At 41.4% G+C, this 135,947-nt stretch overlaps 2 protein-coding genes across 2 annotated transcripts in view; both read left to right on the top strand.

Annotated features, from left to right (window-relative positions):
* The first annotated feature begins 21,227 nt into the window (after positions 1-21,227).
* Positions 21,228-104,763, top strand: RASEF (RAS and EF-hand domain containing). Its single transcript, XM_032634686.1, has 17 exons — positions 21,228-21,805; positions 58,652-58,798; positions 62,320-62,410; positions 66,138-66,233; positions 69,893-69,970; positions 72,314-72,429; positions 74,491-74,559; positions 76,131-76,215; positions 77,122-77,210; positions 83,763-83,997; positions 84,308-84,445; positions 84,561-84,708; positions 86,029-86,110; positions 87,319-87,433; positions 89,152-89,271; positions 91,687-91,763; positions 99,362-104,763. The coding sequence occupies exons 1-17, from the start codon at positions 21,375-21,377 to the stop codon at positions 99,465-99,467; spliced, it is 2,223 nt and encodes a 740-aa protein (XP_032490577.1). The 5' UTR covers positions 21,228-21,374; the 3' UTR covers positions 99,468-104,763.
* A 29,703-nt stretch (positions 104,764-134,466) lies between these two features.
* The window catches only part of LOC116755026 (protein FAM205A-like), a 6,159-nt gene continuing 4,678 nt past the window's right edge, over positions 134,467-135,947 (top strand). Inside the window, 3 exon segments of the mRNA XM_032633891.1 lie at positions 134,467-134,610; positions 135,188-135,233; positions 135,781-135,841. Coding sequence (XP_032489782.1) covers positions 134,467-134,610; positions 135,188-135,233; positions 135,781-135,841 — 251 coding nt within the window.

The following is a 135,947-nucleotide window of genomic DNA, read 5'->3' as shown; positions in this document are numbered from 1 at the left end:
TGGATAAATATTCAGGAGTGAGATTGCTGGATCATATGGTAGTTCTATTTTTAATTTTTTGAGGAATCTCCATACTGTTTTCCATAGTTGCTGCACCAATTTACATTCCCACCAACAGTGCATGAGGGTTCCCTTCTCTCTACATTCTGACCAGTACTTGTTATTTGTTGTCTTTTGATTTAGCCATTCTGACAGATGTGAAGTGATATCTCTTTGTGGTTTTGATTTGCACTTCCCTGATGATTAATGGTACTGAGCATCTTTCATATGTCGGTTGGCCATCAGTATATCTTCTTTGGAAAAGTGTCTATTCAGATTCTGAAAAAGTTTGACATTTTCTTCACATGCAATTTCCTTAAAGTGTGGATCACCTGAGTGAAAAAATAACTTAGTATACCATGGTATCCTGGACAGGGTCTCTCCTATGATTTTTCCATCTTTTCATGTCCTGGAAAGTCAAAGACCCTTTATGATATTCCCTGAATGTGAAGCTTTGCGATAAGTTCTTAAGAGAGTCACCGTGGAAGAAGGGCATGTTTTCTTTGCTCCTGAGAATGTAGCCTTTGTGGTCTAGATGGAGTCAAGGTTTGAAAAATGGGCTTTTGTGCTCCCTTATATAGACAGTATAAGTATATATGTGCACTTAAATCAGACTATAATGGGTAAAGGGAATAAATATTACAGCTAATTATAATATATACATAGATGGATGGATGATGGAACATAGATACAGAAAATGTAATGACAGAGATGGAGATATAAGGATGGGTGAAGGCTATAGACAACTCGATTTTCCCTTCTTTGTGGGTGTGTACGTGCACATGTATATAAAGAAATAGGGCTTCCAAGATCCTGCTCTATTATAAATGATGAGAGGAAATAATTGGGTCTGTGTTCAATGCCTAGCACCATCCTAATTAAAATTTGGTGCTTATTAATGATTTTTTTATATAATGACGATATTAGGGAGATAAATAAAATCTTTCTGTTAATAGAGCACTATATAGTCATTAACTTGGTCAAAAATAAAAACTAAATGAGCAGTGGTTAAAATATGCAGAAAACTCATATAAAATCTTGGGGTTAACCACAGATTAGATTTGATTTTCCTACATTTATTAGGTTCCAGTTTGGTACATTTTGATTCTTTACAGCATATCAATTTCTTAGTGTTTCACAACTTGTTTCATTCTAATAATAAGTTAAAGCTCAACCTATGAGGCCTAAACTTTTCATTCATTTTAGAATCTTACAGCTAATTCCATTTTACATCATTAGTTTATCAAGGTCTCTCTTACTTGCAGATTTTATTAATAAAGAACCTGGGTGCTTGCATCAGATGACTAACTCTTACCAGTTTACTTCTCAACTGAAAATGCTTTGGAAAAGGTATGAGATTTGGAACCCTCACCTCCAGATTTGACTGTTACCTTCGCTTCGCACATAGGGACAGCCTCAACAAGACATTTACTTCCCATACCCACAATTTCCTTATTTGTAAAACGGGGATATTAACATCTATTTTGTAGGACTATGTCCTACAAAATAGATGTTAGACTAGCTCTATGTTTAGAGCTAACGCATATAAAATGCCTAGCTCAGAATCAGACACACCTTAGGCAGTCCTCAAATGAAAACTACTAATATGATGATGATTATAACACAGCTGGAAAAAAATGAACATTTTAATTTCTAACACTCTTGCTTCATTGCCCCATCTTCTCTGTGCAGAGAGACCTGTGCTTGAAAACAAATTCTATTTGCTTCCTCCTGTAGGTGAGGGATCAGATCGTCCATCTTATTGTCACAGTGTCCTAAACTGGACAGTCTGGTCCTCAGCTCCTGCTCTCAGGTAGCCGACCTGAGCTTGGTGGAAATCAGCACCCATCTACGAACCCTCAGGTACTTCCTCCTCTGTGGGATCCTAACCAGATCCCAGGAAAGTAGTTACATAGCTCTTTAGGCCTGTGGCTCTGGTCTTTTGACTTTTCTTTATTTAAACCACTGGAATAACCAATACACTCACGTCAATGGAGGAATGAATTAGAAGCCGGGATTCTGCCTGATATGTTTTTGTGTCTTTGGCAGAGCAGCCAGCATCATTTTGTGGGGTGACCAAACCCATCATCACTGTGACTGGAATAGAATCAAACAGAAAGGAATGGATGCATGATTTGGGGATGTGTGAGAATTTGTTTGACCAAAGATTTTTTGGAAGGACCAATTTAGGATACGATTTCAACAACAGAACTGTGACCATTCTGAATTCCTAACGGGACAAAATATCAATAAATAGTTCCACCACTTCTTTCTTTCACCATCAAAAATAAGCAAGAGCTGGGACAGTGTGAAGAGGTAAGGGAAGGCAGAGTGGTCTCAGAGGAAATGCACTCCATGACAGAAGCCCACTTGCCCACGAGCATTCACCAGAGAAAGACATAGCATGAAAGGTGGTGTTCTAATGGGTCTGAGCCACAGCACTAGTTGCTTAGTTAATTCCCACTTCATGATACTTTGCCCCAAAATTACAGAGCTCTTAATCCCAAATTACAGAGCTGCAAAGACAATGGGGAAAACTTTGTATCTTTATACAATCTAGTGTTATTAGCCTCTGTTTTATCGGCTGTTGCTGCATATGAAAACCATCCTGGAATTCAGTGGTGTGAAGTAACCATGTCATTAGACAGATTCTGTGGTTTGTGAATTTGGACAGTGCATAGGAGGGATAGCTTGTCTCTGTTCCTCCATGTCTGGGGCCTTAGCTGGGAAGACTCAAAGTCGGGGTCTAGAATCATCTGGAGGCTCCTTGACTCACATGTCTGGCATCTGGACAGGGGTGACTTGAACTCTGGACTCAGCTGATAGTATCAACTGAAGAACCTACACATGACCTTTCCTTATGGTTTGGGCTTCCTCACAACATGGAGGCCTCAGGATAGTAAAACTCCTTACGTGGCAGCTCAGGTCTCCAGCATGAGCGTCCCAGGAAACAAGAAGGAAACTGCATCATGCTGTATGAACTAGCTTCAGAATTCATGTAGTTTCATTTCCTCTCAACTGTATTGTTTGAAGTAGTAACAAGTGTGCCCAGTTTGACAGGGGAGGGCACATAGATCTCAACTCTCAATGGGAAGAATATCAAAATATTTTGTGACCATTAAAAAAAAAAAAGGTCACTGCCCATTCTATAGTTGAGGCATCTAAAAGTCAGAAGGTATCAATAACTTGCCATGTAAAGTCTAAACAGATTATAGACTTGGAATTTTTGAGCTGAAGAAAACCTTAAAGATCCCCTAATCCAAACACTTATTTAAATAATGAGGATGTTATCAAGAACCAGAGAGATGCTATGACTTTCCCAAGCTCACACAACTGTGTAATGGCAGGGCTGGGATTAGATCCCAGGTCATCTGACTAACAAGTGCTCTCCCCACCATGCAGAATGAGTATCAGCAACCAGGTGACACCCACTCCAAACAAGTCTCTTACTCATGGAAGAGAACTTTGGAAAAGCAAATGACACCAGCAGTAACATCAAAGACTGCAGAAAATAGTAACCGCCACCACTCCCGAAAACATGCGGGATAGAGTAACAGCTGGGAAATCCATCAATATCCCACCTCTTGAATAATATTGCCTTCTATTTGATTAGCAATATATCTCTTTCACAGAGACATGTGTTTAATCACAATAATAACTCTAAATGTTAAGCAGTTGTTCCCGTTTTTCTTTTCCCCCCCAAGGGAAACTGGGGATCAGAGGAATTCAGTAGCCTGTCCAAATCTGCCTAATTAGTAAATGGCGTGTAGGCCTCCCGATCAAGTCACCTGGCTGCACATCCTACGCTATTTTTTCCTAAATAGGAAAACTGTTTTAATATTTAATGTGCAACATACATAGTTAGGGGTATCCTGGTTCTATGAAAGTTTGTATTGTAAGAGGGAAGGGGGTGAATGTCATGGAATGCATCACAGAACAAGAACACAAAGCCAGCAGTTTTGACTGCAGCCCCTGAGCTCACCTAGTGAACTTTCCACTTCCCAAGCATGTCCTCTTTCCTTCAGAAGAAGGGAAAAGGAGTAACAGGCAAGCAGTGCTATTCCTGCTGCCAGCAGTGCACCCCGTGTTACAGGCTCCTACCCACGGCTCCCAGCCAAGCCAAGCAGAGGCTTTCAGAGATGGGTATTTGCTTCCTTCGAGAAGCAAGGCAGGTAAGGGGTGGTGCCTTCTGGAAATAAGACCGTAGAGGAGAAGACCCTGGAGGTGATGTTTGTCTCATAAGCTTGAAGGGTTGTTAACTGACTCCACAAGGTGATTTTAGAGATGGAAGGAAAAAGGGGATTAATAATATAAAATATAAATAATGGAAACAATAAAAAGTTAATAATATAGTTATTGCTATTATTATGTCTGTGTAGATGTTTATGTACAAGTTCTTCTCTATTCTGAAAGCTGAAGCTATTTTTGCTCTTGCAAAAATTTGGCAATGATTTCTCAAATAGTTTTTCGTTTAGAAAAGTCTTTATTCTATTTCTTGATTTTGATATTTAAAAATACTTAAACGAAAGCAGCAAAAACACTAGAACTTTATTTGAACTCTGATCATGGAAATCTCATTTATATTATCTTTAGCACCTTTTTTTTTAAAGATTTTTTGATGTGGACCATTTTTAAAGTCTCTATTGAACTTGTTACAATATTGCTTCTGTTTTATGTTTTGATTTTTTGGCCAAGAGGCATGTGGGATCTTAGCTCCCCACCCAGGTATCAAACCCGCACCCCTTGCATTGGAAGGCAAAGTCCTAACCACTGGACCGCCAAGGAAGTCCCTTCAACACCTTTTAAAAATAACTCTCATGATCAGAACATTCTGTGAAAATCTAGATAAGGCTAAACTTGTTTAAATGCTTAGAGCTCATGATACTTAACCAAGTAGATGTGGGGAGCACAGAAGACAGAGCCCTTTCTCTATTTAGGAAACTGAGACTTGGGGCAATGCACAATGTGATTTGAAGCATATATGTCTTCTTTATAGCAGCAAATTCCATTGAAATGGCCTCTCCTCTCAGCTAGTTAGTTAAATATGAAGCTAATGTTTCTCCACATAAAAGTGCACCAACTCTTGTCCTGCTAGCTAGGAGAAGGGTAACGGAGTGTGCCAATTTGTGAAAAGCCCCGACTAAATCCTTTTAAATTAAACTCTACAGGTATCTTGATGTGAGTGGATGCCAAAAGATAACTAAGGCAGGAATCCATGCATTGGCAAGCAGCTGCCACCAGCTCAAGTATCTGGACCTAAGCTCTACAGGGATACGCAAAAGAAGGTAGGAATTTTGCAGATTATCCTTTTTTATCCAGTTTAAGAACTTGAATCATGAGTTTATCCATTTCAGCTTATCATTTTAAGGGCACCTGTTAGTCTGTAATGTAGATTATGATATGATAGGCCAAAAGGAATCTCTGTAGATGCTAAATGAAAATATGAATGGAGATTTATCCAATCAACTGAGGGGAAAGTTGTTTGCCAAGAGGGATATACACCAATGATATATTGTATATAGTCTGATATGAACTACTACACAAACCTGGAATTATAATATGGTAATAATTATTTACTTTTCTAATTAATTGCTCATTTAAGCAATTCCTGCTTCATTTATAGGACATCTATTTTCTTCCTCTTTGGTCTGCCCCTTCGCTAAATTATACTGGGACCCTGGAGGCTTACACAGTCGCAAGAGGAGGGAGGGTCTATCCAGCTTCACCCAAGTGAGGAGACTAGAAACTCAAAACATATTCCAGATCATCTGCTTTTGTCCAAATCCCGTTTCGTCTGGCTTTGACAAATGTAAGAATCTTCTGATTGGTGGCCCCCTACTTCTACCTGAACCCTTCTATAAATTGTTCACTACACAGCAGCAAAAGTGATTTTTACAAAATATAAATAAGACTCCTTTGATGAGAAATAGTGCAGGGCTTCTCATTGTATTTAGTACAAAGAAAACAAATTAATTTCTTTCCCAGCTTTATATGACCCTATAAGATACATTTCTTTGAACTCACTTAATACCAATTTTCCCTTTTCCCTCTAGGCTCTCATTTAATGATGCTTCTTAAATTCCTAAAACAAGTTAAGCCCATTCATCGCCATAGGGTCTTTCCATGATCTAGTTCCACTGCCAGGAATTGGCTTTCTCAATCTTTGTATGGATGTCTTCTAAAGATTATTTAGCTTAAATGTCACCCGTTAGGTTTTTCTGACCCCAAAGTCTAAAGTCTAGCTGGGCAGCCCTCTCACTCTTGGAGTCTTTTCCTTTCTCAGGAACTTCGTGGGAGAGGAACAAATTTCCTTGATAGAACCCACCCACTTCTTGTCTCACCTCTTCTTCCTTCCCTTCAGCGATGAAGGAAAAAAGAAAAAAACATCAACTAGTGAAAAGTGCTATGCAGAAAATTAAAACAAGGAGAGTAGGCATAATCAAATAATCATAGGAGCAAACCCAAGGCAAAGTTAATGCAGGCATTTTTTTTTTCTTTAACTTACTACCTGGCACTGTGTCTAATATGCAGAAAGTGTTGGAATAAAATTTTTGAATGTAAAATATGAACATATGTTATTTCATTTGATAATCTCAGTATTCCCATCAAGAGGTAGTGTTTCACGGATAATACCACCACCCAGAGATAAAGCTAACATTTTGTTTCATGACACATATAAAAGTCTTATGGACAAATAAAAGTATGTCTGCGTAAAACTGTTCAATAGGGCTTCCCTGGTGGTGTAGTGGTTAAGAATCTGCCTGCCAGTGAAGGGGACGTGGGTTCGAGTCATTTCTCTATTGATGGACATTTTACCATCTCCTGGAGTTTCTAGCAATATACTCTTTTTGTTTTATTTCAAATCCTTCTCACCTCTAGAAAGCCAAGAAATGGTATACCTAGAACCACTGCTCCCTGACCTTATAAGTTAGGGTGTGAAGAGTCTGCTCAGGCTGCTATAACAAAATACCATAGACAATAAAATATATTTCTTGCAGTTTTAGAAGCTGGGAAGTTCACGATCAGGGTGTCGACATTGTTGTGTTCTGGTGAGAGCTCTCTTCCTGACTTGCAGATCGCAGCCTTTGTGCTGTAGTCTCAAAAGGGGCGTGGGGGGAGGAGGGGGGAGAGAGAGAGAGAGAGAGAGGACTCCAACGCTCTGGTGTCTCTTTTCATAGGGACACTAATCCTATCATGATGGCCTCACCTTCGTGACCTCACCTAATACTATTTACCACCCAGACACCCCATTTCCAAATACCATCTCATTGGGAGTTAGGGCTTCAATGTATGAATTTTGCGGGGACATAATTCAGTTCATAACAAAGTGACTTTTTGATTTTTGTCTTCAGTGTTCCTGCTACTCACCCCTGTAATCTGGCTTCTATTGCAATACCCACCCCTTGATAGTCAGATATGCCTACTTCTTTCTTATTGGGCTCCTGGCCCCAGGAAAATCAAGGGATGTAACAAAATACTTGCTTTAAGTGACTGATATTCTATCGCACTTACTCTCTATGGTTGCCAGCTTCCAAGACAGCCCCCCCAATAGTCCCCAGCACCTGTTATTCATACCCTGTGTAGTCCCTTCCAACAAAGTACTAGCCTTGCTCTGTGTGACCAGCAGAATACAGCAGAAGTGACAGTATCTCATATCTAGGATTAGATGACAAAAGATTGTTGGCTTCCATCTAGGGCAGCTCTTTCTCTGTCTTTCTATCTGTCTAATAATGTCTAGTAATGAAATAAGAAACATAGAGGAGATGTTGGTTTGGAATGTATGCAGGGCCACATGCACATTATTAATTACTGTTTGAAGTTTTGCAGCTTCTTTTTAATGATGCTTAAATGATTTTATCTCATGATAACTGAGATTTTATATCTGTAAATGATAATAGTTTAGAATAATTGAATATATAGACAATCAACTCCCTATGATTATAAGAAGTCAATGGACTCCCCAGCTTCTGGGTATTATTTCTATTACTATTTTTAGTTTGCAGTGAAGTGGGAGGGTATGGTGGTAGCTGTGGTTTACTGGAAGCAATTTACTTTCCTGGAAAGTTAAATGATGTTCTTGTACCTATTTGTTGTTATTGGTATATATCTTTTAAATATTTCATATAAAAGACTGCTTTGTTGTTAAGTCTTCTTTGTGGAATCACAAAGCTGAGTATTCTAGAATAGATGCAACAGTATAGTTCCTGTTATTTAATTTAATTGATATATTTTAAATATATAATAAATTCAAAATAATTATGATGAGCTATTTATAGTGAGGGATAGAAAACAATGTCCAAGACAAGTTCTTCCCTCAAGGTACTTATCATCTAATTTGAGAAAAAAAATGTCACACACACACATGGGGAAATCTAAATGGCATGCACATCCTTTGAAGAAAAAAGGGATTGCTGGAGCTTTAGGAGTGGGTTTAACCTCAGTCCTTGAAGGACTGGTAAGATTTAGGTAGGCAGAAAAAAGGAAAAGGGACTCCAGGTGAGAGCAAATTCTTCCACATTGTGAAATAATATATATCACACCTGCAAGGTGCCTAGGGCAGGTATTCCCACCTACTGAATAGGACATTTTAAACCAGAAAGCAACTTGAGAACTTACCAAGTTAGTTAATATAAGACAGGGATTGGAAAATTGTAGTCAGCTGCCTGTTGGTTTTTTTTAACATCTTTATTGGAGTATAATTGCTTTACAATGGTGTGTTTCTGCTGTATAACAAAGTGAATCAGCTATACATATACATATACCCCCATATCTCCTCCCTCTTGCATCTCCCTCCCACCCTCCCTATCCCACCCCTCTAGGTGGTCATGACCTACAAGCTAAAAATGGTTTTTACAACTTTAAATTGTTATAATTTAAATGGTTATATAAAAACCTCTATTATACCTTTGATTTTTCCTCTTAGCCTGTGATCAAATACAAACTAAATCCTGCAAAGCCTAAACTACTTACAATCTGGCCCTTTAAGAAAAAGTGTGTCAACCACTGATTTAGGATCTTCATTATCAAATGAAACATTTTTGGGTTATTATAATGAAATTAAGATACGGGATTATTACAATACACTTAAATATGGATCATCCTGTAAATATAGTTTTGTATCTGTCTCTTTTCCATCAAAACTTATACCATGTTCTTATTATTCATCATTTTTTCAAAAACATTATTTTGATGCTTGCTATTCCATTATAGAAATTTGAAATAATTTATTTAAATATTATTCTATTGTTAACATATAGAACATACAGATTGCTTCTAATTTCACTCATGAAAAATACAACAGTAAAAAAAATCCTTGCACATAAATATTAACATCTTTTAAATTTAATTTATATAAAGCCCTAGAAGCAGAATTACTAGTTCAAAAGTCACAAAATGAACCGTTTAAAGGATTTCAAATAAATATTGCTAAATTGCCCTCAGAAAGGCTGTATACTTTATTCTTCCAATAGTAATGTATGGAAGTGCCTATTTTGCCACACCTTTGGAAACTCCAGTGCTCTCCTAAATATTTAGCCAACATTATGTAGAGGGTGTCTTATTTTAATTTGTTTTCCTCGTGATTCTTGACATTAATTTTTTTCAGTATTCTTAATGGCATTTTGCATTTCTTGATTTATTTTTTATTTTGTGTGTGTGTATGTATGGATCTTTTGCCCCTTTTACTATTCAAGCGTACATCTTATTTCATAGATTTGTACATATTCTTTTTTTTTTTTTTTCCGGTACGCGGGCCTCTCACTGTTGTGGCCTCTCGCATTGCGGAGCACAGGCTCCAGACGCGCAGGCTCAGTGGCCATGGCTCACGGGCCCAGCCGCTCCACGGCATGTGGGATCTTCCCAAACCGGGGCACGAACCCGTGTCCCCTGCATCGGCAGTCGGACTCTCAACCACTGAGCCACCAGGGAAGCCCTAAAAGCTTTTAACTTTAATCAGGTCCCATTTGTTTATTTTTGTTTTTATTCTCATTACTCTAGGAGGGGGGTCAAAAAAGATCTTGCTGTGATTTATGTCAAAGAGTGTTTTTCCTCTAAGAGTTTTATAGTGTCTGGTGTTACATTTAGGTCTTTAATCCATTTTGAGTTTATTTTTGTGTATGTTGTTAGGGAGTGTTCTAATTTCATTCTTTTACATGTAGCTGTCCAGTTTTCCTAGCACCACTTATTGAATAGACTATCTTTTCTCCATTGTATGTTCTTGCCTCCTTTGTCATAGATTAGGTGGCCATAGGTGTGTGGGTTTATCTCTGGGCTTTCTATCCTGTTCCATTGATCTATATTTCTGTTTTTGTGCCAGTACCATACTATCTTGATTATTGTAGCTTTGTAGTATAGTCTGAAGTCAGGGAGCCTGGTTCTTCCAACTCCATTTTTCTTTCTCAAGATTGCTTTGGCTATTCGAGGTCTTTTGTGTTTCCATACAAATTGTAAAATCTTGTTCTAATTCTGTGAAGAATGCCATTTGGTAATTTGATAGGGATTGCTTTGAATCTGTAGATTGCTTTGGGTAGTAGAGTCATTTTCACAATATTGATTCTTCCAATCTAAGAACATTGTATATCTCTCTATCTGTTTATGTCATCTTTGATTTTTTTTCATCAGACCTGAGTACAGGTCTTTTGTCTCCTTAGGTAGGTTTATTCCTGAGTATTTTATTCTTTTTGTTGCGATGGTAAATGGGGTTGTTCCTTTAATTTCTCTTTCTGATCATTTGTTGTTAGTGTATAGGAATGCAAGAGATTTCTGTGCATTAATTTTGTGTCCTGCAACTTTACCAGATTCACTGATTAGCTCTAGTAGTTTTCTGGTGGCATCTTTAGGATTCTCTATGTATAGTATCATGACGTCTGCAAACACTGACAGTTTTACTTCTTCTTTTCCAATTTGTATTCCATTTATATATTTTTCTTCTCTGATTGCCATGGCTAAGACTTCTAAAACTATGTTGAATAATCGTGGCAAGAGTGGATATCTTTGTCTTGTTCCTGATCTTAGAGAAGTGCTTTCAGCTTTCACCACTGAGAATGATGTTTGCTGTGGATTTGTCATATATGGCCTTTATTATGTTGAGGTAGATTCCCTCTATGCCCATATTCTGGAGAGTTTTTATCATAAGTGGGTGTTGACTTTTGTCAAAAGTTTTTTCTGCATCTATTGAGTTGATCATACGGTTTTTATTCTTCAATTTGTTAATATTCTTTAATTTGTATCACGTTGATTGATCTGCATATATTGAAGAATCCTTGCATCCCTGGGATAAATGCCACTTGATCATGGTGTATGATCCTTCTAATGTGTTGTGGGATTCTGTTTGCTAGTATTTTGTTGAGGATTTTTGCATCTATGTTCATCAGTGATATTGGTCTGTAATTTTCTTTTTTGTAATACTTTTGTCTGGTTTTGGTATCAGCATGATAGTGGCCTCGTAAAACAAGTTTGGGAGTATTCCTCCCTCTGCAATTTTTTGGAAGAGTTTGAGAAGGATAAATGTTAGCTCTTCTCTAAATGTTTGATAGAATTTGCCTGTGAAGCCATCTGGTTCTGGACTTTTGTTTGTTGGAAAATTTATAATTACAATTTCAAATTCATTACTTGTGATTGGCCTCTTTATATTTTCTAATTCTTCCTGGGTCAGTCTTGGAAAGTTGTACCTTTCCAAGAATTTGTCCATCTCTTCCAGGTTGTCTATTTTATTGGCATATACTTGTTTGTAGTAGTCTTTTATGATCCTTTGTATTTCTGCGGTGTCAGCTGTAACTTCTCCTTTTTCATTTCTAATTTATTGATTTGAGTCCTCTCCCTTTTTTTCTTAATGAGTCTGGCTAAAGGTTATCAATTTTGTTTATCTTCTCAAAGAACCAACTTTTAGTTTTATTGATCTTTGCTATTGTTTTCTTCATTTATTTCTGCTCTGATCTTTATGATTTCTTTCCTTCTACTAACTTTGGGGGGGTTTTGTTGTTGTTCTTCTTCTTTCTCTAGCTGCTTTAGGTGTAAGGTTAGATTGTTTATTTGAGATTTTTCTTGTTTCTTGAGGTGCGATTGAATTGCTATAAACTTCCCTCTTAGAGCTGCTTTTGCTGTGTCCCATAGGTTTTGGGTTGTTGTGTTTTCATTGTCATTTGTTTCTATGTGTTTTTTTATTTCCTCTTTGATTTCTTCAGTGATCTCTTGGTTATTCAGCAATGCACTGTTTAGCCTCCATGTGTTTGTGTTTTTTACAGGTTTTTTTTCCCTGTAATTGATTTCTAATCTCATAGCTTTGTGTTGGAAAAGATGCTTGATATGACTTCAATTTTCCTAAATTTTCCAAGACTTGATTTATGACCCAAGATGTGACCTATCCTAGAGAATGTTCTGTGTGCACTTGAGAAGAAAGTGTATTCTGCCACTTTTGGGTGGAATGTCCTATAAATATCAATTAAATTTATCTGGTCTATTGTGTCATTTAAAGTTTGTGTTTCGTTATTTATTTTCTGTCTGGATGATCTGTCCACTGGTTTAAGTAGGGTGTTTTAGTCATATCACTCAATCTGAGATTTAGTTTTCTTGTCTCTAAAATTGGAAACCTACCTCATGAAGGATGTTTAAAGGATTAAATATGATTGCATGGTGGCAAAATAGGAAAAGGATCCTGGGAAGAGGGAACAGCATAGAGGAAGTATGGAGTCTTAACACGAGTGCTTAAAGTTTGGGAGACAGTATAGCTGGAGGCAGGGCACATGTGCAGCAGGTATGGGGATAGAAATGGGCTCCTATGGAGACACTTAAAAGGGAGGCCTAATCTCTTTTTGGAAGGTCAAGGAAATGATATCTGAGCTGAGGTCTAAAGCAGAGGGGGAGGATATCTGGTGAATATGGTAGACTGAGCTGAAGTGACAAAGATCCCATCCCACTTCAAATATACAGTGATGTAGAAAAAAAATACATCAAGAAGGGTGTGATATGAAGCCAAACTCAAAGCAAGGAAGCTATGGTAGATTAAAGATGGTGACAAATTCTTTACTACTACCCATCTTGTTGAGAGGTGATGACTATTTACTCTCCCCTTGGGCTGGGTTGCCTTGTTGACTAGCTTGACCAGTAGAAGGTGGCTGAACTAAATCTGGGACTTCTGAGACTAGGTTGTAAGAAGTCTTGTAGCTTTGGCCCAAGACTCTTTGAAGACTCGTTCTTGGAGTCCTGAGGCACCATGTAAGAAGCCCAACTATCTTGAGGGAGAGACCATGTGAAGAAGCCCTGAGACTACACGGAAAGTGACAGTTGGATTAAAATTTGAAAATTCAGGGCTTCCCTGGTGGCGCAGTGGTTGAGAGTCCGCCTGACGATGCAGGGGACACGAGTTCGTGCCCCGGTCCGGGAAGATCCCACATGCCGCAGAGCGGCTGGGCCCGTGAGCCATGGCCGCTGAGCCTGCGCGTCCGGAGCCTGTGCTCCGCAACGGGAGAGGCCACAACAGTGAGAGGCCCGCGTACCGCAAAAAAAAAAAAAAAAAAAAAAAAAAAAAAAAAAAAAAATTTGAAAATTCATCAATGTAATTTACCACATTAACAGAATAAGGGAGGGGGAAAAAGCCATGATCATCTAAATAAATGCTGGAAGCATCTAACAAAATGCAAAATCCACCCATGATAAATATTCTCAGCAATGTAGGAATAGAAGAGAACTTCCTAAACCAAATAAAAGGCTTCTACAAAAAAAACCTATAGTTAGCATCACAATTAATAGTAAAAGACTGAATGATTTCCCTCTGTGATTAGGAACAAAGCAGGCAATCTGTTCTTATCACTGCAATTCTATATTGTACTAGAAATCCAAACCAGTGTAATAAAGCAAGAAAAAGAAATAAAAGACACACAGATTAGAGATGAAGAAGTAAAACTATCCTTTTTTCCCCACAGACGACATGACTGTGTATGAGAAAATCCTAAGAATTACACCAAACAGTCACTAGACCTAACAAGTGAGTTTAGCAAGATCTCAGGATATAAGTTCATCATAATACCAAAACCAATTGAATTTTTATATGTTGGCAACAAATAAACAAGAGATATATCATGTACACTGATAGGTAGACTTAATATTAAGATAACAATTCTGCCAAAATTGATCTATAAAATTCAACACAATCATAGTGCCAGGATATACTTTTGTATAAATTGAAAAATTGATCCTAAAATTTATACGGAAATACCTAGGACCAGGAATATCCAATACAATTTTGAAAAAGAGTAACAAAGTTGGAGTATAACAAAGTTATACTAAAGTACTTGATTTTGAGACTTATTAAAGCAATGTAATCAAGACCATATGGTGTTGGTAAAAAGACAGATATACAAATCAACAGGACAGAATAGAGAGTCCAGAAATAGACCCACACATATATGGTCATTTGATTTCTGATAAAGGCCATTCAATGGGAGAGGACAGTTTTTTTTTTAAGTAGTGCTAGAAGAACTGGCTATCCATATAGAACAAAATAAACTTCAACTTTTAACTCACCCAATACACAAAATTCACTCAAAATGGATTATAGATGCAACAGTAAATGATAAATCTATATTTCTAAAACACATAAAGAATATCTTTGCAACTCTGGGTAGATGAAGAATTTTTAGGTGCTCACAAAAGTATAAACCATAAAATAAAACACTGATAAGCTGGATTTCATCAAAACTAAAACCATCTGCTCTTCAAAAGACACCATTAAGAAATTGAAGAGGCAAAGGAGAGAATGGGAGAAAAATTTCAAAGTACATATACATGACAGAGGACTTGTTTGCAGAATAGATGAAGAATGCTTACAACTTAATTAGATGGCAACCCAATAAATAATGGGCACATGACTTGAATAGAGATTTCCTCAAAGAAGATACAAGAATGGCTGATAAGCATATGAAAAGTTGTACAACATCGTCAGTCATCAGAGAAATGCAAATTAAAACCACATGAGTACATATCCATTAGGATTGCTAAAATTAAAAAGACTGATACTACCAAGGGTTGGCAAGAATATGGAGCAACTAAGTAACTAGAACTCTCTTACATTGCTGATAGGAATGTAAAACCAATCAATCACCTTGAAAAGCACTTAGTTGCTTGTAGAGCTAAACATATACCTACCATGTGATCCAACCATCTCACTACTAGGAATTTACCCAAGAGAAATGGACACGTGTTCCTTCACACAGACTTGTACAAGAATAGTTATAGCAGCGTTATTCACAATAGCCAAAGTCTGGACATACCCCAAAAGCCAATCAACAAAGTGATGGATAAACACACTGTGGTATATGTATATATAATGTACTCCTATTCATTACTAGAAAGGAATGAATTACTGAGATATACAACAATATAAATTAATCTAAAAATTATTATGCTGAGCAAAAGAAGCCATGCATGTTAGAGTACATGCTGTATGATTCTATTTACATGAAACTCTAGAGAAGACACAATTAATCACAGTAAATCTAACCCCTCAGGTCCTAGCTATAGGGCCCTCTCACAATATGGCAGCTACTACTTCTTCAAGACCAGCAGGAGAATTGTCACTCCAGGCTGCTCAGAGTCTTACATAACATAATGTAATCACAGGAATGATTCTCCCATCCAATTCATAAGGCTTGGTCACTTTGAAAAGGCGGGGATTATTCAGAGCACGTACACCAAGAAGTGGGAATATGGGGGCTACTGAAGAATTCTGCTTGCCACAGTTGGCCTTGTTCTACTGTCCAAAAGTTGAGATGGATATATTTGCACTGGACTCAATTTCTCTCTCTCTATTTCCTGCATATATAATATGAAATGCAAACTTTTGTCTCAACTGAGAGGCGCAAGATGTATCAGATACATGGTTTACCAATGTGGGGAAATGACATATGAGCTTTGCTTGGTCATCACATAATGGGATCAGAAGTTTGAAATTCAACACTTCTCACTCAGTTCTAGTACTGGAGGCTGACTCTGTTCTGGTCTGTAAAATGGTGTTTGATACTGTTTGGAGCATTATAGAGATACTTAATTTTTTACAGTGAAAGATTTACCAAAGTCTGACTGCCAGCACATACATACATATAACAATGCTATGTATTGATTACAGAAACGATAGGCAATCAAAGAGTAAGTTCAACTGGGTCCATAATTCTTTATTTTCTAAAAAAAAAAAAAAATCTGATGTGAATATGATAAAATGTTCCTATTTGTACTTTCTGGGTTTGTGGGTGTTTTTCTTTTTCCGTATTTACATAAAGAGTAAGTAAATCACTATGATGTAAATTTGCTGACATATTCTTCTTTGTAAAATATTCAAAATTTTCCTATAACTTCCTTAGGAATAGTAAGCCTTGAGTAGATACTCATGAGAAAACTAAGACACAAGCTCTTGCAGGGCTGTGTTTGTTTGAGAGAGTTCCTGAACCTACTAATTGGTTCCTCAGTGGTATACCATTACTTGGATATCTAGTTCCATCTTAACAGGCTTATCAGATCTTTCTGGGTCTGAGTAACTTCAGTGTTAAGTAAGGCTCTGAGGAAGGCTCTTGTACCTGTAGGGACTCCTATAGGGTAGATTACAATAGGCTTCTGTTAAAAGCCTCTTCCATTTACTGGGTGAAGAAGAGGTTAAGGGGTGGTGCTCATTCCCAGCTATAGAAAGTTGGATCAATTTATGATGTAGTCGCAAAGGATAATTTCTCATGACTCATCATCCTAGTCATTGTCTATCACAAGATTTCCCAAAGTATGTTCTCAAGAGCACAAACTCTGTGGAAAGCCCACAGAAACTGAAACAAAAACAAAAAACCCAAAACTAAAAGCTTCCATGGTCAAATACATTTAGGAAATATTAGATTAAACAAGTATAAACAGCTTTCTTTATCTCATCCAAGAAAGGATACGGTAGGGTTCTTTTCCAAATGTATTTGTGTTTTAGAAATGTATTTGATCACAGTAGTATCTTTTCACTCTTTTGAGAAACATGCTCTAACAAGATTATCTCTGATTTTTAAAATCCTTGAGCAGCCACAAAGCAAGCTGATCTTTCTTAAAAGTCATGCTGATAACTACAAGCAAGCTCTCCTTACCTACCAATTCACTGGCTCTCAAAGGCTGCTCTGTTATCTCCAATTCCTCACTAGCTGTTTCTGGATGCTAAAACAGAAAAGAAATGCCTCCTATTTCTTTCTTCTCCTCTCTTTCCTCTTAATTCTTCAAAAAATTAGAGACAGATTATATAACCTTGGGCTTCCCCTGAGTATATTGCTGGAAATATTCAAAAGCACTCCTTAGTACCTTGTGAGGTACTTTAAACACTTAAAAATACAAAAGGCAACTCAATAGGACTCCTTTAGGAATCTTTTTATAAGCTCAAGATGTGAATGATTCCTCAATAGACAGACTAGAAAGTCCAGAAATAAGCTCCAATACATACAGGAATTTAGTATATGCTAAAGGTGGTATTTAAATCCATGGAGAAGAGATTCTTGAATAAATGGTGTTGAGACAACTCGGTAGAAAGCCAGAAAAAAATAAAGTTGAATCTACAACTCACACCAGACCCAAAATAAATTTCAGATGAATCAGAGTTTTAACATAAAAAATAAAACCGTGAAAAAGACTAAAAAAGAAAAGAAAAAAACATTCCTATGGCCTGAACTGACATAATACATGCTCAGCACTGTCCTTGTAAGTGACAGCCCACAATGAAATTGAAACTTTGATAGGAAAAGCAGGATCCAGCTCTTCACCTGAGGCTGGGAAATGGTTTGATTAGGCAGAAGAGAAAAAAACTAAAAGATGTTTGTCGTCATGACAATGAGAAGCTATTAAGTTAATCATGTAATCAAGTGTGGCATATCTGGGGGACAGTAGGAGCCCTGATGGATATTAAAGGGAGAGATGTTTGGATATATAAGATGGGACCAGACTGTAGAGGATTTTGGATACCCAGATGAAGAGTTTACCCTTGATTCTCTGGGGGTTGATGAGCTAGGGTGCAGGATTTCTCAATCTCAGGACTATTGACATTTTTGACCAGATAATTTTTTGTTATAGGTGGCTGGGCCTGTGCATCATAGGATGTTTAGTAGCATCCCTGGCACCTACCTATTAGATACTACTAGCATCTCCCCCTTTTCCAATTGTGACAACCAAAAGTGTCTCCAGATATTGCCAAATGTTTCCTGGGGAACAAAATTACCACTGATTCAGAATGACTGAGTTCCAGAATGACAGAATAATTGATGTTTAAGAAGGACTGTCCAGCTGTGGTTGTAGAATGAACAGGAAATCAAGGACAGGAGCCCAAGAGAATGTATTAGAGGTTAGGTATGGTATATTGTTATAGTAAGGGCCCCCGATAAAGTACATCTCCCTGTATCCATGACCTTGTATAATCCCCTCCCCCATTGACTTAGGGCTTGGCCATGTGACTTGCTTTGATCAATGGAATATCAACAAACATGACACAAGCTGAGGCTAGAAAAGCATTTGAGGACTGGGACTTACGCTCATGAGACACTGCCACCATATGACAAAGCCAGTGCTAGCCTCCTAAAGACATATCCAGCTACAAGCCAGCACCAAATTCAGACATGAGTTAGACACTTAAGACCATGCAGCCACAATAAAGCTATCATGACTACATGATCCTAGGCAGGCCAGCAGAAAAACCACCTACTGGGGCCCTGCCCAAGTTGATGGCAATGAAATGATGAACAAATAAAATGGTTGATGTTTTAAATCACTAGGTGTTTGTTGTGTTGTTATGTAGTGATAGATAACTGTTACAGTAGGTGTGGAGCAGATTCACGTCAGTGGAAATGAGATGTGTACACAGGACATTTGGAATAATCCATGTTTCTTGACGACTCTTCAGTGAAGGGGCTTACAGAAAGGACAAAGCAGGTGAAAGAATATAAGAATTTACAATTGAGTGCAAAGGTCAGAGTGAGTTAATGAAGGAAGTTGCATGAACAGTCTTCAAAAAAAGCATTTCTGGGCTTCCCTGGTAGCGCAGTGGTTGAGAGTCCGACTGCCAATGCAGGGGACACGGGTTCGTGCCCCGGTCCGGGAAGATCCCACATGCCGCGGAGCGGCTGGGCCCGTGAGCCATGGCCGCTGAGCCTGCGCGTCCGGAGCCTGTGCTCCGCAACGGGAGAGGCCACAACAGTGAGAGGCCCGCGTACCACAAAAACAAAAAAAAAAGCACTTCTGCCTAAGAAGTTAAAAATATTATTAACTCATCTATTTTGAAAGATACAGCTATTTATTAATTGCTAAAAGAACAATGATAATATTTCAGAGATTCAGTTTAATACGTAAATGTGTAAAGCTTTAAAGGCATTACCAAGCTAGCCATTTCATTTTTTTAATAAATTCATTTATTTTATTTATTTATTTTTGGCTGCATTGGGTCTTCGTTGCGGTGCGCAGGCTTCTCATTGTGGTGGCTTCTCTTGTAGCGAAGCACAGGCTCTACGCACGCGGGCTTCAGTAGCTGTGGCTCACGGGCTCTAGAGCGCAGGCTCAGTAGTTGTGGCCCACGGGCTTTGTTGCTCCGTGGCATGTGGGATCTTCCAGGACCAGGGCTTGAACCCGTGTCCCCAGCATTGGCAGGTGGATTCTTAACCACTCTGCCACCAGGTAAGCCCCATTTCTTCTTTATATGGAAAAAATCAACCTTTAGAAAAAACAGGAAAGCACATGAACTCAAAAATCGCTAACAATTTACATTGCACTGATAATAAAATTCATTTGTTATACTATTTGTATAGTACTGTATTCACTTAGCGATTAGATTGCTAAGTCCAGGGCTTCTAATGGAACGCCTCTCATAATTTACCAGTTAAATTTACAGATGGCAATTATCAGTGGTATTTACAGCTTGACAGATGCTGTGAGTTTTGACTTTATTTATTGTACTACACAAGAAGAAACAGTTCCTCAGATGTTTAGCACTTAGCTTTCTGTTTAAGGACACAAGCTTGAGGAACTGTGTCAGTCAAATCCTCTATTTTTATTATATCGAAAACAAAATAGTAAGCAATAAAGAGAATCCAGAATGAGAATAAGTGAAATACAGAGTCATAACTAAAAGAAATGGAAGTAAATAAAAGAAAATCTAAAAAGTGGTGGAAATTGACGTGAATAAAGTAAAAATAACCCAAAGGCACTTTCACAGGCTATGAGAATCACCAAAGGGAACATATACATAAATCATGACAGAGTGAGGGTCTCTTGGAAATAAGACAAGATTTTTTAAAAGGATAAAAATGGATGAATTTTAAAGATCTTATACCCATGAAGCAGCCAATATTAAAGAAACAATAGCATTGTTGAAATAAATGTTTAAGATCAAAGGGTAACACACATCTGCATAATTTCCATAAGATTGGTTGAAAGAAAAAAAAAAGCTACCTCAGGCCTTGTTTAAATATTGCTGCCTGCCAAGGATTTTGGTTATTAATTTTCTCTCAGGTTGAGGAGACAAGGACTGAGAAAAATTATTTGGATTTGAGCATCTGGAAGATCTATGTGATTCCTACTGTGCATTAACTAGTTGGACCTTAACGTTGGAGGGACATGCATTAAAGAAAGCCAGTAAAATCAGAGAATGGGGTCTTCTGGTAAACCTCATACTTCGGTTTGTAAGAAAACTTGTATACACGGAAGTTTACCAATTTTCCGGAATCAGAAAATAATAAAATACACATAACGTTAACCAATTTGGAATCCTACCCCTACCCTCCTTTCCCCTCTCTATCCAGTGAGTTAGCTTCTCATACCAGCTCTCGATTTACCCGAGCAAACACTGTTTATACCGAAGGCCCTGGCAACGCTTCTGCCTCACCCCCAGTTCCGGCCGGCCTCCCCAGCTCCAGGAGCCCCAAACACAAGTTCCAGAGGCCAGCACGGAAAGCACAGCCGGACTCTCGAAGGCGTGGGAACCGGAGCGGGGCGCTCCTCCTCCGAGGTTGGGCGGAGCCGGGCCTCGCTGGGCAAGTGCGTGAGGCCGCGCCGGGCGCTCAGTCGCGGCGGGCGCTGCTGCGCGGTGCGCGGGGCCAGGGGCGCGCTCGCACCGCTCTGGGGCTGAGCCCGGCCAGGGTCCGCGCGCGGAGCCACGTCGGAGCGCGCCGTCCCGACCCACCCAGGCGCTTTGCCCCGCCCCGACGTTCCCGCCAGTGGCCTAACCTGCTTGACTCGCCGAACTAGCCGCAGCTCCCGGCGGCAGCAGGTGGCCTCGGACTCGCCGCCGTCACCGCTGCCCGAGCGGGCCGCGCGGCCCGGAGCCCTCTCGGTCGCCCCCGACAGGCGGGATGGAGCCGGACGGGGACCTGGAGGAGCTGGCCCGGCTGCGCTCCGTCTTCGCCGCCTGCGACGCGAACCGCTCGGGGCGCCTGGAGCGCGAGGAGTTCAGCGCGCTGTGCGCGGAGCTGCGCGTGCGGCCGGTCGACGCCGAGGCCGTGTTCCAGCGGCTTGACGCCGACCGCGACGGCGCCATCACCTTCCAGGAGTTCGCGCGCGGCTTCCGCGGGGCCCACCGCGGGAGACGGCGCTGGGGCCGGGGGCCGCGGGAGCCCGCGTTCACTGCGGCCCTGGTGGGGTCCGACCCCGGGGACAGCCAGGAGGACGAGGGCGACGAGGACGCGGCGGCGGCACTGGCCGCCCACTGGGACTCGGCGAGCCCGGGCCAGGCTTGGCAGGACTTCCAGGCGCGACTCGGAGACGAGGTCAAGTTCATCCCCAGGTGCGTGTGTGGTTTGCAGAGCGGAAGGTGGTGGTGGCGTTTCTGTCCTCCCTGGGACGCTGCCATCTTTCCCTCTTACACTCGGAGTGTGCAGACCCAGTGGACCCTTTCTCTCTCTCTCTCTCTCTCTCTCTCTCTCTCTCCCTCCTCTGTCTCTCTCTGTCTCTCCCTCTCTCTCTCTCTGTCTCTCCCTGTCTCTCTGTCTCTCCCTGTCTCTCTGTCTCTCTGTCTCTGTCTCTCTCTCTCTCTCTATCGCTTTCCTCCTTTCACCGACGCACTTTTAACTCTTCCAAGATGGGATCCCCTAGAGTTAAGGAAAAGGAACGCGTTCCGAGTCACAGTTCGGGGAGAAAGTTTCACTTGCTCATTTCTCAGTTTCACAAGCCAGAGCGAAATCCACAGCGTCCGGAGATTCTTCCGGGACGCTGGTTTAGGAGCGCTCCCCGTACCTCAGAGACTTGATTACATCACCTCCTACTCCTGGCCTCCAGGCTGCACCCGGAGCAGCAGCGCTCGGTGACCCGGTCTGCTAGCCAATTTGCCATTCTCTATGGTGGTTTTTGTGTTTGTTGTTTTCCTGCTACTACGTAGAAAACAAGACATTGTTGCGCATTTATATTGCTGCAGGTTCAGGGCATGGTGGGAAAGATATTCAGGTTTTATTGAGATTAATTTGCATGTGTCTCTGCCTAGAGTCATGGTATGTCTCGAGCTATTTTCACTTCTTCCTCAGGCACTACAAACATCTTAATACTATAAAATGTTTTTCTGCTCTCTGGATTTTCATTGAAATTTTCTGCATCTCTGGTTGTCATTATTAGGAAGATCTGAACATTTTGCTTGGCAGTTCACATATCTGAGACATAAGACTTAGAAAAGGAAATAGCCCTGGAAGGCAGCAGTGGCCTGGCTCACCCATTCACTGCTTAGACCTGCAGGGCTGGGAGTCCTCACTTCCTCCTCCGCCTAGCTTCTCCCTCCTGTTTGGAAAGTTCAGGAATACTGGGCATGGAAGGTTACTCACTGCAGTATAAGAGAGATTGTGTAGAGAAAGTGGGCTTGATACCCATCTTTTCTGTTATTTACAAATGAGTGAAAATGCAGTGTCTCCACCAGGGAAGTGGAAAAATTTTAACTTTGCTATAAACCATATACTTTGAATCATCTTTCATCTGTAACTTGGTTTGGGTCCAGCTAGTTTAAAAAGGTAACAATATTAAGAATAAGAAAAGGTAAGACCACACCGTATTTTATACACACACACACACACACACACACTGAACTACTTTTCAGAGTTGCCAAGTCTCAGCAGCCAATATTTGACACTTAACCTTTAAATGATGAAAATGACCTTCCTAGGATCAGCATGCAACCAGGTCTTAATATTAGTGGTGACATTATTATGATCACGATGCCTTTCCGACTCTTGAGATGTTATTAAATATAATGGCACCAGCGTCACCTGGTAGACTTGTGTCCTAAGTCCCACCCCCGTCTTCTGCGAGATTAACAAGGACAATATTTGCCTTCCTGTATTCGTTCAAGTGGAAAAGGACTAAACTGAATTGCTTCACCTGATTGTTACTATGGCAGCCGTTAGCTGTTTGGGTAAATTGGGTTGCTTCTAGTCTACTTCCTCATACAGCTGTTCATCTTCCCTTCCTCCCATTCAAATGTGATAAAAATCTTTCGTTATTGACAATGTCATTGCCATTATTTCAGCCAAATTAATTCTGCAAACATTGTTGAGTGCCTGTTTTGTGCCACTGTCTTAGGTACTGTCCTAGGTACTTGGAGACAAAGAGAAGGAGGAGATGTGGTTCATGCCCTCAGGAAGTTCATAGTGTGGGTGAAATATTTCTCAAAAATTTCCTCAGAGAACATGTAAAGGCAGGAGGGTTATTTGTAGAGTTATCTGCATGTATTGTGGACATAACCCAGTAAACTGCCTGCAAGCAGGAACTTTCTTTGAATTCTTGAGTTTTTACCTAAAAAAAAAGAAGTCATGTTCACTTTATAATATACTGGGGCTTGGTTTAACGTAAAATATTATCTATTCTTCCAGGGGGAAAATTGTCTCTCTGGGAAGGTGTGCCATTTCATCTGGTGCCTTAGTTTCCCACCCTGGCACTCCATCTTCCCCCAGGTGGCACACTGTCCCACGCCTATCCTAGGGGGGTATTTGTGTACAGTTTAAGCAGAACAGATATCAGATATAGGAATGTTTGGTTCCTGCAAAGGCAAACCGTGGTAGTGATTTCCATTTCAAAGATCATTCAAGCTCTTAGATCAAAATATTAAACAAATTTGGGTTAAAGTCCTCAGTCATCGATAATTGTGATATTAGAGAGAAAATAATATTGTACTGCGAAAGAATAAAAATGGTCTCTGGGTGGTGTGTTAAATTCTCAAGTTGGTCTTCTCTTAGAAACTGAGGGACTCCTTTCCTTAAAGGTTGGGGAGGGGAGTGTCCCGCCATGTGACACTGTTAACCTGAGCTGGGCAGGTGTAAATGGTCCAGAGGGTCAGGATGGGCCATTACCACTAGTTCCAGTAAGCTGGAACTAGGTCAGCCAGCAGGTGAAACCAGAATGGCCAAGGCAATGTAGTTACTTAAGAGAATTCCGGAAGGAGGATTGTATCAGGCCAAGAAAAATCCATGAAGTGGGAAGAGAATGTCTGGGGAGAAACAGAGAGCAGAGTTGTAATTACCTAGTGAAGCCAGTTTCTGGTGTCAGGGGCATTATCTTGGTGAAAGGGAGGTTTGTATCCAGTAGGTACTCAATAAATGTACTCAATAAATATTTGCTGAATGTTCTTTGATTCCCTGCTTCATATACGGAGAATGCAGTTCGTTCATGCTGCATGCATTCTCTTCTTTTTGTTGGTTCCCTCCCTATATTTTCACATTCTGGTGAGAGCTGGTGTCTTCCGAGATTGGCAAGGAGAGAAGGATATAGGGTGTGTGTGTCTGTGTGTGTGTGTGCATTGAGCATTCGACTGAGGCGGGGTCATGACAGGAATTCACCTCTCTCCTCTAGTCAGAGCCGAAGCTTTTCAGAGTGTTCTCAATTCCATTTGTAGCGATTGAGTGTCATTTGTGGACTGATTCACTTTAACTTAGAACCCCACGTTCTCACAAACAGAAATGCGAGGGTCCAGCTGGCACCAGAACCACAATGGACTTGTGAATGGGCACCAGTTTTGCCACAATAGCCAGATTAGACCCAGGGTGGGTGGGTGCCTCTGGTGTAACAGGGGTTAGCGTGATTGGTGACGTGCCAGACAGGGCTGGGGTGGGCCTTGTTCAGGCACCAAAATCAGACCTGTGTGGTCAAGCTGTTTCACATGATTTGTGCCCTTTCTACACACACAACGCTGAAGAAGAGTCTTCTGTTGAATAACTTAGAAACAAGAAATTTAATTGAGAAGAACCAAAACTACCCACGTGTGAACTGTTATATGGATTGTCAAAAAGGTTTACTTCGGCACGTCCACATAACTATGAAGATGATGTCTAAAATGGAGAGGAAAAGCAACAGGTGACACCAATCCCACTTAACTAGGACGTTTTAAAAAACACGAAGCTACAAGGAGGCAGAGGCATAGTTTCACGGTCAGGGACTCCTTTACATTTCCCTTTCTTGGGGTCCACTTTAGGGCTTTTGCCTCTGATCGTTTTCTTTTGTAATAGTGCAGTTGCTTCAAAAGCCCGCTTCACCTTAATGATATGGTGCTCGGCAGGATGGGAAAGGGAGAGGAGAGATGGACGCAAAGGGAGAGGTAAACACAGAGAGGGCTGGAGACACAGGGTGAGAGGAGGCAGAAGACAAGCAGACAGAGAGACACTGATTGATTAGTGCCTCAGTTTCCCCTCTCTTCCCACTCAGTGAGGGTATGGCCCTGAGGCAGCTTGGGATGTGAGAGTTAAATCAGCTCTTCTCTGTTTGATCTCAGCTCTTGAGTATCTTCCACATGTGAGCATCTGGGTGCTTTGGGCTGTGTTTTTTTTTGCGGTACGCGGGCCTCTCACTGTTGTGGCCTCTCCCATTGCGGAGCACAGGCTCCGGACGCGCAGGCTCAGCGGCCATGGCTCACGGGCCTAGCCGCTCTGCAGCATGTAGGATCTTCCCGGACCGGGGCACGAACCCGTGTCCCCTCCATCGGCAGGCGGACTCTCAACCACTGCGCCACCAGGGAAACCCCTGGACTGTGTTTTTAATGTTTGAAGATAAGTATATTTTTTTCACCCATATTGCCAGTAATATCTGCTACTCATCCAAGGAGACAGAGATTGGTTCCAGCCTTGAGGCACCATAGTGGGTTGGACTTCAGTCCTGGAAGAGGTTCAAAGATGTTTTTGACTGTGTGTGATGCTTACCTTTGGCACTGGCTTTGAGGCCTATCAGTGTGCTAGCCACAAGCTTTCCAGAGATTTCCTGCCATTTCTGCATTCAGAACTGGGGATATATATATATATATATATATATATATATATATATGTATGTGTGTGTGTGTGTGTGTGTGTATATATATATATGTATATCTTTATATGTCTCTATCTCTATATATAGATTATATATATCTTTATTTTCTGTTTCTGGTCTGTTGCTTTTTGGTTTTCCTCTTCAGTATATCCTCTATCACAATTATGTGTCATTACGCTACTGCTGAGTGGGAGAAACCTGCCCATTTAAAGCACAGCTCTTCCTTGAACCATCCAAACCTTGCTCCTGGGCCTAGCAGGAGTCTCTGTATGGCTTATTTTTTATGAGCTCTGCTTGTTTGTGGTGGCCCCTTCTGGTTCTGATATTTGAATTTCATCTCGAGGTAGTAATTTCTTTTTGGCCTCCTGGCCCCAGAAAGGTATTCTGGGCTCCCATCCTTAGAGGACTGCCAGTTTTGGCCATACAGACAGTGGCCTGCTCTGACCCTCAGATCTCACTGATTGTTCAGAGCTCTGCTGGCAGGTTTTGGTGAGAGATTGTTTACTCAGCCCTTATGGTATGGGTAAAAAGAAAAAGGCTTAAGATGGGGTGTCATTGGAAGACTGCCTTCCAAGGACCACAGACTCTTCTCTAGCTTGTCTTTTAGCCTGAAGTTTTCATTTACTTCTCTCCGGAATCACTGTTCAAATACACTGTCACTTTGAGCTTGTAAAACCCGTTTCTTGATTTCTTCCCAGGTTACATGATTTTATTTCATTTGTAAAATGGAAGTAGCTGAATCGGGCTGATCTGCCTTGAATGGAGGCTTAGAGGCTGATGGCGGAGAAGAGAGCCTTTGATGATGGGGGAGGTTAGGATGCTGAGGTGATTCAAATGTCTGCTTTTTTCTCCTACTTTCTTGCTTCGTGTGTAGCTTGTGAAAGCTTAGTTGCACCTGACTGCAGTATATCGTTGGAGGGAAGAAATGGGAAGAGAGTATTTATCGTGGGTATTTGGGCTGCTCCTATCTGACTCTGTTAGTCTCATATCACGTTGTAAAATGGAAGGTAAACACTGTTTCCCAGAGGAAAGCTGTAATGATGGAATGACACGTATGATTTCTTTGATATTAATTCCTCAAAAAAACAGTTTCACTGCTTCAACTGGTAAATATTTGGGGTCTTTCAAATTATAATTGCCTTTGTCAGAGTAATTATAAAAAGAGAAAAGTGAATTTTAGCCCTTAAGGCCTTATCTATATGTCTTATAAAAACAAGACATATAGATGCAGTAGCTCAGACGTGTTTCTTTCATTCTTTCTCTAATTCCCTCGGTATTCATGTGCCTGCCAGTGTCCCAGGCACTAGAGAGACTCCTTCGTAGACCTGACCTTCAAGGAGCTCATTGTCTCACATTTTTAAATACCTAGGAGTTTCTGACATCTGAAGGACCTGAGATGCAGTATAATAAATGCAGAAAAAGACCTCAGGGCACATCTCCAGACTATGGACATCTCACGTCAAGTGTTTCTCAAATTGGGGGCCCTTTGGGTCTTTATGTGTATGCTTGGCAATCTTAGAAGACTAAACATTTATGTTTTCATTTTATGTTATCATTATATGATAATATAAAACAAATTAATGTGAGCACATTTGGCATCACCTGGATGACTCTTACATGACAGATTTGGCTACACTGTTTCAAAACCTGCCTCTGTGTTTAGGATTGTACGGCATCTGTTCCTTGTCATGCATGGGCTGATGAGGAAGGCACAACAGTGGACTTGGTGCAAGTGATGTGTCCACGTAAATTGAAAGTGACCAACAACACAGAGTGTTGGGTTGTCTGTGTCCTCAATGGAAAAGTGATCAGGGAGTGGGGTTTTGATCCTGTAAGTGTGGCTGGAAAGCGCAGCACACAAGCTGCCGGGACCATACTGACATTGGCTATGGGGGTGTAGTTTCAGTAGAAGTGCATCCCTTGTCAGTTTAAGTGAATGTTGCTAATTCTCGTTCCACTGATTTTGCAAATGCGTGTTGGTCACATAAATGTTTGGGAGCTGTAAGTATAAGGAGTTTATATCTGGTTTATGTTTGTTTATAGTTAAGTGACATAATATAAACAATATTTACATCAACCCTGGAATCCATAGGAGATATTTTCTTTAATAAGGTCTACATGTTTATCAAGTGTGAGAAATACTGTTCTAAAAGGACTTGAAATCCTCAAGAACTGTATAAGATTGAAAACATTAGTTTCTCTATTTCTCATTGCTTATCGATCTCATCTGTCATTTAAATCGAGGGCATAATATTGTGGAAGAAGTTCATCTTAAATTGTTCCCAGTCTTAAGGATCATTTTTGTTATTTGCCCACAGAGGAAACTCTTCTTGCCTTTTTCCTATGTCATTCATTCACTCCTTCATTTAAAAAACTTTTCTTTTAATCCATGTGTGCCTGGAACTGCACCAGGAATGGGGTGCTTTAAAATGATATCCAGTCAAAAATCAAAAGTTTCTTAGACAGTTTCTCTCTCTCCAAAGGTGATGGCACCAGTGAGTGTAATGAACGGGAAGAATCACAAGGTGGGTGGTCTGGGTCCAGCTCTCACTGGGGGTCAGAAATCAAGCAGACCAAATTGACAGATGAATGGATAAAGAAGATGTGGCACATATATACAATGGAATATTACTCAGCCATAAAAAGAAACGAAATTGAGTTATTTGTAGTGAGGTGGATGGACCTAGAGTCTATCATACAGAGTGAAGTAAATCAGAAAGAAAAACAAATACCGTATGCTAACACATATATATGGAATCTAAAAAAGAAAAAAATGGTTCTGATGAACCTAGGCGCAGGACAGGAATAAAGATGCAGACATAGGGAATGGACTTAAGGACATGGGGGTGGGAAGGGGAAGCTGGGACAAAGTGAGAGAGTGGCATTGACATGTATACACTACCAAATGTAAAACAGCTAGTAGGAAGCAGCCGCATAGCACAGGGAGATCAGCTTGGTGCTTTGTGACCACCTAGAGGGGTGGGATAGGGAGGGTGGGAGGGAGACACAAGAGGAAAGGGATATGGGGATATAAGTATACGTATAGCTGATTCACTTTGTTATACAGCAGAAACTAACACAACAATGTAAAGCAATTATACTCCAATAAAAATGTTAAAAAAAATAAGGCATTAATTTAAAAAAAAAAAAGAAAGAAAAATCAAGTGGACAAACGAAATTCAGGGAGTTTCTTCCCCTCTTCAGTAGAGCAGTTATCTCCATTTATCTTGTGTGGTGGTGTCACAGTTCCAGCAAGAGAGACTCTAGGCCCTGTCAAATTATCTCCACGTTCCCTCCTCTTACCACCCCATGGGCTGTGACTGATGTAACGGAGTGGGGCTCACAGGCTCTGAAGCCTCCGGGGCCAGGCAGGTAACATAGACCTGGTGGAGTGGAGTTGGGGCCCAGTAGCAGCCTCTGCTTCATATGCTGGGGGGACGGACGGTTGCTGCCATGCAGGACATCGGCCCAGTTTTGCCAGCGACGCCAACTTATAAAGGATGGTGAAAGATCCAGATTTTAAGTAGGAATCTCCAGTTTTGCATATTCCATGAAGGACAAAGCACAGAGGCGGGAAAGATACTTTTTCCAGTTTGCAACCCCTGTTTCCTAACCTGAGAATGTGCCCTAGTAAATTCAAGTGTCAGGCGTGATCTTGCTTTGAAGATTCGTGTTGATGTGAACATGTGGTTCCATGGTACCCTAACTTAGAATTTTAATCATGCTACTTCTTCCCCTTCCAAGTTTGTGGGATAGTATTTTGACCCAAAGATAGTCTGTCTGTACTCTCTTTTCTGCTCTTGGGTGTTCTTGTAGTTTCCTGAGTTACCTTGTTCAGGCTTAACAGATGTTGCTGTACAGTATTTTCTGCCTCCAGATTTGCTGCCCTGATGGTGTGTCCTTGGAGGAGGAGGGCTGAGCTCTGAAAGTATTGAGATGTCCAGAACACCTTTTACCCTGATGTCTTTCTTTCTCTTCATTTGAAGCTGAAAGTATTTGTCACTGTTTTAAGATATGTTAAAAAAAAAAAAAAAAAGGAATGAAATAAAAATAAGGGAATTTAGTGATGAGAGGTTGTATTTTCCGGTACCACAGTGGTATTTCCTTTCATTATTGGAATATTTTGTCCTTCAGTCAAAAAAAATTTATGGGGATGAAAAGATGCTCATCACTAATCATCAGAGAAATGCAGATCAAAACCATAATGGAATATTGCCTCCTACCTGTTAGGATGGCTGTTATCAAAAACACAGAAAGTAACAATTGCTAGTTAGAATGTGGAGAGATTGGGACCCTTGTACATTGTTGGTGGGAATGTAAATTGGTGCAGCCTATGGAAAACGGTATGGAGGCTCCTCAAAAAATTAAAAATAGAACTATCATAGATCCAGCAATCCCACTTCTGCATGTGTATCCAAAAAAATGAAATCAAGATCTAGAAGAGATATCTGCACTCCTGTGATCATTGCAGCACTAGTCACAATAGCCAAGAGGTGGAAACAGCTCAAGTGTCCATTGATAGAAGAATGAATAAAGAAAATGTGGTATATACATACAATGGAATATTACTGAACTATACAAAAAGAAGGAATTTCTGTAGTATGTGACAACACAGGTGGACCTGAGGACATTAGTCACAGAAGGACAAATAATGTATAATTCCACTTATATGAGGTATCTAAGGTAGTCAACTCTTAGAAAGTTGAATGGTGGTTGCCAGGGGCTCAGGGATTGGGAAATGAAGAGTTGCAGTTCAGTGGATTATAGAGCTTCAGTCGTTCAACATGAAAAAGCTCTAGAGATCTGCACAGTAAGGTGCATGTAGGCAACAATACCGTACACTTAAGAGTTTGTTAAGAACAGAGATTTCATGTTATATGCTTCTTAACCACAAGAAAAGCAAACATATGGAATACAAAATTTCTTTTTTACAGAGATGAGAAATTGGGATAGCTACAAAAGCTCTGTGTCTCATATCTTTTTGGATCAGTCCCAAATACAGGCTCCGTCAAGGTTTGCCCTTTAAATATACTCACATCTGTCATTTTCAGGTGACCAAGCAGAAACACTCGAAATAATGGCACATTCTGAGAGCTCCCTCCCACCACGCTCTCACTGAGGGCAACTGCTCTCTTCAATTTCAATTTTTGGGGGGCATTTTATGGGCATGTTCAGCCATGATACCCCCTCGCTATCATTACAATTATGGAGCATGCTCAAAGTGACCATTTTGTTATAATGGTATCTCTGACCTAGAGTGGTTTTCTTTTTAATGTCTGGATAGAAAACAAACAAGTGGGGCTTCCCTGGTGGCGCAGTGGTTGAGAGTCCGCCTGCCGATGCAGGGGACACGGGTTCGTGCCCCAGTCCGGGAAGATCCCACATGCCGCGGAGCAGCTAGGCCCATGAGCCATGGCCGCTGAGCCTGCACGTCCGAAGCCTGTGCTCCTCAACGGGAAAGGCCGCAACAGTGAGAGGCCTGCGTACCGCAAAAAAAAAAAAAAAAAGAAAGAAAAAAGTGCAGATGAATTATTCATTCTGAAATCTGGGTGCAGCAGTGGAAGTTTCAACTGCTGTGAGCCTCTTGTGGCTGCCTGCCAGAGGTGGAGAGGCGGTGGGAGGTTGAGGCAGCCGGCGCTGGCTTGTTGCCCATCTCCTTAGGCGTAGGGGTTGCACAGTGCATCCCCTGGCGTGACCCACTCACCCCGTAATTTTTGCTCCTGTAGAACAGTTACAGTCTGCTCTGGCTGAGGTGGACGAATTCCTGAGGAGTCAACCAACATTTGCTTAGAAAATCCATGTTTTAGGACGTTCCTATGTCATGTTTTCTGATGGACATGCCATAAACTAGTGTTTGTGTTTGTGATGCAAATATGTTTTCTTTTCCTCCTTGGGGATCTGTTGGCATAGCATGTACTTCAGTCTGGCAGAGATGGTTAGCCTGGGGGTGTCGGTGAATGAATTACAGTGCATGCATTTCTACTCTAACACAGCACATGTATTCCAGACAAACGTAATGTTCTGCAAACACACAAAGGACATATGGAAAAAAAAAGTAGGGATGGGGCTGATCTCTCCATATCTGTATAGCTTTGCAACCAGCATACTCAAAAAACCAGTAACAATCTGAATAAGATATTAGCGCAATAGAAGTCACATTAGATGCTTAATAGAAACATACGACAGTCCAGGGTACCAGTACAGAAAAACTGTAAATGTTTTAATGCAAGTATAGGATTTTGCACTTTGTTTTTTAAGGTGAAGGTAACTTGGTGGATGGAGGTACCTGGGTTGTGGCTGCTGGGTTACAGGAACAAGGACAGAATGCACAAAGACAACACATGTGTACCGTCTGTGCTGGGAGGAAGCCCCCAGGGAACGGGCATTGTGTCCAGACTGAGTTCACCTGCAGCCGGCTGCCTTCAGCTGTGGTAATGGGCTTGCACTTGGTGACTGTTACTTGGGCGCAGAGCATCGACATGCTGGGAAATGCAACTTCCACTTCTGCGTCATTCACCTGTTGACCTAAGGGATGAGCTAATTGATGCTATAGGAACATGCACTGTGTCCGAGCAGTCCTAGTGTTGAGTGAAAATGCATGGGAGGCTAAAGCAAGGCACAAAGCCAGAAATGAGGGTTAGATTGGTTCTGTGTGTACAGGTGTGGAGGTTTTATATTGGTCAAAAAGGGATAGTGCATTGCCTCTCTCCTAAAAGATGACAGTGAATAAGCTGTCTTCAGGCTAATAAATATCTGTCCACAAAAGTCCACAGATCTGTTGGATAGGCTGTTACAATCCTAATGAACCCTGGTGAGAATTATAATGTTATGTTGTAGGTGAGCGTTTGGGCCATTAAAAAGTGACCTATTCTGTTGAATAATATTTTAAATTAAAGTTCTTATTTAGCAACTGAATAAGAATTCAGTTCTTATTGAATTCAATTTATTCAACCAAGTAAGCTGAATAACCTTATTCATCTGTTTTAAGCAGTGCTAGCATATATTCATGGTGAAGCTGGTACATTTGTTTATGCGATTAACCCTAGGAAAAGTACAGTGATATAAGCCACTGAGTTAGTTAGAGAAATAGAGCCAATAAGATGTGAGCGTGTGTGTGTGTGTGTGTGTGTGTAGGTGAGGGGGCGTGGATTTATTTTAAGGAATAGGCTCACACGATTGTGGAGGCTGGCAAGTCTGTAATATGCAGGGTGGGCCAGCAGGCCGGAGACCCAGGGAAATGCTGATATAGCAGTTTGAGCCCCAAGGCTGTGGGCTGGTAGAATTCCCTCTTCCTTAGGGGGGCTCAGTCTTCATTTAAAGGTCTTCAACTCACTGGATGAGGCCTGCCCACGTTCTGGAGGGTAATCTGCTTTACTCAAAATCTAACTGATTGAAATGTTAATCTCATGTACAAAAGACCTTCACAGCAACGTCCAGACATGTATGACCAAATATTTGAGCACTGCAGCCTAGCCAAGCTGACACATGACATTAACCATCGCAGCTACTAAAAAAAGTTTTCCAGATACTCTGTTTTTGAGATTCCCTATGCTATGCGAATTGGTTCTGGTGAGATCAGAGAGCATTTTTTTATTGCTTCCAGCTTATAAAATATGCACCAGAAATTTTTCAAATATTTATTTGAATCTGCAAAAATCCCTATACATATATTATATTCCCCTTGTACCCCTTCCAAATGCCCAAACACTTCAGAACCACATATCAAATTTCAGGGGTGGTTTAACGTTATTAATATTTTTCTATCTGCCAAGAAGAGGCTTACCCTCCCTGTGTTCATGGCTCTGAGATGCCCCCTGGGAGAAGAGGGCTTCTTCACCCTGGTGTCTACCCCTCCATTCTCACCCTACACCCTCACTCATCCTCAAAATATCCATAACTCCACACTGAGCCCCTCACGGAAGAGACATCTCGGATTTAAGCCTCATCCATCCGGCAAGTCACGCCAGCACTTCACATTGCTGCACTTTCCCAGGCAGTCTAACTGCTTGCTTGTTCATCTCCTTTCTTCCTTTACCTCCTCTTCCTCTTTCCCTCCCTCCCTCCCTTCTGCAACTGCTGTGGGAAAAGCACTATGCTAAGAAGTCCAAAGGTGAAGTTTTAATGAGAAATTGTACAAAAATCCCCAGAGTAGGAACAGGTTCTTACTTTACTGTCCCCAGCTGCTAGTTTTTGTCCCTGAGTTGGTAGAGCTAACAGGGATGCAAATTGAGAGGCACAGGGAAGCCCAAAATGTTCCACCAGATACAGGTCCTAAAACTCAGCCATGAGGAAGCCGTGAGTTCCGTGCTCAGTTTCCCAGGACAGGCATTATTCAGCTCCCAGGAGCTGGTTTTAAATCACGTCTTTTCTCAGGCTCTGCAGCTCAGGGCCTCAGACCAGCAACACTGGCCGCACCTGGGAGCTCTTCCAGCAGCGCAGACTGTAGCCCCCACCACAGGCCTACTGAAGCATCTGCGTTTTAACAAGATCCCTGGGAGACTCGCGCATGTCTTCAACTCTGCTGAGGAAATGAGAATTGAGGGTGTGGAATGCAGCCACGTTGGGTTGGGAGCTGCTATTCAAAAGGTAGAAAAGCCCCAGGAAGAGAATGTGGAACTGAGGTAGAAAAGATAAACATCACGTGCTTCAAATTTTGCCTTGGGTTGCCTCTGAAATGAATTCCAAACTGTGAAGTGTTCGTGATTGAATTTCCCATGAAGATAAAACATATATACTTCCTCGAATATATCGTGTAATATTTTGTGAACGTGTTCCTCAGAGACAAATACACCTGCAGAAGAGTACAAGGAGCTTGGTATACGGCTTGCTGACTCCTCACAGATGGAACACTCTCATATTTGGCATCCAGATCTAGAAACAGCATGCACCTAGAAGCCCTGTGCTCCCTTCCCGTCACCGTAGCCCCTCCCTGACCCCCCGGCATGATTTCTTGGGTGTTTTCTTCCTTACTACATAGGTCTGGCTTCTTGCACTCACCATTATGCTTGTGAGCCTGTAGTTGTAGATCTGTCATTTTCTCTCTTCATTGTGTGAAGATACCGCAGTTTATCCATTTTACTTTTCACGGCCATTTGGGTCATTTCTGCTTTGTGGCTATTACATAGCGTGCCGCGATGGGCAGTCCATCTTTTGGCAAGCATATGGACTCACACAGTGCCTTGCTTTTAATAACTGTTTTCAAAATAACTTCAGCTTTCCTTGCTAACTCAGGGTCATCATTATGAAGCTGAGTTTCATCCCGGGCTGTGGTGTAGCGTGTCCCCAGGATTTGTGGGGATGGCAGTTCAGTTTGGCTTTTCGAGTTCCTGTGTGCATTTTCTCTTCTGGCTGTCAGGCTGCCAGGTGACGGTTTACTGTTGTCAGTTCTTCCTTCCTTCCTGGGTACCTTCGTTTACTGAAGACGCAGAAAGCAAACTGATCAGATGTATTAGAACTGTGTTCAGAACCCCTTTGAATGCATGTTACTCCTGTGCCAAGGAGGGGGCTCACAGGCCGCTGTTCGTTCTCTCCTGACTTTGTCTGCTTTTGTATTCTTCTCAGGGCCAGATGCCTGAGCTTCAAAGGGCTGGAGTGCTGCCGTCGTTTTGAACTTAATTTTTTTTTGGCAGTTTTATTCCTTTTCCATTTTTATTTATATTTTAACTCCTTGCCCCCTTTCGTCCATTTTGAAAGTTCCCCAAGGTAGACACTGTAGTTCTAATTGTCTTTGTAGAAAATTATCCCATGCAGAAGAGGTCCAAGAGGGAGGGGATATAGGTATACACATAGCTGATTCACGTCATTGTACAGCAGAAACTAACACAACATTGTAAAGCAATTATACTCCAAGAAAAAGAAAAAGTAAGCACAGAACGTGGATTTATATTATCATGAATACATGTGAGAAGTACGCACCTAGCCAAGAGTAGGCATGGTGTTATGCTGAGATGAATCCACAGGAGTCTGGCAAGTCTCGCACCTGGGTCTTGGGCCCCAGACCAATAGTTGCTTATTGAAATTATTTTTAATGCTCTTTTCTTTGAAAAGAAATGCTACAAAAACTGTACATGGAGGTAAACAGATACTGCTGCTTTGTGAGGTTCTCCTTGTCCACTCAGGCCGATTATTGTAATCACCTATTACAGCTCCTTCTTTAGTACCACTTATACAACAATCTGAATAAGATATTAACACAAAAAACATCACATTAGATGTTTAATAGAAACATACGACAGTCCAGGGTACCAGTACAGAAAAACTGTAAATGTTTTAATGCAAGTATAGGATTTAAAGCAACCATTCAGCTTTTATTTCCATTTTGTTTAGTAGGTTTTAGGCCAGTTGTACACTCCAGAAGGGATGTTATCCACACCAGGCGAGAGAGGGCAGCTCATACCCCAGGGAAGCAGAACTGGAAACAAGGGCAAAATAAAGGTTTCAGATGAAAAATGTAAACTGAAATAAATGTAAATGCACAGTTGACTGAAATTGCTTTTTCATTATCTGATGAACCAGTGAATTAAGATGATGACTCGAGAAAAGATCGGTTTCTCTTTTCTTGGCTCTCCAGAGGGGTTGAGGTCAGATTCCTTCAGGAGATAGCGTTTGCAAATCTGCAGGTTGGTTGCTCTTCCAGTGGACTGTGGCTCTGGGAGCACAGAAGTGGACTAGTTTTCAGGGCAGCTGATTCTGGTATAATGTGGAAAAGTCAGATTTTAATAGCTTTTTTTGGCTACCTTTTTTTTAAAATCACATTCCAGAAAATCACCCTTTGGTTCTTCAGAAAATCAAATGAAAAAGTAATTAAACTTCCCTGCAGATTGCTAGGGAAGCAATGAAGTGCAAAGTTGATGAGCAGTGGGGTGTATCTCAGGAAACTTCTGTCTTGTGGAAAATATACCCTAGGCATCGTTGAATGAGACCAAGAACCTCTCAAAGGGTTTTAACTGTTGAAATGTCAAAATTAAAGATGTCAACAACATTTTATTTTACAGGGGAAGTGTGTTCAAGAAAATTTGTAAGAAAATCTCCACAACTAATTTTGCGTTATTTTGATATTTTTTCGTCCATCTCTGCATAAACAGAGAGACTGGAAAACCATTATTGGTTTTTGATGGTTAGGTAGCAAGGTAGGTAGGTAAAAGTCAATGGTTAGGTAGCAAGGTAGGTAGGTAAAAGTCAATGATTCTTAAAAGTAGATTAAAATTTTTTCTGTGATATTTTTGTACTGTAACTAAACAAACACTACATGTATACAAATAGTTTTAAGATAGTTCAAAGATGTCATAGAAAAGAAATTCTCATTTAACTACATGATTATCAGGGCTAACTCTTTTTTTTTTTTTTTTTTTTTTTTTTTTTATTTTATTTTTTTTTTTTATTTTTTTATTTTTTTATTCTTTAAACATCTTTATTGGGGTATAATTGCTTTACAATGGTGTGTTAGTTTCTGCTTTATAACAAAGTGAATCAGCTATACATATACATATGTTCCCATATGTCTTCCCTCTTGCGTCTCCCTCCCTCCCACTCTCCCCATCCCACCCTTCCAGGCTGTCACAAAGCACCGAGCTAATATCCCTGTGCCTTGCGGCTGCTTCCCCCCAGCTATCTACCTTACTACGTTTGTTAGTGTGTATATGTCCATGACTCTCTCTCGCCCTATCAAAACTCACCCCTCCCCCTCCCCATACCCTCAAGTCCGTTCTCCAGGAGGTCTGCGTCTTTATTCCTATCTTACCCCTAGGTTCTTCATGACATTTTTTTCCCTTAAATTCCATATATATGTGTTAGCATACGGTATTTGTCTTTTTCTTTCTGACTTACTTCACTCTGTATGACAGACTCTAGGTCTATCCATCTCATTACAAATAGCTCAATTTCATTTCTTTTTAAGGCTGAGTAATATTCCATTGTGTATATGTGCCACATCTTCTTTATCCATTCATCCGATGATGGGCGCTTAGGTTGTTTCCATGTCCTGGCTATTGTAAATAGAGCTGCAATGAACATTTTGGTACATGACTCTTTTTGAATTTTGGTTTTCTCAGGGTATATGCCAAGTAGTGGGATTGCTGGGTCATATGGTAATTCTATCTGTAGTTTTTTAAGGAACCTCCATACTGTTCTCCACAGTGGCTGAACCAATTCACATTCCCACCAGCAGTGCAAGAGTGTCCCCTTTTCTCCACACCCTCTCCAGCATTTATTGTTTCTAGATTTTTTGATGATGGCCATTCTGACTGGTGTGAGATGATATCTCATTGTAGTTTTGATTTGCATTTCTCTAATGATTAATGATGTTGAGCATTCTTTCATGTGTTTGTTGGCATTCTGTATATCTTCTTTGGAGAAATGTCTATTTAGGTCTTCTGCCCATTTTTGGATGGGGTTGTTTGTTTTTTTGTTATTGAGCTGCATGAGCTGCTTGTAAATTTTGGAGATTAATCCTTTGTCAGTTGCTTCATTTGCAAATGTTTTCTCCCATTCTGAGGGTTGTCTTTTGGTCTTGGTTATGGTTTCCTTTGCTGTGCAAAAGCTTTGAAGTTTCATTAGGTCCCATTTGTTTATTTTTGTTTTTATTTCCATTACTCTAGGAGGTGGGTCAGAAAGGATCTTGCTGTGATTTATGTCATAGAGTGTTCTTCCTATGTTTTCTTCTAAGAGTTTGATAGTTTCTGGCCTTACATTTAGGTCTTTAATCCATTTTGAGCTTATTTTTGTGTATGGTGTTAGGGAGTGATCTAATCTCATACTTTTACATGTACCTGTCCAGTTTTCCCAGCACCATTTATTGAAGAGGCTGTCCTTTCTCCACTGTACATTCCTGCCTCCTTTATCAAAGATAAGGTGTCCATATGTGCGTGGGTTTATCTCTGGGCTTTCTATCCTGTACCACTGATCTATCTTTCTGTTTTTGTGCCAGTACCATACTGTCTTGATGACTGTTGCTTTGTAATATAGTCTGAAGTCAGGGAGCCTTATTCCTCCAGCTCCTTTTTTCGTTCTCAAGATTGCTTTGGCTATTCGGGGTCTTTTGTGTTTCCATACAAATTGCGAAATTTTTTGTTCTAGTTCTGTGAAAAATGCCAGTGGTAGTTTGATAGGGATTGCATTGAATCTGTAGATTGCTTTGGGTAGTAGAGTCATTTTCACAATGTTGATTCTTCCCATCCAAGAACATGGTATATCTCTCCATCTATTTGTATCATCTTTAATTTCTTTCATCAGTGTCTTATAATTTTCTGCATACAGGTCTTTCGTATCCTTAGGTAGGTTTATTCCTAGATATTTTATTCTTTTTGTTGCAATGGTAAATGGGAGTGTTTTCTTGATTTCACTTTCAGATTTTTCATCATTAGTATATAGGAATGCCAGAGATTTCTGTGCATTAATTTTGTATCCTGCTACTTTACCAAATTCATTGATTAGCTCTAGTAGTTTTCTGGTAGCATCTTTAGGATTCTCTATGTATAGTATCATGTCATCTGCAAACAGTGACAGCTTTACTTCTTCTTTTCCGATTTGTATTCCTTTTATTTCCTTTTCTTCTCTGATTGCTGTGGCTAAAACTTCCAAAACTATGTTGAATAAGAGTGGTGAGAGTGGGCAACCTTGTCTTGTTCCTGATTTTAGTGGAAATGCTTTCAGTTTTTCACCATTGAGGATGATGTTTGCTGTGGGCTTGTCATATATGGCTTTTATTATGTTTAGGAAAGTTCCCTCTATGCCTACTTTCTGGAGGGTTTTTATCATAAATGGGTGTTGAATTTTGTCGAAAGCTTTCTCTGCATCTATTGAGATGATCATATGGTTTTTCTCCTTCAATTTGTTAATATGGTTTATCACATTGATAGATTTGCGTATATTGAAGAATCCTTGCATTCCTGGAATAAACCCCACTTGATCATGGTGTATGATCCTTTTAATGTGCTGTTGGATTCTGTTTGCTAGTATTTTGTTGAGGATTTTTGCATCTATGTTCATCAGTGATATTGGCCTGTAGTTTTCTTTCTTTGTGACATCCTTGTCTGGTTTTGGTATCAAGGTGATGGTGGCTTCGTAGAAGGAATTTGGGAGTGTTCCTCCCTCTGCTATATTTTGGAAGAGTTTGAGAAGGATAGGTGTTAGCTCTTCTCTAAACGTTTGATAGAATTCACCTGTGAAGCCATCTGGTCCTGGGCTTTTGTGTGTTGGAAGGTTTTTAATCACAGTTTCAATTTCAGTGCTTGTGATTGGTCTGTTCATATTTTCTATTTCTTCCTGATTCAGTCTTGGCAGGTTGTGCATTTCTAAGAATTTGTCCATTTCTTCCAGATTGTCCATTTTATTGGCATAGAGTTGCTTGTAGTAATCTCTCATGATTTTTTTTATTTCTGCAGTGTCAGTTGTTACTTCTCCTTTTTCATTTCTAATTCTATTGATATGAGTCTTCTCCCTTTTTTTCTTGATGAGTCTGGCTAGTGGTTTATCTATTTTGTTTATCTTCTCAAAGAACCAGCTTTTAGTTTTATTGATCTTTGCTATTGTTTCCTTCATTTCTTTTTCATTTATTTCTGATCTGATTTTTATGATTTCTTTCCTTCTGCTAGCTTTGGGGTTTTTTTGTTCTTCTTTCTCTAATTGCTTGAGGTGCAAGGTTAGGTTGTTTATTCGAGATGTTTCCTGCTTCTTAAGGTGGGCTTGTATTGCTATAAACTTCCCCCTTAGAACTGCTTTTGCTGCATCCCATAGGTTTTGGGTCGTTGTGTCTCCATTGTCATTTGTTTCTAGGTATTTTTTTATTTCCTCTTTGATTTCTTCAGTGATCACTTCATTATTAAGTAGTGTATTGTTTAGCTTCCATGTGTTTGTATTTTTTAAAGATCTTTTCCTGTAATTGATATCTAGTCTCATGGCGTTGTGGTCGGAAAAGATACTTGATACAATTTCAGTTTTCTTAAATTTACCAAGGCTTGATTTGTGACCCAAGATATGATCTATCCTGGAGAATGTTCCATGAGCACTTGAGAAAAATGTGTATTCTGTTGTTTTTGGATGGAGTGTCCTATAAATATCAATTAAGTCCATCTTGTTTAATGTATCATTTAAAGCTTGTGTTTCCTTATTTATTTTCATTTTGGATGATCTGTCCATGGGTGAAAGTGGGGTGTTAAAGTCCCCTACTATGAATGTGTTACTGTCGATCTCCCCTTTTATGGTTGTTAGTATTTGCCTTATGTATTGAGGTGCTCCTATGTTGGGTGCATAAATATTTACAATTGTTATATCTTCTTCTTGGATCGATCCCTTGATCATTATGTAGTGTCCTTCTTTGTCCCTTTTAATAGTCCTTATTTTAAAGTCTATTTTGTCTGATATGAGAATTGCTACTCCAGCTTTCTTTTGGTTTCCATTTGCATGGAATATCTTTTTCCATCCCCTTACTTTCAGTCTGTATGTGTCTCTAGTTCTGAAGTGGGTCTCTTGTAGACAGCATATATAAGGGTCTTGTTTTTGTATCCATTCAGCCAATCTGTGTCTTTTGGTGGGAGCATTTAGTCCATTTACATTTAAGGTAATTATCGATATGTATGTTCCAATTTCCATTTTATATATTGTTTTGGGTTCGCTACAATAGGTCATTTCCTTCTCTTGTGTTTCGTGTCTAGAGAAGTTCCTTTAGCATTTGTTGTAAAGCTGGTTTGGTGGTGCTGAACTCTCTCAGCTTTTGCTTGTCTGTAAAGGTTTTAATTTCTCCATCAAATGTGAATGAGATCCTTGCTGGGTAGAGTAGTCTTGGTTGCAGGCTATTCTCCTTCAGCACTTTCAGTATGTCCTGCCACTCCCTTCTGGCTTGTAGAGTTTCTGCTGAGAGATCAGCTGTTAACCTTATGGGGATTCCCTTGTGTGTTATTTGTTGTTTTTCCCTTGCTGCTTTTAATATGCTTTCTTTGTATTTAATTTTTGACAGTTTGATTAATATGTGTCTTGGCGTGTTTCTCCTTGTATTTATCCTGTATGGGACCCTCTGTGCTTCCTGGACTTGATTAACTATTTCCTTTCCCATATTAGGGAAGTTTTCAACTATAATCTCTTCAAATATTTTCTCAGTCCCTTTCTTTCTTTCTTCTTCTTCTGGAACCCCTATAATTCGAATGTTGGTGCGTTTCATGTTGTCCCAGAGGTCTCTGAGACTGTCCTCAGTTCTTTTCATTCTTTTTTCTTTATTCTGCTCTGCAGTAGTTATTTCCACTACTTTATCTTCCAGGTCACTTATCCGTTCTTCTGCCTCAGTTATTCTGCTATTGATCCTATCTAGAGTGATTTTAATTTCATTTATTGCATTGTTCATCGTTGCTTGTTTCATCTTTAGTTCTTGTAGGTCCTTGTTAACTGTTTCTTGCATTTTGTCCATTCTACTTCCAAGATTTCGGATCATCCTTACTATCATTATTCTGAATTCTTTTTCAGGTAGATTGCCTATTTCCTCTTCATTTGTTAGGTCTGGTGGGTTTTTATCTTGCTCCTTCATCTGCTGTGTGTTTTTCTGTCTTCTCATTTTGCTTATCTTACTGTGTTTGGGGTCTCCTTTTTGCAGGCTGCAGGTTCGTAGTTCCCGTTGTTTTTGATGTCTGTCTCCAGTGGCTAAGGTTGTTTCAGTGGGTTGTGTAGGCTTCCTGGTGGAGGGGACTAGTGCCTGTGTTGTGCTGGATGAGGCTGGATCTTGTCTCTCTAGTGGGCAGGTTCACGTCTGGTGGTGTGTTTTGGGGTGTCTGTGGCCTTATTATGATTTTAGGCAGCCTCTCTGCTAATGGGTGGGGTTGTGTTCCTGTTTTGCTAGTTGTTTGGCATAGGTTGTCCAGCACTGTGGCTTGCTGGTCGTTGAGTGAAGCTGGGTGCTGGTGTTAAGATGGAGGTCTCTGGGATATTTCCACCGTTTAATATTATGTGGAGCTGGGAGGTCTCTTGTTGACCAGTGTCCTGAAGTTGGCTCTCCTACCTCAGAGGCAGAGCCCTGACTCCTGGCTGGAGCACCAAGAGCCTTTCATCCACACAGCTCAGAATAAAAGGGAGAAAAAGTAGGGAGAATTAGTAGAAGTATGAGTAAAGAAAGAAGGAAAGGAGGAAAGGAAGGAAGGAAGAAAGAAGCAAAGAAGGAAAGAAAGGAGGGAGGGAGGGAGGGAGGAAGGAAGGAAGGAGGGAAAGAAGGAAAAAAGACAGAAAGAAAGATGATACAGTAAAAATAAAATAAAGTATAATATAGTTATTGAATTAAAAAATATTTAGAAAAAAAAAAAAAAAAAAAAAAAGGGACGGATAGAACCTTAGGACAAATGTTGGAAGCAAAGCTATACAGAGAAAATCTTACACAGAAGCATACACATACACCTTCACAAAAAGAGGTAAAGGGGGAAAAATCATAAATCCTGCTCCCTGAGACTACCTCCTCAATTTGGGGTGATTCGTTGTCTAAAGGAGGGAAGGAAGGAAGGAAAGAAAGAAAGAACGAAGGTAAAGTATAATAAAGTTATTACAGTTAAACTTAATTATTAAGAAAAAGAATTTTTAAAAAAAAAGTCATGGACGGATAGAGCCCTAGGACAAATGGTGGAAGCAAGAGTATACAGACAGGATCTCACACAGAAGCATACACGTACACATTCACAAAAAGAGGAAAAGGGAAAAAAATCATAGATCTCGCTCCTAAATTCCACCTCTTCAATTTGGGATCATTCCTTGTCTATTCAGGTATTCCACAGATGCAGGGTATATCAAGTTGATTGTGGAGCTTTAATCCGCTGCTTCTGTGGCTGCTGGGAGGGATTTCCCTTTCTCTTCTTTGTTCTCACAGCTCACAGGAGCTCAGCTTTGGATTTGGCCCTGCCTCTGCGTGTAGGTCGCTGGAGGGCGTCTGTTTTTTCGCTCAGACAGGACGGGGTTAAAGGAGCCGCTGATTCGGGGCCTCCGGCTCACTCAGGCCGGGGGTTGGGGGATGGGGGTAGGAGGGGCACTACGTGCGGGGCAGGCCTGCGGCTGCAGAGGCAGCGTGACGTTGCGGCAGAGGCCGGCGTGATGTTGCACCAGCCTGAGACCCGCCGTGCGTACTCCCGGGGAAGTTGTCCCTGGATCCCGGGAACCTGGCAGTGGCGGGCTGCACAGGCTCCGCGGAAGAGGGGTGTGGAGAGTGACCTGTGCTCGCACACAGGCCCCTTGGTGGCGGCAGCAGCAGCCTTAGCGTCTCCCGCCCGTCTCTGGGGTCCGCGGTTTTAGCCGCGGCTCGCGCCTGTCTCTGGGGTTTGCGCTTTCAGCCGCGGCTCGCGCCCGTCTCGGGGGCTCGCGCCCTCAGCCGCGGCTCGCGCCCGTCTCTGGGGTTCGCGCTTTTAGCCGCGGCTCGCGCCCTTCTCTGGAGATCCTTTAAGCAGCGCTCTTAAACCCCTCTCCTCGCGCACCAGGAAACAAAGAGGGAAGAAAAAGTCTCTTGCCTCTTCGGCCGGTGCAGGCTTTTCCCCGAACTCCCTCCCGGCTAGTCGTGGTGCACTAACCCCTTCAGGCTATGTTCAAGCCGCCAACCCCAGTCCTCTCCCTGAGCTCCGTCCAAAACCAAAACCCGAGCCTCAGCTCGCAGCCCCGCCCGCCCCGGCGGGTGAGCAGACAAGCCACTCGGGCTGGTGAGTGCCGGTCGGCACCGATCGTCTGTGCAGGAATCTCCCCGCTTTGCCCTCCGCACCCGTCGCTGTGCACTACTCCGCGGTCCCGAAACTCCCCCCTCCGCCTCCCGCAGTCTCCGCCCGCGGAGGGGCTTCCTAGTGTGTGGAAACTTTTCCTCCTTCACAGCTCCCTCCCACTGGTGCAGGTGCCGTCCTTATTCTTTTGTCTCTGTTTTTTCTTTTGCCCTACCCAGTTACGTGGGGAGTTTCTTGCCTTTTGGGAGGTCTGAGGTCTTCTGCCAGCCTTCAGTAGGAGTTCTGTAGGAGTTGTTCCACGTGTGGATGTATTTCTGGTGTATCCGTGGGGAGGAAGGCGATCTCCGCGTCTTACTCTTCCGCCATCTTCAAGGTCCCCCCAGGGCTAACTCTTATAACCTTTCAGAAAGACTTTTAAGAAGGCCAGAGCAGGTTGTGTACAATCTCCAACAGATTTCCTTGCCAGTATCATGTATACTCAAGCATAAGGTCGAGATTTAACTGTTGAAGACAATGTGACTGTAGCTTATGTACCTAACAGTTATCCTTTCATGATATCAATAATAATTTAGAGTTAAGTGCCAGTCATTCAATAGTTAGTAGCAGTTATTCAATATATATTAAATACGAATTCAAGAAGTAAGTTTACTTAAAAAACTAAAAATAGAGCTACCATATGACCCAGCAATCCCACTACTGAGCATATACCCTGAGAAAACCATAATTCAAAAAGAGTCATGTACCACAATGTTCACTGCAGCACTGTTTACAATAGCCAGGACATGGAAGCAACCTAAATGTCCATCGACAGATGAATGGATAAAGAAGATGTGGCACATGTATACAGTGGAATATTACTCAGCCATAAAAAGAAACGAAATTGAATTAGTTGTAGTGAGGTGGATGGACCTAGAGTCTATCATACAGAGTGAAATAAGTCAGAAAGAGAAAAACAAATACCGTATGCTAACACATATATATGGAATCTAAAAAAAAAATGGTTCTGATGAACCTAGGGGCAGGACAGGAATAAAGACGCAGATGTAGAGAATGGACTTGAGGACATGGGTAGGGGGAAGGGTAAGCTGGGACGAAGTGAGAGAGTAGCATTGACATACATACACTACCAAATGTAAAATAGATAGCTAGTAGGAAGCAGCTGCATAGCACAGGGAGATCAGCTCGATGCTTTGTGACCACCTAGAGGGGTGGGAGGGAGACACAAAAGGGAGGAGATATGGGGATATATGTATACGTATAGCTGATTCAGTTTGTTATACAGCAGAAACTAACATAACATTGTAAAGCAATTAGACTCCAATAAAGAAGTTAAATTAAAAAAAAGTTTACTGCTGAGTGAACAGATAGAATTCACTTATATCCCAGAATATGCTCATTTTAGGAGAGAAAATGAGTTCTTTGCTGGTACTCATGTTTCTGTGGTATATAGTAAGAAGTCTGGGAGATTTTAGAAAGACAAGCAAATCCTCATCTTCTGTAGAAGCTTGTGATGGGTTATCTATATAATGCAATATTTTAATAAGTCCATGTTGATCTTCATAAAATCATGTGATTTAATTTGTTTTTAGAACTCACATATGTAATAATATCTATAAACTTAAACATTATTTTGTTTAAAATGCACCCTAATTTATTATTGAAATATATTTAGGATTCACCATATTGTTTTAGCCATTTAGCTTGGATGGAGTTCTGATTTCAGCATCCTCAACCCACAAACACACAAATCTGAAGTGGAAGAAAAGGAAGGGGTCTCTGTGTATCAGAAATATTAGTTAGAAATCCCCACAGGACATTTTCTCCAGTTGACGATTTTTGACTCTCTTCAGCTTTCTTAGTGTATGTTATATAGCAAATATTGGCTGCTTCCCTGTTGGAAACAGTGTGAAAGGAGAAAGGGGAAAATTAAATCAAGGCAAAAGGCAGCCAGCAGGTTGCAGAGGAGTGTATGCCCTTGCATGTAGATTTTAGATGCAACCCGGTGTGCTTCTAGAATCTCTCCTTTCTCACTGTGTTGTGAAGGGAATTGACCCTTTTCAGCTTGGCAGTCAGATATACCAGCTTGTCTCCTTCCTGACCCTGTACCCAGCAAGGCTCATCTGCTCCCTCCTCACCACTGTCTTCTTTACCCTCCGTGAGGCCGAGTCCTTAGCCTGCCTCAGATCCAGTACAAAGCTCCACCTTCTCCACTCTACCCTGCACTGTGTCCGCCTTCCCTAGGCTCTGGCCTCATTCATTCATAATGCAGGATCTGTTGCTGGTCAGATCTCTGGGTGCTGCAAGGGATGTGGAAACTGACAGGGTAACTGGGAAGATAAAACATCCACAAAAAACTCAGTACATAGAGCTTCAGATGAAATGTGGCATGGGAAGGATTTCTTGTGGTTGAATCATTCAGAGCAGGCTTCATGGAAGAGGCAACTTTTGAGAGAGCCTTGACTGATGTGCAGAGTTTGATTTCTAGATAGGAGTTACAGAAAGTTTTGGTTTTGATCAGAGAGTAAGATTAAAATATTCTTTGACTAGGGAGAAATAAAGCTGTTTCCCAACTCTTTTCAGTCTCGAAAATTGAAAAAAAAGTTAAGGAATGGTATAATTTGAAATCAACCAAGATAACGTATTTGTCTCCTTTTTTGAAAATTTATGTATTGTGTGTTGGGCACTGTGCAAAATATTTGAGAACAGTGAGCACCTAAGAGTGTTTAGAAGATCGGATGTTTGAAGGAAATGAGATAGGAAAGTAGAGTGGCTGTAAAATTGGTTCTCCAAACCAGAATTTTCCTATGAATAAAATGAGAACTAATATACTTTAAATTATCTAATATTATTGAAATATTATTTTGTCTGAAAAATTGTTTTTATTATATATGTGGTCCTATAAAACAGTTCTATATAAAATCTTTTTAATAAATAAAAAATAGTTATTTCTAAAATATATAAAAATTTTTAGGTATATTAGTGCAAAGAAAATCTTTTAATAAATATGTGAACATTTAAAAATTGCAAAGCAGAGTAGTTTTGGAAAATATTTAAGTATTTTAATCTGTTGCTTATTCATCTATCTCTGATACTTTTTTGAAGAATATATATTTTTTCCAATGTGGTCTTATTATGCTTTTTTCCTCCATACAATTGCTTGTAATCTTCTTTGGAGTTACATTTTATGATTATTAAATTTGAAATTGTTGACATCAGCAATTGACTTTTCTCTGTGGGTCATGTTTTTAATTAAGAAAATTATTCTGTGTACAAGGGCTGAAGAGCACTTCAAGAGCAAATTCTGTGATAAGCTTAGAGCAGACTCTACTAAACAGGATATTCTCAATTTTTTTTTTCGTACGGACATGTATGAATATCAACTTTTGTAAATAGTTCAGCCCTTGATTGTCACAAGTTCTGTTTTTGCCTCCCTTCAAAGTACTTTCTTTGACAAATACTTTGACAAGTTTCTTAGCTTTTATAAGACAAGACTTGTCAAATAAATTGTCTCCATTTATGACTCTTTTGAATGTTTTCCCATACTTAGATGCTTCAAAATTGTAGGCCTTTTCAACTTCGTTTTATTTTGGTACAGAATATAAATTTAAAAGATGTAGATGCTGATGCATCTTCAGGAGATTTGTGTCTTCTGGTTCATGTGGTTAATGATATCACTCTGATTCACTCTAGTGGAGGATAAATGCTGACAAACTTTTTCTTAATAAGCCTATTTTTAAAGAATGTTGTCAGGTTTACAGAAAAATTGTGAAGATGGTACAGAGAGTTCCTATATAACCTGCACCCACTTTCCCTCATTTATGACATTTTGCATTGGTGTAGTAATTTGTTAAAATTAATGAAATGATATTGATACATTATTAGTAATTAAATTCTATACTTTATTCAGATTTCCTCAGTTTTTCCCTAATACCCTTTTTTTGGTTCCATCATTCCACCAGGACACCACATTATACTTAGTTGTCATGCCTCCTGAGGCTCCTCTTGGCTGTGACAGTTAAATATTTCAAGCAAGTTACACGGTTATCACCATCATTCTTGAGGAAAGGAAATTTGGTACTGAACTTTTTATTAAGCATGCATCTTTGTTTGTCTTGTGGGGTCATTGCTGCTAAAAGGATTTACTGCAAAATGTAAAAGCATTACCATCCAGTAAAATAACTGGTTATACATTTAAACCACACTAAAAATGGTTAAATCACAGCAGCGAAAACATTCTAGTTACTTTCTGTTGCTCTGTGGCAGGACTCTCCAACTTGTGTTTTTGGTACCTATTTCCTGTACACTGTGCCTGTAATTTCCTAATTTCCCATTGATGTGGCCAAATGGCTGCCCGGCAGCACTGTGCATCTATCTGCAGGTAGTGGCACAACTGGCTGGTTTTCCAGGTGGCCCGCAGGTCAGACCCCTCCATCTTTCTCCATCACCATCGAGACCCGTAGGAGTTATCTGTCTCCAGCTTCTCTTGTCCAAGCTTAATTTGCTTTATCAGTGAGTATTCCTGTTTCCTGCTCCTGAAAAGAAAGTCTTAGTTACATTGTGTCTAGAGAGAGTCAGGAAAGGAGAGATGGGTTTATCACTGCTTGTCTTCTGATTTAGCAGCACATTAGTGAGAAGTCTTTTCACTGCACAAATGTATCACGCTACCAGGTGAACGCTGAAGGTAAAAAGCACACATCCACTAACTCACCCTGGCTTATTTTAATGCAGCTGTTAATAACTTTAATGCTTAAGAAAACCTTTAATGTATAGTTAGTACACAGTTTAATAACAGTTACTACCTGTTAATGCAACTTTTTGATTACAGAAAAGGGGAAATTCTGGATAAATGCTAAAGGACAGCAGGCTTAAATTGGAATTATTCCTGGCAAACCTGGGAAGGTGACAGATGTCGTCTAAAGGGAAAATTTAGCATAGAAACTGATATGGCACTCTTTATTTTCTCCCCAACCCCTATCTTTCCTGCCCAAATAAAACTTTTCAGTGAAAAATAACTATAATACACATAGTTGCACTAACATTACTAGATTAAATGCCTACATTTAACTTGACTCAAGGTAAATGGATAGAAATATTGGGAGAGTGAATGTGCATTATAGGGTAAGAAAGACACATATTCCCACATATACCTGCCCACTGTCTACAATATAAGCACATTGATAATGTGATGCCCATAAATGAAAAAATTTGATAGGGACCTAGGGACAGGGTGAGAGCAAAGGCCTGTGTTCCTGGGTGCAGAAGGGTTAGGTCTGCATTGCCCCAGCCCCATTCCTGTGCTCAGGGCCTTATGCTAATAGACTGTATAACAGGGATCAAAGTCAGGACCATTTGGCCCTCTGCCTGTTTGTGTAAATAGTTTTAGTGGAGCACAGCCAAGCTCATTTGTTGATTGTTGTCTATGGCTGCTTTCATGCTACCATGGCAGAGTTAAGTAGTTGCAACAGAGATGGTATTTTATATCTGGTGCTTTAAAGAAAAGGTTTACTGACCCCTGGACTATATAAGCTTTGCAGACTGACCTTGAGCATGACCCAACTCACACTTTTCAGTTTCCCCTGCCCTGGCCTCATAAGACAACATTTCAGTCCAAGGGGCTTCCACGCCACACGGCTTTCTTCCTTTCAGCCCTTTTCCAATACACAACATAGAAGCAGACAGGAGATAACCACCTACTTCTCTCTATCTCATTGGGGTAGAGGAGTCGAGAGGAAGCGTGACAATGGCTAATGTTTATCAATTACCTACAGCATTCCTTGCACTGTTGTCTGTGCTCCAGTTGGGTTAATCCTCACATTTCATGGTAGGTTCAAGTACTATACCCACTTTATAACTGAGGAAACTGGAGCTCAAGAGGTTAAGTGTTTCTCACAAGGCCCAGGATGTGCTGAGGAAGCATGTGAATTTAGCCAGGCCATTACACTTACCCCGTGCACTCCTCCTTCCTGGCTTCAGGAGCCCTCAGCTGTTTCGAGTGTGCCATCCTTAAACCTTCAGCACAGTACCTCTTGCTGGCTCTGCCTTCCTCCCTCCACTGGCAAACTCCCAGTAACTAAATTTCAGTGATTTTAAATAGGAAGCAATTTGCAATTTGAAATGTTTCTAGACTTTGCATACATCTAGTTAACATGCTCACCTTCCAGGAAGTTTCCATTTTAAAACCTTTTGGGAAATGTTTCCCAAATAAGTACTTAGGCAAGTAAAATATTTTCTCAGGGTGACGTGAATCCAGGAGGAATTTTACCCGCGGGAGATGTATTCGGGCTGGGGGTCCTGGAGTAGGCAGCAGTGGTTGGTTACCTGAACTAGATCATCCTCTGACTCCGCAGCAGCAAAACAGCTAAGAAAAGCCCAGGCCACTGGATTGGCTGTGTTTCCAGTCTGTGGGGTAGTGGGACCAGGTTGAATAAACCATTGTTTGTTTTTTCTAGAAGGGAGAGCCAGATCACCATTCTGTAACTGAGTTAATGAAGAGCAAAACCTGTTGTGAGAAACAGGCAGCCAGCGTGAGGCTGTTAGTGAGCAGAGGTACATCCTGTCTGGAAAGCAAGACTTGAACCTCCAAAAGAGAACTGATGCTGCCCTGTTCTAGCAGCACAGCTGGATTTTGGCTGTTGGAATTTATTTTCCAGTCAGTTGAGGTTTATTCTGAAAGTATGTGTACTATGTAATAAGAGTACATTTTGAAATCATTCATTTTCACTTAACTTGTAAGGGGGAAAGAGGCTAAGCCTTTCCCCCTCAACTGACTAAATGACAGTATGGTTTGTTCAGGGCAGCTAAAAAGATCAGTTGGTGTCACCTGAATAGGAATATACTCATTATCCTTATTCCCAAAGAGAAATAAACTATCAGATTTTAAAAAGACTTTATTTTTTTAGAGCAGTTTTAAGTTCACAGCAAAATTAAGAAGAAGGTACACAGATTTCCTATACACCCCCTGCTCCCACACATGCACGGCCTCCCCACTATCAACAACTCCCACCAGAGTGGTACATTTGTTCAAATTGATGAACCTACATTTTCACATCATTATCACCCCAATTCCTTACTTTACGTTAGGGTTCACTCTTGCTGTTGTATATTCTGTGGATTTGGACAAACGTACACTGATATGTAGCCATCATTATAGTATCATGCGAAGTATTTCACTGCCTTAAAAATCCTCTGTGCTCCGCCTATTCATCCCTCCCCTCCAACCACCGGCAACCAATGATATTTTTACTATCTCCAAGTGTTTCCTTTTCCAGAATGTCATGTAGTTGGAATCATAAAGTATGTACTCTTTTCAGATTGGCTTCTTTTTCTTAGTAATATGCATTTAAAGTTCCTCCATGCCTTTTCATGGCTTGATAGCGTATTTCTTTCTAGTGCTGAAAAATACTCCATTGTCTAGATGCTGAATAATATTCCATTGTCTGGATGTACCACAGTTTATTAAAATGCATTCACCTACTAAGGGACATCTTGGTCACTTCCAAGTTTTGGCAATTATGAATAAATCTGCTATAAACATCTGTGTGGACATAAGTTTTCATCTCCCTTGGGCAAATACCAAGGAACACAATTTCTGGATCATATGGTAAAAGAATGCTTAGTTTTATTAAAATTTGCCAAACTGTCTTCAAAGTGGCTGTACTATTTTGCATGCCCAGTAGCAATGAATGAGAGTTCCTGTTGCTCCACATCCTCAATAGCATTTAGTGTTGTCAATGATCTGGATTTTTGCCATTGTAATAGGCGTGTAGTGATAGTTTGTTGCTGTTTTAATTTGTATTTCCCTGATGACATATGATGTAGACTATATTTTTTCATTAATTTTTATTGGAGTATAGTTGCTTTTTTATTAACTTTTATAGAGTATCCTTTTTATGCTTACTTGCCATCTGTATATCTTCTTTGGTGAGGTGTCAGTTAAGGTCTTTGACCAATTTTGTAATCAGGTTGTTTTTCTTACTGTTAAGTTTTAAGAGTTCTTTTTATATTTTGGATAACAGTCCTTTATCAGATGTGTCTTTTGCAAATATTTTCTCCCAGTCTATGGCTTCTCCTCTCATTCTGTTGACATTGTCTTTTGCAGAGCAGTTTTTAATTTTAATGAAGACTAGGTTATCAATTATGTCTTTCATGGATCATGCCTTTGGTGTTGTATCTAATATGGCATCGCCCTATCTGAGGCCATCTAGGTTTTCTCCTAGGCTTATCTTCTAGGAGTATAATAACTTTGCATTTTACATCCATATCTGTGATCCACTTTGAGTTAGTTTTTATGAAGGGTGTAAGATCTGTGTCTAGGTTCATTATTTTGCCATGTGGATGTCCAGTTGTAGCAGCACCATTTGTTGAAAGACTGTCTTTGCTTCATTGTGTTGTCCTTGGTCCTTTGTCAATGACTATATTTATGTAGGTCTATTTCTGGGCTCTCTGTTTCATTGATCTGTCTATATGATAAGATTTTATAATTTTACACATTCTATAATAAAGGAAAGTAGAAGCTAGTGAAAACTCCTGAAGTCCCACATTTCTGGATTAAATTACAGTAGACTTAGATTTACCTTCCTATCTGCAAACCTGTTTCAAAATCCTTCGCTTAATTTCTGCTGCAGCCAAAACTTTGAGAAGTTGAGAATGGTTAAGATGTACACTTGATCATGTGGTCTCTTCCTTCAAACCTTCCAGCACCTTACCACTCTCTCAGAATAATTGCCCCTCTCCCATGTCTTTACCGTGCTTTCAGGCTCTGTGCAGTCATCTGGCTCTTGCTAACTTCTCCCCCAATCTGATGCTGCTGCTCCCTCCCCCACTCTAAGCTCCTCAGCCTCACCAGCTTCTTCCATTTACAGGAACTGCTGCTGGCCCCTCCCCTGCCCTCAAACCCCTCAACCTATGATTGGTTATTGGTTCCTGGAACAGGCCACCCCCACCCCACTTCTGCCTAGTTGGCATCTACTCATCTTTCAGGTCATCATACTGCAAGGCTTGGTCATGTTCACCTGCTCTATGCTGTCAGAGCATCTTGTACTTAATCTTCAAGGTGAGCCCAATGAGGGAAGGTACTCGGTATGTTTCTTAGCATTTTATTTCCAGGATCTAACATAGTGCCCTTTGGATTGCCTGGATATTTAATTTCCCATGCTCAGATGTTAGGGTCATAGTGTCAGTTTTCTTCCAGCCATCCCTAGTGTAGGATGATGTAGACATTGAATACTATTTGCTTTTGTCCACAGAGAGCCATTTAGGGTTTTAGATCTATGTAACTTACAGTTTGAAAAAATTGGTTAGCTCTCTATTTCAGTGCTTAAAGCAGCAAGACTTTGAATCTAAGGTCCAATTTTCCTACCAACCTTACTGGGTCACCGTGTTCTTTAGCCTGGAATGATGTTGTCTGCACTTGACTATTTCCCAGAGCTGTCCTGAGACCAGAGGTGTCCAGGCATTCTAAATACTGGCCTTACTACATTACAAATACATAACCATAGATAAATATGTGCTCTTCTAAGTAAAATGTAAATCCTGTGGAAGTGTGTGACATTTAACTTTTTTACCAATCTTAATTATACCTATTTTTTTCCTCCTAAATTCAGGTAATTTATCTCTCAGCTTCAGTGGGAATATTTGCAATTTACAATGCTTATTTCCCAGGGATCGTTAAAAATTTTTAAGTTGTGAATCTTTCATCAGCAGTTTGCCATTATCACTGTCTTTCAAACAAATCGTCTTGTAGTTTATTGAACAAAATGATGGAAAGGCTCAGATCTAAAACCAGTTGGTAATCCAGGGTGTGTCTTTCTCATTTCATTTGATCTCTTTCCTTAAGATATAAATTAGATTATTTTTAGTGTGAGTGGCTCTCTCCGAACAGAAGCAGAGACTGTTTTTCATCTTGGCTGACTAACGTGCATGACCTGACCCTTAATCTTTACCCAGTATTTGTCTGGTACACCTGTAAACAGGTTTGCATGGTATTCGTGAATCCAAGCATAGTTGTCTTATATGAGGCCCTGGACTTAAGTCTTGTCACTACTGGGCACCCTTTTCCGCACCCAGAGGCACCACCCTGGGTGAGGGTCAGGAGTAAACAGAGCTGTGTGTGCAGCATTGTGTGGTCTGCTTGTTTAACGTTTGACGTCAGGAGCAAGGACACTGGCAGAGACTGGTGACTCCCGTAATCTCGGGAGCAGAACAAAAAGACTGTCTTGGTACCAAGTAATGGCACCCAGTCTGTTGAGCTGAAGAATCCATAGGTGTTGAGCTGCCTGTACAGGGCACAGCATTTAAATCTTACATAGAGGGACCACGTATTATCTTGTTAAGGTAAGGTATTTTTTGTTTTTGTTTTGTTTTTTGCATCAGGTGTGAAAATCGCCATGTGCACTGCATGGCAGTCTCTAGGCATAATCCAGATGCTTCTCTAGTTTCACAGATAAGGACCGAATGAACCAAGCAGACAAAAGGAGGGGGAGAAGGGAGTGTGCCTCACTGTGTACCGTAGCGCTTTCCCCAAATAGCTTTAGGTAAATAAGAATTGATCAGATTATCTCATCTTAATCTTAGTTGTGCCTTCATTCGTTAAAGGAGTCCCTTTGTAATGTAGATGGTGCTTGTAGCAATAATACCTATCCTCTAAAATAATTTTCAAAAAATCTTGGTACATCAGTGTTTTTGAAATGGAGACATGCCCTTGGGACCCCTGAAAAGCAGATTAGCACTTACTTTTGGTATGAAGAGCTAGTTCCTCTGGAGCCAGATGGGCTGAATTGGAATCCTAGCTCTGGTACCAGAATGATACTTAGCTCTCTTGACCTCAGTTTCCTCTGTGGTAAATAGGATACTAGTGATAACTTCTTCATAAGGCTGTTGTCAGGATTAAGTGAATAGTACATTTAAAAGCTGAGATCACTGCTGGGACTGCCTATGTAAGGTGCTTAATAAATGTCCGCTTCACTATATGAATGCTTCAGAATAGGCTTTTATTCCCTTGAAAGAGAATGGATGGTGGCAGTAAAGACTCACCCTGGTCATAGAAGTTTTATTATTTATTTAATATGAATCTATCAAGGAAGGAGTTAAGAAAGTAATTTAATCTGGAAGGTGATGATTAAAAAAACGAGTTAGGAAAGTATGACGCCAACTTTTTAAGTGCAAGTTGAGTTTTACAAAGAACTTCCAAGCCTTAGGCTCTACAAAATACAAACATTTCTTTCTCTCATATCGGGAAGATTGATGTGGTCAGGCATCCTTCCCAAGCAGTTTCCCTCCGTGTGGTGATCCAAACATATTTCATCACATGGTTTCACCATATTGGAGTTTTTCACTTTGGCCATGAGGATGAGGAAATGAGGAGGGAGGCAGAGAAGGAGAGGGCAGGGGGGAGAGGGGAGAAACAGAGAGAGAGAGAAATAGATATGAGAGAGGGATAATGAGAATGCATAAGAGCTGAGGATCTTACAAAGGATTTTAGGGGCCAAACATGGAAGTGGCAAACACATCATTTCTGCTCCCATTCCATTGGCCACAACTAGTCACATGGCTCCAACCTGCCTGCCCAGGGTTCTGAGGAGTCAGTTCTCCCCTGTGTGCCCTATAAAAAGAAGCAGCATAGATGAGTATCCAGCTAGTCTCTGACACAGCAGTTAACCATGTAATTTATTTCCTGCTAGTGGCAGACATTTTCTATAATTAATCTGTTTGTACACTTCACTGTAAACTATTCCTGAAATTCTGTGTAATACCGGGACCAGCAAAGGACTCAAGAGAATTTACAATCGTTATGTTCTTATTTTAGAAATTTTCAGAAATTCAGGGAATTTTCGGAGACATCTACTTCTGAACATTTTATTGCTGTGCAGTTAGCCAAGAAACAAGGACTCTTGGTGACAGTATCTTAATGGCAATCCTTGACAGGCAGGTCCCTATTAACGAGAAAATTTGTATGCTTTGTAAACCGCTGATGGTCAGTAAAAGACAGAAGGCAAGGAAGTTAATGATCCTGTTGTACATTGAAATTACATGGGATAATGTAAGAGTAGAAATTTTTTTTTTTTTGCTGCTCCTTAATAAATATGGCTCACTACTGTAGCCAATATTTGTACTCAGCTCTGACAGGAAGGATGATGGCAACCTTCTGTGTCTTATATCACCAAATAAAGTGACTTATTCCTGCAGGTTTATTAATAATATTTCAGTTGAGCAGTTCTTTTCAATCATAATTGGCCTCTGCACACATCAAGCAGTTTATTTTTTATTTTTATTTATTTATTCTTTTGCGGTACGCGGGCCTCTCACCGTTGTGGCCTCTCCCGTTGCGGAGCACAGGCTCCGGACGCGCAGGCTCAGCGGCCATGGCTCACGGGCCCAGCCACTCTGCGGCATGTGGGATCTTCCCGGACCGGGGCACGAACCCGTGTCCCCTGCATCGGCAGGCGGACTCTCAACCACTGCGCCACCAGGGAAGCCCCGAGCAGTTCATTTCTAAGAGAAAAGCTGGGAGAGTTTATAGCCACGTGGACACACCTCAGGGCCATGCCTAAATAAGCTTTGGGTTAATATATACCTTACATTTTGAAGTGTTTCCTAGTTCTGTGTAATGATTTTGAATCCCATTTCTTCTGCCAAGGTTCAGATGTTTACCACCGCGATATAATGTAATGGTTGACCGTGTGGTCTGCAGTATCAGACTGAGTTTGAATCCCAATTCTGCCACTCAGTCACTATGTGACCTTGGAAATTTTCACTGTTTGCTATGGTTGCCTAGGTATTTCTGATAACAAATATCAGACTGGGTGGCTTAAACAACAGAGATTTATTTTCTCACAATTCTGGAGACTGGAAGTTTGAGATCAAGGTATTGGCAGGGTTGGAGGTGAGAGCCTCTCTTCCTGGCTTGTCAACGGTGATCTGACTGTGTCTTCACGTGGCCTTATCTCTGTATCACTCAGAACATCAGCTCCCAAACTTGAGTCAAGGACACCACTAGCCTCACTGACTCACTCCTTTATCCCCTAGCAGAAGAGCTGCCCAGTCTTACCAGGTTTTCTTTTGAAATGACTCTGAAATATTTGTCTTTTACAAATGTTAATAATAACAAGTATGAGGATTCTCACATATAAATATAATATATATGAAATTTTTAACTGACTATAAAACAATAGGTATATGTACTTTTATGATCATAAAGTCTGAAGTATGTCTTATAGGGATTGGTGGAACGTATTATTAAGTAATTAGTTTGCTACCTAACTTTTTTTCTGTAAATCTATTTAACTTTCTATGAAAGAAAAAATAACCAGCAGTGACAGAAAAATCCTTCCCTATCAATCCTTCCCTGTGCATGTCCACTGCCCTCACTGGCCTCCATCTTCTAATATTAAATCATCACACTGTACACCTTAAAAAATCACGCTGTACAACCTAAATATGTACAATATTTATTTGTCAGTCATATCTCAATAAAGCTGGGGAAAAAAGTGAATTTGCTTTTCCACTGTTAAAAATATAATAATAATATGAAGAATAGTGCAGTAGCATCTCTGACTGCTGTCTTCCCTCCGTTCTGGTCATTCTGTTGTTACATTTTTCTTCCTTGGTTCTTATGTGTCTCTTTCCTAAAAAATATTCTGAAATTTTGACTTTTTTTACTCGGTTTTATTTAATTTTTAATCTAATTCTTTTGGCAGAAAAGAGCAAGTTAGTACCTTGTATCAAAACATCAACCTCGTGGAGCCAAGACTGATTCAGCCATATGAACATGTTATAAAGAACTTCATCCGTGAGATCAAACTTCAAAGCACAGAAATGGAAAACCTGGCCGTTGCAGTGAAGAGGTATTGTAGTCTTTCCTGTCTACATGGCAGAAGGGGTCCTTTAACTGGCTTTCTGACCAAGTGGCACAAAGACGGAACTGCATTATCATATGGTATGGGGGGACGACCCGAACCTGGGGAATCTGGAGCTTTCTAAACTAAGCCAGCATGAGGGAAGCTGAGTCAGACAGTACTTTGTAGGGTCAGCCAGCAATCCATCAGCAGGTCCCCATGATCCTATCATATAAACCCTTCAAGGCCTGTGATGCCATATAGAACAGTTCAAAGAGATTCGTTATCTTATATCCAGCCACTTGAAACATACAGGATACTTTTCATCCAGAGGGGCAGGCAGACTCCATTTGAAGCCTGGCCTTGTCACTGACAGAAGAGTGACTTTGGGCGGGTTACTTAATCTTCCTGAGTCTCAGCTTCTGCATCTGCAAAACCAGGCTGTAAATATTCACATCCTCGGGGTGTGGAGACCTCATAGTGAGGCTTGGGTGAAGCACTTGGCACTGGGCCTACCACATGGTGGGTACTCAGCAGTGTTTCTTTCCTTGTCTCTAACCCTCTTCACCAGCTTGACCTGAAAGCCTAAAAACTGTTGAACCCTTATTCTCATACAGTTTATATAAGCCGCAGCTGGCTTACATAGGATATCTTATTGGTTTTAACAGCAACCCAGTGCCAAAAAAGAATTTATGTGTTGCAATCCAAACATCAGCCTCTTTGTTCCCTGGAAGACCACACTCCTTTGGCATATATTGGGAGAGAGGGCATGTTGTTTGTCACAATTCCCGGGTGTTCTGCCCCACAGATGCTTCTCACCTCCATGTGCTCTGCCGCCAGCAGCTCCCAGTGTGCTGCACACCGCACTGGTCTCTGCCCAGAACTTGTAAACGGCCCCTTTCATAGGATGCCCCCCATTTGCATGGGGGCAGGTGAAGGCTGTTCCTCTCTCTTTATTCTTTCCCTCCACCTGATGATAAAACTATCTAGCTGACCCTGTGAAGTAACTGAAATATAGAAGAGAAAATGTTTTAAAACACTGATGCTAAATAGGACTGTTTTTATAGTCCTAGAATCATACAAGAGTTGAACTATCCACAGGGATTTTTTTTTGCGGTACGCGGGCCTCTCACTGTTGTGGCCTCTCCCGTTGTGGAGCACAGGCTCCGTACGCGCAGGCTCAGCGGCCATGGCTCACGGGCCCAGCCGCTCCGCGGCATGTGGGATCTTCCCGGACCAGGGCACGAACCCGTGTCCCCTGCATTGGCAGGTGGACTCTCAACCACTGCGCCACCAGGGAAGTCCACACAGGGGGTTTTTAAGTGAACATTTTCAGTTCCTGACTCCAATCTTTTCCCGCAAGTTTGCCTGCTAGAGGCTTTCAGTGAGATCATAGGGCGGTCCTCAGATCATCAGTTTCTGTAGAGCATTCTGGGGTGTGGATCAGAGCCCCAGATTTGGCCTCCTTTGAGGGGTGACTAGCAGACACACATACTGAGTTTTTAAAGAGTCCAGTGAATATCTGTGAAAACACACTAACTCCCCTGTACACACACAGATGGATATACACAGACCCCCACAAAGATACATGGGACACACACACATTCATTCACACATAACCTCTAAGTATAGTCCTGTGTAAACCCATAAGGGAAAGAAGAATGGCATTCTCTTCCCTCTGCTCTCATTCCCAGCCGGGCCGCTCTCTGCTGTGCACGGAGTGCGTCACGTGATGTGGAGCTGATGGTGCTTCTCTCCTCCCAGCTTCTGTGCTCTGTGGGTGGGATCCGAAGTTGGGCTCTGTCCTAAGCCCAAGGCCTCCTAAAGGCCGCTCTCTGAGCTGGCAGAGACCTTGCCGAGGTGTTTAACTGACTACTGTAAATATTCCCTTACATCCTTAACTAAGGACCATGCGTCCCCACCTCTGTTTTTGGTTAGGGGAGGGCCTCAGTCTTTTCGCTCAGCACTTGCACCTGAAGAAGGGGTTCCCAGTGTCCTGGTAGGAGCCCTGGACTAAGGTTAAAGTGGACATTCCCAACATGGTAGATGCTTTACTGGGAATTGGGAATTGCTGGGGCAAACAGTGTGTCATTATAGACTACCCTGATTTACTCCCCCTCCCCCAAAAAATAAGAAAGAAAGAAAAAAGAGTTGTTCAGAAGTGAAAAAGGCAGAAGGAACACATTGGGGAGGTGTCCCAGATGCCCAGATGTTTGGGACTGGATGTCTAGAGGGAATGGCTGGAAAAAAATAGTCATAACAAAGGGAGAAATGGATGTGTGGCTTAGCTATTCCCAGTCCCAGAGTTGACCAAAAAACCCTGAAAGTTGCTGTGGAGATACATAATGCCTAGATTTCAAACATCAAGTGTTTGTAAACAAACCAGAACTAGCTGACTGTCCAAACTTGGTTAACATAACCTCGGGCAGGCTGTAAGGTGAAGAGGAAGTTAACAGGAGCAGAAAATAGTGATAAGTCACTCCGAATTTTACTTCCGGGTCTTCCCTCCACCCATCAATGCTTGTTTGGAAGCTCATGTAGAAATTAAATTAATGCATGAACAAATTGTGTTGGGAGGGAGTAAATAAGTTGAAAGCAGGTAGGATGGTATAGCAGAAGCTATCAGACTGGAAGACAGAGAGGCCTTCTACTGAGGTCCTGTTTCTACTTTTATTAACACCATGTCATTGGGCCAAGTACATTGACTCTAAATCTCATGGTGGCTGCTTTCAGGTCATTTCCAATCTAGTTGAGTAGGCAAGACATACACATGTGAAAATTTAGATAATTGGACACAGAGCTGAGAGAGAACAAAAAATAAATTTTTTAGGGCTTAATCTGAAGCTTCAATCATTGTAAAGTGACAGGTGTCTCCATACTAGACAACTGCTAAATAAAACTATCTGGGTATCTTCTCAACGAAATTTTCTCATTTCTAACTTTTTGGCAGATCAGTATTCTCTGCCTCCAGAGAAATATGATTTATTGATTGTATTAATACAAGAAACAGGAATTTTCTAAAGGGCAACTATATCTACATTCTAGAACTTTAGGGAACCAATCAGAAATAATTTTTGAGATCTCTTCTTTTTTTCCCTTCTAACTATAGCATTTAGCATTGTGTTTTTCATATGATAAAATTTCAAAATTTTATCTAACCATCTCTTTGCCTTGGAGTTCTTTTCTTGTCTGGGATTGTAGCTCAGTCATCGCAGCAAAAAAGGTTTTCAGAATTTATTGAGAGCCTCCCAGCAATTTGGTATCTTTATCTGTTCTTTGCTACAATCTAGTTTAATACCATTTAATCTATTCCATTTATTTAATATCTAGTTTCAATGTCCCTTTACACCCAACTGATCGAATTGCCAACATCATTTTATTATGTGGAAGGAACAGGGAATATTATTTTAAATGGTATGTTTCTCCTCATCTGTAAAATAGAGAGCTTGAAAAAGATGAGGTCAGAGTTTTCTCTTCATGTTACAAGGCCAAGAGTATAATGAAAAGGTGTGCATCCTCTTAAATTTCAGAGCCCAGGACAAGGCAGCCATGCAGTTGAGTGAATTGGAAGAGGAAATGGATCAGAGGATTCAGGCTGCAGAACACAAGACACGGAAAGACGTGAGTTTGTGGGATGGCCCCTTCATGCGACGAATCCTCAGAACACCTTTTATGGACAGGGCACCGGGCATCCTCTGGGTGCAGCAAGTCCAGACTGCCACAGGTGCTCTCAACAAGGGCATTGTTAGTGCTGGTGGTTTTATCAGGGCGGGGGTGGGGAGTAGAGTAAGGAGAGAGGGAGAGGGAGTGGGAGAGGGAGGGGGGGGGGAGAGGGAGAGGGAGGGGAGAGGGAGAGAGAGAGAGGGAGGGAGGGAGGGAGGGAGGGAGAGACAGAGAGACAGAGAGAGAGAGAGAGAGAGAGAGAGAGAGAGAGAGAGAAAGTAATCAAATAAAGTGGCTAATTTCAGATGGCAACAAGCACAGTAAAGAAATGGCATGTGTGATAGACAGGCTGCTTCGGGTTAGGAGGTCAGGGGCCTCTGTGAAGAGGGGACAGGAGAGCTGAGGCCTGAAGGAGAAGGCAGAGCCCGCCTTCATAAAGGATGGTGGCTCCACCCTTAATACCACTGTCTTGCTGCCCACGTCCACCGCTACTTTAAATCTAGATTACAATGAAGTTAAAATGCTCTCTCCTAATTTTGGTGTTGTTTTACAATGGGATATACTTTTACTCATCAATACAGGAACTCTCATAGTTGAAAGTTGGGTGCTACCTTCAGTGATTTCCATAGGAGAAATAATTATCTTTTTCCTTTATGAAATATATTTGGGTGATTGATGTTTACTGAAAACAGAAAATAGACATATTTCTTTGAGTAGCTAACTTCAGGTTGAACATTCCCTTTTTTTCTATTCATTTTCCCCATTAACTCTGAGAGGCAGAAAATTGAGTGAGAAGGGCCTGGGTATTGGCATCCAATAGACCTTAGTTTGCCTCCTGGCTCTGCCCCGTCTCCGTTAAGTGGCACTGGAAAAATAACATAACCCCTGAGCCTTTGTTGTTCCAACTTTAGATGGATAATGCCACCTACGTGCTTTAAGGAGGGTCTGTATGCGTGCCTAGCGCAGTGCCTGAGGTATGGTAGGGGCACCGTGGCCATTGCAGTTCTGCTCTTTTCCGGTGCTCTGCGTACCTTGTGTCCTTTCAGATTCTTCACCTTAAATTGCTTTACCACATGTATGCCTTTGGCTCTCTTGATTGTCTTATCTCTTAATAACACATTTAATAACTGTTTGGAAGTCATGTTCACAGAGTGAATAGCTCAGAGTCCATGGTCCAGCTTTATTACAATGATTATCCCATTCTTTTGTTAGCGCTTTACTTCTAGTCTAGAAACAGTAACATCCTATTTTTTTCTGCCTTTTTCCCTTTCCATCCATTTCATCTGTGCATTCATTCATTCATCACACACTTATCAAGCATATGCGTTATTCTGTCATCAAATCTCCGCCTCTTCCAGCTAAGCACTTCCCAGACTGGTTGTTGGTGATGGATACCTGACCATGGCCGTACCCCTTATCACTTCATGTTTTGTTAATTATACCATCTTCCTCATTTTCCTTGGCTCTGGTACAGGGGTGGTGAATACATGGCATCTTTCTCTGTTCCACAGCGATGGCGTAAGTGGCTGGTGAGTCACTGCACAGATGTGGTCTCTGAAATCTCAGCACACTGCTGCCAATGGAGCAGCTCTGGCCCTGGGATGACACCTATTTGCCAGTCTGCCCCAGTCTCCTAGTCTCTCTGGAATAACACATCCACGCTGACTGAAGGTTTTCCCTAACTCACCTCCACTAAGCGTGGCTTACCTTGGCTCCCCACACACAGTTCTTCACGCCGCAGCTCTGGCCTGGCTCATTGCTCTGCTTTCACTCCAGCTGGGTTTTTTTGCCTTGATAACTCCTCTCCACTTTCCTAAATTTTGCAAAGATCAGAGAAAGTCTCCCCTGCTCCCCAGTGCCCTCCCCTAGTCCTCTAGCCACGTTCTTCACCTCTTCCTGACCTTGACTCCTCTTGCGCATAGAGTGTTTATCCCATTGTTTCAGTTAGGGTTTTAAAAATATGTTGTAACAGCTTTATTGAGGTATAATGGGCATGCAATAAACTGTACCTACTCAAAGTGTAGACTATGATAAGATTGGATATGTGTATATACCGAGAAACCATCACCACAATCAAGATAAAGGTATGTTCACATACTGTTGGTTTCCACGCCCCTGTGTCATGCCATCCTTCTTTGCCCCTCCTTGTCAGGCAACCATTTTACGTCTTCTTTGGTGAAGCGTCTATTAAAATCTTTTGCTCACTTTTAAAACTAGGTTGTTTGTTTTCTTATTATTGAGTTTGGGGAGTCCTTTATATATTCTGATCTATAAATATTTCCTGACTTATCTTTTCATTCTCCTAACAGTGTCTTCTGAAGAGCAGAAATTTTTTATTTTTATGAAGTCCAATGCATCATAGATTTAAAGTAGTGGTGGACGTGGGCAGCATGGATATGTTTTTTCTTTCACAGATATGTTTTTGATATTTAAGAAATCTTCGCATAACCCAAGGTTGCAAAGATTTTCTCCTGTGTTTTTTCTATAAGTTTTATTGTTTTAGATTTCACATTTAGGATCTAGTTTGTAAGGTATGGATCAAAGTTCATATTTTTTGCATACGCATATCTAATTGTTCCAGCCCATTTGTTGAAAATACTATCTGTTCTCTGCTAATTGCCTTTGCACTTGGTCCAAAATCAGTTTTCTGTATTTGTGTTGGGTTTATATCTGGGCTCTCCATTCTGTTCTATTGATTGATTTGTCTATCTTTATGCTGGTATTACATTGTCTTGATGATTATTGCTTTATAATGTCTTGAATTAGTTCCATAATGAGTCTAGTATTAGTTCTTCAGCTTTGTCCTTTTTCAAAGTTGTATTGGCTATTTTAGGTCCTCAATTTCCTTGTCAGCTTGTCAATTTTGAAAAACAACAACAACAAAAACCCAAAACCTGTTGGGGGTTTGACTGGACTTCATTGCATCTATGGATCAACTGGGGGAGATTTGGCATCTTATTAATAATGAATAATCCACAAACCTGTTATATTCTCCATTTATTTAGGTCTTATTACACTCAACTCCACTGGTTATAAACTTAAAACTTTATTTGAATACAGAACATAGGATATTAAATTCCATAATGTGTTAAGAGAAAAAGGAAACTGAAAGATATTTGGGCTCAAGGGAGCTGCAGCCCCTGACCTCCTGGAGTGCCCTTTTACCATTTTCTGTACCAGGGGTGACACACATGAGAAGTACCAGCCTATGGGGCAGCACTTTGCATAGAAATTTGCAGGTGATATGGTTTGAATTTAGATAAGGTGTAAACTCTTGGAAAAACAGTAAACCCATCAGGCCTTCCTGAGTCCTGATGACATGATAGGATTCAGGCAAGCACTGGGGCCCTTGATTGTGCCATAGCTTTTAATTAAACACAGCAGTATTTAATTAGATAGTTAATTGATGTGCTGCAGCCCTCTATCACAGTTGAGTAGTGGTCTTAGAGGTGTCACCCCAGGTTACGTGTGTATGTAGGTTGTGGGATTCCGCAGTTCTTTCAGTCTTGTACGTTTCCATTCCAGAAGTGCTGGGCATCTAAAGTTTGGTTACTTCTGTTTTACCTTCTCACTGTCTCTGTGTAGGAGACTTGGGGTCAGCCTTAGTTTGACACAAAAGGTTTCTCACCTACAGGATTTTGAAGAACCTATTTAAATCAACAAAATCATTTTTTTTTTCTTTCAGGAAAAACGCAAAGCTGAAGAAGCCCTCAGTGACCTCAGGCGTCAGTATGAAACAGAAGTGGGAGATCTACAGGTGACAATAAAGAAACTCAAAAAGGTAGGTTTGTGGCAGCTGGACTTTGAGGGATACTTTCAGTATCTCAATGTGTCTACATTTTTAGCAACTAAAAACATGCAGAATCATATTGAAGCAGTGGATAGATCAGATTTCAGAATCAAATTGGACTCCTTGGCAAGAATTTTTTTTAAAGGCCTGTAATTTCTATTTCTAAGGGCAGCCTATCTTCTGCATAGATCTAATAAATATTTCTGGTCCCTTGAACAGTTGTCCATCAAACCTCAGTTTTCTTTCCTTGGTCTTTACCAAGTGCCCTCAAGTCCCACGTGTCCAGTGGACTGTCTGCTCACGACAGCCTGGACACTGTCTTTCCTGGTCATGTAGCCCTACACTCAGCTTACTGCAAGGTATATGTATTCAGTGAATATTTATTAAATGAAATGAATACTTCTCTTCTCTGTGGAAAGTTCCAGATCTAGAGGACCACTGATCAGCAGGAAGTGGGAGAGAACCTATTGACATGAAAGCAGAGGTGTGATTGGTTTTGGCCTGTGCTCTATTTGGTTTCTAATGATTAGGGTCCATTTCACTCAGTGGTATGCTGGTAGATGTTTAACAACAGGCTCTGGAGAGGGGAGGAAGGGAGGAGGCATTTGTAGCATTTGCCGATCTTCATGGTATAAATATTCCCACCATTACCGATTTCAAGCTACCAAGTTGACATCACTGAATGCAGAGTTTGGGAAGAAATGCTTAAGATAAATAGGCTCTTGCCTGCTGGTACACATTGGCTCCAGCATAATATTGGATTCACTTCCTGCATGTGGATGGTCTCCATAACTAATGGAAATTCCTTAGCTAAAATGAAAATGGTACTTAAAAAATAATCGTCCCCGAAAGTGGCCTTGTGAATAGAGGCACATCACTCTGCTTCTCTGGTTGTTCATATGATAACCTTTAATGCTCCTTCCAGTGTTTATACTGAACGAGGTTAAGTGACAATTAACTGCATTTGTGGGTTACTGCAATTTAAACCTCTGGAATTATTAAGAATTCTCCCCAGTATCCTTCTTGGAAAAGTATTATCAACGTCAACCTTATATCTGATTTCCAAAGGTCATTAGACCATAATATCCTTCTTGTATTACAGAAATTGAATGGACCAATCCTTTGCTTAATGCTAGAGTCACAGATTCTCCTAGTCACTGTCCTCAATTATTTCTGTGTCATCCAAATCTTTAAACTAAGAGAATGTTTGCAAGAGGAGACACAGAGTTGTTTTTTCATATAGCATATGATGAAGACCAAATAGGCCCTGAACAGTAAGAGTCAGGAGCGACGAGACCCAAGTCCTTATCAAGACTGTGCCAATTTCAGACTCCCCTGGTGGTGCAGTGGTTAAGAATCCGCCTGACAAGGCAGGGGACACGGGTTTGAGCCCTGGTCCAGGAAGATCCCACATGCCGCAGAGCTAATAACTAAACCCATGCGCCACAACTACTGAGCCTGCGCTCTAGAGCCAGCGAGCCACAACTACTGAGCCCGCGTGCCGCAACTACTGAAGCCCACGCACCTAGAGCCTGTGCTCCGCAACAAGAGAAGCCACCGCAATGAGAAGCCCACGCACCTCAACGAAGAGTAGCCCCCGCTCGCCGCAACTAGAGGGAAAGCCCATGCGTAGCGACAAAGACCCAACGCAGCCAAAAATTTAAAAAAAATTTTAATTTAAAAAAGACTGTGCCAATTTCTTCTGTAACACTCAGGACAATTGGCTTCATTGTTCTTTTTTTAAATAAATTTATTTAGTTAGTTATATATTCATTTATTTTTGGCTGCGTTGGGTCTTCATTGCTGCACGCGGGGGGCTTTCTCTAGTTGTGGCGAGCGGGGGCTCTTCATTGCGGTGCACAGGCTTCTCACTGCGGTGGCTTCTCTTGTTGCAGAACATGGGCTCTAGGTGCACAGGCTTCAGTAGTTGTGGCACACGGGCTCAGCAGTTGTGGCTCACGGACTTGGTTGCTCCGTGGCATGTGGGATCCTCCTGGAGCAGGGATCGAACTCGTATCCCCTGCCTTGGCAGGCAGACTCTTAACCACTGCACCACCAGGGAAGTCCGGCTTCATCATTCTGATCGTCAGCTTCTCGTCTGTAAGATGGGATTAATAATAAACTATCCTGTCTAACCACAGTGACTGACATTTTATTGACTTTGTAGCTTATTAAGCTCTTCCTCATAATTAAAAAAAATCAAATTCTTAAACTTTCTCTGAGGAAAGTGCAAACTTCGCACTTTTACAGACGAGAACACTGAGTTCCAGGTTAAATAACTTGCACAAAGTCACTCAGCTAATAAGCAATGGGTTGTCTTTCTGTCTTTACACAGTTGGTGCTTTCTCACTTACACCAGCCTTCCTGCCTGCCTGATAGGGTTGTTCTGCGAGAGAGTAAGAGATAATTTATGGGAGAACATGTTAAAAGCTGTAAAGGAATATACAGAAGTCTACAGATTTAGTATAATCGCCAGACGTTACCTTATGCCAGTGGTTCTGAGAAACTCATTTTTTTCCCCACAATTTTTTTTCTCTGAAATTGGCATGATCTTAAAATCAGTGGCTTTTTCGGCTTCAGCCACTTGAAAACCTTCCACTGATGCCATCTGGCAAGATGAAGAAAGTCTATCATCAAAGTACTTAGATTCTGATGAAATATCGCATTCATTTTGATCAATGCATGCATATTCTATTAATGGACACGCACAAATCCCCACATTTCCCAAGGGATGTAAGCTATGTGTAAGAAAGACATTTTTGTTGTCCATGTTAGGGATGCTTCTGAGCCAATTTAGTCTGGTAATATTCAGTAATCAACCAGGAAGTAAAGCTCATTTGTGTATTTATATAATTTTGTGTGTGTGTCTCTAACTTCATACCATACTTAAATTTTATTGACTTAAATCATTAAATAAGCATTTTTTGACATCACCATGAAGAAAACATAGTTGATTTTTGACACCAATTCTGCTCTTAAAAATCTTGGACTCTAGTAAGAGAGTTAAAACACTCATAAGTAATTATGATATAGAATAGCAAGTGTTAAATGCAGATAAAGTTTAAGAGAATATAAAGGTCCAGACTCATACGCAACATAACTGAAAAAGGGAGGACTGAGTTGTTTGATAGTTGAATGGTTTCCCCAAAACGGCTTTTCAATTGTTTCAAAGAAAAATATACACACTACTATATATAAAATAGATAACCAACACAGACCTACTGTATAGCACAGGAAACTATACTCAGTATCTTATAATAACCTATAATGGAAGAGAATGTAAAAAAAGAATATATATATATGTGTGTAATTGTACATAAGTACATATGTATAATATGTACTTTACACCTGAAACTAACACACTGTAAATCAACTATATTTCAATTAAAAAAAAAAGAAAAAAAATGTACCTTGGCAAAAAAAAGAAAATTCATGAAATAAGAAAACCCCTTTTTTAAATGTTTAAATTATTTAAAGCAAATTTTCAAATCCTTCTGGATTATATGTAGTTTAATGATTTATAAGGTCATATAATGTTGACAGTTGGAGACTTCTAGAATTCCCATATCTATATGCACATATATTCCTAAACTTAACCAAATCAATTCAAAGTGAGTTTGTAAACTCCCAACTTTTATTTGCTTTTTCAGCTAGAAGAACAATCAAAACACATAAGTCAAAAGGAAGATGTAGCTGCATTAAAAAAACAAATTTATGACTTATCAATGGTAAGAATTAACTTTTCACTTACAGTAATATATTTCCTGTTAGACTACTGTTTCCTAAATAAAATCATGCTATGATTTCAATATTCCAGGAATAAAAGCTTAAAGAGAAATTAATACTACAGTTAGAGAAAGTCTTTGAAATACCTCTGACTAAAGGTATTATATTTATGCAGGCTTTTTCCCTCAGTGATACCTATTGTAAATGCTTTTTTTTTTTATTCAAAGCAATAATGGCATGGCCTTTAAATTTTAAATAGTTAACCCCTGCATTCTTATAACATCAACTTTTATCTGTTTCCCTGACTTTGTAAGATGAGGTATTATTGCCCTGCCCTTCCTGCAAGTTTTGTCTGTCCCTTTTCCATCTTCTGCTGACCATATCTTTAGTATTTCTGTTGCCATAAATGATAACATCTACATCGTTATATTATCGTCATTTTCTTTATTTTGTTTTCAGGTTGACTCTAAAAGTTGAAAACCAATAATGAACATTTCCTTTATCGTGACTCTAAATATTCTCCCTGCAGAGCCAAGAAGTGAGCTAAAATTGCAGTTCTTTCTCTCCAGTCATTATCCCTGTGCCACTCAAAAGAGAAGGTCCCCCAGCTTTGTGGTCAGATAAATCCCCTTTATGCATTACCAGTTTCAGATTTTGCTACCTCCTAGTTGGTTTTGTGCTTGGATCACAATGTTCTCGTAGAGTTGCTTACTTCTCTTGGATTCTCTGGTGGAGTTTTTGGTTTCTTGTAAAAAGAACCTGCCATCTTCATGATATTACCTATACCTTGCAACTTCTTATTTATTCTTTCCAGTACATGGAATTTGTTTTTTTCTCCTTGAAAATATTAATTTTGGAGTCCAGGAAATTTCAGTTTTTATTGGACTGGCTGCTTTTTTTTTTTTTTTTTTTTTGTGGTACGCGGGCCTTTCACTGTTGTGGCCTCTCCTGTTGTGGAGCACAGGCTCCGGACGCGCAGGTTCAGCAGCCATGGCTCACAGGCCCAGCCGCTCCGCGGCATGTGGGATCCTCCCAGACCGGGGCACGAACCCGTGTCCCCTGCATCAGCAGGCGGACTCTCAACCACTGCGCCACCAGGGAAGCCCCGGACTGGCTGCTTTTTAAACTTGCTACCCAGATGTCATCTTGGAATTTCTGATCATTTTAGGTAGCTGTGGTAGGATTCCTGTACAGCTAGGCAAACATCTATTTAGCTCAAGGCCTCTCCCCTGAAAGATGGCCTTCCTCAGAGCTCTGTGTGTGAAGCTGGCTGTCAGACATAGGAACCCAATTACCAGATGCATGGGGCCTGGATGTTCAGAGAGAAGCCTTAGCTTTCCTTTTGGGAATCATTCAGTTATTTTTAAAAAGAAGAGCCCCGTCTTGTTGCCTTTGGAATCAACTCTGGCTTATCTGCTCTTCTTTCCTAGGGTAAGAGCAGGTAAAGGCTTGAGAGGCAGCATGTCTTAATGTACAGTTTGAATCTCTATTTCCAGACCCCCTTTCTCACTCTCTGGGGTTCTGCCTGACCAGTTGTCTCTTCTTTGTTCTACAGCAGAACCTTCAACACACATCTTCTGGACCTCCTTTTCCCCTACTGTCTTCCCTTTGTCAGCACATTGCCATCCAGTTTCCTTTTTCCAGCAATACGTTTAAATCACTTGACTGCTGATGGGCCCCTCTTCCATTCTTTTAATTTTTATTGGTTTATTTCCTTTGGCATTTCATGTTAATGGGGTCTCAAAAGGGAAAGAAGACAAATTCATGTGCCCAGTCCACCATATTGAACTGGAAGCCTCCAATGATTTTTTTTCTTCTTTCTCTTTTTTGTTTTTGTGTTTGTTTTTCTGTTTTTAAGAAAAATATAGAAATCTCCTAACCACACTGGCTTATTTTCAAGTGCAAAATTTAAAATTTTAGGTGATAGGATTTATTGTGAAAAGTAGCCAGTCTACCTGGTAACAGGTATTGTTAATTCCACAGAATATCTATCAGTAGTTCCACAGCTCTCATTAAGTAAAACAGATGTTTAAATGTTTGGTCTCCGTTAATTTGCCAATAACATGTTAAAGTACATCATGGTAAACTCTTGACTGTTGTAGTTTCACACCAAATGTCAAGTATTTTAAAAAAAAGAGCTTTGAGGATTTAATTTTTGATACTTTGTTTAATACTTTATGAAAATATCAAATTACCTTGAATTGATAATTAGTTCTTTGAACACCAAGACTTGAAGACTTGTGGAGGGGTGAGAGTGATGTGTGGGAGGGTTACACTACACTTGACTTCACTTCTCCCGGGTAGAAACTCTGAGTCTAACGACCTGCACTGTGCCTTTCCTCTAGGAAAATCAGAAAGTTAAGAAAGATCTTTTAGAAGCCCAGACAAACATAGCCTTTCTTCAGAGTGAATTAGATTCTTTGAAAAGTGATTATGCTGATCAGAGTCTGAATTCTGAAAGGTATGAAACTTCACATTTTACTTTCCAGTTTGAGTGGAATGTTTATTTAGGTAACCATCCATGTCAATGAAGCTCAGCTATGTAGTAATAAAGGGTTCTTTATTAACTTTACTAATGTGTTCTTTGCTTTCTAAAGATTTTACTTTAGGTGTCAGATTTCCTAGTGATTTTTGTGTTTTCAATTTTTTAAATTATCGGCTGCTCAGGAAAGTGCAGGTCTTAGTAATGTTTGAATTAACTGGCAGCAGAAGAATATATCTAAAGTGTCAAGAGGCAGCGCTAACTGAAGTGCTTTGAAGGTAGGAATCCTGGCCCTACAACATAAAATAATGGAAAATGAGACATCTTAGGCAAGTCATTTTATTTTGCTCTGCTTTAGTTTTGCAGTATGGTGTTGATAACATATGACCTAACACACATGTACCCACAGAGGCATGTAATTATATATAAGGAAGATACACATGTATATTTATATAAGGGTATTTAAATATAAAATTCATCTATATGCATTAGTATTATGTGTGTATCCCCTAGTACATGTATACTTGAGAAAAACATCTTGTGTTTTGTTGGTTTGCAGACTTTAATCAGAATTAAGGTCCTGTAATGGAAAGCAGTGAAACATTTATTAAGTACTTACTATATACAGGTCCCTGAGCTAGATAAGGAGTTATGAGTGTGGAATATATAAAAAAAGAAAAGACGTGGCCTCTGCTCTTTGAGAACTTCACATTTAGTTGGGAAAAATTAAAAGTTAAAAGCGTTATGGAGTTAAACAGCATAAGAACTCAGCCATGTCAGAAACAATACCACTGCAGTGTCACAGGTTGGGTTCATTGCCATGAGATGGTAGACAGAGTGTTCCTTTAGTTCAGAAAGGTGGAGGCTTTATTAAAGAAGAGATACTTGAGATGAGTTTGTCAGCAAGCAACAGAGGTCACACTGACAATTGCCCGGCACTGTCTTTAGTACTTTACTAGCATTAACGCATTCATGGTTTCCTATGAGATAGGGACTTTCCTTATCCCCATTTCACAGATGGGAGAAGAGTCTCAGAGATGTTCCAGGTGAGGCAGAACCCAAAGCGGGGGCAAGGACATGGGGAAGGATAAGACTGGTTTGGGGAACAGTGGTCAGCCTGGTGGACAGAAAAAGATATTTGGAATGGAAAGGCAAATGTTTAAAATGATTAAAAAGTTTAAAAGCTAGTTTAAGGCTATAATGTAAGGCCCCAGAATTTTTGGCTAAGGAACTTAAATTCCTACAGACAATTGGGAAACTTTTAGCCTTATCAAGAGAGCAAATGGACAGCTTATTACAGACAAAATTTGACAGCCTGAGGGTTTTTGGAAGCTAGTGATGGGGTTTTATCTGCTTAGAAATGGGGCAGGTGTGAGGTAGGGGCTGGAGGTAAGTGGCTGATGTTCTGAGTGGACATTTTAAGGAGGAGGCCAGGGCTTCTTCATAATAAAGCAACAGAGGAATCGCTGAGCGTGAGTTTACAGTGAACAGAGAAAGCCTGGTCCTGTGGATTCCACTGTGGCTTAGGGTAAGGCGGGGAGGGCAGGCAGGGCTGGGAGCACAGAGACGAGAAGGAATCACAAGAAGGGAGAGAAGGAATCACAAGAAGGGAGAGTACAGCTGGGGCTGAAGTTGCATACGGCTTGGAATGAGCAGAGAAGAGTCAGAGGTGAGAGAATGGATTGGGCGGAAGGGATTGGTAATGTGAGTAGCTGGGGAGAGGGGACTCAGCAGAACATCAGGGGGTTCAGTCCCAGTGAAGAACAGAACCAGGTCAGTGGGCTGGGGTGGAGGAGCTGGTGGGTGTGGGGAGGGGGACGGGGGGAACAGAGCCTTGCGAGAGGAAGCAGAGGTGTGGATGTGCTTGTGGGTCACAGGAGGAGAGGAGGCTGCTGATGTCTCAGAGGAACTGGGCAGCAGCACAGAGAGATAGAAGACCACGGCCTTCGGAAAAGGCGGAAAGAGGTCTGGGAGGGTAGGTGTCGGTAAGGCAGGACTGAACACCTAATCCGCATTCAAACATAAAATATAATTTTACAGGGATCTGGAAATAATCCGAGAGTACACAGAAGATCGAAATAGTCTTGAGAGGCAAATTGAAATACTCCAGTAAGTTCTCATATAAAGTCCTCATCACATTTACATTTAACTTATGTTTTGTTAGTAAAATAGGTGCCACATGTAACACGAGTTGCCATATATCAAAGGCTGGGTTCGCGGCTCCACGCGTGTCCCTTCTCAACACGGTGTGTTCACGTCAGCTTGGCTTTCTGATGCTTCTAATCCTACATAAACTATTCAAATCCAGGGACTAGAGTATAATTCTCTAAAAGTGCTCGCAAGTCAGGTGGTATGTCTGGCACGTCTTTGTGATACCTTTATTTTACTGTAAAGGACAATGGCCCTGACCTCATCAGCTTTCTCTGCAGCTCAGCACGCTGAGAGGTGTCAGGCGTCTCACATAGTGCATGTCACATCACTAGGCATACACGATCATTCTCTGGCAATTTATTGTGTCTGGTTAGCAGTTTATTTTTCTTTTCTTCTTTTTTTTAACCTCTTGGAAATATTACACCTGCTTTGTCAAATTGGCCGCTACGTTTTAGAAATTCCATCCTCTGAGACCTTCCCCACAAAACCTCCCCCTTCCCCACTGCCCCTTTCTCTCTTTTTCACCTAGGCAGTATTTGCTTCTGGTTTTAGTTCCCCCCAAACGATGTCAGGTCAGATTTGACAATTTTTTTTCATCATTATGAATGCTTATTACGTCTCACCTGTGGCAATGGCAGAGTTGATATATTACAAGAATCCTGTTAATTCATTTATTCATTCATTCAGCCGGTTTTCACTCAGCACCTTTCATGGTTCAGGTATGCCAGGAGCTGAGGATACAGTAGCAAGTAGGAGAAAAAGGCCTCTCTCCTTACGGGGCTAGTCCAGGGGAAGAGGATGGAACCTGATCAGTACTTACAGATGTTAGACGCCAGAGGAGCGGCAGGGCCCAAGGGGAGCCGAGTGTCTCGTAAGGGCATCCTCCTAACCAGAAAGGTCTAGGAAGCGTCTGACTTCTGAAGGACGAATAAGCCTGAAGCAGGGAGATAGTAGCCAGCCTCTAAGGCGGAGACTTCATTTGATAGAAGAGGTTGCTCAGTCTCTGATAGCTTAAATGGCTGCTGTAAGGCATATAGAAAGTAAGTACCTGAGTTGGGGTTTGAACCCTGAGTCAACATTGGAGCCTTTAACTGGTATAAAACAGTGCCTGGCGGTACAGCACCATGCCACAAGAAGGATGAAGGAGTAGCCAGGAGAAAGAAGTGTGACATAACACAGCACATCCATGCAGGGGGGATAGAGAGTAGGTAGGGCCGGCTGGCTTCAGGCCTTTAGGGAACAGAGACCTGCACCAAACCTATCCAAATAATGGAGCTACATGAAGGAGCAGTGGGTTCCACAGCATAGCTGGCTCACTCCTAAAATGCCTTGAGACCTCTAAAGAGAGGTGACACGTTGTTAAGTTGCAGTTCTAGTAGTGAATTATGATCTCAGTTTATGAGGTTTGAAGGGAAGTGGTAGAAGGATACAAGCGGTGGTAATGCCACGTTCTGAATATCACAGCCTGAAAAGACGTGGTGACTTTCACCCCCACTAATACTTTCCTTATCTATCTATTTACTTTGTAGAACAGCTAACAGGAAACTGCATGACAGTAACGATGGCCTAAGGAGTGCCCTTGAAAACAGTTACAGCAAGTTCAACAGATCCTTGGTATGTGACAGAATTTTATAATGCATTTCATTCTTTCTCGTGGTAGAGTATTTTGATAAAAATCATGTATTTTCTTAGAAGAGAACTTATAATAATGAGAAACTATTTCATATAATAAAAGGAGACATTTTCCCAACTTAAAAAATATGCCACTGCTCTGCATAAATAAATGTCTAGGTGTCAGCCAACTCTTTGTTCAATGTTCCAGAAAACCAGAGAAAGATATATAAGGTGTGACCTGGGTCCTGGAAGAGTTTATAGTATAGTAGGGAGTTAAGATGTGCACAGATAGCAATAATAGAAGAAAACGATGTCTCATGGAGGTTAAAATATATATTGCCCAGTTGAGAGGAGAGAGAGGGTGCTTCTGGCTGAGGAGTTTATTTAGACCCACTGGTTTGTTCTTTCTGGTAGTGAGATCATCAGAGTGGAGGCCTTGGGCTTTAAATCCTCCTACAGAAACAAGCTAAGGCCCGTTTGGAATTTTGAGGACCTTTCCCTAGACTACATGTGCCAGAAAGCCTCTTCCCCCACTTTTGGGGGTCAGCTTCAAGGTTGGGGTTCCAGTGCCACAGCTTTGGGTATGGATGAGTCAGCTACTAAGCCAAATGATGGTTTGAGAAGAGATAAATCCTCAGTCAGTATTGCAGGGTCCTGGCAAATCTGGGGAACCAGGATTCCCCTTTATGGCTTATATGGTAGGGTTTGGACTTAAGACATGATGAGGAGAGAGTACTATGGGCAGTTGTTGCAGTTTTTCCCTTGATTTCTGTGCTTTCGTTTTCTCATGTAGGATACCAAACTTTTCATTACATTAGTAAACTAGTGTGCTACAGTTTTTAAAAATGTACATAAAATTTTTACATTGAATAACAAAATATTGCGTATGTATTTTATGTATTACAGCGCATAAATAATATATTGCCAGGGAATACAATTTCCAGAAGCAGTCCTAAATTTAATGCTCATTCTCCTCAACCTCTGGGCTATGACAGGTATGTTAACACCTACTTACTTTTTGTTTAAATTCTGGAACAGAGTTAAAAGGAAAGTACATTTCCTTACAGGTAAATTAGAATAACAGAATATATTTGGGGCACTAATATCTGTTTTCTACTATCTTACTTTAAATTTATGAAACATGAAACATGTAAAGATTAAAGTAAAGATGTTTTAGAGAGAGTAAAGTGATTCCTTTAAGATGTTATCGTGACTTGGTTTTATGTATGCTTACCCTTACCTCATGCCTATTAAGTCTTGTTTCTTAGAAGTGCCCTCAGTAAGAGGTGTTTCAGGGAAGCCAGTGGAACTACCATATGTGATGTTGTGATATACGCAGTATATGATGTTGAGACTCTTGGCACAATCTGTAAATGTTTAATAGCTCAGTATAATATTATGCAAGCTATGTTCAAGGAAAGGCAAACTTTCAAAACAAACAGAAATGTGGCAAGTAGATGTTTATGCGCTAATGCATTAAAGGAGTCACAGAGGCTTCCCAGAAGTGAGGATTTAGCTCTATTTTTAATCAAATGAAGTGAAATATTAGCCCTGCTATAACTTGAGATCTAGCAGTAAAAACTGAAAGATTACATTTGTGTACACATGTGTATACATATACATGTCCAGTGTTGCTACTTAAAAGGCTAACTTGGAGTATATCAAAGTTTGATGGTAGACGTGAGTGCATAAACTGCAGGTCTCTGGCTCTCCATTTCTGATGCCACTTTCATAATTTATGTTCCTTCCCTTTTCATTTGAGGACTTTTGGTCTAAAGAATAATGGACTTAGTATCTTGGCATTAGCAAAATGGCCATATCCCCTTTCAGGAAGGTCTGTTTCCAAGGCTTACTGGTAATCACTTTTAATAAAATTCTATCCAAGTATCAGATGTTTTTATTATTCACTGATTTGTTTAATAAAAAATTTGAATGGTTTATCTATTTGTAGGAAACTGGCTTCTCTGTTTTTGAGAAATAGATATTACTTTTTTTAAGTTTAAAAAGGTATTATCCTTTATTTTTTAAAATTGTGATAAAATATACATAACGTAAAACTTACCATCTTCACTATATTTAAGTGTACAGTTCAGTGGCATTAAGTACATTCACATTGTTTTGCAACCGTCACCACCACCCACCTCCAGAACGTTTTTCTTTTTTCTTTTCTTTTTCCACACACACACACTGTATTTTATTTTTACAATAGATAAATAAACTGATACCAGGCATTGTACATGGATGACCACAACAAAAGCAACAATGATTGCACTTCTGAAACACACTCATACTATGTCATAATATTGACATTCAGTCCAGTAATCCTCCACTGTAACAGCTCCTTTACTTAGCAATGAAAATTGATTTGTATATTTTTTGCCTCTGGGTCCTTGTGGGATTTTTTTTTTTATTCAAACAGAAAGTCACAAAAATTATAATCATCCTCATCAGTTCACTCAGTCCCATGTAATTAATTTTTTTTTCATCTTGATCTTTTGTTAGCACTTTTATGAATTCATCAGTTTTCCATTAGAGTTCTGAAAATGCTTCTTCATTCAGTTCAGCAGTATAGTCAGTTACCAGAAACCTGTACTTGTCAGAGTCTTTTCCATGAATTCCTTGAAGATGAAACCCTTCTATAGGAACATTTTTGCAAAAGCATCAGGGTACACCCAGAACTGTCTGTAAATGACAAAAGACTTAAAAATGACCACGGTTAAAGATCTGATGAAAGTTGATAATAATGCAATTGACAAGGAAATTTAGTTATTTCTGAGATATACATTTTAAGGTAATAACTAGAATTATGACTTATAACATTATACCAGAACGTATAAGAGTTTTAGAAATTTCATGTAATGTCTGAAACATTTATATTAACATATTTCCATACAAATAACCCAAAGAGAGTTTAGCATTAGTTGTTTTTTTATACTGCAGGTTCTTATTAGTCATCAATTTTATACACATCAGTGTATACATGTCAATCCCAATCGCCCAATTCAGCACACCACCATCCCCACCCCACCGCGGTTTTCCCCCCATGGTGTCCATACGTTTGTTCTCTACATCTGTGTCTCAACTTCTGCCCTGCAAACCGGTTCATCTGTACCATTTTTCTAGGTTCCACATACATGCGTTAATATACGATATTTGTTTTTCTCTTTCTGACTTACTTCACTCTGTATGACAGTCTTTAGATCCATCCACATCTCAACAAATGACTCAATTTCGTTCCTTCTTATGGCTGAGTAATATTCCATTGTATATATGTACCACAACTTCTTTATCCATTCGTCTGTCGATGGGCATTTAAGTTGCCTCCATGACCTGGCTGTTGTAAATAGTGCTGCAATGAACATTGGGGTGCATGTGTCTTTTTGAATTATGGTTTTCTCAGGGTATATGCCCAGTAGTGGGATTGCTGGATCATATGGTAATTCTATTTTTAGTTTTTTAAGGAACCCCCATAGGTTCCTTAAAAACCTATGTATCACTTATGAATACAGATGCAAAAATCCTCAACAAAATATTAGCAAACCAAATCCAGCAATACATTAAAAGGATCATATGTCATGATCAAGTGGAATTTATCCCAGGGATGCAAGGATTTTTCAATATCAGTGTGATGCACCACATTAACAAACTGAAGAATAAAAACCATATGATCAGCTCAGTAGATGCAGAAAAAGCTTTTGACAAAATTCAACATCCACTAATGATTTTAAAAACTCTCCAGAAAGTGGGCATAGAGGGAACATACCTCAACATAATAAAGGCCATATATGACACACCCACAGCTAACATCATTTACTCAAAGGTGAAAAACTGAAAGCATTTCCTCTAAGATCAGGAACGAGACAAGGATGCCCACTCTTGCCACTTTTATTCAGCATAGTTTTGGAAGTCCTAGCCACAGCAATCAGAGAAGAGAAAGAAACAGAAAGAATCCAAATTGGAAAGGAAGAAGTGAAACTGTCACTATTTGCAGATGGCATGATACTATACATAGAAAATCCTAAAGATGCCACCAGAAGACTACTAGAGCTCATCAATGAATTTGGTAAAGTTGCAGGATACAAGATTCTGTTGCATTTTTATACACTAAGAGTGAACTACCAGAAAGAGAAATTAAGGAAACAGTCCCATTTACCACCTCATCAAAAAGAATAAAATACCTAGGAATAAACCTACCTAAGGAGGTAAAAGACCTGTGCTTAGAAAACTATAAGACACTGAAGAAAGAAACTGAATATGACACAAACATATGGAAAGATATACTGTGTTCTTGGATTGGAAGAATCAATATTGTTAAAATGACCATACTGCCCAAGGCAATCTACAGAGTCAATGCAATCCCTAACAATGTAATCACTAACAAAATACCAAAGGCATTTTTCTAGAACAAATAATTTTAAAATTTGTATGGAAACACAAAGGACCCTAAATAGCCAAAATCATGTTGAGAAAGAAGAATAGGGCTGGAGGAATCATGCTCCCTGACTTCAGACTATGTTACAAAGCTACAGTCATCAAAATAGTGTGGTGCTGACACAAAAACAGACACATAGATCACTGGAACAGGATAGAGAGTCCAGAAATAAACCCACACACTTATGGTCAATAAATCTATTACAAGGAGGCAAGAATATACAATGGAGAAAAGACAATCTCTTCAGTAGCCAGTCCTGGGAAAACTAGACAGCTACATGTAAAAGAATGAAATTAGAACATTCTCTAACACTGTATGCAAAAATAAACTCAAAATGGATTAAAAATCTAAGTGTAAGATCAGATACCATAAAACACGTAGAGGAAAATGTAGGCCAAACACTCTTTAATATAAATCATAGGAATATTTCTTGGATCCATCTCCTAAAACAAAGGAAATAAAAGCAAAAATTAACAAATGGGACCTAATTAAACTATGAGCTTTTGCACAGCAAAGGAAATTATCAACAGATCAAAAAGACAGCCCACTGAATGGCAGAAAATATTTGGAAATGTATGACCAACAAGGGGATAATATCCAACATATATATAAACAGCTTATATAACCCAACATCAAAAAAACAAACAGCCGAATTAAAAAATGGACAGAAGAACTGAATAGACATTTCTCTAAAGAGGTTGCTGATGGCCAACAGGCACCTGAGAAGATGCTCAACATCGCTAATCATCAGGGAAATGCCAATCAAAACCACAGTAAGATGTCACCTCACACCTGTCAGGTGCTGTATCAAAAAGATGATATCATCACAAAGAACACAAATAACGAATGTTATTTGTGAAGGATGTGGAAAAAAGGGAACCCTCATACACTGTTAGTGGGAATGTAAATTGGTGCAGCCACTGTGGAAAACAGTATGAAGTTTTCTCAAAAAACTAAAAATGGAATTACCATATGACCCAGCAATTCCACTTCTGGATATATATCTGAAAAAAACAAAAACACTAATTCTAAAAGATGCATGCAGCCCAGTGTTCATAGCAGCATTACAATAGCCAAGATATGGAAGCAACCTAAGTCCATCAACAGATGAATGGATAAAGAAGATGTAGTATATATATACAATGAAATACAACTCAGCCATAAAAAATAATGAAATTTTGCCATTTGCAGCAACATGGATGGACTTGAAGGGCATTATGCTAAATGAAATAAGTGAGACAGAGAAAGACAAATACTGTATGATATCTCTTATATGTGGACTCTAAAAAATACAACAAACTAGTGAATATAACAAAAAAGAAGCAGACTCACAGATACAGAGAACAAACTAGTATTTACTAGTGGGGAGGGAGGAAGGGGCAATATAGGGGTAGGGCAGTAAGAGGTACAAACTATTAGGTATAAAATAAGCTACAAGGATATATTGTACAATGTGGGGAATATAACCAATATTTTTTAATAACTGTAAATGGAGTATAACCTTTAAAAATTGTGAATCACTATATTGTATACCTATAATTTATATAATAGTGTACATCAACTATACTTAAAATTTTTTTTAATTAAAGGCATCTTGTAAATTTAATTTTATTGCTTTTGTGGACTTATTGGATTTTAAGTTGTATATTTGTTTTAGTTTTGAGTTTTTTCTAAGAACTCTAACAAAAATATAACTTGTTTTGTATTTTTACATATTTAATTGTAATTAAAATATTCTTCAGGCAGATAAGAATAGTTTACTTTTAAAAGGGTATGTATATAAGTTGAGTTTGAGAAAGTCTGATCTATACCTATATTTTTTATTTAGATCTGTATTTTCATGGAGGTGATTTTTCAATCAGGATTTTTTTCTCCTTCATTCCTTATCAAAAATATGAATAGGTTAGGGCTTCCCTGGTGGCGCAGTGGTTGAGAGTCTGCCTGCCGATGCAGGGGACACGGGTTCGTGCCCTGGTCTGGGAAGATCCCACGTGCCGCGGAGCGGCTGGGCCCGTGAGCCATGGCCGCTAAGCCTGCGCGTCCGGAGCCTGTGCTCCGCAACGGGAGAGGCCACAACAGTGAGAGGCCCGCGTACCGCTAAAAAAAAAAAAGATTATCCTCTCTTTTCTAAGAACATTCATCTCTTATTATTTCTCATATCTGGAGACCTATATACCCTGCCCATTTCCTCTTTCTGATGACATCATGTAGGCCAAGTGGCTAGGATGATGCCCAATGTGTAGTAGGAACTAAGTAAGTTGTAACCCTTGTTTTATTTCAGTATAAACTTAGATACTTATGGGAATCAAATGGAAAAGCAAAAGTAAATGAGGTAATTAACATTTATAAAATGTTGGAGTTTCCCAAGTGGAAAGATCCATAGAAGTCAGGAGTTCTAGCCTTTGTATGGGGCATCTCCCTATGAAACCTCTCCCATAGGAGTCTTTCCAGACATGTCCACACTTAGTGGCAGAAAATTCATCTCGTATGACCATTCCAGGGCCACACATTTCTGATTGTCTGGCATTTTTCACCATGTTGATTAGAGATGTGATTCCCAGAAAAGTTTATCAGTTGGCCCTGAGAGAATATAGTCTTCCTGTGTCAGCTCTTCAAATATTTGAGGAGAGAAACCATTACAACTTAAGCCGAGTGCACTGAAACATTTCTCAGACTGGAGGGTTTAAAGTTTCAGGTCATAACAGAGGTAGTATCCAGAAATGGACATGCTGTTCAAAATATGGTCTGACCACATTAGAATAAAAAGGTTCACATGTTCTGTGTACATTTTTCTTAACACAACTTGAGATTGCACTTACATCCTGGGCATTCTAATTCTTTTTGTATCAGGAAATAAAGAAGGTGATTTTTTTTTAAATAGCTTCCTTTATTAAATGTTTGATTTAAATGTCTTTATCTTAATTGATTGTTGCATACAATGAACTATTGCTCTGAGCATTTTATGTCCCCTGTTGCTTAATCATGGAATTCACTGCGGCTCTTGGCAAGAATGAGAATATCGGTCTTCTTGATTCTGTTGCTGTCTGATTCCATTGCTGTGTCATCTTGAGCATCGCCAGCCCTCAGGTATAGCAGTCCTCTCCTTTGTCACCAGGTCATCCCGCTCTTCCTACATGGATGAGGACTGTGACTCTCTGGCCCTCTGTGATCCCATGCAGAGGATAAACTGTGACATTGACAGCCTGCCTGAGAGCTGCTTCGACAGCGGCTTGTCTACCCTGAGAGATTCCAATGAGTATGACTCGGAGGTGGAGTACAAGCACCAGAGGGGATTCCAGAGGTCACACGGCACACAGGAGAGCTCTGGGGGTGATGCTTCAGACACAGACGTAAGCCCCAAAGTCATTGCTCTCCTAGGCCTGATCTTCCATAGAAATACGTATCTCACCCTGTTTGACCTTTATCTGTCATGGGCATTGTTTTAAAGGTTATACACGTGAAACATAGTTGGGAGAATGTTTCTCCCTATCAAGTTAGGGAAAACTCTCACAGATTTCCTTTCGCAGCCACTCTGTTTCATAATAGCATTGACTGTTGATTCAGCAGCATATGTTTCTTCTTTATATTTCGTGATGTATATGTGTAATGAAAGACTTTGGTTTTTAACGGCTGACTTTAAAAAAAAAAAAAAAAAAACAGGTTCCTGATATAAGGGATGAAGAGACGTATGGCTCAGAAGGCGTGGCTTCCATCCTGGACTGGAAGCCGCAGGAGTCTGCTAGTGAAGGAAGTGTCATCAGCTCCTTGAGAAAGCCCATCTCAGCACTTGCACCACAGGTAGGCGGTTTCAGAGACACTTTCATTCACGAACACTGTTCATCTTCATGCCATGTAACTTACTAGGAGAAAGCTGGCGCTACCTTTGTCACTCACTGTGGCTTCCTTCCCCTAGACAGACATGGTGGATGATAACCATAAATCTTCCAGCTCAGAGAAGGCTTACAAGATTGTGCTGGCTGGGGACGCTGCAGTAGGAAAGTCAAGTTTGCTCATGAGACTTTGCAAGAATGAATTTCGAGGAAACACAAGTGCCACTCTGGGTACGGTTCCTTTTTCAGTGGATCATGGGAAAATGACCTTCTTTAGGCTGATTCTATTTTCGTTAGGGATTATATATACAGACACACAGATCTCTCTCTTTCTCTCTGTGTAATATGTATATAGGTAGAGGTGTGTGTGTGTGTGTGTGTGTGTGTGTGTGTGTGTACACACACTTGCACGCACACGTGTCCTTCTCTATAGACTAGCCCTCTGTTTTGGCTAAGGCCTAAATCTGGGAGAGGAAGACTAGCAAAGGACTGAGGTGTCTGCTTACCCAGTGAGATCAACCAAACAAAGTTTAGAGCCAGAGATGACAGATTCATTTATTCAGCAAGCATATCCTGCATCCTGCTGTGAGCCACATACTGTTGTAGGCACTACAGAGACACAATAAACAAAGTCGACTAAATCCCAGCCCACAATGAGGGAAATGGATGAAAAACACATTTTAAAAAATGAGATTTGGGAGAGGTGCACTTTTACACAGGGTGCCCAGGGAAAGCCTTTTTGATCAGGTGTCGTTTGATGTTGATAAAGTGAGCTTACCGATAGCCAGTTTGTCATTAAGGTCAAAATCATAGCCGGGTGTATGTTCCCTCCCCTCCTTCACAACGGAAAACATGAGTAATACCTCTCAGAACAAGGAAAAAATAGTGTCCTCATTTCCCAAATTTGCATAGTAATCAGTAAAAGGAATTGAAAGAAGATATGCAAATTATCATTTACTTTTCTTCCTTATCTAAAGAGTTCTTATTTTGATAACCAGAAACCTTAGAACAGATTACCTTCTTCACAATGGATGTCTTTCTAAATTTATGGTTCTCTGTTACACCTTTCAAGACGACAAAGCTGAAGGTTCACTTCAATTTGACTCATGAAAAGCCTACAATATTTGGTTCGGTTCCTAGAGAGCCTGGCATATATATACATCGTATACATGTACTTATATATATATCCATCACACACGTATATACCTGGATACATACATATACACAGGCACATTTATGTGCATGCACACACACAGATATAACTGAGTCCATCTAATTATGTGGACACATAAAACAGAGATTTTCCTTTTGTCCACAGATTAAATCCTTCCCCAAGTCAGCCAACCTGCAATAAGCATCTGCACGCACTTGTGTGGTCTGACTTATAATTAGTACGTAAAGGTCACTGTCCTTGAAGGCCAGGTTCATTCCTCTCTGTCTTGCTGAACTTTGGCTTATTGGCTTTTGTCTCATCCTAAAGAGGGCTTGAAAGTAAAAACCAATGGAATTATTTACATCGTGTTCTCCATGTTCTCTTATATTCCTTTTCAGGAGTTGATTTTCAAATGAAAACTCTCATTGTAGACGGAGAGCGAACAGTACTGCAGCTCTGGGATACCGCTGGCCAGGAGAGGCAAGTGCTTTCCATAATACTTTGGATTCTGCTGAGTTGCACAGACAAGCTTTGTAGGATACTTGGTGGGTTTTGTACTCATGTAATTCTGATAGAGCACGTTAGAATTTCAAGAATGCTTGTTCTTTTCCACATCCTTTCCTCCTTTGCTGATCCATCAGTCGTGTGAAGAGGATCTTTAAGCTTCCTTTGGATTGGTGAGCCACTGATAAAAAGAGAATGCCCTATCCTAAGGAGAAATTTTCGGTGAGGCGGCATTCCTGAACGTGGCAACAGTGTGAGGAGCTGCATAGCTGGGGCACCACATAAGATGGAGAGGAGGACCTATCAGATCCCCGGTTCAAGGGCAGGGACACAGACCATTGATAAATAGCAGACTCGCATCTGGCCACAGACAGTACCCTGTCTTTCTTTCACTGCTGATGGCCAGAGCATCAAGCATATGTTTTAATCATATCTAACTCTTAGGGAACAGACTGTATCCGATTGTGCACCAAACAAGCATGGGGGTACCTGCCGACCTCTGTAACCAGGCACCATTCAGGGTGTTCAGATTCAACGGTGAACAGGTGGACACAGACACCTGCCCACATGGTATTTTCTAGTAGCATTTGAAAAATATGTGTGGTTAACATAGCTATTTAAGATCCTGTAAAATACTGCACTCGGTTTAGGACAGATAGGGTGAGGTGTTGCCCTTCCCCTGGTAAGCCCCCAACACCCTGTGTGTGCCCTGTGGTGTTCCACATGGTTAGTTCTTCTACCACCCACCCACAATATTCCCTACCCACCAGCCAAAAAATAATTTTTCTCTGACGTGCCTCTCCTTCCATCCTTCACACACACCCTTCTATGTCCCACAGCTGGGTTCTGGTAGCGTGTTGCTGAGGCTGAAATTTTTAGAAATTATGATCTCAACCTTGTCCTGGCTATGCTCTGGGGTATGTAGACTTCTTGGGATTATTTGGTGGAGAAAGTAATTGGCTTTTCTAAATCACTAGCCCAGATTCTTATCCTGTTACCTTTCACCAGGTCATTCTAGGCCTCGGGGATGACTATTTCACAGTAATAGGTTGCCATTAGATTCTTCTCAATTGGGGCTTGTTTTAAAAGGTGAGGGGGAAAAGTGAGCATAAAGGAGATGAAGTATGAGGCAGCACCAAACTGACTGGCTGATTAGAACCATGACGTGCTATTCTCTTTTCCAGATTCAGAAGTATTGCCAAGTCTTATTTCAGAAGAGCAGATGGTGTTTTGCTGCTGTATGACGTTACGTGTGAGAAAAGCTTTCTTAATGTACGAGAATGGGTAGATATGATTGAGGTAAGAATTCAAAACAGAGAACCAAAAAATTACATAGGAGAGCTACAGGCTGTCTCGGGAAATGCTGTTTCTCTTCCTTGTCAAAACGAACTCAATTACAAGCCACTGATCCAGGCTCTCAGGAAGAACTGGATGTGAGAAGTGGGGTTCCCAATGGCACTTGGCAGTACCGGTCTCCTCCTCAGTAGCTGGGCAAGTTCCCACAGAGCTAAGGACACTACTAAAGTGAGCTTCTGGGGTGGGGAAGCGGGGGAAACTCCTGGGTTTTCTTTTTTTCTTTTTTTTTTTTGCGGTAAGCGGGCCTCTCACTGCTGTGGCCTCTCCTGCTGTGGAGCACAGGCTCCGGACGCGCAGGCTCAGCGGCCATGGCTCACGGGCCCAGCCGCTCCGCGGCACGTGGGATCTTCCCAGACCGGACCGTGTCCCCTGCATTGGCAGGCGGACTCTCAACCACTGCGCCACCAGGGAAGCCCTGTCTTCATTTTTAAAGGATGGTTTTTCTGACTCTATAATTATTTGCTGACTTTGTTATACAGCAGAAACTAACACAACATTGTAAAGCAATTATACTCCAATAAAGATGTTAAAAAAAAAAAAAGAATCCGTACCTAAACACATCATGGTTGAATTGCTAAAAGTCAAAACAAAGAGAAAATGTTGAAAGCAAGAGAAAAATCACTCATTGTGTACAGAGGAACCACAATACAATAATGACATCAGAAACGAGTCCAAAAGGCAGTGAAGTGGCATCATTTCATTGGTTTTGAGGCTCATTTCTTGATGCTGTATCAGGTGTGGTACCAAAGTGGATGAGCACCTGGATGTTTTTAGGCACCACAAAGAGTCATTTCTCAGTGAGGGCTGCTGCTTCGCTTGTTTAGGAGCTATAAACCTGTTTTTCTAGTCAGGTTGTCTTCTATTCTCATAGCCTGCTCAGGGGGATGTGTCCTTACTGACCCCTTCGTTTTACAGATAGGGAAATGGAGGCAGAAACAGGAAGAGACTGCCTGATTTCATGCAGCCGGCGAGTGGCCAGTTGGTGGGAGGGACAGAGTCTCAAACTTAACTCTGCCTCTCACATCTTACATTCTGCCAGCCAGCTCCTCTGTGAATGCCGGGACAGACAGTGCAACAGTATGCATATGCTGATTTGGGGAGCATTATCCTGAGAATCTGTTAATTTGAATGCCTGCTCCTTGACTCTTCACAGGAAAAATGTTGACATTTAGGGCCTTCTGATTTTGCTTTTGTTGTAAGCCAGATAGCAGCGAGTGTGGAACTCTGAGACTCCATTTTTGTCCCATTATAGCTGAGGGAATATTTGTGTGTTTTGTACCTGTGATAATGAAGTTGACTTGTAATCACCACTGTTTGGAGTGAAAATTATAGAAAATTATGTGGGCACTACAGCCAAATGTAATTCTGGGGTCGCGCCTCTTGAGTTTGGTATTAGTTTGTATAGTGGCAAGGGTGATACAGTCAGTTTGGACCACCCCTGGCCCTTACAACGTCTTATTTAACCTCTCTGAATTTCAGTGTTCTGATCTGGAAATGGGAAGGTTTGGCTCCTTTTAGAGATATTTTGAGGTTTAAAGATATTGTCTGTACATCATGTGGCATATAAGGGGCATTCAGAAAGGGTAGCTGTTGTCATCAGCAACCTCATAACTTGTCCAATGTTACACATATGCACAATTTCTTTCTTTTCTTCATGGTAGGACGCAGCCCATAACAGCATTCCTATCATGTTGGTAGGAAACAAGGCTGATCTTCGTGATGCTGCTGAAGCGGAAGGACAAAAATGTGTCCCAGGGTACTTTGGAGAAAAACTGGCCATGGTAAGAGTGGGTCCAAATTGGGAGGGACCTTTCACTTCTGTCTACATTTGCTGAAGAGGCTGTTTGACAAACTCCACTCTGTTTGATAAGTCTTCTGTCCCTATACAGGCAGAACTCCCAGTGGCCCCTATCCGTCCCATGAATGTAAATAATTACACCAAGAGTTAAAATCCCTTGTGGAGGTAAAACAATCACATGATCATTTTCCCCCACTGAGTACCAGTGACAAAGAGGATGCAAAATTATCGTGTCTTCCTCCTCACTCTTCCCCAGTTCCTGGAATCCTTCTCTAGTCCTGGAACCTAGGTAGAGGAAGAAGAATGGGTGTCCTGTTTTGAAAAGATGGGTTTGGTTCCAGAGGGTCACTGTGCCAAGGGGCAGCAGATGGTGCAGTGTGTCACCTGGGTAAAGAGGTGAAGAGAATTGGAAGACTCATTCTTTCCTCTAAGATTTGTAGTCAGTTGGAATAGTATAAAATTATTTTTGGCTATGCATTTGTACAAAGGATGGACCTCATTTCTGTCCAGATTATTATTGTGGGCAGTGTTTATTCTCTCATTATTATCATTGTGTCAGAATGTTATGTGGCCCTCTTACGACTTGTCTTACCCAAATAAGGAACCAGATGCTCCTTAGGTCAAATATGAAGTTCTTATCATAACAGTCCGATCTGACATTGCTATCATTGTTGTCTGTCATCAGCATGAAAGGACTGCTCTATAACATATACATGTGAACTTTAAAGTTTCCATTCCACTATTCTAAGTTGGAATTGTTTCTTTTTTTAAATTTTAGAGCTGTGAGCCAAATACGATAAACATCAAAACTAGGCAGTGAAATACAGAAGAGATCCATTGAACACATATTTAATTGTATCCACCATGTGAAAAAGCACTTCATTGTGAGCTGAGCAAAGGGTAGAGAACAAAGGAAACCGTCCTTGTCCTCACGTAGTTTACTGTCTGGGGGAGACAGATGTCAAACCCACGAAATCCACATATTCCCCTAGAGAGCTCATAATTCCTGGCCACATGCCAATTTTATTCCCTCCCCCACAGTTTCTCAGATCTCCCAAGGTTTGCTTACTTATTATGCATCTCATGTCCTCCACCCTCCTGCATCCTCAAAGGCCATCTCTATTTCACCCTATAACATCCTGGCTATGAAATTCAGCAGCAGCACTACCCATTTCTACTAGAAATACATTCATTTGGGGTATTTTTTAGATTTTCTATGGATTTGGGGGCTCATGGGTAAAGGTTTCACAGTAGTCTTTCCCCATTGTTTGGTTCTTCATTCTCTCCCTGCTCTGGAGCACCCATCACATCTTGCCCGTATCCCACACAGGACTGTGTTGCCCACACCCAGCCCCACAGCGCACATAATTCTCCTTTCCTAAAGGAAACTGTCTCCAGCTGTTAGACAAAGACACCCAAAAATAACCTCATCATTTACATCTGCGGCAAGTGCTATGCTGGAAAAATAACATGCCTCAAGAGGTTTTACAGTAGGAAGACCTAATACCAACTTTTCAGAGTTAGAAAACAATCTTAACTTCAAGGGAGGATTACCTAAAAATCTAGAAGGTAGGTAAAAGTCAGCCTGGGGAAAGGGTTACTAGGGATATAGGATAACCTAGGTAGTGGTAACAGCAGGTGAAAAGGTCCTGAGGTGGGAGGGAATTTGGAGTGTTGGGGAAATAGAGGGATGGCCAGGGTAACATGAGCACTGTGAGTGAGGGAGAGTGGTGGCAGGTAAAACTGGGAGGTTGGCTGGGGCCACGTACACGCTAGGCCTTGTCGGCCAGGTAAGCATTCCAACATTGCTTGAGAGGGATGGGAAGCATCGAAAGGTCTGAAGCAGGAGAGTGATATGATCAGTGATTGTATGTATAACCACTGGGAGGTTAAGTAATAGACTAGAAAATGTCCATTGGTTTTAGCAACACAGAGGCTGCTGAATCTTGATAGGAAAAGATGATAGATTGAAGGGGGGGCGGGATGTGTGTTAGCTGCCAGCCAAAAGGAGACATATACTTGATGGACATTTAATTCCTAAGTGGTTACCTTAAGCTATCATTTTTCCCTCTCTCAAATTATTTGATAGAGAACATTTGGTAGTATGTGTGACACTTGGATATAAGAGCCTTAAACCATGAAATTTTGTATTGTGGGATTTTTTTTTTTTTTTTGGATGCAAAATAAAAATCCTCTGACTAGGAACTGTTCCTGGAGTAAGTAGACTCAAACCTATTTTTTTTTTAAAGTCTTGAAACTCAATCCAATTTCTTAACTACTTGTTTTAGCATACTCAACAGGGCCAATATTTTTATTTTATTTTATTGGTTTTAAAAGCAAACATTCCAGGAAGCCTAATCAAAGCCTTCATTTAATGGTATATATATGTTTTTTACAGACCTATGGGGCATTATTTTGTGAAACAAGCGCCAAAGATGGTTCCAATATAGTGGAAGCTGTTCTCCACCTTACTCGGTAAAGTTTTGCCTTATATTTGGAAAACTGGATGTAGGATTGAATTTTCACTTAGCTGTTGTATGTGTCAAATTTCTTGACCATAATGTGAATCTACATGGGAAAACACTGTCTTGTCTTTCAGTAGTGGTTGGAGAAACAAACATAGTTTTTATAAAAAACTGGTATGCTGCTTGTTCACTGTGAACATTGGCAAAATACCTCTACTGCCAAACAAAGCAGGTGCATCTGAGGTGTCACTGATATTTCTGCAAAGTGTCCCCACAAAGCTAATAGTTGACGTGTGTGAATCACTTCTAGGAACCAGATTTTAAACACAAGAGACTATTATGAATATAACTATCTATTATATTATGACATTTTCCAAGGTAAAGGAAAAAGAACTCAACAAAACAAATTGTATATCATGCCAGTTGGAAGCACTTTGTTTACATTATTACCCAGGTAATTATTAAGCTAAGGCAATGGTGTTAATAATAAATAACATTTTGGGATGTGCATTAGAATGAAAATTGCATCATTGAGGAACTTGGTTTTAACTGTATTTTAATCCTTGCAGTATTCTTAGGAAATAACAATGTTTTCTGCTGGATTTACTTCTTCTGCCTAGTTTTCTGCCACAGATGAAAAAATGATTCTTTGCTGATCTAAAGGGATTCAATACGCCCCCAAAAAAGAAAGAAAAAATATAAAAATGCACATTAACAAAATCCAGCCAATGATCCTTAATTGCTGACAAAGCAAAAACATAATTTTAGGCATGTAGAGATTTGTGAGATCATTTGTGAGATTCTGATTTTATAAGAATCCTAACTTTAGTACAGTAAGGGGCTCCATGCTACCTTAGCTTCAGGCAGGGAGTGCTGAATTGCTGCCTGGGCTGAGCAGGAAAGGATGCTGCAGGCCAGGCCCTCTGCATGGCTGCTGGCTTCTGCCCAGCACGTTGGAGGACTGTAGTGTCAGGAGGCTCAAAGTCCAACCTTAAATCTACCCCGAACAGCTGTGGAGTCTTGACTAAGTCCCTGTCTTCCTTTAGGCATCTCTAATCTGTACAATGAGGGAAGGGGCTAAAGAAAATGATCCCTAAGGCCCCTTCTAGTTCTGACAGTCTATGATTCCATATATAATAATAGCCTGGACTCTACTGAATAACATAATCACTATTTAACGCGGAATTGTCTTGTGGGGTCATATTACAGTTAAATGACTCCAAATTGCCCCGGTCACACCCAGAGTGCAGAATTGATCCTCTTTATTATATCATAAAGATAGGAGAGCCGACGACGGCCTTTTCCCCTGGTGCTCCTGCTGGCATGTTGGGTCAGCCCAGCAGCCTCCCTGTTTACAGTGTAGCTTCTTTACTTAAAACACCTGTGTGGGGCTTCCCTGGTGGCGCAGTGGTTAAGAGTATGCCTGCCGATGCAGGGGACACGGGTTTGTGCCCCGGTCTGGGAAGATCCCACATGCCGCGGAGCAGCTGGGCCCGTGAGCCATGGCTGCTGAGCCTGCGCCTCTGGAGGCTGTGCTCCGCAATGGGAGAGGCCACAACAGTGAGAGGCCCGCGTACCGCAAAAAAAAAAAAAAAAACCTGTGTGCAGGAGCATTCTGATAACAAGGTCACTTCTTGTGAATCACTTATCAAGGAGCTTTTTAAATTGTTGCTATTGCATTATGAGCTGGTTTGAGGCCTCTAAGTTAGTTATGTTAACAGTGTGTTAAACAGGAAAATTAAAAATAAACCAAACATGTAAAGACTTTAATTTGCTTTATACTGTGTCATCAGATTGCTTATCAAAATACCCAAGTCTTAAATGAAAATGGTATCATTTCCACAAGTGAAATTACCACTTTAAAAAGTTTTACAGCTTTCAGAATGTTATGTGTAATAGTAACTCCCCTTCAAACCATGTTATGTCATAAAACTTGAACTAGAACAGTTTATGGGTTTGCACTGTCTGAAACAGTACTTGTTTTTGAAGGAAGGCCATAAATGTTTGGTTAACAACCTGAAATCCTCTGCTTTTTCTTGGAAAACCCTGTCTATCCCAGGAAAAGTTTCTCCTAGAAATGCAATTTCCCTGTAGGGCTGATAGACATTCATTCCAACCATTGTCCACTGGTAAGTAAATCTGCCATCACTAGAGCCACAGGCTTTAAACATTTTTCAATAGATTCAAGTACAACAGGCATTAAACTGGTCAATGGCCTAAAATTTGAGAAAAACACGAAAAGCTCGGGCTGATGTATCAGTTCAGCGCCATTGCTGAGCCCATTGGGGATAAATCTGTCCATAAGATTGAGTCATTTAAAATGCAGTTGTTAAGTATATGGCAGTTTGGGGTGAGGTAATTTAATTTTCCCAGCCTTAAACCTGTTTTAGATGTTTGGAATTATACCTTCCTGATTTCCTTAAAGTGGGAGATGCTTGCATCTTCGGTAGATTAAAGAAACTGAAGGCCAGGTGAACAATATGGGTACCTATTTTTTCTCCCTTAATATTTGCTTTCAGTGTTCAGTAATGTCTGCATTATCATTTCTGCTCAGTATGAAAGCCCTGTAGAGATATCAGGTTATGTAAGATAGGCTGTGCAATTTAACATTAGAGAAAAAAAAGAAAACAAAATACATGACCAGGCAGCCATATGATATGTAACTTACAGAGGCCTTTTAGACTTTCCAGAAGGGAGAGATGTGAGTTGTCTTGTGAAGATGCTATGTTTACTAAACCCATTGTACAGATAAGAAAATTGAAAATTAGAATGCTTCATCAGCTTGCTCAAAGTGACACAGTACTAAATGGCAAAATTGGGACTTTTCTCTACTCTGAATCTCTGGCTTGCCTTTTAAATGTTGGTAATCTCAGGATTCTATTCTGCACTCTCTTCCTCTTACTCTTTCTCTCTCTGCCTAATGTCTTCCACCACCATGGTTTCTAGAACTATGTCTAGAAGGTGACTTCTAATTTCTGTATTTTTAACTCCCATCTTTTTTTAAAATTCCACAACTATATTCCCACCCACCAACAAATGAAAATTCCATAGGCATGACTGATCCAACATATCTAAACCCTAATGTGCTCATTTTTCTTTAAAATTGTTCCTTATTCTATACTCCGGTTCTCAGGAAACTACTATTATAATTCAAAAAGAGTAACCTAGAGTCAGTCTTGACTCCTTCCTCTTTCTTCATCATCTGCCTCTAGTGGGTTCTGGGGCCCTACTGATTCAGTGGCCTCTCTGCAATCTTCCTTCAATCCCTCCCCCGCCGCACCCTGTTCTGCTTCAGGCTTCAAAATTTCCTACCCCGTTTAGTGCAGGAGGGACCTAAGTTTCTGCCTCAGAGTTTCTCCAGCATCAGTTCATCCTCCACCCTGTAATCAGGGTAATCTCTGTAAATAAAAATCCAATTAAGACCTTCTTGCTTGCACCCCACATTGGTGCCCTACCTACAGCATAGAGTCCAGCCTCCTTAGGAAGTGGCTAATGGTCCCCCAGAGCCCAGTTCACCTACCTTTCTATTTGCATCTCTTATCTTGCTTCCCAAATGAATGATAATCTATAGACACAGCAAACTTTGCTTCCGGTCAAAACCAAGTTCTTTTATGCCTCTTTGCCTCTATACATGCTATTCCCTGCACCTGGAATCTCTCTTCCTCATTAAATGACAGTGAATTCCTATCCCACCAAGAGGTCGGCTCCACTGTGCTTGTGTGTTAGCGGCTCTCGGGGACCTGGTAATGATTTATTGAGAAGATATCTGGCTTTCTCTCAAAGGTCACTAGTTGAGAGCGACTTCCCTGGTAGTCCAGTGGTTAATGCTCCATACTCCCAATGCAGGGGGCCCAGGTTCGATCCCTGGTCAGGGAACTAGATCCCGCATGCCACAACTAAAGATCCTGCATGCTGCAACTAAAAACATCCCGCATGCTGCAACTAAAGATACCCTACGCCACAAGGAAGATCCCATGTGCCACAACTAAGACCCGGCACAGCCAAATTTAATTTAAAAAAAAAATTTACAATTAAAAAAAAAGCTCACTAGTTGAGGATCCCAGAGTTTGACATAAATTGGACATTTGTTGAATGACCAAATGGTCAAGATTTTGCATTTGGAAGTTGTATTAGTTTTCTATTGTCACTGTAACAGATTCCTACTAGCCTAGTGCTTTAAGCAATAAAAATAATAGTTCTGGAGGTCAGAAGTCTGAACCAAGTCTTACAGGGTGTTATGGGGTTGAACTGTGTACCCTCCTTCTTTTCCTGAGTCTTTATTTCTTATCTGTGAAGGGAAGACATTGATGCTCACCTGTTACCTGTCAGCATGTGTGTGTGTATTAAATAAGGACTATGTGAAAACATGTAACATAGCATTTATTAACTGGTCTCCAGCAAGAATCAGTTTCCCTTTTGTTTCCTACTCACAGTGCAGTGGTTTTCAAAGGTTAACACATATCAGCTCCTTTTGGGGCTGTGCTGACCAGTTTAGTAGCCACTAGCCACCTGAAGTGTGACTAATCCAAGCTGAGATGTGCTGGATGTATTAAATAAATACTGGGTTTTGAAGACAGTATAAAAATTGTATTCAGACTATACTACAAAGCTACAGTAATCAAGACAGTACGGTACTGGCACAAAAACAGAAATATAGATCAATGGAACAGGATAGAAAGCTCAGAGATAAACCCATGCACATATGGTCACCTTATCTTTGATAAAGGAGGCAGGAGTGTACAGTGGAGAAAGGACAGCCTCTTCAATAAGTGGTGCTGGGAAAACTGGACAGGTACATCTAAAACTATGAGATTAGATCACTCCCTAACACCATACACAAAAATAAGCTCAAAATGGATTAAAGACCTAAATGTAAGGCCAGAAACTATCAAACTCTTAGAGGAAAACATAGGCAGGACACTCTATGACATAAATCACAGCAAGATCCTTTTTGACCCACCTCCTAGAGAAATGGAAATAAAAACAAAAATAAACAAATGGGACCTAATGAAACTTCAAAGCTTTTGCACAGCAAAGGAAGCTATAAACAAGACCAAAAGACAACCCTCAGAATGGGAGAAAATATTTGCAAATAAAGCAACTGACAAAGGATTAACCTCCAAAATTTATAAGCAGCTCATGCAGCTTAATAACAAAAAAGCAAACAACCCAATCCAAAAATGGGCAGAAGACCTAAATAGACATTTCTCCAAAGAAGATATACAGACTGCCAACAAACACATGAAAGAATGCTCAACATCACTAATCATTAGAGAAATGCAAATCAAAACTACAATTAGATATCATCTCACACCAGTCAGAATGGCCATCATCAAAAAATCTATAAACAATAAACGCTGGAGAGGGTGTGGAGAAAAGGGAACCCTCTTGCACTGTTGGTGGGAATGTTCATTGGTACAGCCACTGTGGAGAACAGTATGGAGGTTCCTTAAAAAACTACAAATAGAACTACCATATGACCCAGCAATCCCACTACTGGGCATATACCCTGAGAAAACCATAATTCAAAAAGAGTCACAATGTTCATTGCAGCTCTATTTACAATAGCCCGGAGATGGAAACGACCTAAGTGTCCATCATCGGATGAATGGATAACGAAGATGTGGCACATATATACAATGGAATATTACTCAGCCATAAAAAGAAACGAAATTGAGCTATTTGTAATGAGGTGGATAGACCTAGAGTCTGTCATACAGAGTGAAGTAAGTCAGAAAGAGAGAGACAAATACCGTATGCTAACACATATATATGGAATTTAAGGAAAAAAATGTCATGAAGAACCTAGGGGTAAGACAGGAATAAAGACACAGACCTACTAGAGAATGGACTTGAGGATATGGGGAGGGGGAAGGGTGAGCTGTGACAAAGCGAGAGAGAGGCATGGATATATATACACTACCAAACGTAAGGTAGATAGCTAGTGGGAAGCAGCCGCATGGCACAGGGGGATCAGCTCGGTGCTTTGTGACCGCCTGGAGGGGTGGGATAGGGAGAGTGGGAGGGAGGGAGACGCAAGAGGGAAGAGATATGGGAACATATGTATATATATAACTGATTCATTTTGTTGTAAAGCAGAAACTAACACACCATTGTAAAGCAATTATACTCCAATAAAGATGTTTTAAAAAATTGTAAAATATCTCATTAATATTTTTATTGGTAACATGCTAAAATGATATTTTTGTAGTACTGAGTTAAACAATATATGTTAATAAAATTTATTTCACCTATTTCTCTTTACATTTTTTACTGTGGCTGCTAAAGAATTTTAAATTACATACGTGAATTACATTCTATTTCTATTGAACAGCGTTGCTGTGCTGGGAATATGCCAACTCCCAGGATCTACTGCTTTGTAACAAGCCACCCAAAATGTAGTCGCCTAGAACAAGACCACTTTTTATTTTTTGAAATTACCAGAAGTGACTGGATCTCACTGGAGGGTCCGTGACTGCTCTCCCTTGGGCGTCTCATGCATTTGCGGTCGTGGACACCGCTGTGGCTCGGTCTGATGTCTGCGGCCAGGGGGCTCCTCCCTGTGGCATCTCAGCCCCCTGGACCTCTCTGCTGCCCTCTCTCCAGTGAGGAACACTGGGCTTCATAAATGGCAGCTCAAAATGGTCAGGCCTTATTAATGCCTGGCTTGGAAGTTTTAGCACACCATTTCCTCGCCATTCTATTGGTCTGAGCAGTCAGAGCCAGTGCTGACCATGGGGGAGTGACACAAGCTTCACCACTTAATGGGGGGCACCAGACACTGACAGCGGAGGCAGAACTCTTGGGGGTTGTCTTGGGGACAAGCTGTCACACTCTCCTTACCCCCAGAGTTTGCCATTCAGCTTGTCTAAGGTGGGACTTCAGGATGTGTGTATTTCACAAGCATCCCCAGGGATAGGAGACTTGCCTAGGGGGCTTTCATAAGATCATGGAGATCTTTGGTCCAGTGTTGCCTCTAGCAGTTATTTCTAAAAGAAATTTAGGAAGAGGCAAAAGGAAGACATTTTTTCTGGATTTTAACCATCTGTTGTTATCTCCACGATCTTGTATAATTACAGAATGGTTATAAAGTCATCATTGCTTTTGTTAATGTTAAGCATTAGCTGGGGGTGGGAGCCAGGTTCCAGAGTCCTAAGGAGTGACCTGTGCGTGTGCAGACTATAAGCCATGCAAAACCACAGAAGAGAGCAAGAGTAGTCTGTGTGTATGTGAGTGTGTGCACATGTGTATACGCACCTGGGCGTGTGTGTGTGTGTGTGTGTGTGCATGCATGAGTGTGTGGCCTGATACTGAGAATGTGAGCACTGGAGCCCACCTGCGTGGCCACTCCTCCAGCTGTGTAACCTAAGGGAAATTTCTTAACTTTTTTTTTGCCTTTGTTTCCTCACATAAAATGGGGCACAACAAAATCATATAGTTGTTGTGAGGATTAAATAGGTCAACACCTACAAAGCACTTAGAACACTGTGTGGATGGCACACAGCAAGTGCTCAGCAGTGCTCTTTTATTTCTGCAGAGTTGTTTATGGTTCAGTTTAATACCTCAGTAATCTCCTTTCTCTCTGTGTCTCTCTCTCTCTCCCTCCAGGGAAGTGAAAAAAAGAACTGATGAGGATGACAGCAAATCCATTACCAATCTGAGTGGGACCAGTTCCAAAAAGTCAACCCAGATGAAGAATTGTTGCAATGGTTAAATCCAAAAGATCCTTGGCCCACGAAGCCTTCATTCCCAGAGTACTGAATGTACGTGACTTCTCTGCTTCCTACATGGAGTGGTACGTCCTACAGTCCCTGTCATATGGAGAGTTACAGTGTGGGAAATCTGAACTGTGTTCTCAGGTCCCTCCAGAACCTTGGCTCTTTTTTGCTATGTTTCAATGAGTGATTTGGGCCCCCTGGTTAAATATACCTGTCTTATCCTTACAAAGTCTTAACAGATAATGTGTAAATGTTTTTAAAGCGGTTAAAAAAAAAGCACATGCTCAGATCAAAGCTATAGAAGAAATTCACGTAATTAGGTTCATGTGGTATAAATAACCTATGACATTTACTTCCAATATTCAATACTAGAAAACTAATAATAGGGGGTTACCATCCTAGCTTTGCTGTAAACTAGCCTTGTGGTCTCAGACATGCTGCCAACCCACATTAGATCCATTTCCTCATCTGTAAACAAGCAGCTTAGCCTTTCAGGCCTCAGCCCTCTCAACTCGTAGCTGTTTAAGGAGTGAGAAGGAGAGCATGATGGCCCACAGTTAATAAGGACTCTGCTCGTCTGTACTTTTTAAATATTGGGGTATTAATTTTTCTCACTTCTTGTACAAGAACAGAATTTGAGAAAAAATGGTTATGTTTTAAGCTCCAGTGGAGACAGAAAACTCTTTTATGTATAAAGAAAGAAAACAAAATAGTTGTTTTGGGGGACAAAAATAGTTTGTATATACAAGAGGGTAGTTTTTAATCTCAGAATACTTATAAAGTCAATGGTTTGAGTTCACTGTTAAAAATTCTAATGAAAAAATATAAAGCTACATGCAACTGAAAATACAATGCCCAGGAAAGTTGTCACACTTCACTTAAAAAAAAAAAAAAAACACCAGCAAGAGACTGCCAGGGGCTGGTAAAAGGGAGGAATTGAGAGTGACTACTAATGGATCTATATGGTTGCTCTGCGGGATGATGAGAATGTTCTGGAATTACATTGTGGTAATGTTGCACAACTTGGTGAATATACTAAACCCCACTAAACTGTATACTTTAAATGGTGAATTTTATGGTATGTGAATCATCTCATTCAAAAAATACACTAGTATTGATTTAACATTTTGCCGAATGAAAATATGCATGCTCAAACCTCCCCATGGTTTACCCATGGTTTAAGAGTATAATCTCCAGAAAAACGCAAATCCCCTAACTCCCTGGTTGCCAGCATTCTCCTCCTTAAATAATGAACAGTGAAAGAAATGTTATGTGTAGTTTTGGAAAGTCACCTCTTTTGAAGAGGGATTGTGGTTAGGGTACAGGTAACTCAGAGTCCTTGGTTTCAGGTGATTAGGACTCATCCTCACCAACAGCCTGATAGGTTTTGCCCTCCTAGAAGCTGTACTGCCTCCCAGACTTCCCCACTGAAATGTCTCCAAAAGCCAAAGGAGTCAGTACCTGACCCCAGGGTGGGTCAGCAAGGCATGCTTTTTGGTTTTTGGTTTTGGTTTTCAGTGGCCTGAACCAGCTAAGTTATTCCCAACTAGAGTCTTGAACTTACCTTTGTTCATAGGTCCAGGCCCCAAGTAACCTGCTGAAAAAACTTAAATAATAGCTCTTATTTATTGTAATACATAAGCTAAAAACATCCCTCTTGTAGAATTAAAACAATTCTATTTATGATTTTTATGATCATGTTAGCACACAGAGATTATAATTAGCTACAACGTCCGTTTAGCTTTTCAAAGCGTGCCTTCTCTCTACTGGTGAGATCTAGTTGGGTTTGTTTTTTGGTTTTTTTTTTACTGGAAAGTTGGTTCTGTCCTCAACAACTCTACCATGGATTCCTGTTTTCTGTTTTTTTGGTCCCAGGAGAAAAAAAAAGTTTACATTTTTTACCAAAAAGAATGCCTTGCTGGTGGGGAATTGTCAAACTGAACCAGGGAGGGATGGTTATTTTTGTGCCATGGTGTGATGAAAGTTTTGCCACTGCTGTTTGCCTAGGTGGCATCTATGAAGCCTAGGTTAGAATAGACCTGACACCTATGTGTTGATATATGGTACTCAAGTTTAGGTGTTTGGTGCAATTGCACAAAACTGTGTTAGTATACATGTTATTGTGTTGTCTTTATTTATTTTCCCACAAAGTGTCTATATTTGTCTTACAATCTGTATATAATAGTATACCTTTGATACAGAAGTATTATCTTGGTCTTTGCTTCTGGGTTGTACAGCCAGTGCACCCAAATTGATTAGATTACATAGGTGCCTGTGATAAACAAAGCAATCATCTTTAACTAATTGAACCTGAATAGATATTTTTGCAACAAAATCCAAATTAGAGACTTATAGCTCCATTAGAGACTTATAGCTCTGGTTAGCAATCTTGTTTAAAGAAAAGCTACTTATAGCTCTTTCAGTTGCCTTGCTAGGAAACCAAGATGATTACTAACATTTGACTTCATGAAGGTGTTCTCAAATTTAGAGTATATATTTGGTAAGAACAAAAATAGCTAGTGTTTTTAACTTGAACTTAATTTGCTACACTTGCATAGTTCTATGCAAGTGACTCACTTGTCTCAATTTTTCCTTGGAGCGCTTTTAAAATCACAATTAAACTACACTCTTTTTTATGTATCCTGACACAATGGATAATATTTTAATTTTGTCATGGAAAAGAACATTGGCTGTGGAGACATTTTTCACTGTTAACTTTTAGCCTCATGCATTTTCATAATTTATTTTTTCCACTTGCTGCTTTATATGACATATGTGACATTTGATTATTTAATACTAAATGTGATTTGCATGAAGCCAAACCGTACAACCCTCTTGCTGAAGATAAAATTGAGTTTAAAGATATTTATTTTCATATTTGTACAATGATCAGCTTCAGAGTCACGTTTTTTGTGGGCTTTTATTGTATATGTGTATGAGAAATTTCATATGTATATATTAAGGCGGCCTCTGAGTACTGAATAATTATTTTATGATTTTGATTTACATGGTTTACATTTCCATGGTATCAGCTATATTTCGTTTATACTGTTTATTTCTCTTCAAACCATTAATAATTATCCCATAAAGTGTAATTTTTATAGCAATGCAAATGTCTAAGGAACTACAAATATGTTCTACATCATAAATTCAATAAAGCATGCTTGCTTTGGCCTTCTGGTGTTTCCTTCAGCTTTGCTGCAGGCATCGCTGAAGTAATTTTAGTCCTACGATGTGCCTACGTGAAACCCTGCCTCTAAAACACTGGCCCGGGCAGCTGGCTGGGAGAGAAAAGGATGAACACATGGTGTGTGGTACTGTGGCACATCATGTCATCTCGGCCAGCAGGGCTACAGGTCGACCAGCTTGGGGTATGACAGCCAGCAACAGTAAGGCTTTTGTAGAAAAATTTCAGGACATGCTCTAGCAGTTCTCATGACCTCAGGGGTTAGGCCCCTCCTCTGACACCCCTGCATGGCCCCCCACCCTGCCTAGCTAACTCCGCTCATCCTTCTGCTTTAGTTTAAACGTCACTTCCTTCAGGAAGTTTCCCTTCTCAACCCCAAACCAGGATGAGGCTGCCTGCTTTCACCTGTAGAACCCCCTTCCTAACTGGTCAGCATCCTTATTGCCCTCATACTTGTTTAACTAGACATATCCTCTGAGCTTTATCCCTCTTGTCTCCTGCTGCCTCCCCTCTGCTATACACAGTGCTTGAATGGGAAATCAAAGAATTAACTGTTTAAAGGCAGGCTTTGCAGAGTTTCTGCAGACACACATACACAGAGACATACATACGCAATACACGAGGACAGTATAAATAAGAGGCAACGTATTTTGGTGGCCACAGGTCTGAGCTCTGCAGCCAGCCTGCCTGGGTTTAAACCTGGCCTCATGTACCTACTAGTCGGTAACTGTGAATAAGGGGCTTAATCTTTGTGTACCCCAGCTTCTTCATTGGTAAAATAGGGGTGACAACAGTACCTTTCCCATGGAGTGGTTGTGAGGACTAAATGAGTGTATGTATGGAAAGGGCTTAGAATAGTACCTGGCACTTTGATCACCCTCAGTGAAAAAAGAAAAACTTTTGAAGCACCACTGATCACATTGGTCTTGCTCAGGGCCCTGGGTACTACCATAAATAAGACAGAACTCCCGAAATTTACCAGATTACTTGGGGGAATGGGGCATTGTAGAGGATTCACTTGGACATAAGTTCATTTACCTCCCACATATATTCTTGGTATTTCATTAGACACAAAGTTGGGGTATCATATAGGATAGAATATTCTGTAAAGAGTAGATTAAAAGAGAAGGAAATCATTGAGAGAAAAACGAGGGCCTGACAGAATGGAAAGTTGTGAATGGAGTCCTTATAAGTGTATGCTCTCCATTTATTAAGGGGTGACTGGATGAAGTAGTTGAAAGGACGAAGAATGTACACAGAGCTCTGACTGGGCTTTCAAATCTAAATGACAGTAAAAATGGTGGTGGGTATTGGGGTTATTTAAATGGAAACTAACCTTTATACTATGACCAATAGCCTGTTGACAAGGATTTCCTGTGTATATATCCAAAAGTCCACAGGATGGGAATGAATCTCCAGCAAAGCATATTGTTTTGCAAGACTTAAAATAAAAAATAACATGTTTTCTTTCCAGATCTAGACATTAAGATGTTTTCATAGCTGAAAATGGAAAATAGGCACAAATGCTTCAACGTGAATTACAGGTTAAGATAAATTTTCAAGTGCAAAATTCTAAGAATAATTACCCAGTTTTAAATTTTTTTTCTGCATATCAGGTTTATTTGTGAATTTATATTTCTTAAAATTTCTGTAGAATGGGAATTTAGTTGTAAGGCCCTTTAACTCGTGACCTCTCAGGCTGGCAGTTCAGGAACCATGTTTCGTGGTATTTGACATACACTGTTATAGAGTCCCTGACTGTCCTTAGGATTTGGGCTTTCTGAAAATTTCTCAATCCTGGTTTTCTGGCACATCTTCCCATTGCTGTGCAGCAGGGTAGAACTCAAGAGCTGGATAAAGATCTCTTCAGAGGAAGTTCTATGAGTTCCAGTGTACTTTTAGGAGTAAAATTAATGCTCTTTAATTCGCCACAAATATCTTCTTTTCTTGATCAGTCATTTCAGAAACAGATATATTTACTCTTAGATAATATCCAAAAATTTCTTAACATGACCCCTCAGGCCCTCTGTGATCTGACTCCTAACTGTTCCTTCGCTAATTCAGTTATGTTTATTGAGACTGACTGTGTCATGGGTGCAATTCTAGACCCAGGGAATGCAGAGTGAGTAAGACAGATCTGAAGCTGACTGCGTCCTGGTGGAGGCTGACAACAAACTTGTAAACAAATAAAGAAGATCCACATTCTGCCTCCTCCCCCTCTTTCTCCACCCCAAAGTCCCCAGTCGGGCACAGGAAACTGTCCCTCCGTCAAGCCTTGCTCTCTCCCACCTCCAGCCCTTTACTCAGCTCCACTCTCTGCCTGGAACACCACTCTGTCTACTCTCGTCATCTGCTTGCCCAACTCCTGTCTGTCCTGCACATCTCATTTCAGAGACCGCTTCCTCCCAGCAGCTCTACCCAATCCTGGGGTCTGAGCTAGAGCCTCTCCCCCATGATTTCTACCCCCAGTGCCCATCGTAGACTTGGTGAGACTGCATGTCTCACCAAGATGAGGTTACTTGTGTGCCTGGCATGCTGGATGATTTGTCTCCTGCAGCCCTTTAGACTTTACTGAGTGGGGGTAACCTTTCCCCACTTTCAGTGCACACTTCAGCAGCCTCATGACTTAAGATTCCTCTAGATCAGGGTCTCAAGGGTTCTTTTAATGTCACAGACTCCTCTGAAGCTGAGGAGCCCCTTGGAATAATGTTTTTAAATGAATAAAATGAAATACACAGGATTATTAAGGAAACCAATGATACTGAAAGACTGTTCCCAGTCACAGATACCAATAATCCTATTGGGGTTTGTTGCTAGCATTTTATATTAAATGAAATGCTAAATTCCAATCAGAGTTTAGTAAAAAATAAACATGTAATTTTTTCCCATTCAAGGTAGAAATATAGATTTTTACCCATAGACCCAATGGGTCCATGGCCCTAAGTAAGAACCCCTGCCCTGGGTGAGAAGCTGCAAACATAGTATATTCAGAAGAGAATTCCCACATAGTAATCAAAACTCCAAGCTTGACTTAGTGGTATTAGTCCTCTCCCTGATCCAGTTCAGTTCTGCTTCAGCCTGGAAGCTCGCTGTGGGAAGCAGGGATTGGTCCCCCTGCTCTGTCCTACATCCCTGACTACCACTTACTGGTGATACACTCCCCTCCAGGTTCCAAGCAAGGGGAGCATGATGTTAACATTATAGATGCTGTTTTATATGTTAGCAAGCCAAATCTCACAGAAGAAAAAGAATGCATGTGGCCAGTTGTTCTTGACCATCAAGTGTGCTGAAGTTTAAGGATAAAATGTGGTCCTTGCAGGAGTGTGTAGTAATCCACCTCCTGCCTTTATAACTGCAGCTCTGAAACTAGTCTGATTTTATCATCCCTCTTATAGCCATGAACATGGGCTGAGGAAGTAAGAAAGGTTAAAGATTGAGGATAATTGGGTTAAGAAGCAGAAATAGTGAATGTTTTCTGGGGTGAGATGGCATAGCATTTTTCTCCTCTCTAAAACCCCACTGAAACTAGAATCAAATGGGTTTTTCTTTTAAAGATACAGAGCCACAAAGGCAGAAGACAATAGGAACAAAATAATGAAGCTGGAGAGTAGATGGAAAACTTGGAACCGAGTTAACAACCTAAGAAAGCTGAATTCTAAGCTAATGGGGGAAAGCTGAGAGCAATCTAGGTTTACATTGCCAATTTCCCAAAGGCAGAAGCACGCACCTCTGGAACTGGGAGTATAAGGGAAGGTGGGGTGAAAGTAGTTTGAGAAGCAATTTTATCCTTAAATATTGTTCTCTCATGCTACGCCACTACTACTCTGACCAAAGTCTGGAGATGTATTTTCTGGAGTAAAACAGAGGGATGCTAGATTGGGAGCTATATAAGGCACGGTTGAGTGTGTTGGTACTGTTCGAAAAGCAGGGGAGTTAAATGACAATATGTAATCTGAGAGCTCAGTGCTAAAAGCTAATACTACCCACTCAGCTTTCAGAACACTGATGCTTTTATCTTACAGAGATTGAAAGACTTTTCCCTGGAGTACTGACCAGATAAGACGAAAGATCTTTTCTAAGAAATGCACCCTGCCTCCATCACCCTACAGTAAAGTTCAAAGTTGGCAAGTTGCTCCCATCATTCAGAACTTTCAATCAGGATGTTAGCTCCCCTGAACACCTGAAGGATCACTGGATTTTTGTGGAAAGGTTCTAACATGGAAAACAGAGACCAAATAAAACAGAAAAAATATCAACTTAGGGAAACAGAGCTTATGCAGAGAAAAAAATCTATCATTAATATATTTAGAGAGATAGACAAAACTACTGCAGCCATGAAACAAGAACAAGATACTATCAATAAGGAACATTCATAAATCAAAAATAAGATCTTAGAAATTCAAAACATGACAGCATAAGTTTACAAAAAAGTAAACAATATAGAGTTTGAAAGACAGATTTGAGGAGTCTTACAGAAAGAAAAGTGCAAAGAAAGAGAAACCAGGAGAGGAAGGAAGTCCAATATCCAAAAATAGCTGTTACAGAAGGAGACAACAGAGAAAGCAGGATAACACAATCAAATGTCAAAAGCAATTGATAGAATCTCCCCTCTCTGCTCCCTGTTGGTTATTCGTTAGATCTTTCTGGAGAACTCACCTGGGAGGCTGCTGTAGCTCTCTTGCCTATATCCCACTTCACTGCCTAACAGCTGCATGGAATGAATGACACCTGGAATGAAGATCACAGCAGGACATGGAGAGGGGCTTGTCCCCCACCCCCAAGGGTAGGCAGGGACAGAAGCAGAGAGGAAGACCATGTAGATGGGGGTCTGAGTACCTGGGACAGAAGCTGGGATGTTCCTAACCAGGGTATGTAAGGGAGAAAAGCCAATCTGCTTTGCACTCAAAGGAGCTTAGAGCCAGGAAGCCAACTCAAGGTCCAATACTTTTGGAGGAAGGAGCTGAGTAAATCTCAGCTGCAATCTGTTTGCCCATAAAAGAGCAGTGGGTTTAGCATTGAAGCTTCTGGAAAAGAACCACAAACACAAGAGGTTTTCTAAACATAATGGGTTGGCCAAAAAGTTCATTCGGGTTTTTTCCATAAAATGTTACGGAAAATACCTGAGCTGGTCGAGTTCCTGCCAGCAGCCTGTACTCAGCCCTGCGCAGTGTCTCATTTCTACACCACCTATACCTGGGATCCGTCACCACTTTCCTCCTTTCCACCAGCCTTGCCTCCCTGAATATTCATGTATCCTTTTATATATACTTATTTTTATATATGTATATTTATATGTATTTCATGTATATTATATGGTGCTAAACTCAGTCAGCTGTATCCCCTCCCAGGATTTGCCTGGTGCCTTCCCCTTAGAGGATGACTCCTGTCCTTTCCCCAACCAAAGACTGCATCATATAAGCTTGCCAGCTCCAGCCCTTCATTCCTGTCATCCTTCCCCATTTCTTCATTATGTCCCACTGCATTTCAGAAAGCACCAGAACTACTCACCTTGACTGTCAAAAGAAAACTTTAAGGCTTTAGAAACTGTCCTGTCCCATTAACCAGACCAGAAAGTGGCCAGGAATCTAGAATTTAATGCCACACGTAAGTCTTTAACAATCAGATAAAAGGCTCAGAACTGAAGAGGGTCTGTGGCCCCTGCACCTCTTTCTGAAGATGTCCGATAATTGTCTATTTCAGAGAAATATCTGTTTATCATTCATGTAAATATGTGAAATTCTCTAAAACCCTTGGATTGAAATGGAGAAAGCTGGGGAGGGAGGTGGCTGAGAGGCAAGCTGAGATCTGTAAGCATCTACTAAGAAATGTAAGCCCCTCCAAACTACATGTTGTCTCCACGCTCCCTCACTCACAGACTGAATGAAGTTCCTCCTACAGACTGTTTTAGGAGGTCATTCTGAGACATTCCTAGAGCTCCTTCCTGCTTCCTGTTCAGTCAGCCTGCATCCCACCCCCACCCCCAGCACCACCACCGGATGGGTGATCCACCACCACCGGCAGCCTGGCCGCAGAATGGATCTCTGAATGGTGGCAGTCATATTCCCTTGACCTCCTGAGAAGGCATAAGCGGACCCTGTCCTAGCTTCTTCTGTTAACTGGGTTGGAGCAGGAACTTGTCTCCCTGGAAGGAAGGCTGGAACCCCAGACCCTTCAGAAGGCCATGGTAGAACAGCATAGCTCAGGGCTGTGCTTGTTCCACTCGATGTAGGTTAAGTATAAGTAAAAGATTCGGCTCACCCCTTTCCCTTTGGAAGGAAACTTCTGGCTGAAGTGGCCAAATAATGATTTCAGAGAAAGATGATAAACATGAACAAAGGGCAGCAAAACTACAACACAAGCAAAACATTACAAAATCCTTGAGCATGTGGTTTTTACAATTTTCAGGCCAAATGTGTGACCCTTGGAAAGGATGCAAATTTTAAGGTCAAAGTCACAAGGATGGAATGTGGAAAAAATCATCAGAGTTAGAATCCTAACTCTGACATTTGACAAGTTACTTAACATTTCTGAGCCCCAGTTTCTTCATCTGAGAAAGGGAGAATAACTGTACATCCATACCCAAAACATCATTCACTATTAATGTGCTGGTAATTCCCAAAGCCACTTTAACGTGCTGGTAATTCCCAAAGCCACTTCTCTGCACTATCCTTTCCTCTGAGCTCCAATTGTACAGCCAACAAGCAGGGGAAGCTCCATCTTGCTCCAAAGACAATGCAAATTAATTCAAATTTTCCAAACGTCCACCACCCCACCAAACTGTTTTCTAATGTCAGGGAATGGATGTCACTATACACCTACTCAGACCATACACCGAGTCAGTCACTGGGTTCTAATTTTGGTATCAAGTTGCCCCTTTTCCTCTATGTTTTACTGCCTCTGCTTATAGTTCAGTTTCTCACTCTTTCTTTCCTGAATAATTACAATAGAGTCTCATATCCCCAGGGCTTAGAATAGTGGCTAGTGTACAGCAATACCTTAATAGTACTTGAATCGATCCAAAGTCTGGACTGAGGGGGCAGATAAATTACTACATCAGTGTGATGAGTGCTATGGTATGTGAGGTCCTGCCACAGGAGGAAATAGTCAGCTGATGAGGAGGACTGTAGGATCACATAAAGGGGTCACAATGAAAATGACCTTGAGAGGCATCTTGCATTTAACAATTAAAATATCTGAGTACTTACTATGTGCCAGGAACTATGCCAGACATTAGCAGTCACCAAGACACAGGCCTTGCCTCCACAGAGATCATTATCTTGTGTAGTAGAAAGTCGCACATGCTCAGATTGTCTAATCAAAATATACACTTGGATGTCCAAAGTTTATCTCAAAAGTGAACTAATTCCCTGTGCCACCACTGCCACCACCCAATCACACATACCAAACCTGCTCCAATCACAGTATTTCCCACATCAGTTAATGGCACCTTTCTCTTGCCAGTTTTTCAGGCCAAAAATATTGGTGTCATCCTTGATTTTATTTCTAACAATCTGCTTCTGATCCATCCGTAAATCCTATTATCCCTACCTTCAGAATGAATCCAGAATATAACCTCTTCTTGCCTCCTCTGCTACTATGATTACTGCAGTAGTTTCATAACTATAATCACTCTGCTGCTTCCTGAGACCACGAGAATGTGGTCTGTGTTGAGGATAGGCCATGTCTATCCTCAACATAGAAGCCTTATAGTGCTCAGGGAGGGTACTGGCTACAGACGATGGATGGATGGATAGATAGAGGTATATAAAACCAAGAGACCAGGTAAGGTCACCAAAGGAATGAGTACAAATGAAGGAGAGATCTAAAGACTGGGCTCTGGGACATTCCAACATTAAGAAATTGAAAGGGAGGGACTTCCCTGCCAGTCCAGTGGTTAAGACTCCACTTTTCTACTGCAGGGAGCACAGGTTCTATCCCTGGTCCGGGAACTAAGATCCCACATGCTGTGAGGTGCAGCCAAAAAAGCAGAAAAAAGAAAGAAACTGGAAGGGAAAAGAGGAACCAGTAAGCAGAGGAGACTGAGAAACAGTAGCAGGGAGGAAGGAGGAAATCCAGAAGAGTGTGACATACTGGAAGCCAAGAGGGGAAAATATGGCAAGGAGAAAGTGATCACCTGCATGAAAAATTCTGAATTGGCCAAGTAAGATGAGAATCCAGAGTTGAACACTAGATTTAGCAACACAGAGCTCACTCATGGCTTTGAAAACAGACTCACATGTGATGGAGGTGAAGGCATGACTGGGGTGGATTCAAGGGAGAATGAAAGAAGAACAGTTGCTGATAGCAAGTGTAATCAATTCAAGGAGGTTTGTTCCACAGAGGTGCAGAAAAACAAGGATACAGCTGTAAGAGGAAGAGGGGCGCAGAGAGGGGTTTTTTTGAAGGTGAGAGACAAAGTATTTGATGTTGACATAAATGATGCACTTGAGGAGTGATAAACTGATGATGCAGGAGAGCAAAGGGAGAATGCTGGAGCCCTGTGGTGGTTACAGGTGAGGGGATGAGAGCAAATGTCCAAGTCCAGGAGATGGCCTTGGAAAAAGCACAGAAACTTTGCTGGTGGTTAATAGAGAGAAGGAAGCATTAATGAGGTAAGACTTTGAGTATTAGAAGAAAGATTGCTCCCCCATGTACGACAGTGTGGGCAAAAACTCAAAAGGGTAAGTGAGGAGCTGGGAAGGGACCATGACTGGGGGTGGATGGAGGGGTATGAAGAACCAAAGCTGAAAGCCACAGGTAGAGATGGATTTTGGAAGTTACGAGGGCAAACTACTATCACAGCGTACGCAGTGGGTGTCCAAGGTGGCTGAGTTGCTGATCATGTGTGTGAAGAAGATGCTCTTGGAAGACAAGCAGCAAGAAAGATTGCAGAGAGGTTCTAGATGCAGGCAGCCTTGCGCGTGAGGCTAGAGGCACAGTGCAGGTGTGGCATCCTAGTGTCCATCCAGAGACTGCGGATGTCTGAGGGTAGGAGGAGAGAACTGGGAAGCAGAAAGACAAAGAGGCTGCCCTGAGTGGATGGAAGGGACCTCTGTTTTGGACACCTCATTTCTCTCAGAAGGTGGCACGTCTGCATTTCCACCTTCTGACCTACCACAGAGGAGCCAAAAGCTGCAGGAAGGGCAGGAAGTGCTGTAGCTTCCTCGTGGTGTGGTATGGGGGACTGTGGGATGCCCCTGCCTCACTGATTCCTAAGGAAATCCAGGATGGCTCAACATACCATCAAACCAGGAGGTGGGGCAGGACTCTTCCTCTGATAGGACCCAGCACTTAGCACAATGTGTCCTGCTAGCAGGATGCAGAAAAGCCAGGATGCGAAGAAGCATGACTGTGTCCCTCCTCTGGAGGGTGGTTCTGTGCCTAACAGATGGGAGTTCAGGCCCTGCTGTGGCCCCCCAAGGTGAGGAGGCACAAGGCCCAGGCCTGCTGAGCCACACCCTCCAGTATTTTCCTAAAGCATCCCCAAAGATCATAGGGGGTCCTGTGGCAGGCACATCCTCCGTGCCTGGTGGGAGCTGGGCAGAGAGCCACAGAGCAAGGAGAGGAGAGGGAGGCCCGGAATGAAGGGAATTGACTCAGAAGGGTCACGGCAGCATCACGTGGGAAGCTGAGGTTAATGTGCACACATCCTGGCTTAGGTGGAGCGGGTCCTTCCCATGTATCCCACCTGCCGCGTGCCAGCATTGGCTTATGCTGCTGACCAAGTTTTGCAACAAAGGGCTAGGGGCACAGAGATGAGCTGGAACCAAGACCTTCAGGATTCTCAGTTCTCAGCAAAATCAAGAGCTGAGAGAAGACAGGGTCAGAGCCTATGATTCATGCAGGATGTTGTAGAAGGATGAAGCCTTGCTCATCCCATCCTATAACCCTAGCACAAGCCCCACCTTCCAGCTCCCCCTCGGCTCAAGAAGTAAAATCAGAATGAAAACTCTCACGGCAGGGCACAAAATCAGGTATTCACTGCTCCAGAATTGCTGGTAGATGCTAGGGATATAGCAATGCTTGCTTGGGAACTTTGGAGTTCGCCTCTGCCCTCTGAGATACCATACTGTCGTGGCGAATGGCTCTGACCTTCTGGAGCCCTTCTCCTGGGCTCGGCAGAGAGCATTTCAGAATTCTACAGAGAGCATTTCAGAATTCTACAGAGAGGATTTCAGGCAACTGAGTGCCTGCAGTGCGGGAGAATGGCTTCTCCACAAAATCACTTCTCTTGTTAAACACCAAGTCCCAGCAAATAGGGACCGTGGCTGCTTTGTTACTGTACCTCCTCACTGCAGCCCACGCAGGGAAGGCAACAAACACAGGATGCACACAGGAGTAAACCCCAAGGCGCTGCTGCTTCCTGCACCTGTGAGAGGGGCTGAGCCTCTGCTCCTCACCATTCATCCAAAGCCTGCTGCTCCACCTGCTCCACGGCACAGGCCTGGGCTGTCACAGAATGAAGGACAAGAGTGGTTCCTGTGTCTACGGCAGGGACAGGAAATAAGGGAGGACAGCCGTGAGGGTGGGTGGGGATGTGAGGAATGAGCACAAGGCAGGCCTGTAAGGTGCTGGGGGACGCAGAGGACCAGATGTCTAACGGGGCTTGTGGAGGACTGTCCATTCCCATGCACACAGACTGTGAGGCCAGGACCCTGAATACTTGATCTGGATGAGAGCGTGGGGAGGAAAGAGGGGGCCTGTTTCCAGAAGGAGGGGTGCATGCTGCCAACTGCCCCCCTTTCCCGCCTTGTCCCCCTCCTCCACTGTAACTTCTCTGGGTCCACAGCCGGGCAAAGAGCATATCGGGGGCTTTCCAGAGTGTATCATTCCCAAGGTCAAGCCCCACACAGAGGCCTCAGGGGCAGGGCCCTGGGCAGGCAGCCGGACACATGGGAATCCAGACAGTGGGAAGGGAAAGAAAGCCAATCTCTTGCAGTAAATATGGCTGGCAGCTGGGGCGCATCAGGGGAGAGGGTCAGGGGAAAGTGAGAGGCCAGAGCAGAGTCTCACACACAGTCAAAGACACATGCGTACAGACACCTAGCCACACAGACACATACACAGGAGGACATAAAGTCAACAATGCCACTCAGAAGCTAACTCAGAGTACCCAGAGACATGTTCAGGAAACACACCTACATAGACTCATGAATACCCTGAGTCAGACATGCCCCAGCAGACTCTGGCACCACACACATGCAGACAGACACAGCCCATCTTGCAGGCCCACAAACACAAATGCATTCCCAATCCATCCTTCCCAGCCTTTCTCCCCGATAAAACTTCTAGGCCACCTCAGGCCAGGTCTGTTTATTCACCTCTAAACTCTGGTTTGTAATTTCTGTCCCATTGCCTGTCCTTTAATAAGGACAGTCTTGGATCCACGCACACACCCCTGCTCTCAACAACTTGGCTGTGTGCTTTTAAAGGAACGCCACCGTCAGCAAGTCAGTCCCCTGCCCTCTTCAGCAGCCCCGTCCTTCACCTACACTCCCACCCCTACCCCCGGGAGCGTCCCCAGTTTACCGCAGGCTCCTGACCCTCAGTCTCTCCGATGCAGCAGAAACAGAATCTAAAGGAAGAGTAAACCAGACAGACCTACTCTGTCAAAATCCCCCTCAGGAAACTGTGAAGAACCAGCTCCTGACTCGTCAGGAAGGAGCCCTTGATACAGGGCATGACCACATGTATCGCTCTACCCCAAACTTCAACTGCAGTCCATGCCGTTCAACCCTAACCCTAACCTCAACTCCAGCCCCATTCACAAACAACTCTAAAACCAGTCCTTCAAGTGAGACCCTCAGAATAACTGTACCTCATAAAGGTAATGCTGCTGGGTATTACCCAAAAGATGTTTACATGGCCAGGTAAGTTCAGGATAGAAAACTGCGATATTCCCTCTCCCCATGCCTACTTCCCTCTAGTCGATCGCAGCTTCAGGGATCATATGGCCATTTATAACTCTCAAGTGCAGAAGGCCAGAAAATGTCCAAAAGCTCTCATCTAAACCAGATCAATATCACACAATACGCATAAGGTTAGGTCCCTCTCCAGACATCTCAGAAGCTTAAAACTGACCCCCAACACAAAATTTATCTCCTTGACCCATTTTGATCCCAATTTTAAACTCAAACAGTACCCTACTCCAACCCTAACACAATCCTAAACTAAGATGCACTAGCTCTTTTTTTTTCTAAAGATCGAGTTAGCTTTATTGAACAGTTCATGAATTGGGCAGCATCCCGTTTAGCAAGTAGAGGGGAGTTCTAAAAGGCTATAGAAAAAGAGAGGTTTTTAAGAGTATGACAAGGAAGTCAAAAACAAAGATTATTTCAGGGTTAGGTAATCTGTCTATAGGGGATGAAGGAGATCTATGTGCCAGGTCACCTCATCTTCCTTTGGGGATGGAAAGGATTACCTCACTGGTGCGGAGCAGAAATTTCCACACTGATCAGTTTGGATTACATTCTTAGAGAAGGCTGTAACTTCAATAAGGTCAGGTATTAAGTCTTCCTTTTAGCATAAGTGGCTCCGTTTTGGGCCTGTCACTTCTTTTTTAACAGGGAAATGGTGCCAGATCAACTCAGATAGGACACCCCTACTCCACCCACACTTCAGAGTTCTGGAGAAGAAAGCAGACTTTTATAGACCCTTTCAATTCTCACCATGTAGATACGCAGATTCTCCAGCTACTATAGGTGAGATCTACAAGATGCACTAGCTCTTATCAACAGGAACCATAAACGCAATTCCAAATCCTACTTTAACATCACCGTGATTCCAGCCCTATGCTTACCACTACCTACCTCCAATCCGTAACCACTATGTCAGTGCTGTTCCAAGCACAGTCCTAACTCTAACCCTGTCCCTAGGTAGCCACACATTGAGTAATGTCTGCAACTATGCTGGGCACACAAATATCACACACTTCTGAAGGTAATGGGTCATCTGCAGTCCAGGAAGCAGTAGCTCCCTCAGTAACAGCTGCACAGTCATCAGGGCAGCTTGTCCCTGGTGGGCTCAGTGCTCAGCTGGGAACCCAGGAGCACCAAGGCACCCAGGCCCTTTGACCCTTGTTACACATACAAGCGTACAGGGGCCCAGCTCACCCCAAGCCCTGTTCTAGCCCAGCTTCTGAGCTGAAATTCCTGCCATACCCCTCCCCGGCTCCTGCCTGCCAAGCTGGGAGCATCTGTTGCCCTGAGAGCCCCACCAGGCAGGCACAAATGGGCCTGAGGCCTGGAGCTGAAGGGAAAGTGGCCTCTTCCCAATGTGGGCAATTCCAGACTCCTGCAACACCCGCACCTAGGACCTCCACCCCGGAGCCAGGCCCAGGTGCCCGTCCTAAAGAGGTAGTGGGTCTGCCAACACTGGGGGTGAGTAGGGGTGGATTAGCACACCTCCTCTCCCAGGCTCCAGGGACTCAATCTGGCGTTAGGGTGTGTTCACTCTGCGCTCATCAGCAGAGGTAAAGCTGAAGTGAGCCACGTGCACCTCCCTCACCTCTCACCCTCGGCACCAGGACCTCCAGTGTAGCAGTCCTCTGTACCTCGGCCACCGCAGGTACTGTCAAACACTACCTAGGCTCTCTCGAGAGTTCACACCAAGCCAAAGCCTTCACCCAACACACTGGAACACTTAGGTGGATACTCACAGGTCAGATGTGTAGCCATCCGAGTCTCTGCATCCCCTTCCTTACCGTCTACATCCAGGCTGGCCTGAGGACAAGAGAGGGGCTTGGTTCAGGGCTGCAAGCTCCAAGATACGCACATGAGGTGCTTGATAAATTAACAAAATCAGCTTTAACTTCTAGAAAAACAAGTGATAAGGACTGTCAAGGGTGCAGGGTGTGAGATTTTACTCTATTTGTAACTTAACTAGCTATCCTGTTACTGTTCCATGAATGCTGGCAGAAGACAGAAGACTCCTAGATCAGATATAAAGGATTTTATTACTCATACCACAGCCATAGCAAGAGCTTTAGCATGGTTTTTTGCATCAGTTTCCCATGTCTACCAAGTGCCACGGGGGTGGCACAGGATCTATGATAGATGCCTGCACATACAGTGGGCTGTGTTACAAGAGAGGAACATCTGTAAGGCATTAAGGCATATGTGTGCAGCACTGAGGTTCCGTGATTCACAGCTTATTTTATAGTAAGAAACAAGCCTGATCTTTTTCCAGGGGGAAATGTTGCCTTATCTGTCAAGGTTGATTGTTGCAAATACAATCCTGAGAAATGGCATGGAAAACAATCAGGGCCTTATATTCTTGGCATACCCAGTAAGAAAAACATTCAGGAATACTAAAGGTCCATGATGGTTTGCCTCTCTCAACAGTGATTAGCAATGGGTAAGAACAAATGGTTCGTGAAACAAAAACAAAACAAAAAAAAACAGCTTTCCCTATGCTGGAAGAAGTCCCAGGAGAGACACTCTGGTTAAAAAAGAAGTCAATTAACAAAAACCCTACAAATTATGCTTATTCATTACTTCTTTAGCTGATAGGTGGAACTGGGGATTTCTTTGTCCTTATCAAGGAAGAAAAGAGAGAAGACATTATCACAGGGACAACGTGAATGCTGAAAAATTTGTGGTAACCTGAGAAGGGTTTGGAAAAAACTTCAAAGGTCAGGGGCAGGTGGTGGTAAATAGCAGTGAAACAAGAAAGTAGAATAGGCCCATGTGGCTGAATGAAATGGAAGAAATGAGAGCAGATAACAACCTAAACCTTTCCTTGTTTGCAGAGACAGTCTCCAAGGTGGCTTCCCCTCATGATTCCCACCTCCTGGTATTCATGCTTTGTGTAATCCCATCCTCGAGAGTGTGGGTGGACATGTGATTTGATTCTAATCAACAGCACACAGCAAAGGTGATGGGATGTCATACATATGATTATATTACATTACATAATATAAGACTGTCTTCTAGCATACTCTAGAGACTACTTTCTGGCTTGATGAAGTGGCCACGTTGGGAAACCCCACATGGAAAAGAACTGTGGTGGCCTTTAGATGTTGACAGTGGCCTCCAGCTGACAGCCAGCAAGAAGCTAGGGCTCTCAGTCCCACAACTGCAAAAAAATGAATTCTGCCAACAACCAGAGTGAGCTTGGAAGACTCTTCCCCAGTCAAGCCTCCAGATGAGAACACAGCCCAGCTAACACCTTGACTGCAGACTTGTAAGACCATAAGCAGAGGACCAAGCTGGACAACTGACCCACAGAGACTATGAGATAATAAACTGTGGGTTGTTTTAAACCACATTTGTGGTAATTTGTTACACAGTAATAGAAAACTAATACACTGCTGTAACCATGAGAGTAAGAGAAGCATCTGTAAGGCAGTAAGGCATACATGGGCAGCATGGAATTTGCGTGTATGCAAGGCACACCCTAATTCCACAGTATGAGCTAGGGAAGAAATAGGGAAGGAGAAGGCATCTAGGGAACTCCTCTCCTTCAGCTCATTCTATAAAGACATGTAGCTATGGAGAGCCTGCAGCCCTCCTAATAGGCTGTAACCATCTCATCCTGCATATTAAATGTAAATTATCCTTTTGTGCCTTCATTTGATTCTTGATGTGGGACTGGCAGACATTTGTAAAAGGCTCAAAAATGTAACTAACTGTGATCTTTAGAACATGGGGAGGGGTAAACCCCAGGCAGTAATAAAGCAAAAGAAACCTTTGAAAAGGGAAGTAGGGATTTCTCTAATCACAGGAGAAAGCTACTAAATTTTGGAATTTAGTCAGTTTCCATAACACATCACATTTCTTTTGGATATTTACCCCAGAGTAGAATTGCTAGGTTATATGGAAGTTCTTTTTAACATTTTGAGGAACCATGAAACATTTTCTACAGCAGCTGCACCCTTTACATTTCCACCAGCAATGCAGCAGAATTCTAATTTTTCCACAACCTTGCAAACATGTTATTTTCCTTTTTCTTTTTGAGAATAGCCTGCTGTGGATGCGAAGTAATATCTCACTGTGGTTTTCATTTGCATTTCCCTAATGACTAATGATGTTGAGCATCTTTTCATGTGCTGCTTGGCCATTTGTATATCTTGTTTGAAGAAATGTCTATTCATGTCCTTTTCCCATTTTTGAATTGGGCTGGATTTTTTGCTGTTGTTGAGTTGTAGGAGTTCTTTTTTTAACTGGATTATTAATCCCTTATCAGCTATATGATTTGCAAATATTTCCTCCCATTCCATGGGTTGTCTTCTCACTATCAAATGATAGTGCCCTTTGAAATGCAAAAGATTTAAATTTTGATGAAGTCCAATTTATCTATTTTTTTCTTTTGTTGTGCTTTTAATGTCATACTTAAGAAACCATTCCCAAATCCAAGGTCACGGAGATTTTCACCTGCTTACTTCTAAGAGTTTTATAGTTCTAGCTCTTAAATTTAGGCAAACATATACTCTTGCTTCTGCCTCTAATATTTCTTCCCAAATAAAATCTGAAAAACAGATTTCATGATTCCAACCTTTATGACCTTTATCAAGCTGCTTAATCTAAGTCTCAGTTTAATTATCCCTCAAGGGATAATTTCACAAAGTTATTTTAAGAGTTATACGATTAAACATTGCTAGTATAGTGCCTCACACACTGGTGCTCAATAATCCTACGTATCCTTTCTTTTTTCCTTCAAAGTACTTTCTTTACAGGACCTGCCAGAGTCAGTTATTCTACCTGATTTTACTGTTTTCTTCCTGAGAGTCAAGCCCAGAGCCTCAAATCTCCTTTCTTTGCTTCAGAGGTCTCTCTGGTCCTCTCCTCTCTTACACCTTGTTCTCCTACGTAAGTTCCTGCCTCCACTAAAATCCAGCTTGAAGCCAACTGGGCTACCACGGAGAATACACATTCTAACAGGGTTCGGGGAGGAATGGACAAAGGCGCAGTCCTACAGGGCCCCTGCCTCTCGACCACGTTGGAGGGATCACAACTTAAGGCACACTGAAACCTCAAGGAGGTCAAGGCCAAAGACCTCTGGGCATAAGGGAAGTTACTCCTGAACCTCTCCTTCCAGTTAGAGATTCCTTCCAGGCAGCTCTGAGGAACAGTCTCAGGTCCTCCTGTATATATACAGCAGTCCTCTGTGGGGTCCATCCCCACAGTGCAGGCTCCCGAGGCTCCCCATGTTCCCAAATGCTCTTCCACTGAGACAACACCAGAGACCACCCTTACCGTCCCGTATGTACACAGCTGGTCTCTCTGGGGTGGTGTCCTGCACACAGGGACTCCCCGTGGCAGCAAATGCAGAGAGAGCCCTGAGAGTCTCCATTCGCACGTGGGTCTTCCATGGGGGCGGCTCCGCACACCGCTTCCGGGACGCTCCCAACGGGTAGAGGCAGGGACACCCGTGGCTCATATGCACAGGGACCCCCTCGGGGGCGGATCCAATACAACACCTCAGAGTCCGCTGCCCGCAGACCCGCCCCTCACGGTGCCTGCCAGGTCCCCGCCGACCCCGCCCCCGCTTACCGGGACGGCCACGATGCTGGACGCTGGTCCGGCGCTGGCTGACCCTGGCCTACCCGGGTTACCCGAATTACCCGAGCGCTGGGAGCAAGCGGCGCGCGTGGAGCAGCACGGTGAGATGGCGTCAGCCCGCGCGTCTAGAACACACCCACCCTCCGCGCCCCACGCGGGTATGGCGCGTGCGCACGCGCGAGACGAAATCCGCGGGCCTGGAGACGTGCGCTCCGCCCCGCCCCGCCCTCCTGCTCCTCCACGCTCCTCTCGCGCGCTTCAGTCGGCTGCAGCAAGCGGGATGAGGCGCTAAAGGACGGCTGAGGAGCGGCGGCCCGCCCCGAAGAGCTGTGGGTCCGGGTGCCAGTGGGCGCTCCCCACCAGTGCCGCGGCAGGGTTAGTGCCCGCCCGGAGGAGGCGGCCCGGGAGGGGGCTCCTCGGGGGCTGCGGCACCTCCCAGTACCGCCCGCGCCGGGGCGAAGCGTCCGGCCGCCCGCTTCTGCCTGGGGAGGTGAGAATGACTCACCCGGCGGCCTCGGCTGAAGCCAGCCTCTCCTACCGAGGCCAGCTGCCCACTCAGGCCTCCGGCCCCACGACCCCTGGCATCAGGGCATAGACTTCAGCAGTACCGCACAACGGAGGGTCCAAATGAGCCTCACAAAGTGCTTGACTGGCCCAACTCTTTCTGTGCGCCGCTTTCTGAGATGATTGGTCTTCTGTCTCCATCAGCAAAGCTGTACCCTGACGTGGCCCACTTTTTGCTGCAGCACCCTTGTCCTTCAGACTATCCAGTTAGCCGTTCTGAGGGCTGTAATGTGCATTTTTACCGAACTAGGTACTTTGAAGAAAGTGGGGGTAACAAAAAAAGTTAAAAGTCAGGAAGCCCCCCAACAACTAATTATAAAGCAATAACTAAAGAAATACAAACGATATGCTGAGGCTCTTTTTATTTAAATTATTTTTTAATTTTTTTAATATTTTATTTACATTTTAATATACCCCAAGTTTCCAGATGAATTCAGTTTCTATGTCACAAATACAATTCACTTCATCGTGTGGGGAATACAAAGAGGAACTCATTTTGTCCTTACTACCATGAAACTTACCAGTAGGGAAGACAGTACAAGGTCTTAAAGTACAGTGCTATATATTGCTCTCACTTTTAAATGAAATGCCACACACTAAACAGTGTACATATTAAGTAATTTAAACTTCACAACATCACCATGAAGTACCATACTTTCATTGTTTACATTATACAGATGTAGAAAGTGAGGCACAGAGAGATTAAACAACCTGTCCAAGGTCACCTAGCTAATAAGTAGAATCTGGGTATTCTGACTCCAAAGCCCATACTCCTAACCGTTGGTTTTACTGTACAGCCTCCAGGACCATGTTTACAATATGCAGGATCCCAAGTAAATGTTTTTGCAAGGACCCTGATTATGTAAACAATTTGATTAAAATATGTATTATGAAATTCATGACCCCATGTGAAGTATAATATTTTATTAATGAAGATTTGGGGTAATGGGTAAAGAAGTGGGACTTACATATTTGCTTGCTGTCATATCAGTGCACATAAAATTCTTGGTACTAAGAACCATCTCTTTTTGTCTTTATTTCAGATGCATCATTCCTAGCTAATTACATATCTCACACACGAGAAAAAGGTAATGATGGTATTATTACTCACAAGGTCATAAGTTCAGAACCTTTTTGTTTTGAAACAATATAGATCTTCTTGCCTCTCTAGTTTCCTAATACCATTTATTTAACGCTAGCTACATCATTACTTATGCCACCACATCATCCATCTTGCCACCTGTGAATACAGGCTTCTAAAGACTCTTTCATTGGTTGCTACAGTGTTTCATTAATGATGAGCACAAATGCAAATCTTACCCAGAGTATATAGTCAAGTTTGAATGGTAATTTGTTTTCTAGATTGTTAAATTTACCCTTTGGAATTTTATGATGTAAATGTAGAACAATGTACCTCCAACCATGTCTTTTCTTGAATTCTTTAGGCCATAAGCACAACATTCCTAGAATAATCTTTTAGTGCTGACTGAACCCCTAGCTTACTCACACTGCTACCAGCAAGGAGAATAGGTGAGAGGCCATTGGCTGGTCAAGAAGAGCAATCCCATGTTTAGTGTGTGCATCTGTCTTCCAGCATGACATAAGAGCAACCAGGGAACAACCCTTCGTGATAAACACACTCAAAAAACTAGGAGTAAAAGGGAATTTCCCCAGCCTGATAAAGAGCATCTACAAAAAAACCACCACTAACATCACTTAGTGGTAAAAGACTGAATACTTTCCCCCCTAAGATCTTGAAAAAGAAAAGAATGTTCATTCTCACTACTTATATTCACATTGTACTGGAGGTTCTAGCCAGGTCTATTAGGCAAGAAAAAGAAGTAAAAGGCATCCAGATTGGAAAGGAAAAAGTAAAACTATATCTATTCACAGAACACATGATCTTATACATAGAAAAGTCGTAAGAAATGCACTTAAAACTACTAGAATTAATAAATGAGTTCAGCAAGGTTGCAGATTACAAGCTCAGTATACAAACATCAGTTGTATTTTTACATACTTTTAATGAATAACCTGAAAATGAAATATTTTAAAACTTCCATTCTTAATAGCATCAGGAAAAAATGATACTTAGGAATAAATTTACAAAAGGAGTGAGAAATGTACACTCTGAAAACTGAAAAATTATTGAAAGAAATTTAAAAAGATCTAAGTAAGGATTTTTTTATGAATCACTTCACTATATACCAAAACTAACAGCACTGTAAATCAACTACTATATTTTTAAATAAATTTAAGGAAAAAAGATTTTTTTTTAAATCTCAGGTTCATGGATTGGAAGACAACATTATCAAGATGGCAATACTCCCTAGATTGATCTACAGATTCAACACAACACCTACCAGAATCTCAGCTGACTTCTTTGTAAAAATTGACAAGCTGATTCCAAAACACACGTGGAACTTCAAGGGACCTTGAATAACCAAAACAATTCTAAAAAAGAATAAAGTAGGAGGACTCACATTTCCCAATTTCAAAACTTATTACAAAGCAACAGTAACTAAGTCAGTGTGTTACTGGCACAAGGAGAGACATATACATCAATGAAATAGAATTAAGAGTCCAGGGATAAACTATCTATGGCCAACTGATGGCCAACTGATTTTTGACAAGAGTGCCAAGACCATTCAATGAGGAAGAACAGTCTCTTCAATAAATGGTGCTGGGGGCTTCCCTGGTGGCGCAGTGGTTGAGAGTCCACCTGCCGATGCAGGGGACACAGGTTCGTGCCCCGATCCAGGAGGATCCCACATGCCGCAGAGCGGCCAGGCCCGTGAGCCATGGCTGCTGGGCCTGCGTGTCCGGAGCCTGTGCTCTGCCAGTGTGTTCATTACATGAGTCTGCCCTTGTTTAGAAAGACACTGATCCCACTGTCCTATCCACACAAGCACCCTCTGTCAGTAGGTACCAAATCAATAAGTAAACCTGTACTAAATGCCTAGTCTACAAAAAGGCATAAGATTGGCTTTGGCTCTGACTCCTCAGCTCTGAGACAGAGGAGCAAGGGCTGGGTAAGTTGCCGTAGAGGAGTTTGCAGCAGATGGTTTTAATGGCTTAGTGGGATGACAGTGATTGTGGGTTATCTGTAAGGTAAACAGTGCACCAGTTGGAGCTGGTGCCAAGTTTGCTGGATCTGATGATTTTGTCTGGGGCAAGAGGTCAGGCTAATGGGAAACTGAGAAATGTTGCAGCAACAAAAAGGTGGCAGTAGCTGCAGGAAGCAGGAGCTGATTGGGTAGGAGATAAAGTATTCTGTTCACCTTCTCTTCATCCCACTGGTGTGGGAGAGTCCCACCCTAGGGTTCTGGGAATGGCCAAACACACAACACCTGACACTGGGCCTATGAGATTGACAGCAATTTATTAATCGCATATATTCACAGCCCAGGGGAGGAGGACACAAAACACCATGTAGTGCCACACTGCGCTGCTCTCAGAAATAGACTGAACAAACAGGGGCTACAAGAGGCAGGCTTTGTAGTAACAAGAGGGTGAGGTGACCCTTGGTTCCCATGGGAGGATGTGATTGGTTTGTTTGAATAATCCACATGCTGTGGGGAGGTGAAGCCCATTAAGTTGAGGACGGGTCACGTTCAGCTAGTCCAGCTGACAGGGAAACTAGTGAGTAGGGGACTTTTCCCACTGGGCGAGGGGCATATCTGGTGAGAGTAGAACTCATGGTTAGGCCTCTGGGACCCTGTAAGGCTCAAAGATGTCAAGGCAGCACATGAAACTTTAGGCCTTACAATACACATAGGGAAGGAAAAAAAGCTATTTTGTAGGTTTCCTGACCTGCTATTTAAAAGCTAATACAAGCTGCTTTTTACTTGTATATTCACCTTATTTGATTTTTATTAACCAATCATTCAGTGCTGTTTGGTAGAAAGTCTTCTTGTTCTTGTATTATGGAATTTTCAAGTTCAAGGAAGTTGTTGAAGGTTAAAATCCATCCCAGGTTCAGGTGGGACTATTCCTAAATTATCTTAAACGTAAGGATCTATTTTGGTTTTGAATAGATAATAAGAAGAGGTTTTTAAAATAACATGTAGTAATTGTTTCTTTGTATTGATTCACTTTGCTGTACAGTATAAACTAACACAATATTGGAAAGCAACTATACTCCAATAAAAATAAATAATAAAACGATGATACTATATATAGGAAACCCTAAAGACTCCACACGAAAACTACCAGAACTGATAAATAAATTCAGCAAGGTAGCAGGATACAAGATTAACATACAGAAATCTGCATTTCTTTACACTAACAATGAAATATCAGAAAGGGAAAATAAAAAACAATCCTTTTTAAAATCACATCAGGGAGTTCCCTGATGGCCTAGTGGTTGGGATTCCAGGCTTGCACTACCATGGCCCAGGTTCAATCCCTGGTCAGAGAACTGAGATCCCACAAGCCGCCAAATAAATAAATAAATAAAAATAAAATAAAATTGCATCAAAAAAATAAAATACTTAGGAATAAACTTGACAAAGGACGTGAAAGACTTATATGCTGAGAACTATAAAACATTGATAAAGGAAACTGAAGATGATTCAAAGAAATGGAAAGATAGCCCATGCTCTTGGATTGGAAGAATTAATATTGTTAAAGTGGCCATACTACCCAAAGCAATCTACAGATTTAATGTGATCCCTATCAAGTTACCCATGACATTTTTCACAGAACTAGAACAAATAATCCTAAAATTTATATGGAACCACAAAAGACCCAGAACTGCCAAAGCAATTCTGAGCAAAAAGAACAAATCTGGAGATATAACCCTCCCAGACTTCAGACAATACTACAAAGCTAGAGTAATCAAAACAGCTTGGTATTGGCACAAAAACATATATGGATCAATGGAACAGAACAGAGAGCCCAGAAATGAACCCACACACCTATGGTCAATTAATCTTCAACAAAGGAGGCAAGAATATACAATAGGGAAAAGATAGTCTCTTCAGCAAGTAGTATTGGGAAAGCTGGACAGCAGCATGTAAATCAATGAAGTTAGAACACTCCTTCACACAATACACACACAAAAAAACTCAAAATGGCTTAAAAACTTAAATATAAGACATGACACCATAAAACTTCTAGAAGAGAACATAGGCAAAACATTCTCTGACATATAGCAAAGTTTTCTTAAGTCAGTCTCCCAAGGCAAAAGAAATAAAAGCAAAAATAAACAAATGGGACCTAAGCAAACTTATAAGCTTTTGCACAGCAAGGAAACCATAAACAAAACAAAAAGACAACCTACAGACTGGGAGGATATGTTTGCTAACAATGCGACTGCCAAGGGCTTAATCTCCAAAATATACAAATAGCCCATACAGCTGAATACCAAAAAACAAACAACCTATCAAAAAATGGGCAGAAGACCTAAATAGACATTTCTCCAAAGAGGACATACAGATGGCCAGCAGGCATATGCTCAACATCGCTAATTATTAGAGAAATACAAATCAAAACTACAATAAGGTATCATCTCACACCAGTCAGAATTGGCCATCATCAAAAAGTCTACAAATAATAAATGCTGGAGAGGGTGTGTAAGAGGGAACCCTTCCACACTGTTGGTGGGAATGTAAATTGGTGCAGCCACTATGGAGAACATTATGGAGGTTCCTTAAAAAACTAAAAGTAGAGATACCATATGATCAAGCAATCCCACTCCTGGGCATATATCCGGAAATCTCTTATTCAAAAAGACGCATGCACCCCAATGTTCATAGCAGTACTGTTTACAATAGCCAAGACATGGAAGCAAACTAAATGTCCTTCAACAGATGAATGGATAAAGAAGATGTGGTAGTTTTGGAACCAAGATGGTGGAGTAGAAGGATGTGCTCTCATTCCCTCTTGCGAGAACACCAGAATCACAACTAGCTGCTGGACAATCATCAATAGGTAGACACTGGAACTCACCAAAAAAGATACCCCACATCCAAAGACAAAGGAGAAGCCACAATGAGACTGTAGGAGGGGCGCAATAACAGTAAAATCAAACCCCATAACTGCTGGGTGGGTGACTCACAGAAGTCCACCCACTGGAGTGAAAGTTCTGAGCCCCACGTCAGGCTTCCCAACCTGGGGGTCCGGCAACGGGAGGAGGAATTCCTAGAGAATCAGACTTTGAAGGCTACTGGGATTTGATTGCAGGACTTTGACAGAACTGGGGGAAACAGAGACTCCACTCTTGGAGGGCACACACAAAGTAGTGTGCACATCGGGACCCAGGGGAAGGAGCAGTGACCCCAGGGGAGAGTGAACCAGACCTACCTGCTAGTGTTGGAGGGTCTCCTGCAGAGGCAGGGGGTGGCTGTGGCTCGCTGTGGGGACAAGGACACTGGCAGCAGAAGTTCTGGGAAGTACTCCTTGGCATGAGCCCTCCCAGAGTCCGCCATTAGCCCCACCAAAGAGCCCAGGTAGGCTCCAGTGTTGCGTTGCCTCAGGCCAAACAACCAACGGGGAGGGAACCCAGCCCCACCCATCAGTAGTCAAGCGGATTAAAGTTTTACTGAGCTCCAGTGCACCAGAGCAACAGTCAGCTCTACCCACCACCAGTCCCTCCCATCAGGAAACTTGCACAGGCCTCGTAGATAGCCTCATCCACCAGACGGCAGGCAGCAGAAGCAAGAATTACAATCCTGCAGCCTGTGGAACAAAAACCAATTCACAGAAAGATAGACAAGATGAAAAGGCAGAGGGCTATGTACCAGATGAAGGAACAAGATAAAACCCCAGATAAACAACTAAATGAAGTGCAGATAGGCAACTTTCCAGAAAAAGACTTCAGAATAACGATAGTGAAGATGATCCAGGACCTCGGAAAAAGAATGGAGGCAAAGATCGAGAAGATGCAGACATGTTTAACAAAGACCTAGAAGAATTAAAGAACAAAGAAACAGATGAACAATACAATAACTGAAATGAAAAATACACTAGAAGAAATCAATAGCAGAATAACTGAGTCAGAAGAACGGATAAGTGACCCGGAAGACAGAATGGTGGAATTCACTGCTGCAGAACAGAATAAAGAAAAAAGAATGAAAAGAAATGAAGACAGCCTAAGAGACCTCTGGGACAACATTAAACACAACAACATTCACATTATAGGGGTCCCAGAAGGAGAAGAGAGAGAGAAAGAACCAGAGAAAATATCTGAAGAGATTATAGTCGAAAACTTCCCTAACATGGGAAAGGAAATAGCTACCCAAGTCCAGGAAGCACAGAGAGTCCCATACAGGATAAACCCAAGGAGAAACACACACCGAGACACATAGTAGTCAAATTGGCAAAAATCAAAGACAAAGAAAAATTTTTAAAAGCAGCAAGGGAAAAATGACAAATAAATACAAGGGAACTCCCATAAGGTTAACAGCTGATTTCTCAGCAGAAACTCTACAAGCCAGAAGGGAGTGGCATGATATACTTAAAGTGATGAAAGGGAAGAACCTACAACAAGATTACTCTACCCAGCAAGTATCTCATTCAGATTCGATGGAGAAATCAAAAGCTTTACAGACAAGCAAAAGCTAAGAGAACTCAGCACCACCAAACCAACTCTACAACAAATGCTAAAGGAACTTCTCTAAGTGGGAAACACAAGAGAAGAAAAGGACCTTAAAAAAAAAACCCAAAACAATTAAAAAATGGTAATAGGAACATACATATCAATACTTACCTTAAATGTGAATGGATTAAATGATCCAACCAAAAGACACAGGCTCACTGAATGGATACAAAAACAAAACCCATATATATGCTGTCTACAAGAGACCCACTTCAGACCTCGGGACACGTTCAGACTGAAAGTGAGAGGATGGAAAAAGATATTCCATGCAAATGGAAGTAAAAGAAAGCTGGAGTAGCAATACTCATATCACATAAAATAGACTTTAAAATAAAGAATGTTACAAGAGACAAGGAAGGACACTACATAATGATCAGGGGATCAATCCAAGAAGAAGATATAACAATTATAAATATATATGCACCTAACACAGGAGCACCTCAATACATAAGGCAACTGCTAACAGCCATAAAAGAGGAAATCGACAGTAACAAAATAATCGTGGGGGACTTTAACATCTCACTTATGCCAACGGACAGATCATCCAAAATGAAAAGAAATAAGGAAACAGAAGCTTTAAATGACACAATAGACCAGATAGATTTAATTAATATTTATAGGACATTCCATCCAAAACAGCAGATTACACTTTCTTCTCAAGTGCACATGGAACATTCTCTAGGATAGATCACATCTTGGGTCACAAATCAAGCCTCAGTAAATTTCAGAAAATTGAAATCATATCAAGCATCTTTTCTGACCACAATGCTATGAGATTAGAAATCAATTACAGGGAAAAAAACGTAAAAAACACAAACACATGGAGGCTAAACAATACGTTACTAAATAACCAAGAGATCACTGAAGAAATCCTCAACAAAATACTAGCAAACAAAATGCAACAGCACATTAAAAGGATCATACACCATGATCAAGTGGGATTTACCCCAGGGATGCAAGGATTCTTCTGTATATGCAAATCAATCTATGTGATACACCATATTAACAAATTGAAGAATAAAAACCATATGATCAAAAAAAAAAAAAACCATATGATCATCTCAATAGATGCATGAAAAGCTTTTGACAAAATTCAACACCCATTTATGATAAAAACTCTCCAGAAAGTGGGCATAGAGGGAACCTACCTCAACGTAATAAAGCCCATATACGACAAACCCACAGCAAACATCATTGTCAATGGTGAAAAACTGAAAGCATTTCCTCTAAGATCAGGAACAAGACAAGGATGTCCACTCTCACCACTATTATTCAACATAGTTTTGGAAGTCCTAGCCATGGCAATCAAAGAAGAAAAAGAAATAAAAGGAATACAAATTGGAAAAGAAGAAGTAAAACTGTCACTGTTTGCAGATGACATGATACTATACATAGAGAATCCTAAAGATGTCACCAGAAAACTACTAGAGCTAATCAGTGAATTTGGTAAAGTTGCAGGATACAAAATTAATGCACAGAAATCTCTTGCATTCCTATACACTAATGATGAAAAATCTGAAAGAGAAATTAAGGAAACACTCCCATTTACCACTGCAACAAAACAAATAAAATACCTAGGAATAAAGCTACCTAGGGAGACAAAAGACCTGTATGCAGAAAACTATAAGACACTGATGAAAGAAATTAAAGATGATACCAACGGAGAGATATACCATGTTCTTGGATTGGAAGAATCAATACTGTGAAAATGACTATACTACCCAAAGCAATCTACAGATTCAATGCAATCCCTATCAAATTACCAATGGCAGTTTTTACGGAACTAGAACAAAAAATCTTAAAATTTGTATGAAGACACAAAAGACTCCAAATAGCTAAAGCAGTCTTGATGGAAAAAAACAGAGCTGGAGGAATCAGACTACCTGACTTCAGACTATACTATAAAGCTACAGTAATCAAGACAATATGGTACTGGCACAAAAACAGAAATATAGATCAATGGAACAAGATAGAAAGCCCAGAGATAAACCCACGCACCTATGGTCAACTAATCTATGCCAAAGGAGGCAAGGATATACAATAGAGAAAATATAGCCTCTTCAATAAGTGGTGCTGGGAAAAGCAGACAGCTACATGTAAAAGAATGAAATTAGAACACTCTCTAACACCATACACAAAAATAAACTCAAAATGGATTTGAGACCTAAATGTAAGATCGGACACTATAAAACTCTTAGAGGAAAACATAGGAAGAACACTCTTTGACATAAATCACAGCAAGATCTTTTTTGATCCACTTCCTAGAGTAATGGAAATAAAAACAAAAATAAACAAATGGGACCTAATGAAACTTCAAAGCTTTTGCACAGCAAAGGAAACCATAAACAAGACGAAAAGATAACCCTCAGAATGGGAAAAAATATTTGCAAACGAATCAATGGACAAAGGATTAATCTCCAAAATATATTAACAGCTCATGCAGCTCAATATTAAGAAAACAAACAACCCAATCCAAAAATGGGCAGAAGACCTAAATAGACATTTCTCCAAAAAAGACATACAGATGGCCAAGAGGCACATGAAAAGCTGCTCAACATCACTAATTATTAAAGAAATGCAAAACAAAACTACAATTAGGTATCACTTCACACCGGTTAGAATGGGCATCATCAGAAACTCTACAAACAACGAATGCTGGAGAGGGTGTGAGGAAAGGGAACCCTCTTGCACTGCTGGTGGGAATGTAAACTGATACAGCCACTATGGAGAACAGTATTGGAGGTTCCTTAAATAATAAAAATAGAATTACCATATGACCCAGCAATCCCACTACTGGGCATATACCCAGAGAAAACCATAATTCAAAAAGACACATGCACCCCAATGTTCATTGCAGCACTATTCACAGTAGCTATGTCATGGAAGTAACCTAAATGCCCATTGACAGATGAAAGGACAAAGAAGTTGTGGTACGTATATACAATGGAATATTACTCAGAGATAAAAAAAGAACGAAAATTGGGTCATTTGTAGAGGTGTGGATGGACCTAGAGACTGTCATACAGAGTGAAGTAAGTCAGAAAGAGAAAAACAAATATTGTATATTAATGCATATATGTGCACTAGAAAAATGGTACCGATGAACCAGTTTGCAAGGCAGAAATAGAGACACAGATGTAGAGAACAAATGTATGGACACCAAGCAGGGAAGGCGGGGCAGGGCGGGGGTCAGTGGTGGTGAGATGAATTGGGAGATTGGGATTGACCTATATACACTAATATGTATAAAATAGATAACTAATAAGAACCTGCTGTATAAAAAATAAATTTTAATAATTCAAAAATTAAAAAAAATTTGCAATGCATATGCAAAGAGCTAATTTTCATAATATTAAAAAGTAGTTGTAAATCAATAAGTAAAGATAAATAATCTATTGGCAAAAAATAGTAACAGATAATTAACAAAAAAGGAAATAAACATACAAAAAGGTGCCTAGGGATTCCCTGGTGGCGCAGTGGTTGAGAGTCCGCCTGCCGATGCAGGGGACACGGGTTCATGCCCCGGTCCGGGAAGATCCCACATGCCGCGGAGTGGCTGGGCCCGTGAGCCGTGGCCTCTGGGCCTGCGCGTCCGGAGCCTGTGCTCCGCAACGGGAGGGGCCGCGACAGTGAGAGGCCCGCGTACCGCAAAAAAAAAAAAAAAAAAAGGTGCCTAGCCTACCTTAAAATAAATTTGTAAATATACAAGATACATTTATCACTTCTCAGGTTGACAAGGATAAAAAATGTGACATGTATGGGAATAGAGGCACCCTTGGGCAGTTTTGGTGAGGGTACAAATCCATACAACTGGTGGGGCAATTAGGCAATATCAATATTTAAAATACTCAAACCTCTTTATCCATCAATTCAACTCTTAGGAATTTCTCCTACATATATATATTCATACTTGTGTACAATGACATATATATGAGGTTCGTGTCAGCATTATTATTCAGAGCAAAAAAAACTGTAATTAACTAAATTTACATATAACTAAATAACCGAATGTGACATTGAAGATAAATTGTGTTGTAGCTCTATCAAAGAAGACTGTACAGCCATCAAAGAAAATTATATACACAAGATATATTCATATTATTAAATAAAACAGGATAAGAAGTGTCTGTAATATGTTTCCATTTGTGAAGAAAAATATATCACTTTATTTATGCCTCCTATGCCGAATCAATTCTGAAAGATACACAGGGAAGGAAAACAGCAGACAAGGGTAAGAAAGAGACATACTACATACCTTCTTCTGCCTTTGGAATTTTGTACCATGTATATGTGTGCCTACTTTTAAAAAAAGCAATTACTTTTAGTTATTGAAATAAATGCCTCCATCAAAAGACCTCATCCCTGCTCCTCCAACCTTTCCCCTCAATCCAATCCAGTCCACCCACCTGCACCTCTGCTAGAGGTAGATTGCATTTCTTACTGACAAATGAACTCCATGGCCCATGCATCTACTGGTAAGTTTCTCTCCTACACACACTCCTTTCACCCACAGCCTGCCCTTAGACATTCAACTCCAATGTCTCTCCACCCAGGAGCCTTCTCTGACCATCCATCGATGCTTTTTCCCCTCAAGAATGGGATGTTGGGCTTCCCTGGTGGCGCAGTGGTTGAGAGTCCGCCTGCCGATGCAGGGGACACGGGTTCGTGTCCCGGTCCCAGAAGATCCCACATGCCGCGGAGCGGCTGGGCCCGTGAGCCATGGCCGCTGAGCCTGCGCGTCCGGAGCCTGTGCTCCGCAACAGGAGAGGCCACAACAGTGAGAGGCCCACGTACCGCAAAAAAAAAAGAATGGGATGTTTGTGACCTGGGCCTCACAACTGAATAAATAATTCCATTGCTGGCTCTTACTTTGTGTGGATTAGTCTTCTTTTGGAAACCAGATAGTGAAGCCTCTTGAAAGTAGGAAGGCAACATGACTAAAATATCTTTGTACCCTTGACACTGCCCAGCTTAGGACTAAGCACAGATTGATGGCTCACCATGCCAGATGGGTGAAGGACTGGATGCTGGAGGAAGGACCAAGTAGTAACTTCAGAGATACTGAGGCCAAGAATTTTTTGGCTAGGAGACCACTTTTACCAGGGAAAGACTCTCAAGGAAATTCAGAAATTTTGAGATATTGGAGTCATATCACGATATCCACAGACAGCCAAGCAGGTAACATAATGTCTAAATCAATAGTCGAGGTGTAGGAGTGATGGATCCTGGGGCTGGTTGGAAAACACCTGTCATTCCTAAAAGTTAGCAAAATCCAGGTTTAAAAAAAAACAAACTCCTCAGGTAAACAGCATATATCCAGAGTAGATACAGAGCATATATCCTTAGTTGGAAGTGGCCACTTATCTCTGTAGGAAGTCATCTTCCTGAGCAAGTGGAATGCTGTCACATGGGTAGAGGTGCTTTGGAACACAAAACTTTGGATAGTCCTCCAGAAGTGAACCAGATTCATGTGCCTCCATTGAAGGCAGTGTTTACATTCTCTTCCCACCACACAGAATAGAGGCTTCCCTTCCGCCACATATTTAAATTTAAAGATGCTGCCACCTTGGCCTTTCCCTGCCACATCAACTATGGTCCCCTTCATGCACCTCTGGTTTCCCATCACCCACTGCTGTAACATCAAAGTTCTCCATTCCCGAGCCATACCAGACTCTGCTGTCCCTAAACTCATGTGTGCTTCGCACATATATTTCCAGTACAGGTGGAGGAGTTTATAGAGCTTCCTCTGTCCCAGCCACTCTTCCTCAGTTTTCGGGGGATGGGTGACCAGACAACTGTTGCGAAGGAAGAGCCGAGCTGTCAGGCTGGTGGAGGGTGTGGAGAATGAAGACAAAGTGGGAGCACAGACACTGCCTGTGAGCAGCGCCTTCAGTCCTTACAGACAACCAGACACCCTCATCTACAGGCTGAATCACCAGTGAGCTTCCCTAGACAGGTAAAGGTCTTTGACACCACACCTGCCTTGTGAAACAGGAGGGCTTTGTAATACAGTCTGGTGGCCTGGTTCTGTCATCTGTGAGGCGGAGGCCACAAGGCATAGCACTGGGAGTCATCAGGCACCAGGACCCTGAATGCCTACATATAGGGATGGTTGGTCTCCTTATGCTAATGAGGTTTAGACCATGCTGAGCCTGACTTCTGTTCTGTGGGATTTGGGGTATCCCTTATATACCTATGGCTCCATCTTCGTTATTATCCTAATTATCTGGCAAGTGAAAAAGAGTTACCATGGATTAACACTGGAACCTAAAAGGAGCTGCTGCCTGGTAGGGAAACACTATGACCATGGCTGAACTAATCAAGCCTCAGATAAGATACATTCAATTACTCTTTATAGTAATTCTCTTTCTCAGAGCCTAGAAATAATTCTTTGCCAGGCCATCCCTGCAGTGTACTCTAATTGAAAAATCAAGAATCTCTCTATCTGGCTTGGGTTGAGTCCTAGGTAAAATGGAATCTACCTCACTGGATCTCTTCTGACCTCCCAAAATGGGGGATTTTTCTGATTGGTGGACTTAGTAAGCAAAAGCCCTTGGCTGAGAACCACTAACCATTTAATCAGTTCCATTATTCCTCCTGTGTCACACTAAATCCCCTGAAAATATTGTCCTGGGAAAGGGGACAGGAGGTATGGAATGTGGAGAGCCCTGAAGTAAGCACACAATAAATAGAAAAATGAAATATTCAGGTGAAAGGGTGGAGTACAGGAAGGCAATATAGGACAGTGTATAACATACAGACAGATATACAGAAACAGACTGGGAAATGTATATTTCCTTTGTTTCACTTTAGACATGAAAAAGAAAATCGTGTCCCAGCTTCACATTCTCTTTGACCTTTAAGCGTCACCGAAAAGTCTGACAAAGGGCGAGAGATGCAGCATCAAGAGGTAAAGTCCCAGCCTCTGCTCTGACGCCCCTCCACTGTGGGTGAGATTCCCATTAACCCTGTCCCTCGATGACCCCCGGTGCCAGGAGCCAGGTGCTCTAACCACTGAAGGCTTCAGTTCTCCAAGTTGACAAAATCTGCCAGAAAACTGTTTTGGGTGGGAAATCAGAGTTGGGAATGTTCCAAAATTCTCTACCTTACCCCTGGGAATGAAGAGTGAGGAAGCAGGGAAGAAGTTCTTAATTGTGTCATTTACTAGTTTTATGTTTACTAGTTTCCACTTCCCTGTGGAAGTCACTTCATCTTTCAGTCTTGTTACCATGAAATGGGCATCTGATGATCCTGCCTCACTCACAGTGTAGTTGTGAAGATCAAATGACAGCAGGTCCAGGAGAGCACACCATACCTGGTTGAGTGGTACACAGACGTGCCTCACAGCACTAACTGTTGGGGTTTGCGGTCTCCTCTCATTCAGAGGCCTTCAGCTTCCTATAGGATGTCCCTGGGTCCGCTCCTGCTCCATGTAACACTGTCTCCTGGTTTCTCAGCTAGGAGACTTTCCCGGGAAGAAGCTGGAAAGCCGTGGGAGCTGCTCTCTGTCATAAGAAGGTGATCTCCTGCTCTTTGCAGTCTCCCAACTCCCAGCCTGGTCTGTGATCATTTCTCTGCTTGGCCTGGGGCAGGGTTGGGGAGAAGGATAGTGGCTGAAAGGGAG

The sequence above is a fragment of the Phocoena sinus genome, chromosome 6 (assembly GCF_008692025.1).
Source record: "Phocoena sinus isolate mPhoSin1 chromosome 6, mPhoSin1.pri, whole genome shotgun sequence".
In the NCBI taxonomy this organism is placed as follows: Eukaryota; Metazoa; Chordata; class Mammalia; order Artiodactyla; family Phocoenidae; genus Phocoena; species Phocoena sinus.
This window is presented reverse-complemented; position numbering and strand designations above follow the sequence as displayed.

Coding starts and splice junctions, on each gene's coding strand:
- RASEF (XM_032634686.1), top strand. CDS start 21,375: ATGGAGCCGGACGGGGACCTGGAGGAGCTGGCCCGGCTGCGCTCCGTC. Junction 86,111..87,318: donor GATACCGCTGGCCAGGAGAG/GCAAGTGCTTTC, acceptor TCTCTTTTCCAG/ATTCAGAAGTATTGCCAAGT. Junction 89,272..91,686: donor TTGGAGAAAAACTGGCCATG/GTAAGAGTGGGT, acceptor TGTTTTTTACAG/ACCTATGGGGCATTATTTTG.